Raw genomic sequence first — 144,179 nt, 5'->3', positions numbered from 1 at the left:
ACATCGGAGGGCTGCAGCAGTTCGCCACCGAGGTACAACTTTTATAGCTTTCAAGTTTTTTGTTTTCACACTGAACCCATAAATACATATATTTTTTTAAGGGATGATTCAGAATCAAGCGTAATCTCATTATTGTCATTTATGGTGTCAGTTCAGGTACAAAGGCTCACTTTAGAGTCAGGTATGTTAGGTTGAGGGTTATATTAGTGTTATGAATGCTATTAAATACTTCTTCTTCCTAGGTGTTTAGCAAGATGGGCATACCTCAGATCAGGAACCCTGAACTGCCACCAGCCAATGAGATGCCAGAGTCTTACCACAAGCCGATAGCTCTGATTGGTTGTGGCCCGGCGTCAGTCAGCTGTGCCTCCTTCCTGGCCCGTCTGGGATACGATGATATCACCATATTTGAGAAACAGAAGTACATTGGAGGGCTGAGGTAACGTGTCCCACTGTTTATCAAGTCACATCGAAGATTGTACCACATATGAAATGATATTGCATCCATACAATTATTTGAATTGAATTGAGTTAGTTTTAATTAAATTTATCGTGCAGGAGTTTAAAAAAAAAAGTTTGATAGCAAAAATAATTCATTATACAAAGATTGAGGAAAAAATCCACAAGAAAAGCAAAATCAAAAGTGTAGAAAGGTCATCTATTTACTTGCTTGGCAACTAAATTCAGTTATTTCTGAAACATTTAGAAATAGCTTGTAGTGACTCTGAGTGATATTATAATAACAATCAGAACCAGGAATGAGAGAGGAAGGCAGACAGTGATGATCATGAGCTTGAGATGATGGAAATGAAACCGATGTGTTTGCCTCCCTGCAGTACATCAGAAATCCCTCAGTTCCGGCTTCCCTATGAGGTCGTCCAGTTTGAAATAAACCTGATGAAGGATTTGGGAGTCAAGGTAGGATGCACAGAAATCAGTGTTAACTGCCTTTAGTAAAACGCTGAAATACACATTGCGATAATTGTTTAGTTTTTAAGTCTTCCGTCAAAATTCACAAAGTGTGTGTGTGTGTGTGTGTGTGCTCTCACCAGGTGGTGTGTGAGAAGGGTCTCGGTGTGAACGGAATGACTCTGACCTCCCTGAAGGAGGAGGGGTTTAAGGCTGTCTTCATTGGGATCGGTGAGCTCCTCCCCTAAAACCTTTCAGAACACAGCTTTGCGTTTGGCCTCAGGGATGTGCGTCATAGACCTCCATCCTTTGGGGTTTCACAGCGTTTGATCCACCTGTCACCGTGATAACAACACAGTGTGTCCATGTGTGTGCTTCTCCAGGTCTCCCCCAGGCCAACAGAGCTAAAATGTTCAAGGATCTAACGATGGATCAAGGCTTCTTCACTTCCAAAGACTTCCTGCCCATGGTGGCCACAGCCAGCAAGAAAGGTGCTTTGGCACACACACACACACACACACACACACACACACACACACACACTTACACACACACACACACACACACTCACACACACACACACACACACACACACAAAGCATGCACACACTATACATCAACCATTTAGAGGAAAACACAGGACACACACAGTTTCGCTGGTGACATCAGATCAGCTTACAAACACGCGGTATTGATGGATTTATCGAACAGGAAGTGGGCTGGTTCAAATATATCATGTCTCACTGTCTCTGTCTCACTGCGTCCAGGTATGTGTCAGTGTCGCTCCTCGTTGCCGGAGATAAGAGGCACCGTGATAGTTTTGGGCGCCGGCGACACAGCGTTTGACTGCGCCACCTCGGCTCTCCGCTGTGGAGCCAGGAGAGTCTACGTGTGCTTCAGGAAGGGATTCACCAACATCAGGGCCGTTCCCGAGGAGGTACGGCTGAGGGGTGGGCGGGTATTTTGGAAAATATGTGGAGAAAATACTGAACGCGTGTTTTTTCCCCTCCCGTCAGATGGAGTTGGCGAAGGAGGAGCAGTGTGAGTTCCTGCCCTTCCTGTCTCCTCGCGAGGTCATCATGAAGAATGGCCGGGTCGCCGGGTTGCAGTTCTGTCGCACCGAGCAGACCGAGGATGGTGATTGGCTGGAAGATGAGGAGCAAGTTGTCAGGCTGAAGGCTGATTACATCATCAGCGCCTTTGGTTCCATGCTCAACGAGCCACAAGGTAACTGATCAATGAGATAACCAGATTAAAAAAGATTTGTGAATCTATTCCTGGTTTCTGAAAGGTCTTTGTATGTTTATACGTTGTATTGCATTTGTATTTTGAAAAATATATTATATATTCATATCATTTCTGCCACAGCTGATTAGCATATGGTTAGTATTTTTCTTTTTTTCTTTTATTTATAGAACACAGAATCGCTAGCATATGTAATCTACCAATTTGGCTCTGGAAATCAAAATACGAATACTTTTTAAATCCCTCAGTAAATTGTACTAAAATGGTCCTAGATAATATGTATTTGCACCGTTATGCAACAGAAATGAAGCCTTTGAGCTTTTCTGATTAGAAGGGGATGTTCCTGAATTTTGTGTTGTTTTTGGCGGTCCCTGTGGACAAAAGCGGTAGTGTTTCCAAGCACCAAAGTCCCTTTAGACAACTAGATCTGGTTCTGTCAGGGTTCAGGCTGACTGCTGCAGTCGGGGCTGAAAGATTTGATGGTGAACCTGCATGATTTCACTGGAATCCGACCTGATGGCATCGATGTAAAACATCCAGAATAAATCTTTAGAAATCTTCCTGCTGATGGTCTTGATTACATCATATAGGGGCATCAGAATTAATTTCAGGCTGTTTGATAACCACATAAAAGTTCCTACATGGTGTGAAAACGTGTTTTCTTACACAAACGGATCCATTGCATGTTTGTGTGTGTAGTGAGGGAGGCCATGGCTCCTGTGAAGATGACCCGCTGGGGTACTCCAGAGGTGAACACCGACACCATGCAGACCAGCGAGCCCTGGGTGTTTGCAGGAGGAGATATCGCCGGTTTGGCAAACACCACAGTGGAATCGGTCAACGACGGCAAACAGGCTTCATGGCACATTCACAGATACATGCAGGTAATGTGTCTCAGATTAACAGAGAATTACAAGCTCTCTCTCTTCCTAACAGGCGTTGCATTCAAATGGAGAATAACCTGAAGAGTTTGATTAGCAGTCGCCATGTTGAGACATTTCTGTTTGACCAATCAGAGCTGACTTGGCTTTTTGGGAGAGAGGGGCGGGAGGTCAAAGCATTTCAGAGAGAGGCTGAGAAGAGCTGCAGCAAAGCCTGATGGGAAAATCAATTAAAGCATGTAAACGTGTTCTAGTAGGAACCTGAAAGCAGAATCATAGATCCTCTTTAAGTCATTACCTCCAAATTGGACCTCAGACACTTACTATATAATGACGTATTCAACTCAAGCCTAACTCCATTAAATAGAATATGAATTAATTATGTAATTAACATATTTGTCCCATCCTCCAGTCGCTTCACGGACAGACTGTGGACGCGGTTCCGAAGCTGCCGTTGTTCTACAGCGCCATCGATCAGGTGGACATCAGCGTCACGGTGTGTGGAATAAAGTTCCCCAATCCGTTCGGTCTGGCGTCGGCTCCTCCCACCACCAGCACAGCCATGATCCGGAGAGCCTTTGAGCAGGGATGGGGCTTCGCTCTGACCAAGACCTTTGGACTCGATAAGGTACAGAACACACTCACGATGTAGGGAACATGGTCGGGAATATAGCCTTACCATTTTTAGAAGTATTAAAGTGATAACATTAAGATTCTGTCAGAAAACCCCAGTTGGAGAAACAACCGCTGTGATTGGCCTCTATGAATGTGTGTCTGCAGGACCTGGTGACCAACGTGTCTCCTCGTATTGTGCGCGGCACGACCTCGGGTCATGTGTTCGGACCGGGTCAAGGCTCCTTCCTCAACATCGAGCTCATCAGCGAGAAGACGGCAGCCTACTGGTGTCGGTCAGTCACGGAGCTGAAGAAGGACTTCCCTAACAATGTAAGCTTCCTGAGGAACATAATCAACAGCAGGCAGAACCAGCGATGTTCTCTATCTACATGTTTATCTCTGTTGTGGTGTCTGATATGACGCCATACTGACATTCTTCTTTGTTATCGTTTCCCTGTCAGGTGGTGATCTCCAGTATAATGTGTAGTTACAACAAGGAAGACTGGACAATACTAGCCAAGATGGCAGAGGTGAGAAAGCAACATCATTTACCGTGTAATAATAATAATTATTATTATTATTATTATTATGCATACGCAGGTTCTGACTGTGTGGTTTTGATGGTCTGAAGTGGAAAAACAAATGTGTGTGTTTAGGAATCGGGGGCAGATGCACTGGAGCTGAACCTGTCTTGTCCTCATGGGATGGGAGAACGCGGCATGGGCCTGGCCTGTGGACAGGTAGCAACCTGGACACCACATGCACATAGATGGACTAGTCATCAGCAAACAGCACTGCAATCTCTATTTTGACCTGTTTGCGTGATTAGGACCCGGTGTTGGTGCGTAACATCTGCCGCTGGGTGCGGGCAGCCATCGCCATTCCCTTCTTTGCCAAACTGACGCCAAACGTCACCAATATTGTCGACATCGCCAAGGCCGCTCATGAAGGTAAACACTGCAACACGCTCGCTTCTTATCTCTCTTTCTGCAACTGCATTTCATGACATCATTTAGTTGTTTTTTTTTCTAATTCAACCTTTATTTAGGCAGAATAGGATAAAAAAAACGTTCTAGCCATGATGGCAGTTTTACGTGACCCCTATATAAAAGACTTAGAGAAGCAAAGCCTTTTTTAAGAATCATGAACGCCTTACAGGGGGAGCAGATGGAGTAACGGCCACCAACACAGTCTCGGGTTTGATGGGACTGAAGGCCGACGGCTCCCCGTGGCCCAGTGTTGGAAAGGAGAAACGCACCACGTATGGAGGGGTCTCCGGTGAGCACACGCACAAACGCACAATACAACGACCACATAACCGCGGTGGATTTCCAGATAATCGCCGTCTTTTGTGTTTTGGTCAATCAAGTAAACTTTAAAGCAGAACTTCCTTCACTGGTTGCTAAAATCCAACAAGGCGACGGCCAAAATGCCAAAGTCGAGGCTTCAAAACCGTAGTCCACGGGTGACGTCACCATGACGACGTCCACTTCTTAGAGGCAGTCTGTGGTTTACAAAAGGAAAATGATCAAACAGGATCATTGGTGAAATTCAAACCTATTAAATGAATACGTTGGTTACATAAGCAGATGAGCCTTCTGGAAAGTAGACGAGATCAGCTCTCAGTGAGGCGCCGCCCGCCGGCTCTTAATCACATGACCGCTGTGTACAGGTAACGCCATCAGACCCATCGCTCTCAGGGCGGTCTCAGCCATCGCCAGAGCCATCCCTGGTTTCCCCGTTCTGGCCACCGGAGGCATCGACTCTGCAGAGAGTGGACTACAGTTCCTCCATGCTGGGGCTTCAGTGCTACAGGTGACAATGCTGCTGGGACTTTTAGACAAAAGACAAAAACTGTTTTGCAAATGTACAAATTGCAGTTATTGTAAGAAAGGCCTCCGTTATGTGACTGTGTTTTTGATCCTGTGTCTGATTCCTACAGGTGTGCAGCGCAATCCAGAACCAGGACTTCACAGTGATTGAGGACTACTGTGTGGGTAGGTGTCGGACTTCCAAGCTGTTTTCTCCCCGGGTTAAAGGTCACTGTGATCTCACTGAACACCTGATGACATTCACATGACCGTAACATGGTCCAGTGTATTCAGACGCTGATATGAACGGTATGATAATGACATTATGGTGATTGTGTATGTGTTCAGGTCTGAAGGCCTTGTTGTACCTGAAGAGCCTGGAGCTGAAGGACTGGGACGGCCAGTCTCCTCCAACAGAGAGACATCAGAAAGGAAAACCAGTTCCCAGACTGGAAGAGCTGGTGGGAAAGGTACCGCTATTTATTACTACCATATAAACAGCAGTGGTTTTATGTAAACGAGATGACATTTAAAGGGTTAAATTCTGAAAATGAAGGAATAACGCACGTTAGCTCAGTGAAAATAGTACATTTATCTCAATATACAATGTTATGGCAGTTTCTTTTTACCCAGACTGTGTGTGTGTGTGTGTGTGTGTGTGTGTGTGTGTGTGTGTGTGTGTGTGTGTGTGTGTGTGTGTGTGTGTGTGTGTGTAGAGCCTCCCTAGCTTTGGTCCGTACCTCCAGCAGAGGAAAGACGCGATTGCAGATTACAAGAAAAAGGTCAGAGACGCACAGACGTGTGACGAGTCGGACGCCGACGTCAGCCGAGTCAACACGCCCAAAAAACCTGTCCCCGCCGTCAAGGTGCTGCACACACTCTCACTACGCTTTGTGTACTTTGTGCTTTGTTGTGTGATATTAACCAAGGAAACGTTTGTCCACACCGTGTGTGTGTGTGTGTGTAGGATGTGATAGCCAGAGCCCTGCGTTACATCGGAGCATACCAGGAACTGAGCAACATGGAGCAGGTACGCTTTCTTCTCACATATTCTGTATTTTAACAACTGCCTCTAAAATGAACAGAAACAGGCTGTAATTTTGCGACGGCTACAAAGACACATCAAATTGCTACAAAGAAGTATTTGTAAAGTTTATTTAGTAATCTTTTGCCATTTAAGTTTTTCAATATTACCTTGATGTCTGTCTATTTGTCTTGCTATGTATAAACTGTAATAAAACTGATTTTGGTTCGTATAAAGGGTCACAGAATTTGGAATAAATTGCCTATACTATAACTGATCATAATCATAATCTCGTCTGTGTTTTAGGTCCAGGCTGTGATAGATGAAGAGATGTGTATCAACTGTGGGAAATGTTACATGACCTGCAATGACTCTGGATACCAGGTAATACTGTTTAGAGCATCCTGGTGAAAGTACCTTCAATTTCAGCATACTTGAGTGTACTTGCAGACACACTCATCATCAGAATACTTCTAGTTTGTTAATGATCAGTTAGCTTGCAGTTTGCTATTTCGGAGCAACTTATTTAGTAATAAATGTATTTTAGTTTAATTTAAACTGTAGAAAAACAACAATTGCTAATAATTTATCATGAATATATTCTTGTTGTAGTAATAGTATGCTCAATTTTACTTCTGGCTTATTCCAATTAATGAATACATTATAAAAATATAGAAAAATATATTTTACAACAAAGGCAACATAAATACAATTAAAGTATATTTTCCTATTTATAGAAATGTTACTATTGTACAATTACTTTTGTGTGTGTGAAATAACCCTTTAATATATTTATAGAAACTTTACTATCATACAATTTTTTTAAAGTATGTTAAGATTGTAATAATTAAATCATAATTAAAACTCTTGTTCATACTTTCACTATATTTTCAGAGTACATTTCTGTTGTTGAGACTTTTCCCCTCAGTGTTGTAACGACCTGCTTCCTGTCTTCCAGGCGATAGAGTTCCACCCGGAGACTCACCTTCCCGTGGTGACCGACAGCTGCACGGGCTGCACGCTGTGCCTCAGTGTCTGTCCAATCATAGACTGCATCAAGATGGTCACCATGGCGAAACCCTACACGCCCAAGAGGGGGGTACCCGTTAGTCCCGTCTGCTAAGGCGAACCGAAACTCTCCATTTATTTAACAACGGAGATCGGATTTTATGAAGTTCGGTTTTACGCTGCATGAGACCTCAGTTGTGTCACTTTATTGGCATTAAAGTGCCGGATGATGAGTTCAAAAGTGAAACATACATTCTATAGTTGAGTCCCAGTTCAGTGTCAATCCTTCGTGGTCTACGTCGTCCTTGAAGACCGTGAAGGCTGAACCGAAAGGTCTCTGAAGAAGGACTTCCTCTTTGTGTCAGCCTTGTCGTCATAACAACCAGCTGTGGTTGACAAGAAAGAGCACAGAGAAGGTAACTAGTTATCTGATTAAAATGGAGCTAGAGTCCACATTTGGGCTGTTTTATTTCACATTATGATGGAGGAGATGAGAGAGTTTATTCTGAGTCCAATCAGCGGCGGGAAAAGTTTGGCCGTGAAGGGTCCATCAGTTGGATGCTCTTAACCCGGAAAAACAAGTCCGCCGGCTGCACTTGAAGGCGTCTTTGAAGCGGGACCACCTCGTCTGAGCCGCTGGAACATTGGAACCTCAAACGGACCTCCGAAGGACGGAGGCTGGACTGGGACACAGCTGTGGTGCTTAACTGCTTGATAGAGAATAGATAGGAGTTTCTGAGATATACCCATAATACCTCTGTAGAACGAGGCGACCAATCTTCATAAAGATCAAGCTTCACTATATATCAAAATTAACTTGTCAATAATTTAACTGTAATTCTGACTCAAAACACGATGGGAATTGCAGATTCTGCTTTATCCTTCTGTAAACACTTACTTTTTAATGTGACGATGGACGATTTGGAATTAATTGTGCATTATGTTAATGTATTAATGTAGAAGGGATTATTTGATATGGTCTCTGATTAAAAAGGTTTTCTAATGCAGCTGACCGTCTGTAGACGAGAGCACAGATCGACACGATCAGACAGATGTTTACTGACTGAACGATGTGCTGCAATTAGACAATAGTGGAAGAAGAATTCAGATTCTTAATTAAACATGAGCAATGTAAAAAAATAAAAAAACATACTGTATCTATCTACTAAATTACAAGTATTATGAGTTAAATGTACTGAATGTGCTATAATAAAGTATTAGAAGTAAAACTAATTGCGTAGAATGTGTGCAAAATTGCATTGATGTTTTCTATGTGTTCTACTGCACTACATTCAAAATGTAATATTGTACTTTCTACTCAACTATATTTACTTTATACTGTCTATAACAAATACTTATAAGTGGACTTTCTCATTATTTTTGAGATACTAAGTCAATATTTTAAGAAAGTTTCTTCTTCTTCTTCTTGTAATAATAATAATATTCATAACTATTATTGTTTTTGTGGTTATTACATCATAATTGTAATTTTATAATACTGATAATAACAGTATGTATTATTATTGTTATCATGAAAATATGTTAATAATAATGATGCTGATGTTGAGACTGTTATATAACTTTTGTTATGATATGACACACACACAAATGTGATTGTATGCATACATTTATTTATTTGTATTGTTTTGTACATTTCGGAGCTAGAATTAGCTGCTTTCAATTTGCTATCAAGCAACAAACGAATCGTGGCGTTACCCTCCAGACCGGAGGGTGGCGGTAACGCGCCTAACACCACCGTTGGTCTCCAATAGTCGCTAAAAGACGAGAAGAAGAAGAACGCCCATTTTACTCCCACTGTCAAGGCATCGAATTGTGCTTAAATATCAACAGACAGGAGAGGACAAAGAGCTGCAATGGACGGGTAATTGTGTTGATGTTACACTCCGTGCTTCTGGTTCAACTCCCCACGGCCGTGCACGCTGCTCGGACGAAATCAACCGCGCCCCTCCTCCTCCGTGCTTAATTTAAGATATGCTAACTGTTAGCTCCGCTGCGAAACCTTGATACGGTTGGGATATATTACAAAGAGCGCGACGCTAAACCACAACACCGACTCCCCGTCGAGAAATGCTGTAATCCAACGCGTACATTTATGGCAGATACGTGATTCAACAGCGCGTTTTAGGAATCACAATAGTCTACCAACTTCGGCAATGTCATAGCTAACTTTAGGTTACTGTAGCTAATGGGGAGGGGGGGTCGTAATGGTGAAGGTTAGCATTAGGGTGAGGCTGTTTACGGTAGCCCCCTGTGTCATATCTGACATGGCACGCGCACCTGTCAGTTGGGGTCCTTTGTCTGAGCTGCTTTCTGCTAACTGTGACGCGCGACCTCCACAACGTTAGCTGCACCGTTAACGTGGATTCATCTACCACGCAGAAAAATAGACAAAACAACAAAACGTCTTGTTAGAAAAAGGCATGTATTCGTCGTCACTGAATGGCTTGATCCTTCACATTACCAGCTGTGTACTGGGTGTGTTTGAAGCCTCCATATTGGATTTTAAAGGACCACACCAGTGTAGTTCTGACGTTCTCCTCCCGTCTTCAACGCATCAGTGCATCAGTGTTTACTTTAGTAAAGCCTCCCTGTTTTAACCTCCGTTCACTGCCATTCATGTCGAAACTGTGTGTAAAAACACGACACGTCTCTGGGTTTATGAAATCCAACCCTGTGAAATTGTGTATGATGTCTAAAATTTCCATATTACTGATTAATACAAGACATTTAAATTATACTCCGTCATGGATATCAGATCATGTCTGAAGCTAGTAGCAGGTTCTTTGTTCATTTTTTGTTAATCTGATCGGACAGGAAGCGGTGAGATAAACAAACTTGTATGAGATACCACTCAACGGTGGTTTATGATCCACAATTCAATGTAGAGAAGATACTGGCCAGAACAACTTCCCAACATATCCCAGTATGAATTTGAGGAGGACGTACTGGGAGAAGGTGTAAATAATATATATATATATATTTATTTTTTATGCCTGTTGAGTATCAGTACAGGCCTGAAATGCACACAAGTCCAAGGTGTAACTTTCAGCCAATCGTTGACCTCCTTTATACCGTGGTTCTGCCTTCTGAGCTGTCAATCACATCAGAGCCAAGAGAGCCGTTGAGTCAAAGGTCATTACAAAGCTCATGACCAGAACATTTAAACTGGATAATAACTATAAAACGTTTCTTTAGGTGACATCCAACAGTTATTCATCCAGGACAACAGCTCCAGGTTTCTGATTGCTTTCCCTTAAGAATTTGAAGTAACATTTAATTTCTTTTTCCTTTTTCTCCCCACATTCTGGCCTTTTGGCAGTGATGTTGCGGTTGGTGTGAAGGTAAGAAGATTTACTTTTTAGTTAGAACAAATTCACCTTGAATGTAGTGCATTTACAGCCACACTGTTCATAAAGGATCTTGATCACCCTTTTATTGGCTGACTATTCATTTAGTGAGCGTTTGAGTTGATGGACAGAGAGTTTTATGTGAGGGGAGTGTTTTAAAAGTTGGTAACAGTCGATGCTGGGAATTTTCAATTGATCGTGCAGCCCTGTTAAAAGAGAAGACACTTTGTGAGATGGTAATAAATGATAGATGGCTTCATGAAGCTAAAATGACAGACCATACGGTTTAATGTTTGATCTATGTTTGATATTTTGAATTGTAATGTTTTTTGGAATTTGTCAGAAGTTGAGATGTAAATGAAAATTTAATTTCTTCTTATTTTTTTTCTTGTTTTCTCCAGAGAGGCTCAGATGAGCTCAATATGTACAGTACCAGCCCCACCTCCATGACGGGTAAATTCAGTCTTGACTTGGTTTGGTAAACATGACCTACTGTGTTTTCTGACTTCATCTTTAATATGGAGTCGTGGAGTCACCGGATAAATGATTAATTGTTATTATTTGTGTTGGTGTTTTAGCGAACGGCAGTGACAGTAAGAAGCAGCGTCTGGATGAGTCTCCGCCCTCCAGAGTTCTCCACATCAGGAAACTTCCCAACGAGGTGTCGGAGACTGAAGTCATCGCCCTGGGGCTGCCCTTCGGAAAGGTCACCAATATACTGATGCTGAAGGGGAAGAACCAGGTAAACGGAAGCAAAACATCACGTGGCGCTGCACCTGACAATTGCTTTTAATTCATTTAATGTGACAGGGTTTCGTTAACCAATGAGGGTGAAATGGATCGTGAGCTGGACAGGCAGTTTGGTGCGCTGGTGATGTGTACGGTTATTGTACAGGAAGGCAAAGCTCCTGATTTACCAGTCCATCTACATCTAACACTCACCTGTGGTCATGAGCTTTGGGTCGTGCCTGAAAGAATGAGGTCACAGATACAAACGGCTGAAATGAGCTTCCGCCGTAGGGACGCAGGGCTCAGCCTTCAGAGGAGGAAACATGTCACGCATATCGTTGCATTTCTGTAATCAATGACATCGATTAAATGCGCCAGCCAAGACTCCATACCACCAGCCAATAGTTTGAGGTGAAGATGAAACAAGAACAGTCTTGTAATGGCTTCTACGTTTGACTGAAATATTATCTCTAAGGGCAATGCATCGTCCAGGATCTGATTTGTTATCCTGCTAAAGCTCAATATTGCTGTGTGGATTTTTTCCCCCCAGGCGTTTCTGGAGTTGGGTACAGAAGAAGCAGCCATTACTATGGTGAACTACTACACAGCTGTCACACCCCAGGTCTGAAATGCATCAGTGTCCATTCCTGTTACAAATGATTAATAGTGTGCTGTGTGCATGCTAACGTATTATTACATGGATCACATTCCGTTTAGGTCAGAAACACTCCTGTCTTCATCCAGTACTCCAACCACAAGGAGCTGAAAACAGACTCGGCTCTGAACCAGGTATACACGTAGATTTACACCAAACCCCGTCCTTCACCCAAACCAGGGTCAGGCTCATGTAGCTTTCTCCCTCCACCCAGAGGGCCCAGGCGGTGTTGCAGGCCGTGTCTGCAGTTCAGGATGGAAGCTCTCCGTCCTCCGACCCCGGAGTGCTGGACCTCGCTCCACCGCCCAGCCCAGTCCTGCGAATTATCATCGACAACATGTTTTATCCTGTGACACTGGACGTCCTACAGCAGGTAATACCTCAACATGTTTTTTAGGTTTAGCCCTCATTTGTTTGTTTTTGTATTTCCACTCATTTTTGGTATAAAAAAAGACATCTGCAAAGCAAAAGAAGAAAACCGACACATTTTGTTAATAGTGATAATGTTTGTGTGTCTGATAGGGCTGTAACCAGTAAAAAATATATATATTTATTATTATTATTTATTTTTTTTACATTCAAAACTTCTGTTGAGGTTTTTCAATCTCGAATGTCTGTCGTATTTTATGACGTCATCACCTTAAAAAATAAACGGGGAGAAATCTATTTTTATTATTATTAGTTTTACTATTCTTATTGTGGTTATATCAATGTTATTCATGGTCGTATTGCTGCTTTATCGCCCCATTAATATGTTAATAATTAATGTGCATGCCTTCCTTTGTGTGCAACAATGGATATTTAACACAGTGAAACATTTAGTTTTGAAAGCCTTAACACCAAGTATGGACTGAAGCAGAATATTTCGTTTGATTAAAACGTGAATTTAGGAAATTATTGAATCAATATTGAATATTATTGAATATATTATTATATTAAGTCACTCTTAAAGGAGTCATCACCAGGAAATCGCAATTTCTCTTGTTAAAACATGCATATCTGTGTTTGACCTCAGTTGAAACTTGCCTGAAAGGCTGGAGTTTGAAAGTGGCGCCGTTTTTTCGCTTCTGCTCTTTTTCCGAACAGGAATAGCACACAAGGGTGTGCATTCCTAAAGCACGAGATTTTGATTCTGCGCTTTCGGTGACGTCACCGTGGCGGCTACTTGCATAAGCCCACCCCTCTTTCACCACCCAACCCCGCCCCGTCCGCTACCTGAAATCGCCGAAGCGCCGCCATTATGTTTTGGAGTCTGCATGCAGGCAAGCCCCCCCCGGCTCTGTCCTTCCTGCGGCGAATCAACGCGCGCCTCATTACATATTATACAATGCACATCCGGACCAGTCAAAACCTCGCGCGTAATCTCGCGTGATAAAATCGCGGTACGAAAAAGGGTCAGAACAAGCTCAATGTTTGATTAAAAATGTTTTTTTTTTTTCTAATAAGTTTTACGAATTGATCCAAAGCGATCCAAGGGGGGCTGGATACGTATAAAACCAGGTGATGACTCCTTTAAGTCACTTTTTTTTGTCTCTGTGAATGATTTGATTCTTCCAGATCTTCAGTAAGTTTGGGACCGTAATGAAGATTATAACCTTCACCAAGAACAACCAGTTTCAGGCTCTTCTGCAGTTCAGCGACCCCGTCAATGCACAGCAAGCTAAACTGGTAGGGTCACCTGTAGATTTTAATCAATGCAATCACAGGTTTTAATATTCTCATGTCCACTCTGTGTATTTTATCGTGTCTGTGGTAAAAAAAAAAAACCTCTTTATTGATAAATCGATAAATTTGACAAGTCTGTTTGTTTAAAACAAAGATACTCATCCGCATGCTTCCTTCTCCCTCTTTCACGCCCCGTACTCCAGTCTTTGGACGGACAAAACATCTATAATTCCTGCTGCACGCTGCGGATAGACTTCAGTAAACTGGTCAACCTCAACGTCAAGTACAACAACGATAAGAGTCGAGATTACACCAGACCCGACCTTCCTACTGGAGACGGAGAGTCGGCCAACAAGGACCATTCTTTATTGGGTAAATAGACCTCTGTCTTCATCTGTGTACACCACCCATGATACACCCATAATGCTTTACTGTCACGCCTATGGCCTCTAGGTCACTCGTTTGGTAGAAGTGCTGTGTCACTGATGGTGTGTCATCATCCTGAAGGAATATTGAGATTGGTTTCCTGTTAATATCCTCACCGCAGTGTCATGATGGCGTACATCAGAGCATTTCACTGTTACAAAGAAAGCATTTTGTTGGGGTTTGTCTTGATACGTTGCTGGTTTAGTCCCTTGTGCTAATTAGAGATTGTGGTATAAATGTGGTTGTCGTTGTTTCGTAGGTACCCCGTCTGGAGCGCTAAGTTCCTACTCCAGTGGAGGAGGTTACTCATCATCTCTCTCCCTCTCGCAGGGCGGAGGTATTGACCTTTTCTTCTTTTCCTTAATCACTCTGACTCTGCTGTTTCCTGTCATGCCGCCGTCTCTGGTCCTGTTACGGTTGTGTGAGCGAGTGGCTTCATCTCGGTTGATCTTACAGCTGAATGAAAAGACCAAGTCAATTGATGATTAGCTTGAATTCAGTCCTTCTGTAAGTGGCTGGCTAATTTGCCCCGTTTGTCGACTGGTTATTGTAATTAAGAAATCAAGTTTACATACAAATTATGTTTTCACTGCAAAGTGCCGTGAACTAGATAAACAGAAGGTTCTGAAATCCCACCAGGCCTTTCCCCCCTTTTCAACTTCTCCTTGTTCATAATTGAAATCTTAATTACATTTAAATGGGATCGTGCATTATTCTTAATTACACTGAGTACATAGTTAGGGTGGATATTATAATCCAGTGAGCTAACACCATGCTCAAACTACACATGTCTAAGTAATGGCTTTGACTTTACAGTGCAGATAATGATCATTACTTTAAGTATCTTAGTTAACCTTCTGTGCAGCAGCAAATGCATCAGAAATAACTCTACATTTCTGCTACTGTATCACATGTTTGTCTCTGATATGTTGTGTTCTTGTGCGTTCCTAACAGGAGCCATCAGCCCCCTGAGTGCTGCCGCGGCGGCAGCCGCTGCTGCTGGTCGTGTTGCTCTGTCTGGGTCCGGAGTGTCAGGAGTCCTGTTGGCGTCGAACCTAAATGAAGAGGTACGCTGGTCATAAGTCGTGTCATTTTGCATTTCTTTCGAAAGGGAATTTAACCAAAACTGACATCCCGACTATAACCCATCAGATTTTTAAAGCTTTTACTTGAACTACAAAAAATGCAATCCTGTGGAAAATGCATGGGAATCTTCACTGCTGGAAACCTGATGCTAAACTGCATTTCAGGCTTGAATGTGTAAGAAGAAGGTGATGTAGTAGGAATAGTTGGAAAAGTGAAAATGGTTTTAATCCTTCCTTAAAGAACTGAACATTTTATTTGAATGGGTTTTTTTTTATAGCTTAAAGCATGTTGAAGTTATGAAGAAGCTTCTTCTCTTACTTCTTCTAACAATTTTCCGTTTATTCTCTCATAGTAAATGTGCAGCTGCTCTTTGATCGATATCTCTCTATATGTATCTCTATCTCAATATGTTTCTGAGTGTCCCATCTCTGTTAGTCCCTCCCTCTCCCTCTCTCTCTGTCTGTCTTTGTTGCTCTCCCTCGTTGAGGAGGACTCCATAGTGGAGTGATTTGTTTTTACACTTCTCACCCCCGTCTGGTAAAGTCTCGGTGCACCAGCTGTGTCCCCGCTGTGTGTGTGTGTGTGTGTGTGTGTGTGTGTGTGTGTGTGTGTGTGTGTGTGTGTGTGTGTGTGTGTGTGTGTGTGTGTGTGTGTGTGTGTGTGTGTGTGTGTGTGTGTGTGTGTGTGTGTGTGTGTGTGTGTGTGTGTGTGTGTGTGTGTGTGTGTGTGTGTGTGTGTGTGTGTGTGTGTGTGTGTGTGTGTGTGTGTGTGTGTGTGTGTGATTAGTAGTGAGTGTTAAATCCAGGGATATACTTTTCAGTCACATGTTCATCCTCTCTCTGCCATGTTCATTATATTCATCTGAAATTGTTGCACGTTAAATATAATTACGACTACACGTTGTTAATCACGTTTGCAGACCGATTCCGAAACTTTCGTCCGTCAAAAAGGTTTTCATAACCGGTTTGATTTTCTGTGGGTTTTTCCATCTGTCAAAACTCGTTTAGAGAGTTGTTTGACCACTCGGCCCCGTCGTAGAGCTCCAACCACCACACAGCATGTCAACAGCTTGTCCACCTCGTGAATCATGGTGAATTTCCATTCTTGGGATAGTCGTAAATATCATCAAAAATGTTTTAGGGACATTTTAAGAGTTTTTATGTTGATAGTTATCGGGACAAGATCCTGATAAATCACTATTATTTTTGGGAGGATAATCATGACATGACATTTTCATATCATCCCTATGCCTGTAGTGGACTCACAGTAAACTCGGCTTCATGCAGAGAGATTGCAGACGTGATGATTTAATTCTGTTGTTTTTTCGCAGTAATGTAGTCGTATTGAAGTTGGGATTGTTTTCTGTACTGTTCCTCTACTCATCAGTCTGATCTAGTCTTCGTAGACCTCGTAGTACTGCCCCCCCCCCCCCCCCTTTGGTTTGATACCTCCTCGCTTATTTATTTCATGCTTTAATCATTTTTCCATTCCCAAATTTGTTTTCTACCTCCCAGCCTTTCTCTTCCTCACTGATAAATGCATCCAGCAGGGTGTGTGTGTGTGTGTGTGTGTGTGTGTGTGTGTGTGTGTGTGTGTGTGTGTGTGTGTGTGTGTGTGTGTGTGTGTGTGTGTGTGTGTGTGTGTGTGTGTGTGTGTGTGTGTGTGTGTGTGTGTGTGTGTGTGTGTGTGTGTGTGTGTGCGTCTCTGTGCGTGCGTGCGTCTCTGTGTGTGCGTGCGTCTCTGTGTGTGTGTGCGTCTCTGTGTGTGTGTGTCTCCGTGTGTGTGTGTGTGTGTCTCCGTGTGTGTCTCCGTGTGTGTGTGTGTGTCTGTTTGTGTGTGTGTGTGTGTGTGTGTGTGTATGCGTGTGTGTGTGTGTGTGTGTGTGTGTGTGTGTGTGTGTGTCTGGACTCAAACCTGCAATCATTCAGACTCCGTTGATGTTCCACTGATGCTGTTTACTGACCTCTGCTTTGGTTTTTGTCCTCCTCTCCTCCTTTCTCCCTTCCCCGCCTCCTTCCTCCCCTCCTCTTGCTCCTCCCTTCACACATTTATTTTCTCTCCGTTTGGCCACTCATCCTTAAATGTTGTGCCCCCCCTCCCCTCCCCCATGTACGTTGTACGATGTACCCGACTCTGGGTTTGCCGTTTTGACCCCTTTCCCCGAAACCCCCCCCCCCCCCCCCCCCACCCACCCCTTGGCCCTCCATATTTGCTCCACCCCTTCATCACCATGGAAACCACCACCTCCCCCCTCGTCCAACGCTGGGCGGTCTGATCTCTACCTTCGTCTCTCCTCTTCCTCCTCCTCTGCTCCTCCTCTTCCTGTCCTCTGCTCTGCGGTCTCTCTCTCTAAAGATGGTCACGCCTCAAAGTCTCTTTACCCTCTTCGGTATGTTCAACCTCTACTATTCTATCTGTATATCTCTCTCTGTTAATCCTGTTTGGTTCACCTCCTTCAGCGATGTCGTGGACACGCTATTCCTCTGTTTATCTTTCTGAACCTCCGAGCCTCCCGCTGTCATGTTGTACGAGTTAAAAGTCTTCTTCTGTCTCTGCGTTGAAAGGAAAGTGAGTCTGGAAGATTGTCTGTCTGTTTGGTCAGCTTCACGTTTTGAACTGGTGAGAACAAAGACACAATCAATTATTCACGTGTCCATCGGAAAAACTCTGTCCAAAGAAAACATTGTTGTGTGAAACGGCTGCAGTTTGCATTGACAATAATCAGATGGCATAACGAGACCGAAGAGCATCCAGTCGACCCCTCGCTAAGCCCCGCCTTCCCCACACTGTCACTAACGCACGAGAAGGCACAACATTCAACCAGGACTAGTCTCTTACCATAGTGTCCGACTCTGGGCACAACTGGCTGTGATTGGCCACTCTGCATTCCAGGGTGGGACTTGGCGAAGGGCCAATTGGCAAAATACTAATATTTGCCAAGATGAGGCCATTAATTCCATAAGTAAGCTGAGAAAAGGACAAATGGGAAGCTCCTCCCACCAACACCACTTGACCACTTGCCGTGTTTCTGTTCTCACCACATTGTTTTTGCTGAAGTTGATCGTGGCGGTCCAGTGAACTCACTAAGACTCATCCTAGCTCTTAAAACCTCTCTGTCTGCCTTTGTTTGTGATTTTTCTCCAGATTTGATATAAATCATGTGCACTCATAGTTCACCTTATTTTAAATTGTATTCTACTATTCACTGTAATTGGTAAAGCAGCCACTCAGTCATCCATAATGCATTAAACTGTCTACCAGCCCAGCAACATTCACAGATCTTTGTCCTGACCCTTACTGGACCAGTTTGAGCTACTTCTCCTTCAAAAAGTCTAAAATGATCTGCATAAAAAGAACTAGCTCTTCTTTCTAGATGTACTGCACATGTTTCCCTTCACACACTCTGTCTCAGGTTAGTGCATGTCTTTTTAAAAGGTTTTGTACTTTGTAGGTGTTGTTTTTTTTTCTGTCCACTTATGGTTTTACATTTTTAGTCACCGATCTTCCAGCTGGATTTGTGACTCAACATTCAGCCAGGTGGCAGTTTCAGGTGTATGTCAATGGTAAAGCTCAGCTGAAGGGCGTCGCTGCTGACAGACAGAAGGGTTTGATTGAGTTTCTAGTGGAAGTCAAATGGGAAGATTCCATCTTTTCTTTTCATTTGTCTTTCTGGCACTAACTTTATTCCTTCCATCCTTCACACCTCTCCTTTTTTTTTTTATCTTCGTCGGCTCCATCTCTCCTGCTCTGTCTGTTCTGTCCTCCTCCTCATCTTCAACTCCGCCCTGCTCTCTCTTGCTCTCTCTCTCTCTCCCTCTCTTGGTCTGCCTCTCTCGCTCTCTCTCTCCCTACCTTCAGGAGTCTATGGTGATGTCCAGAGGGTGAAGATCCTCTACAACAAGAAGGACAGTGCTCTGATACAGTTGTCCGACGGTAACCAGGCCCAGCTGGGTGAGTTTGCAGAAATGATGTGAATCAGGACGTGACTTAAATAAATTAATAAAGGGGGACGTTGTGTATTTGCAACAAACAAAACATGGATATGGTGGTGCAGTGGTACATTTACGTGAAAAAACTCACACATTTATGTGGAAAAACCTGGAATATTGTCTGAGATTATAAAGTCGTCAGTGACACACCTTGAGGATCGATGAATGAATTAAAAATTCGAAGCATTGAGCCTCAGAATAACTTCATGGAGTTGATATGATTGATGATCAACCTGATATGCCGTCTTCTCACGTCTTCCATCTTTCCTCACCTGCAGCCATGAGCCACTTGAACGGTCAGAAGGTTTTCGGGAAAGTGATGAGAGTGACTCTGTCTAAACATCAAACTGTGGCTTTGCCCAGAGAAGGACTGGATGACCAGCTGCTCACTAAAGGTGAGAGTGAATCTGCAACCTGCAGAGTTAATATCTTATGATGAATGAATGAGACATACATTTACAACATCGACAGCCAGAGCAGATATTTGAATTTCCAGCTAAATGTATTGTCATTGTGTAAATATATTTGTTTTTATTGGACAGATTTTTCTGGCTCGCCCCTCCATCGCTTCAAGAAACCAGGATCCAAAAATTTCCAGAACATCTTTCCTCCTTCAGCAACACTTCACCTCTCCAACGTCCGGTAATAAAGCCACTGCAGGCAAATTAATTTGTCTAATTGTCTAATCGGTGTAGCGCGTCACTTTGGCTTCACACAGCTTTGCTTTAAGACAATAATGGTTTGACTTCGGATGTCCAGGGATGGAGTCGGAGAGGAGGATCTACGTCTTCTCTTCTCAAACAGTGGAGGAACCGTCAAGGCCTTCAAGTTCTTCCAGTAAGACAATTAAATATGATGCTACACATGTCTAGCCTGCAGGGTTTTAAATAAGCACCGACTGTGAGCGGAGTATTATCATGAGTACAGTATCAGACCCGGTACTGGTATCTGGTGTCAGTAATATCGGAGTATTATTACAAGTACATGAGTACAGTATCAGACCCGGTACTGGTATCTGGTGTCAGTAATATCAGAGTATTATTATGAGTACAGTATCAGACCCGGTACTGGAATTTTTGCTTCTCGACTGGTTATGCTCTTGGCATACCTACCCAGGAAGTAGACGGATAAATTGCCTTTTCTAATGGTTAACTTCCGTAACATTGACCCCGTTTCTCTGCTCGTTGCTCACCAGGGACCGTAAGATGGCCCTGATCCAGATGACGTCAGTAGAGGAGGCGATCCAGACTCTGATGGACCTGCACAACTATGACATGGGAGGGAATCACCATCTGAAAGTTTCCTTTTCAAAGTCCACCATCTAACCCAGCGATCCCCGACGGCTGACCAACCATTTGTCTTCTTTTCCACGTTTTCTGTTCATCTCTCTCCCACCACCCGACCCAGAGTAGACCGATGATTTAACAGTGAAACGTGTTTCGGACTCAAATTAAACATTAGAATAGATTTCAGTGAAAAAAATATTGAGAAAATTCCACAAAGCAAATTTTTCTTGACCAGTAGAAGCATCAGACTTTGACCCACATGACATCTTAAAGAGCAGCTCGACACCAGCTGTTTGTGTTTTATCTCCCGAGTGAGTACGCTGTGACATCACTGGTGGGTGTGGCTACCGGTGCACACGCCTGGCCAGGGTCTTGATGTTCCTCTTTAAAGCAGTGGAGAGTTTGTAATTGAACCGTCATCGCTGAGGTTCGGCTTCCTTTTGGTTTCTCTCTGCATCGTGTCGCCACGTGAACTGCCGTTCCTTCCTGTTCATACAGACGCTCGCAACTCTCCGTCGTAGCAACTCCCAACGCAACGTCACCTCATGACCAATTCCATTCCTACTCTTGTAGGCGTCTGTCAGCCGCCGCCGTTTAATTACTGACACGATACATGGCCATATTATATTTCCTGCGTTATGAAAAATGGGAATATTCACGACATTTCGTAGGCTACGTTTTAAAGTTAAATGCATCAATCTGGTCCTCATTTAAACTCAATGAACACATACGTGTGAATGACGAGGCGTGGTTAATGTGATGGCGGTGTTTCAAACCGGATCGGGACAACGCCGTAGACCTCTGATGACCCGACGACAGTCACCATCCCTCCCTTTGTATCTCGCAGCAAAATAAGTCGTGGTGTGACGTGTTTGAGTCAATTTGCTGACATCGAACATTTCATGGTGATGCTGAAGCGATCTATCGTGTCGTCAGCGCGCTCGTTCACTTAAAATCCTCTTCGTTTGTGCGGTGAATTAGAACTCTAAATAAAACTAAAGGTTCAAGTTAAATGTAAATATAACCAGTTTTACATTACCAGCACCCAAGTTTTACTTTGGCATATTAGCGACCGACACTTAACTGGCACACTCTGTCATGTCATTCCCATAGCCGACGTGTAAAGGCGTGAACACATCGCAGACTTGTAAGAATATTGAGGAACCAAAGGATTGAAGAGCAGAACCAGGTGTAAAGTTCCTGTTCCCATCCCAGTGTTTTATAGACGAGGGTTCATGTGATTCTGGTCCTGGTCTCTGGTGTTGGGTGGAGGCCTGTTAGTGTGCCTTTAGTCTGTGGTCTGATTTGATCTTTAAACGGATAATTTTACTGGTAACGATTATTTAGTTCATTCTTAGATGGAAGTTAACCTCTGTTTGATCTAACGTGAGCTTATTTGTCAGCAGAGAAAACTGGGTTTTTATTTTTCACTCATCTCTGGTTCTTTACTACGACGGAGTACAAAATGGAACCAAAATGTACCACCTTTTGGCCCTAATACTCTGTCGTACTTTACTTACAGCTTCACTGTTTTATTTTGTGTTTTTTATTCTTTTAGGAGATTGTTGTAAATTTTCTGCGTTTTTTGTGGTTTCCTTTTTCAGATCAGCCCAAATTAAACGCATCTTTTCTACCAACAAGCCCAAATGAAATAGTGTGAGTGTTTGTTGGGTCTCGGTTCAGGCCTCTGCTCTCATCTGTAGCTCACCTGTCAATAAACTTCTCTCACTCTGCTCAGTTCTGTCTCTCTGCTCTCGCTTCTTTCTCTCACCTTCTCCCTCTTTTAGCTCTCGTTCTGTTTCTGCAGATAAACTGTTTCTCAGCTGCTGCTCCGCTCTGTGCCAACAGGGCAAATATATAAAATATCAATCGTTCATGCACTTATTCATTTTGGGATTTAGGGTTATTTAAAAATTTAGGGTGTTAATGTCTCATTTGCATATTTCAAGGGAATAATCCTGAAAATTTCTAATACAAAGAAATGATTATTTAATGTAAGCAATCAGCTGGTAAATTTCATGCTGATATTTATGAGTTAAGCTTTATTACTGTATTCACCTGCATCTGAAAGGTTTTCTCTAAACAGGTTTCTACCAACATAACTAGCTACTAAGAATTTTACACTTCTGTAAAGTTGACCTTAAATTATGAAGCTAACTGTGTTAGCAGCTCCACACCAGAATCCACATGGATCCAGATCCAGTAAGGGTGCCGCTCTGCTGCTTGTGTTCATTAGATCCACCCGTCGCTCCTCCTCAGTCCAAATATGGTCACTTCCTTCACTGGTTGGAAGATATCCAAGATGGCCAAAATTCCCAACTTGAGGCTTCAAAACTGTAGTCCACAAACCAACGGGTGACGTCACCATTACAACGTCCTCTTCTAATCTTCGGTCTGGTTTCTCTTCCTTTGGTTTCTCTATTAAATGGTCATAAGTGAATGTCTTATGATGCCAGAGTGAGCTGTTAAACGATGGAGGCGGAACACGAGGGAGGAGAAGACAACAGTAAATATAGACTAATGGACTCACGCTGCTTAATCACCGTCTTCGGTTTAATTAGACGGGATGTGGTCAGACTGGAGCCTCAGCAGCTGCACAGATTGTTTTATAATCTTCTAAAGTGTGAAGGCGTCGATCAGCAGCCCTGAAACACTGAACACAGCTCCACTGGCTGTAGCAGGTCTGAGGAGCTCAAGAAGGGTTCAAGAGCAACGTGCACATGTTCACCTCATAAAACTTGACTAAATACCCTTCAAATTGTGATTTTATGCAATTTAAATTAAATTAAATACTTGACTCTTTTGAAGTATATTTCCTCTACATTACATACACAAGCCTCAGACAATACTTTTGCACATTTCTGCATGAAGTTTTCAGCTCTTCATTTTTTAGATATAGCATACATGTTTGTTGTCATTTTTAATATGTACTTACTATGTTTGTTATTCACCAAACACCGAAACAAATTCCCACAGAATCTCAAAACTTAAACCACGATAAACAGGGTTGTCATTAGATGCAGTTCCTCCGTGGTCCACCAGAGGTCATTGTGAGCTAAATCCTGTAGCCTGGCCTGGTCCGTCCGCACAGAAGAAAACCTCAAACTCGTGGACTAATATTCTGGGAAACTCGAGTTCCAGCGAGGGCGACCGTCGGGATCACACAGCTGTTGCTTCATACAGATGTTGGATGGGAACTCAGTAAAAGTTATATTTAATGATCTGCCTTTTTTGTCATCTTTAATACAGTTTATACAATTCAAAGGCTGCTGTGGGAGTCTCGTGTAGTAAACATGTTCATGGGATTAGCTCCATCTTCATCCGTCAGTCCGTCCGTCTGGCCACCCATCTACCCGTCAGCCCTCCCTCAGTCAGCCAATCGATACCTGATGTCAGGATGAGGTAAGTGATGACTTCAGAGTCATTAGGGGATATGATAGGCTGACACAGTGCCATCAGCAGCCGCTGCTGGAAATGGATGGACCCCAGACACCCTGGGTCATATTTCACTGCTCTCACACACACACACACACACACACACACACACACACACACACACACACACACACACACACACACACACACACACGCCGGCCCAGTGAGGATCTCGTATCTCCTGCTACAGAAATGGATTTCCACCCTGCGGACCACACAGGCCTGATTCATATCTCTATTGATTTAGATGAGATGATGAACTGAATGGAATGAAATGAAATCAGCCTCAGAAATAAATGACAAATTAATCAAACAAATGTGTTCAAGACACACATATAGAAATATATATATATATATATACACATTACACATGTGTGTGTGTATGTAATGTATTCCATAGCGACACACAGCCACTGTGATGGCGTGAATCTTAAATGAAATGAATTATGAGATAACGCAGCTGGAATTGTCATGAGTCACCTCGGGGAGCTGAAGGTCGCCACAATATAAACTGTGGTAACGCAGCAGCTGGATGTTTCCAGGAAAGCTCGTCTTACCTGTCTGTTACTGGAACCTCTCGGTTCGGGGGGAATCCGGACAGGAAACTCATAAAGTGGATCAGATTCGAGCATGAAGCCGCGTGTGAAACCAAGTAACATGTACCTCATTTGCATGCTGGAGGTCATGTTGTAGGGCTCTGGCGGTGCTCCTCCTGGTCCTCCACAAAGGAGCAGGTACCAGTCCTGGTCCTGGGTTGGTCCAGGTCTCCTGTGCTGGGAGACACAGCAAACCTCTGACCTCACCTATGGATGGGCCACGATGTGTCTTCTGCACCAAAGCAGCTGAATTTGAAATGAAATTTCCTTTTCGTATTACCAACAAGCTGCATTTATTTTGGACATTTTTCAAATATTTGATCAAACCTTTTTTTCCAACATTTTAAAATTGATTTAAAACAAAAAGGACAATCAGTTGGACTTAACATGACTAATGTATTACTTGTATCTACCTCTAGATGTGATGGTTGATGCCTCCGACACCAAAAACAACCAGCAAGCGTTTTATTTCCTCCAAATCTGACCTTCAGGGTCAGAAAACCAGGAAGAAAGAGTTTATTTGTTCTTTAACTCTCATTACTGAAACATACATCCTCCTCTCAGCCGGAGGAGGAAGTGAGCTTCAATGGACGCCATTATGTTCTCTCCCTGTGTGTTCGTGTGTGTGTGGGTGTGTGTGTGTGTGTGTGTGTTTGTGCGAGAGAGAGAGAGAGAGAGAGAGGTTTTTAACATTTGTCTCCCTTGGAAGCAGAGAGGGACTTAAAACCCCAGAGCAAACAGGAGGACATCTGGACCTCTCTCTCTCTCTCTCTCTCTCTCTCTCTCTGTCTATTCGTCCTTCTTTAACCCCCCCCCCCCTTTCTGTCTTCCTCTTGTCTCCTCCTCCATGCCTTCCTCATTTCTCTCCCCTCCCCATCATCATATTCTCTCTCTCTGTCACCTCCTCCCTCTTGTCTTCTCCTCTCCTCCTCCTTCAACCCACCCTGTCTTACTCTCTTCCTCCTCCTCCTCTCTTCCCTCTCTCTGTCACCTCCTCCCTCTTGTCTCCCCCCTCTATCTTCCTCTTGTATTCTCCTCCTCCTCCTCCTCCATGCCTTCTTCATTTTTCTCTCCACCCTGTTATCTTCCCTCTCTCTCTGTCACTCTCTGGGGGCGATCAATCACGGTTGCCGTGACGGCGGCCGGGCTGTAGGTGGTCATGCTGACGGCAGATGGCTCTTTATCGCTGGAGTCCTGGCCTCTCCATGACAACTGCAGAGAGCAGGAAGTGACACATCCAGCAGCGTGGAGAGATTCATCTGGACATGAACACACACACACAAACACACACACACACACACACACTTGAAGCAGAGTTAAAAGGGTGAGGAGGAGAGAGAAACAAAAAAAGGCTTTTATTTCATTTATTTCGTTTTACTTTGAACGCGGCCATTCACCTCTTGTTTTCAGGCTTCTACACAACTAAATTTAAAAGAAAGACCCACAACTTCAACGCACAAATAGCGCTTCATAATCTGACTCTTATTGTTACACTTAAGTATAAAATTGAAATATACCAAACGTAAGTTGTGTCCCAACGTACGGTCTGGTCTACAGAGGATTTCCTGTTTACGTTACCAGCTGTCCCCGTTGCCTAGCAACAAAGTCACGAAAAAAGTAATGAAAAAAGTCATAATTTAGTATGTCGAAAAAAGTAATGAAAAAAAGTCATAATTTAGTAGGTCGAAAAAAGTCATGAAAAAAAGTCATAATTTAGTATGTCGAAAAAAGTCATGAAAAAAAGTCATAATTTAGTATGTCGAAGAAAGTTATGAAAAAAGTCATGAAAAAAGTCATGAAAAAAGTCATGAAAAAAAGTCTTTAAAAGTCATGAAAAAAGTCATGAAAAAAAGTCTTTAAAAAAGTCATGAAAAAAGTCATGAAAAAAGTCATAGTTTAGTATGTCGAAGAAAGTCATGAAAAAAGTCATGAAAAAAAGTCTTAAAAAAAGTCATGAAAAACGTCATGAAAAAAGTCAAGTAAAAAAGTCATGAAAAAAGTCACGAAAAAATCAGTTTATTATGTCGAAAAAGTCATGAAAAAGTCATGAAAAAAGTCATGAAAAACGTCATGAAAAACGTCATGAAAAAGTCAAGTAAAAAAGTCATGAAAAAAAGTCATGAAAAAAGTCACGAAAATATCAGTTTATTAGTCGACAAAAGTCATGAAAAAGTCATCATTTAGTATGTTGAAAAAAGTAATGAAAAACGTCATAAAAAAGTCACGAAAAAATCAGTTTATTATGTCGAAAAAAGTCATGAAAAAGTCATCATTTAGTATGTTGAAAAAAGTCATGAAAAACGTCATGAAAAAAGTCAAGTAAAAAAGTCATAGTTTAGTATGACGAAAAAAGTCATAATTTAGTAGGTCGGAAAAAGTCATGAAAAAGTCATGAAAAAAGTCATGAAAAACGTCATGAAAAAGTGAAGTAAAAAAGTCATGAAAAAAGTCACGAAAAAATCAGTTTATTATGTTGAAAAAAGTCATGAAAAACGTCATGAAAAAAGTCAAGTAAAAAAGTCATAATTTAGTATGTCGTAAAAAGTAATGAAAAAAAGTCATAATTTAGTATGTCGAAAAAAGTCAGTTCATTATGTCGAAAAAAGTAATAGTTTAGTATGTCGAAGAAAGTTATGAAAAAAGTCATGAAAAAAGTCATGAAAAAGGTCATGAAAAAAGTCATGAAAAAAGTCATGAAAAACGTCATGAAAAACGTCATGAAAAAGTCAAGTAAAAAAGTCATGAAAAAAAGTCATGAAAAAAGTCACGAAAAAATCAGTTTATTAGTCGACAAGTCATGAAAAAGTCATCATTTAGTATGTTGAAAAACGTCATAAAAAAAAAACATGAAAAAAGTCACGAAAAAAATCAGTTTATTATGTCGAAAAAAGTCATGAAAAAGTCATCATTTAGTATGTTGAAAAACGTCATGAAAAAAGTCACGAAAAAATCAGTTTATTATGTCGAAAAAAGTCATGAAAAAAGTCATGAAAAAGTCATCATTTAGTATGTTGAAAAAAGTCATGAAAAAAGTCACGAAAAAATCTGTTTATTATGTCGAAAAAAGTCATGAAAAAGTCATCATTTAGTATGTTGAAAAAAGTCATGAAAAAACGTCATGAAAAACGTCATGAAAAAAGTCACAAAAAATCTGTTTATTATGTCGAAAAAGTCATTAAAAAGTCATGAAAAAAGTAATGAAAAACGTCATGAAAAACGTCATGAAAAAGTCAAGTAAAAAAGTCATGAAAAAAGTCATGAAAAAAGTCACGAAAAAATCAGTTTATTATGTCGAAAAAAGTCATGAAAAAAGTCATGAAAAAGTCATCATTTAGTATGTTGAAAAACGTCATGAAAAAAGTCACAAAAAAAGTCACGAAAAAAATCAGTTTATTACGTCGAAAAAAGTCATGAAAAAGTCATCATTTAGTATGTTGAAAAACGTCATGAAAAACGTCATGAAAAAAGTCACGAAAAAATCAGTTTATTATGTCGAAAAAAGTCTTGAAAAAAGTCATGAAAAAGTCATCATTTAGTATGTTGAAAAAAGTCATGAAAAAAGTCATGAAAAAGTCATCATTTAGTATGTTGAAAAAAGTCATGAAAAAAGTCACGAAAAAATCTGTTTTTCTTATGTCGAAAAAAGTCATGAAAAAGTCATCATTTAGTATGTTGAAAAAAGTCATGAAAAAACGTCATGAAAAACGTCATGAAAAAAGTCACGAAAAAATCTGTTTATTATGTCGAAAAAGTCATGAAAAAGTCATGAAAAAAGTCATGAAAAACGTCATGAAAAACATCATGAAAAAAGTCACGAAAAAATCAGTTTATTATGTCGAAAAAAGTCATGAAAAAGTCATCATTTAGTATGTTGAAAAACGTCATGAAAAAAGTCACGAAAAAATCAGTTTATTATGTCGAAAAAAGTCATGAAAAAGTCATCATTTAGTATGTTGAAAAACGTCATGAAAAAAGTCATGAAAAAAGTCACGAAAAAATCAGTTTATTATGTCGAAAAAAGTCATGAAAAACGTCATGAAAAACGTCATGAAAAAAGTCACGAAAAAATCTGTTTATTATGTCGAAAAAAGTCATGAAAAAGTCACGAAAAAAATCTGTTTATGTTGGAAAAAGTCATGAAAAACGTCATGAAAAAAGTCAAGTAAAAAAGTCATAGTTTAGTATGACGAAAAAAGTCATGAAAAACGTCATGAAAAAAGTCATGAAAAACGTCATGAAAAACGTCATGAACTAGATAGTTTTTCACACAATCTAAATGTAACATAAACATAACACAATAAATCATCTTTTTATTACCTCACTGGCTCTAACAGTGATATTTAACAACATAGTACTACGGCCATGATGACTGCTAACTACTGTACTATCTAACAGCTACTGCTAAATCACAGTAATCTGCAACATTTATTGTGAAGTTACAGTTAACTACAGTAATTGTACAAGAGCTTCTGCTAAAGCACAGTAATATAGTGGAATAGCTGTGATGTTCCAATACACAGCTGTAATATCACAGTAATTTACTGTCAAAGTAATGTAACTAGTAGCCAGTCATTTATTTTAAATGTGCAGTAAAATCATTGATAATACAGCGACAGAAGTCTGGTCATCGGAGGACGTTTTCTAAATTCCTGGAAGGAGAAATGAGGTAGAAGAAAAGACGACATGCCGGGTTGGTAGTTCAGTGTGTGCTTGTGTGCGCACGCGTGTGTGTGTGTGTGAGAGAGTGTGAGTGTGTGAGTGTGTGTGACAGACGTCTGGCATAATCGTGTTGTTGGAGGAAGTGGGACGTGAAATCCACCAGCCGCCCAGTAACAAGCACACACACACACACACACACACACACACACACACACACACACACACACACACACACACACACACACACACACACACACACACACACACACACCTCCTCTCTCTCTCCTGTCTGCTAGAGTAAACACACCATCAGTCACAAACACATTTCTGTCTTTGCATTCATGTGAGGACATTCTAATGACTTCCATTCAGAACCAGGAGAAAAACTCCAGTTCTGAAAAGTGCTGTTAACTCGCTGCTCCGGAGCAGGTTAGCTCTGCAGCGTCAGTTACCATGGTGATGAACCCCGGTAAGAAGTGAACCAGCGTCATAGGACGGAAAACCTGGAGTTAACAATGAAAGAAAGAGGCTGATATTGTCAAACACCACGCTATTAGAATACATTTCAGCAACACATTCATTGTTTAACGTTGTTTTTAGCCTTTTATTTTGGAGGACAGCGTTAGAGTTAAAGGGGCGAGAGAGAGGGACGACATGCTTTAAAATAGGCCCGCAGAGGGATTCGAACCCGGGACCGCTGCAGGGAGCATCTAGACGTATTCTTATGGCGTGGTGTAAGACAATATCAGCCTCATTCTTTCAGCTGCAATCCCAGCGGTGTAAGAAATAAAATAAATATAAAAACATAATTCAAAGTAGGCTGTACGCTGACACAGAAGAGTCATTCCCTCTGATGAGAATCTGTATCTCCACCGAGCTTCTTTTTATTTTATTATCCGCCCACCAAGAGAGCTGATTGGTCAGTAGGCGGTGCTTTTCTCCACATTGATCTCTTATCAGGAACATAACCTTATCAGGAGCAGGTTAGCTCTGCAGCGTAAGTTACCATGGCGATCTACCCCGGTAAGAAGTGAACCAGCTTCATAGGACGGAAAACCCAGAGTTAACGCTTAAGTTACCTCGCTAAGCACAAATCCTGTTTCGTAGTACAGGCCTCAGGTCTGTTGAACTCACTGAGTAGGAGGCCTACAGGCCTTAGGCCCTAGACCTGGTTCACGGAGGATGTTGCCCGGGTAACCGACTCAGAGTCGTTGAAACCGACTACGTGAAACCTAAAAAGCAGAGTTTCCCATCGTCTCAGGATTAACTAACCCACAGATTTCTCCACATTATCGGGATGGATTATTGTTTTCATTCTAGATACGATTCAACTGAACTTCTTGAATAACAGGTACTTTCCCACCAGGTCTTCAATGAATGCAACTTACATGAGTTGTGTAGGTACAAAAAACGAACAGACCAAATCTCATATTGTCCATTCCAGTCTCTCTCTCTCTCTCTCTCTCTCTCTCTCTCACACACACACACACACACACACACACACAGTGGGGTTTGGCTGTCAGTTTGTGTTTTGTCAGCAGCTCCGGTGGGAGAGGTCAGTTCTGATGGCGGGGTGGAGAGCGCACGCGCGCATGCGCACGCACATCCACATCCACGCACGCGTTCCTGTTTTCTTATTTCACCTCCATGTGACCCGTTTGCTCATCTCGTCTGTTCTCTTTAATGGCGACACTGCGTACGGTTCTATGATCACTGCTCACCGTCGTGGTCCGCTAGTTACCACAGAGGCCTCTAGGGGGCGCTGAAGTTGTATTTGCACAATGTATGAAATGCTATTGTCTCGCCTATTATTTCTGTTTTACTGTGTAGAAACATTTTCTGGCTTCAGCGTCTCAGACGGGAGGTTTTGGGGTTTTCTTCTAAATGTTTGATTTAGGATCGTTAATGGTAGAATATTTTTTTAATAATTTGTCAGATAAAACACAGAACTGGGCAGTTTTCAGAGTTTTGACATTTTATAGAAAAAAATATCAGATTATTTAATCTAATGAAAATTAATCTTAAATGGCAACGCTCATTTCCACTAAGTGTGCGATCGCTTCTAGAGCAGCTTTTGACACTGTGACAAAGTAAAGATCTCAAATGTCAGAACTGAACCTCAAAGTCAGCTGGACGTCAACGAGCAGAGGAGGAAAGCAACAGTTGGCTGTTCTTGTGGTTCAAAGTGTCATTTCATGGTGAACACGAGTGTCCCACCAAAATAAAAGCATCCAGGTGAAACAAATGAGGAGATGTGAGCAGAGGTTTGGTTTCCTAGGCGAATATCATGATTCACTTTTATTAAAAGCATCATAGCTACAATTCATCATACATGATGTCTCCAAAAAACAAAACAAAAAAAGACAAACACCAAAAAAAGGAGAGAAAAATAAACATTTACATGGTATGTCTGTAAACTTCAAGGCTAGATAAGAATTTTGAGGTAATGCTCTTCAGCTTGCTGGCTAAAAGTAACAAAAGTCCATTTTTTTCAAAAAAAGTAGCTAAGTAATAAAGGTACCTGATTATTTTAACTCTTTAACACCAGTGCATCAACAGGAACAGAGTGAGACAAAATTGATTGCAGTACTTATTTGTCATCATTTACAGTTTTTGTTTAGTTTTTCTATTCATACGACACTTGTGGTTATTCATATAGTGTGTGTGTGTGTGTGTGTGTGTGTGTGTGGGAGAGATGTTGGAACATTCAAAAGCTGCCTCGGTTATTGCTGTCTCAGCATTCCACAGGAGAACGAGGAACAGGAAGAGGAAGTCGTCCCCCTCCGTCCCGGTTCTCTCTCTCTCTGCATCTGCTGGTCTGGCTGGGAGAGCAAACGTGAATACGACCTGGCCACAGTGTGTGTGTGTGTGTGTGTTTGGATGCATGCTTTCAAATATTTCAAGAGCTCACGGTTCCCGGTTCGCAGCCGACACCTGAAGTGGCCTCGGACACAAATCCAGCACCGCCTGAGCTTTTCGCGTATTTCAGAAGTCAGCGACCAGAGTTGGAAGTGTGTTGAGAATGTGTGAGTCCTGCGTTGGCCAGGTCCGGTGTCAGTGTGTGTGACTAGAGGAAAAACAGTCTTTTAAGAGGTCACTAGGGGGCAGCACTTGGTCTGAAACTACCAGGACATGAAGGAAAAAACAAAAAATACTTTTTTTTCTCTTTTTTTTTTTTTTAAATGTGGCAGCAACCGGGAAACTCAATCATCTCATGTGCCCCCCCCCCCCCCTCCCACACCCACCACACTTGTAAAGAATAAACCTGAAACATCACATCCTTGTGTGAACCGCCGCTCCAAACCCATTCACAGAAAAACCCTCCAAAACAGGGACGGCTGGTTTCGGCGGCACGAAGCGGACCAATCAAAACAAAAAAGAATTAAAAAAAAGAGGCCTGATTGGTGGCAGACCCAGCCCGCCTGCCACTCCTGAGCCAAAACCAGCCGCCTCAGAACAGAGAGGCGGGATTCAGACGCGGCGGTGGAAAGACTCCAGACCGGTGATCAGACAGTGTGGGACTGGTTCAACAGTATCGGTTCAGTGTGAACGCACACACGCACAAAACAGAAAAGACAACAGCTGCAGGGACGAGTCCTCCCAGAAACAGTCACATGACAGAGGGTTTATGGGGGATCGTGTGTGTGTGTGTGTGTGTGGGGGGTGTTTGTGTGTGTAGCTAATGATCAAGTATATGTTGCGGTTGTCAGTGTGTTTCGTTTTCTTCCTCAGAGTCTGGTTTGATATGTGAGAACTTAAAATAATAATCTGCTCTAGTACAGAAATCAACTACGTTACCCACAACTCCTTTTGCAGCAGCTTTGTCAGACAGACAGACAGACGGGAGGGCTGTAATGCTGTTTTCTCGAGAACTGATGTGAGAAAAAAAGAAAGCGGCAGCAATTCTTCTCTTTCTGATGAGACGCCGCCGCCGACGACGACGACAACAGTCCACACGAAGAGGGAAGCAAAAATATAGATTTGAGAGCTGAAAGCAGCAGCAATAATAATAATAATAATAATAATAGTAGCACTATTGGAAATGTGTGAAGTCCTATTCGAAGGATTGTGGGAGAGCTGAGTGTGCGTGCAGCGTTAACGGCGCACACGAGCCAACCAGGAAGTAAGAAAGTGTTTGAAGAGGAGCCGAGCTCTGAGGATTTTCCCTGACTACGCTATCGATCAGAGAGGTTTAACTTAACACACACACACACACACACACACACACACGCACACACACACACACACACCTCGTTCTCTCTGACGCAGAGTAAATACACCTGCTCAAAAAAACAACAACAAATAGTGAGAAATCATCAACAACAATGTAAAGGGGGAAAAAAACAGTTTCATAATAGTTTGGATATTTTTCTGGTGGAGGCGTGTAAACGTGGCGAGGGGGAGGAAATGTCCAAGGCTAGTCAGTTTTGTGTTTTAATTCAGTCACTCTTGTCCTTCTGCGGAGACGCCGCCTCCTCCTCCTCCTCCTCCTCCTCTTCTCCCATCCCTCCGTCCTCCAGGGCCGAGTCGTCGCCTCTCATATCCTCCTCCGCAGCCAAGTCACTCTTTCCTCCTCCCTCCAGCTCCTCCTCCTCCTCGTCCTCCTCTCCTGAAGCTTTCAGCCCTCCCTCCTCTTCCTCATCCTCCTCGTCTTTCGGGGGGTTCATGATCGCGGCGTGGCCGCCCAGCGCTCCGGCCATGGCGTTCTGCAGCTCGGCCAGCGTGGAAGCGGTGGCGAAGCCGGGCAGGCTCAGCGCCCCGAGGCCTGGAGGTAGGAACATGGAGGGGTAGAGGAGGCCGGGCGCCATGGTGGAGAGGAGGAACGGGTTGAACGCCAGGGAATTGGCCGACATGCCGGCTGCAGCCAACAGGGCAGCGGCGTCACCGTTGACGGACGCCTCGGCTGACGAATCAGCAGCCAGCATCCGAGGAGCTCCGGCAGCATTGTTAACCTGTTTCTGCGCTCCTCTACCCCCTCTCTTCACCTTCCTCACTCTTTCCTCGTTGCCATCAGCCTCCTCCCCGTCGTCTCCCGCCTCGTCGTCTTCTCCCTCTTCATCCCTTTTCCTCTTCGACGTCTCGTCGCTCTCGGCCTCCATTGTTCCGTTGGTGTTGCGCGACGTGGCGGCCATGGCGTTGGATGCGGCGGAGGCGGCCGCAGCCGTCGCCAGGTTGCCACCGAACAGCCCGCCCAGGCTGAACATGTTGGGGATGGCGCCGGCCATGTTGGGCAGGCCTCCCATACCGGGCAACATGAGGGGCAGCATGGAGGCGGCGGCGGCGCTGGCGGCAGCCTGCTTGGGGTCGGTGGGGTGAGGGAACGCCATCAGACCAGCAGCCAACTGAAGAGACTGGAGGCTCTGGAGGGACGACAGGTCCATCCCTCCAAACAGACTGCTCAGCAGCAGAGGGTTGATTCCTCCTGCAGACACACAGGCAGCGTTCGTGAGGTCACGGTGACTCCAGGATGTGTTGCTGAGAATAACGTGACGTGTGTGAGACGAGCTCGTACCTGCAGATGAAGCAGTGCTGGCAAGCGACACCTGGGTGGCCTGAGCCACTGCCGATGCCTGAGCGGCCGCGGCCGCCTTGGCGATCTCCGATTTAGGTCGTCGCCCTCGACGACGGACGCCCTCCTCCCTGACTACGGGGCCGGTCAGAAGGCGGTCAAACATGGCTTCTGGGAGGAAACCCTGTAGGTGGAGGATTTGAGGTTGAGAAGACGCAATCCAGCTTCTACAGAAACATTGAGCACAATCTGACTGTTTCACTGACCGACTGTTTGACGATGTCTGTCCAATCAGGGGCGATAGAATACTCTGGGTTCTCCAGTAACCATCTGGGTAGCTCCTTCATTGGTGGAGCCATGGCCCCGCCCATCTGAGGAACAGGGAGATGAAGCGTAAACATCACCTCCTGCAGAGGGAAGCATGGTTTCAACAAGCGTCGCGTCCTGCAGCCGAGCGGCTTACCTTGCGCCCGTTGCGCCGGTTGACCACGGGAACTCGCTCGTCTCCCGTCAGGGTGTTGATGTCGATCTTGTTGGGGTTTCGACAGCGATGGCGTTTCTGCTTGGGCTTGGAAAACTGAGACAGCAGTAAATCCTCGCTCTTCTGTAACAGGAAGACAAAACACGGGAAGGCAGGTGAGGATGACTGCCGACTCAGAGAACAACTTTTAAAATGCATTTTAGAAAGAGGACGGCGTACTGGTGTGAATGCCGCCATGTCCATGGTGTAGGTCGGGTGCTGCCTCAGCCACTCGCCCAGCTCTTTGTTGGAAACCGCTGCCTCTTCCTCCTCCAGACTACCGGAGGCAAGAGATCTGGAACTGGGGCTCTGCTCGGGGGCCGCCGGGGGTCTGTGGGCTCGGGCCGCCTCCTGAACCCCCTCCACACCTGAAACCTTTGTCCCGTCAGCATCATCCTGACAACCAGCAGAGACACAGGATGGGAAAAAAAGCCATTAATGCAGTGTTTGTTGGTGCGATGCCGACACACTGACCAATTAAACGTCTCCTTACCGCTCCGCCTCGCTTGTTGCCCATGAACAGCAGCTCCAGACCTTCCACATTTTTCCTGCGGCCCCGCCTCCTCCTCATGATGGGCAGGTCGGCCTCCAGTGAGCCGTTGGCTCTGTGTCCGGAGGGCGGGGCTTGCTGCAGCAACTCCATCTGGGCTTTGAGGGAGGGGCTCGACACTAGGGCGCTGGGGAAGCCGGCCAATGAGGGAGAGGCCTTGTGGTGATGTTGCATACCCTGAACGACAAATCGGGTCACATTGAGTTAATAACAAGAAAAGTCAATAACATCTTTAGTTGCAATAGATTTTCTGATTAAGAATCTGAAGGCCTTTTTCCACACAGGACCAACAAACGACAGGAGAATGCAATGTTTTATATTTTCCATTGTAAACCCTTATGGTTAATGCTTCTGAGTAAATATAATAAACCACTCTGAACACCATGTGACATGCTATGACAGCTATGATTAGTGGGTAACTCCCCAAGGTCTGCAGAAAGGGGGATTCATGGTAAGATGACATAAAGAGAGATGATTCGTTTGTGGGAATGTGCCTCGATGTCCGTGATGTGGAGATCGGACCGCCGTCTCTTTAAAGCTGTGTAATATTTACGTTCTGTGTAAAAGTTCACGGGACAAAAACAACATCACGAAGGTAAAACAAGCGCCCCTGCAGCGTAGAAGCCTTCAGGAAGTTGACGTGTTCGTGCGAGCACCTTGGTGAGGTCGATGGCCTGGCTCTGGGACTCCACGGCAGAGTGACTCTCTCTCAGCTGAGCCACCATCTCCATCAGGTTACGTCTCTTGGCTGCCCTCTCCGCCTCGATCTCGATCTTCCTCCTCCTCCTCCTCCTCTGTCGAGGCGCCGTCAGAGAGTCCTCCTGCACCGCCAGGTAAACAGTTACTCCTGTTTCTGCCCAACAGCAGCATCTCACCTGCATTATGTTACTCGAGTTGAACATAAGGACGGGTAACCGCATCACTCACATGAACTTGTGGCGAGAGGGTTTTGTCCTCACTCCCGCTGTAAGGCGTGTGGATGCCGGCCATCGTCAGCTCGGCGAGGCTCCGCCTCTGCAGTGGGCTCTCGGGCACCGTGGCTACGGCTGCCGTGGCCACCGCCGAGCCGTGGCCTGGCAACAGGTTGCTGGGGAAGTCAAAAATGTGGCGTCTGTTGACGGGCCACTTGCCCTTCAGGACGGCCTCGCAGATGTTATCCATCCTGTTGATCATCACTCGATCCTGAGGGGAGGAGAGAAGGGAGGGACGCCATGATGGACCACGCTACAACCTGCAGTTCATTCTCAGATAGTTACCATGACAACAGGTAAAACACACGGGCTCATTCAAACTTCCTGTACAGATGACACGTAAAACGTTTTCATTAAAGATAAATCTGCTTTTTAGATGCTGTCTTTAAACGTCACGTCCAGATAATTCAGGTTATTATCATAGAAGACAAAGAAACCAGCTAATATTCACATTTGGAACCAGCAGACTTTTGGCATTTTCACTTGAAATAATCAACTTATTAATTACTGCCGTTCATTCCCTAATGAATTCAAGAAGAAACCCAGCCCTTATTTAATGTGAACTATTGCAGGAAGTGATGCTCGGACTCACCTTGGGCCAGAAGGAGAAGCCGTAAGCACGGTCGTGTAAGGCCTGCAGCGCCGAGGTTTCCTGCAGGTCATCGGGACAGAACCCGTCTCTGGTTTCGTTTTGGGCCGACGTGCTCAGAGACGCAATGCTTTCCTCGTCAAAGTTCTTCTGCTCGGACGCAGCGCTCGCTGTGTGGAGAGACAGAAAGTCACCCTTAGTTAATTAGCAGTTTCCAAGGGACCCCGACTCATTTTATTCTCTCAGCTGTAGATTATTAAACCGCTGGCGAGTCATGACAGGAAACACCAGAAACAGAGCAGAGTGAGGCGTCGGCAACGATGGAAGCCGACAAGCTCGTTAACAAAGTGAATGATAATAAACTAAAATATACTCAAACACTGTTCACTGAGATCAGTGAGCGACTCCCTCCAAGCTAATGTCTAATGTGCTAAAAACTCCCCCTCACCTTCAGCCTGGGAGGATTTCTCTGATTTATCATCTTCATCCATCCTCTCTTCCTCCTCCTCCTCCGGGCTTTTCACCGTGTCAGCTGACTTTGGAGATTTAGGAGACTCTGGGTTCTCCCTCTCCTCCCCGTCCACTTCCTCTGTCGTCTTGTGACCCGGTTGTGCTTTAGGAGAGCTGGGGCCCTCTGTGACCTCCGTGGTGACCTCCGTGGTGACCTCCGTGGTGACCTCCGTGGTGACCTCCATCGTGGCCTCCCCAGTCACCTCCGTCCGGTCCCCGAGAGCATCGAGAGGAATCTCTTTGTCTTCTGCTGGTTTGGAAGTCTTCTCTCCCTCTCCACTCGACTCCTCTTCCTGCTCCTTTTCCTCTACCTTTGGCCGGACCTCCTCCTCCTCCTCCTCCTCCTCCTTCACCTCGTTTATCGGCGAAGCAGCAACTTCGTCCTTCCCTTCTCTGACCTCTCCCTCATTTTCCTTCTGTCCGTCAGGAGTTTCAGTCTTGACACCTGGAATGTCTTCAGCGTCTCCTTTCTCTGTTTCCATTTTCTCCTCCTTCGCTCCAGCCTCCTCCTTTTTAACGGCATTAACAGCCATGTTGGCAGCAGCGGCGGCGCTTGCCAGCTCTGCGGAGGTGAGGAGCGGTGCAGGGGTGCTTTCCGCTGCTCCCATCCCCGTTTTGGTGAACCGCTGGTGGGCTTCCAGAAAGGCCAAGCTTGTGTCGTTCAAGATGTGGTAATCTGTCCGGCTTACGCCGTGTTTACAGGCCCCCAGGAGGAGGTCCCGGTCGTGGCGGCCACACTCCCACCACTCCGGGAGGTCCGAGGATGGCTGGCAAATCTTGAGGCGCTCCGAGAGCAGCGGGTGGGGGAGGACCTGCTCTCGGATGCGCCGGAGCAGCTCGATGCGGTACAAAGTGCGAGAGGCTCGCTCCTCTGTGATGGGGTCGATGATCAGGGTCGGGTCTGGGAGTTCTGAGGAGGCAAAAGACATCATTATTAAGAAACATTTCCCCAGGACTCCAAAGTTGTCCTCATTTCGCCTTGCAGTAAGTTTCCTCTCACCTGTTTCAGTCTTGACCTGCATCCTGCAGACCCGTTTACACATGGCGATGAATGAATAGTAATACTTCTCCAAGCTCTCGTCTGTTTTCTTGTCGAGTCGAGCGAAAGCCCTGAACTGGGCCCAATCGAACTTCTGCCGCTGGGTGTCGTAGACGACCCCGAAGGTCGACACCACGCGGTAGAAATCAGCCTCCTCACGACGAGTCCACCTGTCAGAGAAAAGGGTCGACATTTAAAGGGACGCTCGTATTTCGGGTGCAATGCTACATGTAGAGCCGTGAACAAGCTGTAAATCGTCAGCGTCAACATTGCAATGTGTGCAGTCACAAGCTGTCAAACTGCATGCAACTCATGCATTTAACATAAAATGTGCAACACTCTGTATTCTTTCATTCTTGTATATTTTGCATTAAAAAAATTAAACTGTACTTGTAATCACGTGACATTAACTGCATCACTACCTTTGTCTCCGTTCCTTGTAGTACATGGCTCCGTCCGCCATCAGGGAGCTGGTGGTCATCACTGGCGACACCTCCGCCATGAACTGCCCCCCTTTGGCGAAGTAGGCACTTCCTTTAGTCAGATAGGGGCTCCCTTCTGTCAGGAACACCCCCGCTCCTTCCTGGATGTAGGTCGCCCCTCCTCCTCCTGTATCGGTAACCATGCCGATGGCGGGCAGGAATTCTCTGCGTCGTCGCCGGCGACCGTCGGGCCGGCTGAGGGCCTCCTGGCGGAGCTGCTCCCTGCGGTTGGAGCGCTGGTAGGCAGTGATGAGGCGACGCAGACGGGCAGTCAGAGCTGAGGCTGCCGGCCAATAGAGTCGCTCGTTGGAGCCCGACGCTCCGCCCACTGCAGGCCCACCGTTTTCACCTGATTTAGCTGCACGGGGAGAGGGAGGCTGTTAGGATGTTTTTCACAGCATTGAAAGGATTGTTTAAAGACCCAAATTTATTTATACCCCAAAAAATTCAGATTTCAAAATAACTGTGTCCACATTCTTAAATTATTCTGCTTTTAGCCGTGAATTTACCTTCGGCTTCACCTTCCACCGCCTCGTCTTTGTCGTCCAGCGGTGAGTTAGTGAAGTCGTCCATTTCGTCTTTGAAAGGCATCCGCAGCGGCTTGTACTCCGGATCCTCGTCCTCGCTGTGGAGGTCGAAGCGACGGATTTAATGCAAGCACAGACAAATGTTCACTTCCACAGTCTCAAGTAACAGCACAAGTACTTAAACTTAATTTAAGTTGGCAGCTGTTTTCACAAATAAAAGGTAAACACCTGCTTCTATCCACGTCTTTAGGAGATATTTGGCCTTTTACGCTTTAAATAATCATTTGTTTTTAACACATTGTGAGAACTATCTGAAGCTACTTGTGGACAATGAAGAGGGGAAACGGAGGCAAAGGTATTAAAATGTGAGACCACAGACATGGCAGCAGAGCGCCGCCTGCTCTCTTACCCCTCGACGCCATCTGCCATCATGTCGGAGCCCCTCTGCTCAGCGGCGATGGCCTTGGCGTCCGGCATACCGACTCTCTCCAAGAAACACAGGGCGGGGTCGGCTCGCATCGAGTTGTACTTCTCATAGCCTGAAGAGGAAACAGGGGAAAATACATCAGTCTAGTCGGCTGCACTTTTGTTTAAAAGGGTGTTTTCAACAACTGTTCTAGAAAAATAAGATCTTTTCTTTGCATTTCTATTTCTGATTCTCCATCATGCATTTCAACTCGCTCAGAAAGACCGAAAACGTATTCGTCAAACACAAACTCAGCGCGGAAAACTCCTGGAAAGACATGAGGGGGGAAAACAAAAAGTTGTGCTTTCTAGCTCACTCCTCGACAGACTAACACACACTCTTTAACCACACGCACACACAGCATCCAATATTAAATGAAGGAGTCGACAAAAACAGCAGCAGAAGGGCAGACCCCAGGAGCCAGCTGCTGACAAGACAGACAGCTAGTGTGTGTGTGTGTGTGTGTGCTATCCTAGGGAGCCTGCAGGACTTCATGTGTGTGTGTGTGTGTGTGTGTGTGTGCTATCCTAGGGAGCCTGCAGGACTTCATGTGTGTGTGTGTGTGTGTGTGTGTGTGTGTGTGTGTGTGTGTGTGTGTGCTATCCTAGGGAGCCTGCAGGACTTCATGTGTGTGTGTTTGTGCGAGTGTATGAAGAGGAAGAAGTCTGCGTGTCGTGGCATCGGTGAAAGCGAGCTAGTCGGTGTGTGTTTGTCCGTTAGGGGCGTTCAAGCAGAACAGATTAGAATGTGCAGATCCCACTGAGACACAGTGAGGGAGGGGGGGGAGGCAGGGGGAGAAAGGGGGAGGAACATTTTTTTTTTGAAGGAATGAGAGGAAAATTCAGAAGAGCAGGTGAGATGAGGAGGAGAATAAAAGAAGGGAGGAGAGAGAGGAGAGCCTGTATGTTAGAAGGTGACATCATCATGGTGACTTTCGACTACAGAAACCGGAAGTTCTGCATTTAGGCCACCCCCATCTTGGATGTTGTGCAACCAGTGAAGGAAGTGACCATATTTGGACTATGGAGAAGCGAGCGGACTTTACTGGATCTGGATCCATGTGGATTCTGGTGTGAAGCTGCTAACAAAGTTAGCTTCATTATTCAAGGTCAACTTTACAGCTAAGTGTTAAAGTCATCTTAGTAGCTAACTAGCATTGGTAGCGTGGTAGCGAGCGTGGAAGCCACGCCCCCTAAAGCATCCCCTGCTTTCTGGTCTGGTGGACTCTAAATGGACCATAATGTACTAAATGAACATCATGCTGGATTGAAGAAGACTTGAAACTAGAGATTGAGACATAAACTCATGTTTACTGAGATGATACATCGAGAGGATTAGGACCATTTCCAAATAGACTTCAATCAGAGGAGCAGAGAGAACGACAGTTTAAGGCACCACAGCCTCGGCTTCACTATCCGAACCGGACGGTTTCCAACTGAGGAAGGAGGAATCTCCCAATCATCCCTCCTTCCTCTCCATCACCTTTAAATTAGGAAAGCTGTGACGCACCCCCACCCACACAGCTCTGTGCTCGTAGCCGTTAATCATCGGGGCCTTCACAGGCCATCACTTTTCTCTGTGTGTGTGTGTGTGACACATTGTTTTGTGTGCCTGTGTGTGTGTGCATGTGTGTGTGTGTGTGTTCCAGCCCCCCCCCCCCCCCCCCCCCCCCTCAGGGCCTCCAAAGTGAATGAGGATTATGATTAACTATGGGTGAGCTCCTTTGTATTCCTCTACTCCTGTGTGTGTGTGTGTCCTAATTGAATCATAGAGGGTGGCAATGATGATAAAATTATGACAATTATGCCAAATTAATATGAATGAGGGGTCTTCATCCACCCCACACACACACACACACACACACACACACACACAGACACACACACACACACACACACACACACACACACACACACACAGACACACACACACACACACACAACCTCGCACACACAGTCACCATCCAAAGGTGCATCAACTTCTGCGATCCAAATAACCAGGTTAACATTTAACGGGGAGAGCGGATTTTATTTCACCCTCGACGTTGGCTTTGTTATTATAACGTTAACACCTGTAACAACCTGCGAAAGCAGAGCACACGCTGGCAGCTCGCGGTGAAACCGGCCATCAATCACACTCCCGGTAGCACACTGGGCCTGCCAGCTGCGTTCCGCTATTGCCATGGCAACACCAATCAACCGGTGGTGGCAGAAGTGGCTGGGATGAGTTTGAATGTGATGTGTTTGTGTCTGCTAGCGTGATGCCTGCTGCAGCCAGTAGATCATCTGTGAAGGTGCTGACATGTTATCTGTGGGGGATGTTCATTTTGTGTTCGCCGTGTTCGGGGCAAACATTACCAATAAATATGTTGAATCACCAACAGGTGAGCTTTCTAGATCAGTAATAATTAAGAAAGTAAAAAAAAAAAAAAAAACACATTGCCGTTCTCGTGGGGACGCTGTGTCCCCGTTGCCATGGCTACGCTCTCCTCGTCTCACCGTCAGCTCTACTTTCTGACGTACATCCTGCTCCTCCTGAGATCGGAAAAAATCAAATACTAATTCGAATAGTACTGATGTTTTTACCATTCAAATTATATTCGATTCCCGAAGTTCATTCCAACAGCCCTAGTGTGCAGGCTCCGGTGGTGTCCGTCTTTTTTCCATGCGTTCATGAAGCCGGGGTATACGGTATAAATCGTAAACGCTGGTATGTCGGCCCACCATCGCATTGATGCGTCATCCGATTGGCTCTTCAGAGAGATTACCAATCATACTATTTAGAACCAATGTCAGCTGATTGGTGGAGGCTGATATTGGAGACTCTGGACGTCGAAAGCAAAATTAACCAAAACCGAGGTCCAGACTATAAACTATCAGCTTTTAAAGGCAACAAAAGACGGAAACACTGAGTCTCAATCTTTCTGAGCTCAGCTTCCTGTTACACTATAGAGACACTGACCTCTGGTGGCGTCCGCTGGTCACCACAACACATCGCATCAATACAGCGTGATAGAAAGTTAAGCATCTGGATTCATGATGGTGTTTGAAATCTCAATACCGTGGTCTACGGTATCGTTGCCCAAGCCTACTGGTGCGGGTTTCTTACCGTGTTTGAAGACGCCGATGAGCAGGGATTTATCGGCCTCGCTGTCCCACCAGTCGGCTGGGACCTCGGCGTGGAACGGCTGAGGAATCCAGACATCCAGCTCACTGTGGTAGAAAGAAACAAAGCATGTTGACCAGACTACACTGTTAACAGTCACTTCAGAGCAGACAAAGGAAACAAAAAAGGAAGATTACGAGCCATTTGTGATATAATCAGGTTAACAAAGATGTCAGCCGTTTGATAAAAACAACCAAAACGTTCAGGGAGTATTAATGTGCCAACCGGGTTATTAAGCTATATGTTGTATTTCACTTGAGCAGCTTTTTCCTCCATTTCAATGAACCTTCTAATGGGAAACTACATGAAAAAGGAATAATAATCCAAACAGGAAGTAACGTTTGCTGGTGCCTGTTGACGGCTCATTTTACAGGAACCTGAAGGGCTCTGTTAGAAAGCTTAGAATGACTGCATCACGAGATGCGGATGAAATAGTCTGTAAATGTCGCTGTCCTCCCGGGGGAGAGCCGGTCCTGCACATCCGGAAGCACCTCTCGCTGATGTGATCTCCTTTCATTCACGCTGGCTCTGAACGAAACCGCGTTTAGGCGTTCATGTCGCTCCTCTTCAAAATGGTGGAACGACATGGAAGCCTTACCCATCCGATGTAAATACAAATAATTTGCTTGAGATAAATCAGATTATTGGCAGAGGTAATTATACACTTATGGAGGACCTATTTATAGCTAGTAAATTATTTAAAATGTTACACACTGTCCCTTTAAGAGCGATACGTTGTTGCCACCGATGTTACCTAAACTCAGACTAATCAGCTTATGGAGGTGCATGCATGGAAACGACAACTGAAATCAGTTTTAATGAGGAAGGTTTTTGCAGAGTTGATTCTGTGTTGTGGCACAAAAAATAAAAAATAAAAAAACTCCATTATAGAAAAAAGACGGTACAAAATGGAGTTTCCAGCTAGTTGTGCAGAGAAAGGGGTACAATACACAATGGAAGCAGAAAGACAGAGGGTGACAGGAGGGGAGAAGAAACCAGGGAAACAGTCCCTTATCTCGGCAAACAGCAGCATGCCCGGCCTTGGCAACACACACACACACACACACACACACACACACTCATACACACACACACACACACACACACACACACACACACACACACACACACACGCCAAGACTGGCATGCTAAATCCCCCTGGCATATGTTGGCACGATGGCAACCCGTATGCTCACGTCTGGCATGCGCTCACATACACACACACACACACACACGAACACACACACACACACACACACACACACACGAACACACACACACACACACACACACACGCACACACAGGGGTCTGTCACAGTAGCCATTGAGAGGGAGGGTTGGGGAGGGGAGAGAGATCAACATGGAAGTGCACGTGATCCACATTATAAATGCAATCACATCTGGGTGAAAGGGTGATGAGGGGGGGATGGGCGATGATGAGAGACTGAAGTGGACTGCTGAGAGAGAGAGAGAGAGAGAGAGAGAGAGAGAGAGAGAGAGAGAGAGAGAGAGAGAGAGATGGGCAGATGGCAAGAAAAGTGTAGCTCGACGGAGAAAAAGAAGGAGGAAGCGTTGAAAGAAGCAGCGAAGGAGCTGTCGTGAACCTTTGCATCAACAGCCATGCTCCATAACGGCGTACACCAAATGATAAAGAAGAAAAAAAAAACAATAGCTTGTCAAAATGTGGAGAATAAAAAATGTTTTAAACTCTAAATGGGTCAAAACTGGAGATAAAAAGCTTGTTTCCCCAGATGAAGTCACTGTGTTGTATTCTGTCAGAATAGACAGATCTCTGCCAAAGAGGCCACTGGAACAGACAGAAATACACTCCAGTAATAATTCATCACACGTTCATGTAAATATCCAGCTCTCAACTCGCTTTCATAACGCATCCAATACATGAAAGCCTTCCCGTCGACTCCAAACAAGCAGGATGTTGCATTCAAGGAAAAATACTTAAAACAAAGTGCGGACAAAGTTACAAACTCTCGGTGGAAAATGGCGGCACAGAAAGGGAACAATGAGTGATGTTAGTATAACAAACCACAAACAAGAATCTAGTCTTGTTTTTCAGATCCAGAAAGAGAAAAGTAGAACTATGAGACACAAATGTAAGAGACAAGGAGAAATAAAACTGCCTAAAATGTTGGATTGTGTTCTCTGTCGTGTGGGAGGATGAGGAAGGGGACACCAGATAAAAGAGGCGTTTACTGACCTGGAGTCAGCTCCTTCCAGAATGCGTTCAGCCTGGTCGCCGATGACTTCCTGTCGCAGGTAATAGAGCATCCTCACCCTCAGCAGCACCCTGCGAAACCAAACATCGTTGTCCTTTAGGAGAGGCATCACACAGCAAACAGCCGTTATTTTCATTATGAATTCATTAAAACTGATACGTTTTCCTGAGCGATCAATTAAAAAATATGCTCTCAATAAACTTCATTAAACAGTGAAAGAAATTTCCAAATTCAACCGCAACTTGTTTTCAAAACCCAACGATACAAAGTTATTTTTACTGAAATTATTTAGAATTATATTCATCTTTGGGGGATTAATTTCTGCTGATTGATAGATTCATTTTTTTCGACAACCATCTAATGAGAGGTTCTCCATTTTTGGTTCTAATTTTTTTTTGTATATATATATATTAGAACGCAATCTATGAACTATGATAAAATTGAAAATATAAAATTTGTGGAACTTTTGTAAAAAAAAATAAATCAGTGGATTTAGTGGAATAAAGTGGAAATAAAATGTGTGGATCTGAAAGCTTTTCACGAACCTACTTTGAAACAAGAATAGATAATTGTATAATTCCCTCATAAAGCCCTGAGAGATGTTTTAGGGACACCTGACAATGACGTTCACACTGGCCTGATTCTACTGGAGGCTTCACCGCAGAGAAATGCTGAAGCACTGTGATGTAAAACTCTTCAAATGGAAAATGTCCCGAGGTTTTCTTCTGCTGAAATACGGGTTGCAGAAACTATAACTCACGACTGCATCTCAGCATTTTTCTACAGCTGCTGTCAGATGTGTGGCCACGTTGTCTGGATGAGAGTTACAGATGTTACAGCTGCTCTCCCAGCATCGCACCCCCCCCCCCCCCCCCCGATCACATGAATCACTGCAGCCGCGGCTCAAGAACCACAGCCAGATTTGATCTTTCTGACATTGGAAGTGCCGTTATCTGGGAGATCTGCCTCCACTGTAAACATTTGTCACCAGATTTGTCATCGGGATTTAATGCCAATGACAGCGTTCGGAGTCGGAGGAGGGGAGGCGGGGGAGGAGGAGCAGGAGGGGAAATAACTGAAAGGCCGGCGAGTGGCGCGGGAAGGGAGGGAACAGAAAGTTTGGAGAGGCAGCGAAGACGGGGGAAGGGTTTTAAAGCCAGCCAGTAGCAACTCACTCTACAGCGTGTGTGTGTGTGTGTGTGTGTGTGTGTCAATGGCATCACAAGTTGCGATTTGTGTGTGTGTTTGTTGGCAGGCAGTGTGAGCTCATCCATCAATGTGCCAGGCCTGATTAGCCACACAACGCTGTGCTCCAGCCTAGCAGATGGCACCACATAATCACCCCCAAGTGTGTGTGTATGTGTGTGCGCGCACACACACACACACACGTCTTTCACCCACTTCCAACAGGTCTGCCTGCCTTGCACCTGGCCTGGCACACCGCCAGAAACACACACAACCACACACACACACACTCCCCCTCAAAAAGAAGTAAAACAAAAAATAAATCTTGCGATGGAGGCACGTCTCCGTGACGACAGGAGTGAGTGCTGACCGCGGAGCAAATCGAGCATGTTAGGCTGTTAAAGTTGTGCCACCTGCCACTTGTATCCACGTCCTGCTTTTAAAGCCACAGCCTCCGTGCACGTTAGCGTCGCGCCACAGCCTCCGTGCACGTTAGCGTCGCTGCACCAACGTTAGCGCTACGTCAGCGCTTATTTAACCGCTAATCCCTTCGTTTTGAGTGTGTCGTTCAATGAGAACTCCCTACTTGTTACAATGATGTTTGAGGTGTCTCTTGTAGCTATCCTCTTGCAGTAAGTGGTCCGGATTGCAGCTGGCTAGCCAATCAGCTCGCGGGGTCTGTGGAGGCGGGGCCTGGGGTTTCCCCTTCTTGCCCTTCCTGCCCCGAGGGACTGGGGTGGAGAGACCTGCAGAGAGAGAGAGAGAGAGAGAGAGGGGGGGAGGGATGAGAAGAGAAGATAAGACAACGCTGAGGGGCTTCGACAATTGACGACCTAGAAACGTTGCAATTTAGCCAAAAACATGTCCAGCACAATAAATAAATCTTAAAAATAAATAATAAATATATAACCACTCGGTACCAGGTACCCCAAGAAACCAAACGGCATCCTGTCTGGGTTCATGACATCATCCAGAGGTGCTCGGTGAATTTCACCAAGCTGGATTCACTGGATCCAGCAAGACACACGTCAGCTGGTTTACCACAGCTGGAGGAACCCAGAACAAACTATTTCGCTGTGATTTAATAGTAATAACCAGATCAAAAGGATGCTAAAATAACTCCATCATGATGAGGATCAGTAAAAAGTCTGAAGTCATGCTCTGTTAGGTCTGTCTGCAACGACAACTGCAACGACCTGAAACGCTTGTTTTCTGAATGGAGTCTGGATTGATGATGCTAGGCTATGCTAACATTGTAGCTGCTCCATCAACACTCCAAATAAGGTCATCTACACTGGTTAGACTTTTGTTTAATTCCAGTATGACAGAACAGTGAAACCAGAGGGACCAACAGGAGTCCTTTATGAGGTTTCTTTCTGCTATTACCCTAATTACTATCAGGTCTTGTACGCAATTAAAAAGTCATCACTTTAATATTATGAGTTCCATTATTAGTGAGATTCTCATAAATCCAGCCCCACGTTGTGATGTGCTCATGCACGTATATATTAGGTGTGTTACCAGAGTGGTTGGTCAGCGTCTTGGTCGTCCCGTCTGCACTCGGGGTAATCAGGTCCCAGATGAAGCTCTTGATGTTCTCGTCTCCACGGTAATGCAGCAGGCAGTAGGCCAGCAGGGCTCTGCAGATGGTCTCCACGTCGGCCTCCTTCAGCTGCCGTTTGAAGCGTCCGTGAGCCAGGATGTCCCCCCACCGTCCCCAGCTATAAACAGACAGGAAGGGACAATGCGTCAGCAGATTACATTAAATACACAACGTTGAAACGGGTGTTATTATTAAACAAGAGCACAACGTGGTAGAGGCTGTGGAACATTAGATGGAAGACATTTGCAATAACTAACACCATTATGCACATTTATTAACTAATTTTACTTCCATACGCGCTGAATGTACATTATAGAAGTCACAATATAATGGAATACACTTGCAGTATGGACGCATGGTTCGACGCCGTCGTAAGTGACGGCAGTTCTCTTGCTCTCCTGTGGCTATCTCAATCACTCTAAAGTGAATTTCACGAAATACTTTAAACGTAATAATAAAGAATACATTTCCAGCGACTAGACCGACTTCAACACGACCTCAGGGTCACTCAAGACATTATCGTGACATTCTGATGATGATTTCAAAACTAAAGCCTTTTTAAATATGATATACAAGCCTCTGTGTTCCCTCTAAATTCTGATTGGTTAGAACGATCACACATATTTTATTCATAAGCCATATGGCCCAGCCTGCCTACTGTAACAATAACAACCATGCACTCCAGTATTGCACACACAATGCACTAAAATTAAGTGTGTTATGTCTTTCATAAATGGTGATTCTGGTGGTACATTTACTTGTTAAGGAGGAGAAAATATTTGATTCACTACTGACAAACAAATGTAATCAAGTGAAAGCTGCTCAATGCTAACATGATATATTAAACTGAATGTTTTCAAAGAATAACATCACTAGGTGATCCTCACTAGTGCCACCAGGCTTTCCCTCACACATCAGTCTTCTACCCAACTGGCTTTTTTTCCAGCGCTGCTTCCAAATCTCCAGTGAACCATGTGATGCGACTCTGAATGATTTCAGACGGGCTAAAATGGTGGATGAGGGTGAGATGGATGATGGGAAAAGACAACAGAGCGCTGAGAGGAGGGGACAGTGTGTTTTTTGTGTCCTACAGCCTCGGGCCACGAGGCTAGACTGTAACAATAACAACGCTGACATCTCACTAGCACCACTGTTCTTCCTTAACACGCGGTCACGCACACGCGGTCACGCCAAGTCGGCCATGAAAACGGGCGCCGCGCCCCATAATCGCCGTCTGTGGTTAAGTGTGCCGATCTGTGTGCATTAGTAGATCGAACCTGACCGATGATATGGAGGTTTTCTGATTCCCCGTCTTCTTTGAAGTCTCTTCTTAAAAACACACTTATCTGCTTATTTTATTGTTTTTTTAACTCCTTATTGTAATCTTGGCATTTGTGTATTTCATCATTCACCTGTGTATTTTATTTTCTCTCTACTGGCAAACGACTATGTAATGACACCCTTTCTGAATCCTTCTAGCAGCACTGACCACATTAGATTCTTCAAAAGTTGCTGTTTTATTATATCTGCGTATAAGCCGGCGTATTCACCGATATATTTATCTGTGATTGGCTGATACCTGGCTGTACCTTGACGGTTAGGACTCAGACATGAACGTTATCATCCTTACAACTCTTAGCAAGTAAAGAAAGCACTCATTTCCATCATGTATGCATTTAAAAACAAACGATTTTCTCTGTTCACTGCATTGTACTATTACTCTACAAGTAATATAAGCCTTAAATATAATATTCTACAACACATTTCCTGTTAACAAGTCAGAGGTGTTTAAACAGCAAGTGTGAATACGTGACTGACCCGTAGACCAGCAGGTTCTTCTCCACCCTGAAGCACTCCGATCTGGGGTACCCCTGAGCTTTGTCTTGGGGTCGTCGTGGTTTGGAGATGGGTTTGCTCGGCTCGTCCTCATCGCTTTCCAGCTCCGAGAACTCGAGCATCTCGTCCTCTTTGACGCTGCTGAAGTGGCGAGTTTGCTTCCTCACCCTCGGCGTGTCGATCACCAACGTGTTCTGGAGACGGATTCAGGGAGAATGTTAGGTCTGTGGATGTCTTCCCTTCTTTTTAATCATTTAGCAAGAACATGGTTTCAACTACAAATTCCTGATAATCATCAAAATGTACTTAGATCTCTTAAATGCTAAAAATATACTGGAATCCCTTTACATTTCGTTAAGATGCAGCTATTTTTATTGTGTCAAAGACACAGAAAAACAACCTATTTCCCACGTCTCTACCATGATGTGAGTTTGACATATATATTTTCATGACTGACTTGAAAATAATCTAATTATCCGGATTGTGTAATTTTAGTTTAGTGTACTTCGAACGTGTCAAACAAAAAATGGACACAAAGCATTCAATATATTCAAATGTTCATTAACAACAAATAATCCTCAAAATATACAGAACATACGCAAAAAAAAGTATCATATCTATCTTAAACAATTACCTCAAACTCCCCCAACTGATGCGTTATCGTGATCCACGCTAAAATGCGACCTCGTCTTATTTACTTAGCGTGAACATAGTCTGCACAACGTCCGACTAACTGGATATTCGACCCCGTGTTTCATTCCTGACGCTGAGAAAATTTCTGTCCGGCTCAGACAAACTGGCATTAATTATGTTGTCTAATGAATTACATTTTTGTTCAATTAATTTGATTCTCCTCCCCCCCCGGCCCCCGTTTGCAATCGCATTAATATGCGCAAACAGGGCAGTAGTTAGCTGCACAATTATCACAGAGCGCTGCAGTCATTTCCATTTTAACATCACACAATAAGAAATCCCAGGGGAGCAGCCCCCGTATTCACGCCGGCGGAGGCGGATTAAGTGTTCGGGTGGAGGACCCTCCACTAGAGAGGCGGCGAGGGACGGAAAACAACGATACAAAAAGTGGACATGGAGAGAGAGAGAGACAGAGAGAGAGAGAGAGAGAATATAAAAGACGGCCGTTAGCGTTGTTGTGTGAGAGAATGTGCTCGTGTTTCGGTGTGTGTGAACGCTAAGTGATATCTCTGTACCCTCCAGGCATCGGCGCTCCGCTAAGTGGAGCTAAGCAGCTTACTCGCTCTCGCTCAAACACGCACACGAGAGCAGGGAAACATGGGTAATTAAAGGAAGAGAGGAGATTCCCAACTGTCAATATTAATCTCTCTCTCTCTCTATCCCTCTGCCTCCCTCCTGATCTTCCTGTCCCTCCCTCCCTCCTCCTCTTAGCTCGTGGTGATAGCTCTTTCCGTAAGGGGACATCGTTGAGTGTGTGTGTGTGTTTGTTCTCTACATCGTGTGTTTGTTCTCTACATCGTGTGTTTGTTCTCTACATCGTGTGTTTGTTCTCTACATCGTGTGTGTTTGTTTGTTCTCTACATCGTGTGTGTGTGTTTGTTCTCTAAATCGTGTGTTTGTTCTCTACATCGTGTGTTTGTTCTCTTCATCGTGTGTGTGTTTGTGGGTACTTGTGTTGGCGATATGCATGTACAGTTGAATGCGAGGTTGACCCGAATGCTTTGATCGTTGCCATGGCAATCAACGTCCATGTGGTTTTCGTTGCCTACACGTTACCCCCTAAAACCCCATGAAAATAAGGCAAAGTAATTCAGTTTTGCATCAACATGAATGAGTACGAGTTATTCCCAGAGTGTTGATATGTCTGTATTCATTTGTTTATAAGACAACATGAGATAATCTGTTTGATGGTTAATGTCTGTGGAATTCATTCAATGTGATTGGTGCATAACCTTGTAGCTGTTTTTGTTTCACGGCCCTAGTTGAACGTGTGTGTGAATGCGCCAATGTGCGTTTGCGTGTAGTACCCGTCCGTGGATGGCATCCAGGTCAAGCTCAGCCTTCTTGGCCCACTTCTGCCAGAAGTCCGGATCCTCCAGAGAAATGTCTGTCCGGTTACCTGCTGCAACAAAACTAGCCTGCAGACAAAGCAAACGGTTTAATACCAGGTAATCAGGCAGAAGAGTCAGTAGTCAGGAGAATATTTTACCAGTTTTTACCTTCGCAAAGGTGGAGCCCTTGCCCTCAGACTCGATAGTGATGGTGTGGGTTCGTCTCTGGAGGATCTGGTCAATGTCTTCCTCACAAAATTTCGAGCCTTCGTCCTCCTCGTCCATTAGAGCTCCGTACGCTCCCTTCCTCAGCAGGTCCTCCACCTCCTTCTTGGACAACTGCTGGACCTTGGAAGCAGAAACGAGTGTCGTCAGCAAGGACACAAGCACGAAGTGAAAATATGTGAACTATCAGGTTTTGTTTGATTAGCATCTGTAAGGTTTGGGTGCCCTGTTGAGCACTAACAGAAATGTATCCAGCAGGGAGCGCTGCAGGAATGAGTCCGAAAACCCAGACATGAGTCAGCGTTCCAATTCCTTCGTCTCGAAGTAATTTCTTGTAAGGCCGACCAAAATGCTAAGGAACGTTGACCGTTGCCACGTGAAATAATGGCCATATCGCTCTTCATTATCCTTTACTAATTATGAGTCATACTCATGACTGATGAACACTGAACAGCCTTTTTATCCTATTTATGCAGGGAGACCCCTAAGGAGGTGTAACACGATAAAAACATTTGTTTCTTTAAAAAACCTCAAGTGATACTGGTGTGCTTTAGGGCTATTTTAAGAGTTTTAAGTATATTTTGATGATCAGGATAATATCATGAAACAATTACTTGAGCAGGATAATGAAACATTATATCATATCGTACCACATCCACTTAAGAGATTTTAACGCTCAATAGGTTTGGCCTACAAAAAGCAGCAGTGAGCAGGTTCACCACCAGGATCGATCGACGCGACGCTACGGATGCTAATATTGCAAATAATCTAATATCGTTATTGTGTGGCGCCTCTCACCCCGCTGTTGGCATTTTCTCGTCCACTCATGCTCTGGAGAACGGCCTTGTCGAGCCCCAGTTTCAGACTGGCCTTGTCGAACATCTCCCTCTCGTAGCTGTTCCTGGTGATCAGACGGTAGATCTTGACCGCCTTGGACTGGCCGATACGGTGACACCTGGCCTGAGCCTGGAGGAAGCAATCAAGAGATTCAGAAACATTGTTCTACAGACAGACTTCACTCGTACATTCAGCTGCAGATTTGAAGCTACAGCAGAGCCGATACGGTCCAGTGGACCATAGCTTAATGTGGCTGGCAGACATACAGCAGACGGGCGGGTGGCGGACTCCTCCGCTCTAACGAGTCCTAGAAAAATAAACTGCAGCATGAAGCCATTCCTACCTGCAGGTCGTTCTGAGGATTCCAGTCAGAGTCGAAGATGATGCAGGTGTCTGCTGCCGTCAGGTTGATGCCGAGTCCTCCGGCTCTCGTACACAGCAGGAAGACAAAGCGGTCAGAGTCGGGTCTGGAGAATCGGTCGATGGCTGCCTGTCGCAGGTTACCACGAACTCTGCCGTCAATACGCTCGTAGGGATATCTGGGCATGAATGGGAGGACAGGATGCGAGTCACCATCAGTCAGCTCCAGAGAAGTCAACACCATAAGACGTCGTAGGCTTTTTGATCTCAAATTCAGATTGCACTGGGCAGCTTTGTCATTTATCCATCCATTCTCACCGTTTCTGGATGAGGTAGTCCTCCAGGATGTCCAGACAGCGGACCATCTGACTGAACACCAGGACTCTGTGTCCGCCGGCCTTCAGTTTGGGCAGCAGCTTGTCAATGAGGACCAGCTTGCCCGCGGCCTGGACCATGGCTTGGAGGGCCATGTCTGGCATGTCTGCCCGGCCGCCGTGGGAGTCCCTGAACTCCTCTGCGATCTTCTCTTCCGCTCCTGGACACAAGGAAATCATTTAAATTCAACGGGGGAAATGAAAAACATTAAATGTTTTCTTTGTTCAATCTGAATGCGTTTTTGCAGGTGTGTGTGTGTGTGTACCATTAATGAGGTAGGGATGGTTGCAGCATTTCCTCAGCTCCATCATGGTGTTGAGGAGGTTGGGGACGTTGGCCCCTCCTCCACCTCCGCCTCCGCCTCCACCTCCTCCTGTACCTCCTTTAGACAGGAAGGCGAAGTTCTTCTCCAGAATGGCCCGGTAGTATTTCTTCTGCATGTTGGTCAGCTCCACCTGACGACGACGACGACAACAACAAGAGTTCAACTAATTTCTCATTCTCTGAAACGTGACACCCAGAACAGCTAACAAGTTGAGACCTCGTCCTACCTCAATGATGGTCTCCTCCTTCGGGGCCAGATTCTTCTCTACATCCTCCTTGAGTCGTCTCAACATCATGGGCTTTAAAATGGCCTGCAGCTTCTGAACCTGAGACACACAAACACAGTGTCAACACTCAGACAGGAACCACAGGAAGTTGAAAAGGACGACTCCTTCTTCCTCGGTAGTCCACTTACCTGTTCTTCAGTCTTCAGGTCTCCAAATTCAGTCATGAATGTCTGTTCAGAGGGGAAGCGCTCGGGCTCCAGGAAGTTGAGCAGGCTGAAGAGCTCCTCCACGGTGTTCTGGAGAGGAGTTCCCGTCAACAGAACTTTGTGCTCCTGGAGGGGGAGGGTTAGAGAAAGTTAGAGTTTCTAAAACAGATGACAGCATGACATCTGCAGGACTTGAAGCCCCACAGGGAAGGAGGTAAAGCCTGATGTGATAATAACCGAGCTTCTCCCCAGCTCCTGACCGCCACTTACCATGTCCATCATTTTAAGTCCTTCCAGTAGTTTGCAGTTTCGGTTTTTGAGGCGGTGCGCCTCGTCTATCACCACACAGCGCCACGGCACGTTGCGGAGCTCCGGACAGTCAGTCAGAATCATCTCAAAGGTCGTTATCACGGCGTGGAACCGATACGCTCCCTTTATTACCTTACCCTGCAGGGAGGGGTGGACAAAAAATAAAAGGTAGGGGAATGTCAAATCCTTTATTATGTAACATTCTGCATCTTGTTATTAATGTAAACAGGCTATTATTGTGATTGATGAGGTATCAGTTCATTATTAGCCAACAAAAGAAATGAAGTAAACACTCATTCTGCCACCACACCAAAATATTTATCATCAATCCTTTTTTCTAAATCCACATGAACCACACAGCTCCGATTTAAAAAGAAAATACAGCACTTTTAAAGCTGGTTGATGATCTTTTTGCTGACGACAACTTTTTTTTTCTTTAAATGGGAGTCTGGTGCAGTGCTCACTCCACATGAAACGCACCGGGGCTGCATTACATCACTTCCTGTGAACTTCACAGAGATCTATGAAGATGTGTTGTGTTGAAACATTTCTGATGTTACCATCGGGTGAATGTTTGTCTCGTTCTCTCTTCTAAGGTGACGGAGCGACCACCGTAAAGCACAGAGCTTCTATAGCGGGAAAGGACCGATATAATTCGGTTTAACAATACCCAGCCTGACATTCCAGTGTGGAAATGTAAACTGACTCTGGGCCACTGCAGCTCTATAAACCTGCGAGGTTAACCTCTGGAATATGGGCTCAAGAAGAAGTTGGTCAATTTCACCGTCTTCTCCATAAACTTGAGCTAAAAAACACCATCTACCACTTGTTTCTGTGCCCGTTTTATTTACTCAACCCTCCCTCCCCCTCCTATCGTACAGCCGTCTGAGATACGGCAGGAACAAACACTGTGGACCAGGAAGTCTTCCTACGTAGCTGCTGTAAGTAGTGAAGACGGCAGCCCAGGAGAGATGGCCACGTGGTCCACTGCGACCTTGAGGATTACCTCAGCCTGGATTAGGAACAAGCAGCTCGCGAGGACGCTACTACAGCTTATTCTCTTCGGCGGCTCACGGTGGCCCAGGTTACACCGGGAGATGTTACCAGCGTTGTACAATACGGGCTTAGAGCTACAGGACTGTAAAGAGCTTACACAGCAGAGGAGGAGCGTCCATCCCCAGCTGGCTGGAGATCCCCCCCTCTCCCAAGAGGAGGTGTCCAGATCTGCTGACCTCCTCACACAGCAGCATCTAGTGCTCAGCTACATCATCCTGGTTATTTCTCACGGAGAGCTGCTAAGAGGATGTTCAGATCCTGTTAAGTCCCTTCGTTTATTTCTAATTTACACTTTGTGAGCCGCCGCAATTTAGGTTAAGCCACCGTCGAGGCTGCAGAAATGACCAATCACATTGTGAGTGACGTAAAACTGCAACAGACATTTAGTATTCTGATGATGGGAAGTTACTACTCCTGAAAAGTGAAGCCAACGCTGATGTGCCTTAAATTTGCATTGATTTGTAATTTATTCTGTTACCAAGCAAATGATTTAATTACTCTTTTCAATAACTTTGTCAATATTCTCTTTTTTAATGGGACTGGATAGTTGAACTGACATTTTAAAAGTTCCAATCTTGTGTCTCTGAGTAAATTGTTCATTTATCTCGTTGCAACTTGTTGTAAGAAAAGATATATTTTATACCAAAAAGTTCCGGTTAAACAGGAAACCCTACGAGGACAGGCGAGTCGCCCCGTCTCAGCCAGCTTACCTGCGTGTCTCTGTAGTACATCTCGTAGGCTTGGATGGTCTTGCGGCTGGCCTGGCTGCCGTGGTAGACCACCGCGTTGAGCTCGGTCCAGGTCCTGAACTCTCGCTCCCAGTTGGGGATGGTGGAGAGTGGGGCGATGACCAGGAACGGCCCCTCGATGCCCTTCATATAAATCTCATAGAGGAATGTGATGGACTGGATGGTCTTTCCCAGACCCATCTCATCAGCCAAGATACAGTTACGTCTGGAGGACGGACGAAGAGGACAGAGTGAACGAGGGACAGAGACACTGAACTAGGACCAGATACCAGCCTGTCTCACTGCGGAACTGATAAATTACTTTTACATGACTAATCAATATGCTTCCATGACTTATTCAAGCTAATTTCTGCTTTTTGATCTAATGCAAAACATTTAAAAAAAACAAGTTGGAATATGTTACGAAGACTTAATTAAATCCCTGTAATTGTTTTCCAGACCTGAAACACGCCTCTGATGAATGAATGACTTGCATTCATTCATCAGAAACATTAGGTGCATGTGAAAAAAGAGAAGATATAAATGCAATGACTCAAGTTCTACTGCAATTATCTATCTGCTCCTGAATGAAGACGAGCCTGCAGACCATCAGAACGGCACCGATGGGAGAACTTAGGCCACGCTGTGCTGGAGGGCCACTTAATGTCCCCTTAAGACTTTTATATGAGGTGCCATCACATGTGCAGGCTGGCAGGAGCAACAGAGCATAAAGTGAAGTGTGACTTACGAGTTGTACCAGTTGAAGGTTAGCCAGTTGAGGCCTTCTAGCTGATATTCCCTGAGTGCGTTGCTGTTCTTGTAATCCCTGGAGCCCTCCAGCTTCTTCCATTCGGCTGCAGGAGGCCGATCCTGGAGCAGATCAGGAAACGACGCGTTAAAACGAGCATTTGAATAAGAGCGTAAACGGGGTCCTTGCTGGGTAAGAAGGGCTCACAATAGAGGGCCAAAGCCCTGCACCCCTTTTAAAGCCACATGTGGTTCCACATGAGATCGATGGGACAGTGGTTTAGCTTGAGGACTTGCATCCTCATTCTTCCTCTGGGATGAATGACCGTGTCGAAGAGTTGAGGATGTGTTTCTTTTACGACTTAAATTTGGGATTAATTGTACCATAACAGGATCCATCAGCAGGATCCTCTGAATCAGGAAGAGAAGGACGTATTTCTGAGCTGCATTTGAACTGAGTGACCCTCAGTTATTAACAACAAATTTAGTTGTTATATTGACTATGACAGCTTCAAGCTCAACTCACCTACCAAGCTTTCACCCACCTTCATCAGCATATAGACTTTACTCAACACAAACTATCTGACGGAGGGGGGCAAGCAACTCCTGTGGTCTGGAGGTAAAATTATATATTTTTTTTTCCCCCCAAAGGATTTTGGTACCTTTGAATACGTCCACAGCAGTACATGACTTTGGTCCTCCTGTCTGATTATCCATACTCCATCTACTGCAGGTAATACACTGACTATGGAGGAGTACCTCATAGAATCACACTTCAAAAACCCCGGACTACTCCTTTAAGGAGAAACGGTAGTTAAATAGATGGACACGGGGAGAGAACGGAGTGATGAGGGAGAGACCACAGCCAGTCAGCTGCTTCTGTTCAGCATTAAACAGACTGTTAGTGGTTTGGCTTGGCCACAAGAGCAGGGCGTGTGTGTGTGTGTGTGTGTGTGTGTGTCTGTGTGTGTGTGTGTGTGTGTGTTTGAGTGTGAGACCACAAGAACGTGGCCCTGTGGAGAGCAGTTAAGGGAGCTGTAAATCTGGAGGAGGAAGGAGCAGGCAGCGGGGCAGCAGGCCAACACACACAAACACGCCTACCGGGAGGAGGCCGGGACCCATATAGCACCCGACACATGCACGCGCACATGGACACACACACACACACGGACACACACACACACACGGACACACACAGCTACTCACCATTTTCGTAGTGTTGGGTGTGCGTGCTGCGATGCGTTCGTAGTCCTCTATCTTGGACTGATCGATGTCGGCCTTCAGCTCCCAGGTGGAGTCCTCGTAAGCCAGGCTGCACCATTTCACCAGATATAAGGTCACCGTCTGCACATGAACACGACACAAACAGGGGGGGAGGTTTGGGTGAGTGTGGGTGCAGAGGAGGGGGGAGGGGGGCCTCAAACACATGAAAGATGACGGGAGAGATCAAAGCACCTCTCCGTTTTCATCTGTGCTCTCTGAAACGTCCAGGACGCGGTCCACCTCCACGTAGTCCGGGTTGAAAGGCTCGTCGTCCATCTGCACAGAAAGCAGAAAGGAGTTACACAGCTGGAAGCAGGGAGGCGGTTATATGGTGCGCTGCTTTACGGCGTGGATTAGGGCGAGGCCGTGTGATTTCATGTTCACACTCATTTTTCCTTTTCCCCCCGTTCAGAAAGCTGTTGAGCTACGTTGCGTCCTGCATGTCTGATCAGTGCTTTATCATACAAGTTGCACTTAAAGTCCAGATGAAAAATGTGTATTACAACAATGTATTGCAAAAAAATATAAATTTCTTCATATTTTTGTATCAAAATCCAATATTATAATATTTTTCTTCCTGGAACACAAAATAAGACGCATGCTTATATCAATAATAATAGAATAAGTTAATCACGGTAAATCTCCTTAATTGAGATAATCATAAATATCATGAGTGACTGTCGAGTTCACCAGTTTTAAGCACATCTTGGCAGGATAATCGTGATATGAAATTGACATTGGTTGAAATTTTTGGGAGTAGATATGGGACAGTTATGAGACATCCATCAATGAGCTAAGCTTTTCAAACATCAAATAAAATTCCTCCCAACGTTAGGTCCCGCCTCCTGTTTCACTCAGAACCTCACAAATATAGCAGCTCGACTTCAGTGTCTGCATGCAGCTGCTATGAATCAATTTTTAGCGAGATAATTAAAGACCGGAGGAACACACCAGTACCGTGTTCCTGGAAGACCAGGTCTTACCTCCGTTATGAAGCTGTTGAGCTGTTGCTTGGCCCTAAACCTCTTGACCTTCTGGTGTATTCTCTTGTCCTTCTCCAGCTCCTCCAAGTCCGCCCAGCGACAGTGGAGGTACGAACTGAAACGCAAAAGACACAGAGTGATTCAAACACTGGCGATCACGTTGGCGACGCGCTCATTTGCATGCGTTTAGTTTTTTTGCTGTCCAAACACGACTGTTCTACGATCACCACTTTTGTTTGATTCATGTAAGAGTGGATTTCTAGCACAAGGAAAGAATACAGGTCTTCACACGTATGGATCAAAAAAAAGGAAGTGGTACTGTGGAAGACAAACGAGGTAGATGGGGGTGAAAAAAAAAGCATTACTCACAAGCCCTTGAACTTGACGTAGAACTCCTCCACCTCCACTTCCTCCCCCGACTCCAGCTGGGGGGAAAAACGTACATCAATGTGGTGCACTTTGTTTAGCTAGCCTCGACATTTTCGACTCTTGTAAACAATTTAACCACAAACACGTAGATATGAATGGTGATGAGATGGACAAAAAAAAAAAAAAAGAAGAAGCTGCACGATATATTGTTTCAGCATCGTCATTGTGATGTGAGCAGAAGTCACGTGACAGGAAGTTTGTTGATAAACTAGGTCAAACACGTTACACTACAAATGTTTTTCAGCTTGATCCAAAAGAAACTCTTAGAGCAATAAATAGTTTATAGATCTAGAATTTAGCTTCAGTGAATCTAATTGCACATTTAACTTTAAAATATACAAAGTTTTGGGTGAAAATGTTCATTTTCAGATTACAGAAAATAAATTTTGCAGTGTCAGTTTTGCTCCAGAACGTTGCAGCCGCAGCTCCAATGATGCGTCGTGCACGCGTCGCACTCAACATCCTCACACTGAGGGAAAGGATCGTTCATTCACTTCCTGTCTGTCTCCAGGACATTTGCTGTGTGGGCTGCAACATTTTGATCAAACTGAAAGCTTTGACAAATAAATCTGGAAACAGATTATTCGTCAAAGTAAAACCCATTTAAAATCATGCGGCTGACAACACAAACATTATAACCGCAGAAACATTCATCGTCCACTGTTCAAAAGGCCGTTATGTTTTCCTCTATGTGAGAGGGAAACACCAAAACAGTAGCTCTTTCAGGCGCAGCTGTCCACTTCCATTCACCATTACTACTGTAACACACACACACACGCACGCACACACACAGACACACACACCCCTTGCTACTACTACTGTAATGCCATGAATCATCAATCACACACACTGCCTGAGGAAACGCTAGCTTGGCGTCTGGCGTAGCTAGCATTGTGGTTTTGGCTGTGTGCCAAGCCCGAGGTCAACTGTGAATGGAGTGTGTGTGTGTGTGTGTGTGTGTGTGTGTGTGTGTGTGTGTGTGTGTGTGTGTGTGTGTGTGTGTGTGTGTGTGGTAACCCGTTGGCAGCTGGCTAGCAAAGAAAAGTTGGCTGGTGACTGGATGTGCGTGTGTGTTGGCTCAGGGATGAGCTCTTTAGACGAGCCGTCGAAAACAAAACCGGGTAGACGCGCACACACACAGTCAAATCAGACGCACACATACACACATAATGAAATACAACATCTCCGCTTACCAAGTGAATACACGGCATCTGAGCTGTGTGTGTGTGTGTGTGTGTGTGTGTGTGTGCTTGCGTGTGCGTAATCTTCTTAGGCCAGCTGGGGAGCGGCTAATCAGATGACGTAAACCATGACTCGGGCCGGTGTGTGTGTGTGTGTGTGTGTGTGTGTGTGTGTCTGAGTGTCTCACCTGTTTCTTGGCGGTACGTTTGCCCATGATCTTCTCCACGACGGGTCCCTCGGCCTCGACTACGTCCTGGAAACACAGAACAGCTAATGTGTTGAGCTTCGTCCGAACTGTCGAATCCCTCCGCCAACAACTATTACTCTTACTTTAATTAGGGGAAAAGAATGTGACATTTTGTCTATAACACGTGTAATTTAACTACATCATGTCAGACATTCACTGCTGATCATTATTGGTGGATATTCAGGAAATCAATCAGGAGATTGAAGATGCTAATACCAAATCAGCAGGAGAGCTAAAGGACACTAGCAGCGGTGGAGCTAACCGCTAACCATTCAGTTCCACTATGTTGCATTCAAGCTCTGTTCAGTAAAAATTAGTATTGGATGAAGGGTAAATTACAGCGTTATGGTGTTCAAATTGAATCCTGACCACTCCAGTTTTTTAAAGGAGCTATATAAAATATATAAAATAATAACAGATGAATTATGACCCGTTTATCTTCATAACACAAGCTCTAATAAATACATCAGTAAAACTACTAATGTCAAGAGGTGTTTATTTTGTTTCATTTCCAAATCATTTGAATTATGTGTATTTACAGAACCGGATAACATTTAAAATACTGTTTACATCGACTTGTATTTTTGGTGACGGAAAAAAAAAAGAAGTCTGGTAACTGTTTACTCGCCGCCAAAGCAAAACATGGGGAAAAACGATGTGTATGGGTGGAGTTTTGTGACCCGTTGCGCCCCCATCATTGAAGCAAACCAACAACAGAGAGAGAATCTGTACCTGTTGTTGTGATGACGACGTCGGCGACTTGGATGCTGGCGAGTCGTCTCCGCTGTCGTCCTCCTCTGAGATCCTGAACTCCAGATCCTCTGTGTACCTCTTCCTCTTCACCTGACGGCTTGAACGACGCTTCTGTTGGACGGAGGACATAATAATTAAATCACAATTGTCACTTTTCCTTGCAGTCCACTTCAGGTTCCTGAGAAACCCGGTAAAATAAGACGCGTGGTCTTTGGTGGATTATGTGTTGGATAAATTACAGGAGCTGCTTCGACAGATTCAGAAAAGAGACTCAATTTATCAGAACATTTGGTCGCTAATTAGTTAACTTCCTTGTTTTTTTAATGTTCTGCTGATCCAGACACAAGCTCAGAGAAGTAACTTTTAACTTCATGTGTTGACCTCATCCTTCTGGTTAGCTATGCCAGCTCAATCCTGCACCTGGACTTTATGTTCCAACTGCTGCAAAGTTCAGTCCTCTATCAGATCTGCTCACACAACACTGCCCCGCTGTCACACACACCAACTCTTATTAAAACACCGTCAGACTTTTAAGCACCAATACAATGGGGTATTGTAGCGTTTTTAATGGCGGGACATTGAGATACGTATCTGGTATCGGCACGCCGTGCAACACTAATTAAATCAGAGATGGCTGGAGGAAACTCCGGCGTTATGTATGCTCGCTCTTCACCAGACTGTCCTCTCCTAACAAACACTTCATTCTCATTATTCATTATTCTGCTCCATATGGTCCAGTGTCGTTTATATCCATATTGACTTCACCCAATTTGCGTTGCCCAGAATGTTACCAAATAACAAGGATGTGTAAAGCACTACAGCGGTGAAAGGCTAAAGAGGACATACTGCTGCGGAGGTGCGTTCCTTTTTGAACGAGAGCCACAGCTCTTTGCGCGGCTAATAGCCAGATGCTACTCTGTTTGCTTTGCACATAATTACATTTGCACATAAAGAATTGATCCAAAGGTTTGAGGAGGGATACAAACAAAGAAATGACAATGAAAAAAAAACAAAACGTGTGCAGCAGCTTAGAAGTTGCTGATAATGCATCATGGGAAGTTGGCAGCGGAGCCCGTCTGCTTGGTCCGTCAACAAGGCCAGTTTACAACACAAACAGTCTCCTGGCTCGGCGCCTTCCGCCTCTTCTGGCTGTGGCACTGAGGGATGTGCAAAGGTTTCACGGCCTTCTGCTTTTCTGCTGCGACGCGGTATTAGACGCCACTTTGAAGACTTTTGTTGTTTGTTTTTTAAAAGATGCCGTAGAGTTGAGTCTCGTACCTGAACACCGTCGTCGTCGTCATCTTCAGGAGGTGAAGGGGGTGGAGACTTCACCTCCACGTCGTCACTGACCGACGACTCTCTCTTCCTCTTGGAATCCTTCTTAGCAGCGCTAGCCCCGCCCTCTGACTCGACCTTTTTACTGCTATAGAGAGAGAAACACATGTTATATTCACTAAAGATGAAGAAACAAGGGGCTAAAATCAAAGAAGTAAAAAAAGAGTAAAAAAAATAATTTTTTTTTACAAGGCATGTGTTTGTGTTTTCTGTGCGTTTCTGTCCCAGGGCGGTCGCCATGTTTGATTTACCCATTTAGAAATCATTAGTGTGCCTCAGGCTCTGGCACACAGGGGGTTAATATGATGAAAGACTGCAGGGAGGTGGAGGGAGTGAGATGGAGAGATACAGGCAGAGAGGAAGAGAAAGGGGGGCCCAGAGAGAGATAGAGACAGGGAGGGAGGGGTGAGAGAGAGAGAGAGAGAGACAGGCAGACAGAGAGGGATGGAGGAGAGAGAGGCCCCAGAAAGAGGAAGGGGGGGAGGGGAGGTCGAAAGCCCCCCAGGCTTCCTCTAATCTCTGGCATGGAAAGCAAGAGGAGCTGGCTCCATCGGGGGGGGGGGGGGGGAACGGCACACACACACACACACACACACACACACACACACACACACACACACACACACACACACACACACACACTCTTTCTCACAGTACTCTGACAACTGTCATGGCGGTAAAGTATCAGACGTGATGTTGTAAAAGGCAGTTTACAAAATACAGATTTTCAAACGGCAACATACAGCTCTGGAGAGCCTTAAACTGTTATTCTCTCTGCCGGCCATCAGGGGGCGACTCCTCTGATTAAATAGAAGTCTGAGAAAATGACCATACTTGATACTCTTGATTTATTATCTCAGAAAACATTGTAAACAGATCCACCCGTCGTTCCTCCACATTCTAATTCACGGTTTACAAAAATACCAAGATGACGAACTCAGTGCTTCAGAAACGCAGTCCACAAACCGATAGGTCACCATGACTACGTCCACGTCTCATAGACAGTCTGTCGTATACGCGAGCCATAATCAGGGCTGGGACTCGATAGTATTATATTGCATCCAAATCCACTTATCGAATATGAATCCTTTCAAATCCATTTATTCCATCCATTTAGGTTTAGCTTTGGTCATTTTCAAGGAACTAAACCTGCAGCTACTGAATCTGAGAAAGAGAGCTGCATAAAGACATGTATGCATCATACTGAGCAAATGGAGGTTTACTCATTATTATGCTTATTTTTTTTTGCTTCTCAGAAGCCCCCAATGCATGACTAATTATTATTTGAGTTGCATTTACATTTATAACTGATATTCTGACTCCTTTTCATGCGACAAAAGTTCAAAAAGATGAGTATACTTTAGGGCGGGGCTACCTTGTGATTGACAGGTCGTTACCACAGTGTCATTTGGACGTAGTCATGGTGATGTCACCGATTGGTTTGTGGACAACAGTATTTTGAAGCCTCGAGTTCAGCATTTAGGCCGTCACCATCTTGGATGTTTTTGCAACCAGTGAAGGAAGTGACCATATTTGGACTGTGGTGGAGCAATGGGTGGATTTGATGAACACAAGCAGCAGAGCGCCCCCCCCCCCCCCGAGCAGCAACCTTACTGGATCTGGATCCATCTGGATTCTAGTGTGAAGCTGCTAACGTTTCATAATTCAAGGTCAACTTTACAGCTAAGTGTTAAGTCATCTTAGTAGCTAATTAGCATTGGAAGCGTGGTAGTGACCCGTCAATCACCAGGTAGCCCCGCCCTAAAGCATATCCTGCTTTAAGTATGTGTAATTTCTATATTACTCTAAATGAACCATAATTTACTAAATGAACGTCATGTTGGATTGAAGAAACTAGAGAATGCGACCATAAACTCATGTTTACTGAGATGAATCATTGAGAAGTAGGGTCCTTTTCTCAGAGACTTCTATACAATCGGAGAGGACTCGCCCCCTGATGGTCAGCAGAAAGAATGACAGTTTAAGGCACTTCCCACATAGGCTTCACTACCAGAACCGGATGTTTCTGCATGGTTACAACCGTACTCTTCTTAAAATACCAAAACTCAGTTCTACATTCAGGCCAGAGGGACACGATGGTTTCCTCGACTCTCTTACTATGAAATATAAACAGGATGTGTCTTCTGTGGCGTTGCCTCTTCTCCCACGTTGCCCTTTGCAGTACTGTATGTCTCCCTCTCTTCACTCTCCTACTCTGTGTCTATGTCACTCACCCTCTCTCCCTCTCTGTGCCTCCCTCCCTCCCTCCCTCTCCCTACGTCTCTCGCCCCCTCTGTCCCTGGGGCCCTTCTCCTTTCATCCTCACGCCAAAAGCAATCACCATCTCCGTGGTAACGGCTGGTCATGTGACCTGCACCTGTTCCTCTGGCTGGTCGCCACACGCTGGAGCCATCTGGCCACACACACACGCACACATACACACTTCTCCACTTGGCTGCCTTCTCCCCTCTCTTCCTCCGAGCCTCTTCATGGCCTCCCTTCTCCCTTCGATCCCAGCATCGCCTCCCCGACTCTCTGTTCCGTCCATCTCCTCCTCCTCCTCTTCCTCCTCCTTCAACTCTCCTCTGCGACAACTCGTCCTTTTAATCTCCCGTCTACTTTAATCGCCCCAAAAAGATTCAGACATAGTAAAACTCCTAACAAGTCCACTGACTATGTAAATACGTTGCTTGAAGGACTCCGTCCCCTCCCCTGAATAATACATTTGCTCAGTTTTCCTTTAAATAATGAATATTATGCATTTAATTGGCTGAGAGCTGTGGTTTGCGTCTGGTTGCTATGATACGGAGTAACAGCGCAAGTAAAAATGTCAGCACAAGGTGGAGGGGACAGCTGCTCATTTCTCCTCCATTTTTGTTGCTCAGTACTTTTACAGATGTGATGCGTGTCCCTTGATTGGACGGCTGGGTAAAAGTTGCAACCATAAAAAAATATGAGCAGCACTCAAATACAAATAATTCAAAAATATAAAAGAATAAATAAAAAAACAACCTTTTGCGACAGGCCTACGAACAAAGCAGCTTCAGTGAAATAGAAATAAACCAACTGTGGGCGCCATGAAGAGGCCATGCAAGCTAAGCTAGCTAGCAAGACAAGCTAACGGCTGTGTTGGCGACGTACGTTGTGTGAGACCAGATATGTAGCTCACCAAGTGGTTTCACACTAAACCAAATGACATGACGACAAACCTATGACACAGCGAGACTTTCTGTCTATCTGTTAAACTGATAACCATATGGGTACACAGGAAGGGGCGTGGCTTAGCCTGGCTGGTGAGCTGGTGAACACATTCATGTCTGTCAGGAACTGGTGGGGGACCAAGACCAGAGTCAGATGAGCTTATATTGAACTTCTAATCATCAGGTGGCCAAAAATGATACGCGTTAACAAGTAACCTTTTGCCGAAAAAACGTCAACGTTGTGTTCATAATTTACTTCCACTGGCCCCTAGTGGCCAAAACGAATTACTTTATTATTCATTTATTTTTTTAGACGGTCTGAAAATAGCTGGAAACTGTATAAACCTGTCATCCACTCTGCTGTATACTGGTGGGCTTGTAGCTTAACACACACACTTACACACAGAACTGGCCAGAGTGTGTGTGTTTGTTGAGATGCTCCATTCAGATCGTGGGAGGGCTTTAGAAAAGACAGGAAGCAGAGGAAAATACAGGGAGGGTAAGGAGGAGAAAATAACGGAGAAAGGGCGGAGTGTAAGGGACACCTGCTGCCGTGATGAGTCATACTACCGACCCCCCCCCTCAGGCAACAAAAACCAACACCAGTAACTAGAAGGCAACACACACACACACAGTTGAAAAAGTGCTGTATTTGCACACACGCACAAAGCAAGGTGCCTGCCTGCATGTTTGACTTGTTTGTGTGTACTGCAAACAAAATCACACACACACACACACACACACACACACACACACACACACACACACACACACACACACACACACACACACACACACACACACACACACACACACACACACACACACACACACACACACACACACACACACACACACACACACACACACACACACACACACACACACACACACACAGGGTGTGGCGGCTGGGTTATTTATAGATGTACTTCCTCTGAGAGAGCTGGACAGAAAGGCAGCGAGGGAGAGAGAGCGAGGGAAGGAACAGAGGGATGAGGGAGAGATCAAGGTCAAAGGAGAGGAGTGTGCTGACTGGACGAGCACCTGATCCTCTGCATCGCTCACACCTTCATGGTAGAGCAGCAGAGCCGAATGCACACGAGTCACGCATCTATTCATCAACATCAAGTTGACCGGCACACACCAGCGTCGCCAGGTATTTAAAAACTGTTCCCGACTCGCAAAAACTCTTAAATAGACATGGGACGATATGAAAACTCTCATCCTGCCCAAAAATGATTTGCAATTCACAACTGAGTGATCACATGACCGACTCTCGTTGTGCCGTCACTTCGCTTATATTCAAAAGGTGTTTTTACGGGACAAATAGAAACTGAAGCAGGATATTTCATTAGATTAAGTGAATTGTGGAACTGATTACTTCCATCTTCTTCCAATACATTTTGTGGCGAACACAGCAGCAGTTAATATAAACACTTTATAGCTCCACATATTGCCTCAATTCAAAATCAGTGCAGCATTCTTTGAGTGCAGAGTTATCAAAAGAGTTAAGTAATATAGGTCAGATAAAGGGTTAACCCGCAGCAGGCAATTATCACCCAGAACACGATGGAACCATGGTGGCAAAATCTCTTTAAATATTTATCTATCCCAAAATATAAATCAGATAAGGGAAGAAAAAAACAGCGGGAGCGACATTTCTTTCACTTTGATTTCATGATGGCACTGCAGCATCAATGTGCATATAAACTGCAGGTCTGTTAATCCACACACCAACTATTAAAAATGGTGTACAAGTCTTCATAATAACTGACAAAGCACATGCGTGGTATCACTGACAAGCAGCTTCATAGTAACCCCGACGTTTTCTTTAAAATAACAGTAAAACCTGAAGAAAAGCCTCACCAGCCTGGTTGTTGTTGACACCATTGAAGCAAAGGCTTCAGTCTGTTCATTCATACTTTAGATTTAAATGAGCAGAATGAAAACATACAGTAACATGTTGTGCCTACATCCGGATATAATTTAAAATACTACCATGCTGGTACCGATACCAAAAGAGAACCCGTCATGTGAATGATGACCTGAATTCTCCTCTTCCCCACTTGGCTAAAGCTAACTAGCTCGCCCCCTGCTGATTCCAACAGACTTGTTGACCTCTACGTAGCTTTATCAATACGGATCGGGTAGCCAATGACACGTGTTGTTGTTGTGTAGCGAAAGTTTTCCCATAATTGGTGAATAGACTCGCATACTTTCCATTTTTAAGTTGTTTGGAGGCATTTCAGATGATCTGAACAATAAAATAGTAATGTTTTATAGATCTAGGTAGAAAAACTATGGATTACGGGTAATCAGAGGAGTTTAGTTACTACCTGGTGCTAGGTTATTTTAGTCAATACTTTAAAAAGGCTCTGTATAGTCCACATGAAAAACTCTTGAGCTTTGAAGCTTATTCCACCACCCACTCGTGGAAAAAAAACAAAACAATGGGACGTACACCCATGTTATTGCTCTTGAAGTAGTATTTTTTAAAAACAGTAAACCAACAATTCTTCTAAATAAAAAGTACTTAGGCGTTGAAATGATAAACTGTCATGAAAAACAAAGACTTCCTCCACATGCTGAAGCTACGACTTCACAAGAGCCACGCTAAATTTAATTTAAAGACACAGAGAGAACACAAGAAATAAAAAATAAACACCTCAAATCCTCAACTCATAATCCAGACAGACGGACAGACAGAGAGGAGGAGGGAGGATGATGATAGATGTGGGGGGAGATGAAAGGGTTACACTCCTTCAGCAGGAAGAGGTGGGATCGGAGAGAGGGGAACAGAGAAGAAAGAATAAAAGAGAAGATAGTTGGGTGATTGCAGCGGTCCTCCATTTTAGAGGAGCAGTGAACGGCCGGCAGCCATTATTATGCTAAATTAACCTGGAGCTCCGGGCCGCCACTCAAGATGGAGGAAAGCCTGACAACAGATAAGAGCTAGTTTACCAACACACACTCGGGGCCGAGGACACACACTCCTCCACACTTCCTTTGCTCACACACACACACAACCTCACACAACCTCAGACACACACACACACCCTCAGTCGACGCTCACACACACACACACGCACAGTTGTGGCTGTGGAGTGGTCAGCAGCATGGCCTTCATTATCATTAGACGCCATTTTCTGCCACAAAGATTACCAACGACCCCTCCCCCAACACACACACACCGCCTGCCCCCTCGCTGCTTCACACACACACACACACACACACACACACACACACACACACACACACACACACACACACACACACACACACACACACACACACACACACACACACACACACACACACACACACACACACACACACACACACACACACACACTGCCCCCCCCCCCCAGTCTTTTCCAGTGGGTGATGCACGCACACACCTCCCCCAGCCCTGACCCCTGCCTGCCGCCTTGGCCCTCCCTCTTCCTTGGGATAAAAGGGGCCGAGAGGAAAGAGAGAGAAGGAGGAGGCTGAAGGCCATGGAAGAGGGGGGGGGGGGGGGGAGAGAGAGAGAGAGAGAGAGAGAGAGAGAGAGAGAGAGAGAGAGAGAGAGAGAGAGAGAGAGATGGGGGCTGCTGACACATTCCTCAGGCCGATCAAGTTTCCACCTTCTCAATGAAATCACATCTGACTCTCGTACACAAACACTCTCAAAGCAGGAGGCAACCTGTCGTTCTCCCTGCTGGACATAAGGGGGCGACGCCTCTGCTTGCTAAAAGAAGTCTGATTGGATGGAAGTCAATGAGAAAGTTAACCTGCTTCTCACTTGATTTTTTTTTTATCTCAGTAAACATGAACATGAGTTTACAAAGGCTACCTTGTGATTGACAGGTTGCTAGCACGCTGCTAATGCTACTAAGATGACTTTAACACTTGAATCATGACGTGTCATTTCAGGTGGATAACCGGGTGTTTCCCAGCTCAGAGGTTGTGGCCCCTTCAGTTCCCCCTGGTTGACTACATGAGTGATGGACCTGGTGTTGCGAGCTTTCGAGCGTCAACACTTTTCTGTTGCTTGATAAATAAGGAAACTAATTTTCCACTCGCCGAAGTGATCAGCTCTCGGTCGGCTTGGAAACGCCCCAGGACTGGCGACTAAGTGGACTTCCAGCCTCTTTAATGACTTCTTATTTTGCATATGTACATGCGAGATAATGATCACTTTTCCACTTTGTAGTTAATGGTGTCAGATGCGTCTTCAGGACTTCTGAATGATCGAGGCAGTGCATCATATAACCAAGAACAGCAGGATGACGTTTCTCACCTGGGAGCTTTCCAAACAACCAAACACACACACACACATTAACTGTAGCTATGCTGCTCCTACCTGGTCTTCTTGGGGGTCTTGGTCTTGGGGGTGGAGCTCTTTGTTTTCTTCTCCTTGGACTCCTTGGGCTCCTTGGGCTCTTTGGGGGTCTTGGGTGTTTTAGGCGTCTTCGGGGTCTTGGGCTCCTTACCCTCCTTGCCCTCTACCTTCTCCTTTGGTTTCTTTTTCCGCTTTTTCTTCTCCTCCACCGCTGGTGAACTTCCCTCTACAATCCCTGTGCCAGTAACCTGTTCACCTGCATCACTTCCTGTTCCGGGAAACTCTGACTTGATGTCTTCATCTCCTCCCGTCGCCTTCTTCCCTCCCTCTTCCTCCTCTCCGGCCGCTGCTTTTGCTTTCTTCTTCCTTTTCTTTTTTGGCTTGGTCTCCTGGTCGCTGGGCTGCTCTGTGCTGATTGGCTGGCCGGGGGCTCCGGCGCCGACCGTCGGCCTGTCAGGAACCACCATGGAGGCGTCGCCTGACGGGTCGGTGGGGGAATGCTGGGAGACGGAGGAGAAAGATCGGTTAATTTGAATATTTGAGCAACTTTAAATGAAGTTTAAACCTCAACTTAAGAACCACATTCCCCACAAACGAACATAACAGCCATCGCTTGGCGTTCAGCGAGGAAACGTTTCACAAAGACCTGGGATCTGGAGATCTCATTAAAGTCCAGGTGTGGTTGGTTTGTTATCCAGGCAGAAGAGCCGAAAGGATGAAAATATACCAACCGGGTTTTACATTCATCTCGTGTTAAGATGAATAGAAGAAAAGCTACTCGGCTTCAAGCTCCTCAACCTTTTCTGCTTCTTGTATATCATAATAAACCGAATATCTTTTGGTGTTTGGTGTCACCGTCTCACTTTTTAAAACTAAATTGGGGATGCAACTTATGATTTAGAAAGTGTTCATTTCTGTCCAAAGATATTCAGTTTGCTGCCATAGAAGACAACAACTCAACAAATTGGAGATTCCTATTTGCAAAATGACTCAATTGTTGATGAATGTATGGCTTCAGCTCTAATCTAAATCGCATCAAATATGGATCAGTTGGAGCTCATGTTCAATGAGATGCGTCTGCTGATGTTGTGCATCAACGCCGCCGTGCCCGCCTGCCGACTCGATCCTGCAGGGTAGGGGGTTGAGTGTCAGTAATGGCGGACTACGGGGTGAAGAGGGATCCATCCAGCCATCCATCCGCGCACATGGCTGCTACCTCCTCCGCCCTCTCCTCGACTCCCTGTTGCTACAGTTTCCTCCCCCTCCTCCCCCCTCCTCCAGCAGGCTAACCTTAGTAAACAAACCGGCTGACACCTAATTTTTCCTCCTACTTTGCTCTCCTGCAGACTAAAGCCTCTCTCCTTTCTCCTTCTCCTCACTGCTCCCAAGTAAAGCTTTCTGTGACAGGCAACTGGTTACCAGCTGTTGGGAGCCTCTCCAGCTGCCTCTCCTCCCTCACCCTCTCTTCCATCCCTCCCTCTTTCTCTCTCTCCAGCTGCTCAGGGTCCCAGTAGCAGATGGGAAATCAGGCATCATGACACGAATAAATTATCTCCATACTTCAAAAAGGCGCAGCGAGGGAGTGTGTGTGTGTGTGTCATACGAGTATGCCTTTGAGAGAGTGTGCGCATGTGCAACGCACATGTGTGATTCGTTGTGTGTCAACGAAGTGTGTGTCAAAGAAGGGTGTGTATGTGTGCGAGCATCAGCAAGTTTATAGCAAAATGCCACGGCAGCAGCTCCCCTCCACACACGCACACACACACAGACACACACACCACACACACACACACACAGGTGGAGGAAGAGTTGGGGTGCCGTCGCTGAAAGTCCACTTCCATCGGGAGAATGCTAATGCACACGCACACATTTCACACCAAACTACTGCAAGGTCACGCATCGCACAAGCCTCTGCACACAAACACCTGCTGACACACACGTAAACTGAGCCATTTAGACACACAAATAGGGGGAGGTGAGGGAGAGGGGGCAGATAACTAGGGGGGAGAGAGATATAGGGACAATCACAGAGAGGAAGAGAGAGATGGAGGGGGGACGCAGTGCCAAGAGATAAATCTGTCCTCCTGCCAAGCTTCCTAGATAATCAATCACACGAATGACAATGCGCACACACACACACACACACACACACACACACACACACACACACACACACACACACACACACACACACACACACACACACACACACACACACACACACACACACACACACACACACACACACACACACACACACACACACACACACACACACACACACACACACACACACACACACACACACACACACACACACACACACACACACACACACACACACACACACACACACACACAGGTTTGAGTGGAGAGCAGAGCTTTCTCTGGATTCAAACACCATTTTAATCCGCTTCCGAAACAGGTTTTTGATAATGTCGCTAATAAAGATCCCTAAAGAATCACGCACAGCAACAGACTGGCTGCAAGGCCAATCTGACACTCTGAGGAGATGGACAGGGTTGAGTTTCACCTCTCTGCGGACAGAGGGAGGATGTTGGAGGGGAGTGTGAGGAGGAAGGGTGAGAGGGGCGAGGGAGCTGAAGGAGGGTGGGACAAGAGGGAGAAGAGTGAGATGAAGGCTTAAATCTAGCAGCAGAAACACTTAAGACTCCCAAAGGATGGAGTGAAAGGAAATACGGTCCTCGTCGCTCAGCATCTCCCCTTACTCGGCTCATCATCCGTCCATCCGTCAGGCTGTCCGTCCGTCCATCCTCTATCATCCATCCATCCATCCACCTATCATCCAACCATCCATCTTCTATCATCCATCCATCCATCCACCTTGCATCATCCACCCATCATCCAACCATCCATCCCTCCTCTATCATCCAACCATCCCTCCTCTATCATCCAACCATCCATCCCTCCTCTATCACCCATCCATCCACCTTCTTTCATCCATCCACCTTCTACATTCCAACCGTAAATCCATCCATCCTCTATCATCGCCCATCTGCTGTCCATCTCTCCATCCATCGAGCTTCCATCATCCTACCATCCATCCATCCATCTCTCCATCCATCTTCCATTATCCTTCATCCATCCACTCTCTCATCCACCCATCCATCCTTCCATCTCTCCATCCATCTTCCATTCTCTCATCCACCCATCCACCCATCTATCATCCATCCCTCCCACCACAGATCAAAATTGATAGCTGCTCACCGTCTCTTTACAATTATCGCAATAATGGGAATTCGCCACGATCAACTTAATGTGTTAATCGTCATCTGCATTATAATCCGATATCGCCCCATCCCTAGACATGACCTCAATCATCTTTGCACTAAAGATTTATCGTACGACATGTGGACATGAGGGTATCGCCCGATAGCTTTGTTCCCTCATTGGTTGATGGATGCTGACAAAACTGTAGTGAACAATTTCTGGTCTAAAAGCCTAAATTGAAAAGGAGATTTTTTTTAATAATTCCCTAATTTCTGTCGTTTTGGAAGTGGTTCACACAATTGTCTGCCAGGCATATTTCACATGAGCTTGTCTTTGCTTACATCTGTGTCTGCTCGAACAGATCAGATTATGTTTGAGTTCTTAAGTTCTAAATATAATATATGATCAAAAACTTAAGTTTGAAGCCACGTTTTTGGGGGCTTTAGCGACTATACACATCCATTTCTCTGTATTCTTTAAATCCTTGATTTTACTTTGCTAATAGAGACTATAATCCAGATCTGACAAGTGATTTGTATAATAGCCCTATAACATTTCATAGTTAGTTTTACTTTGATGTATCAAATTCTAAGAGAAGGTCAAACGGAGAACGCCCACTGGTTTGTTCAGAGGGCTATTGCACATTTGGAAGCTCAGATGTCTCTCTTATGAAGTTCAAGTGCAAAGTCAAGAGCTCACATCTCATCTCTCAATGATAAAACATCCAAGAAATCATTCACAGTATGAACAGAAGGAAGGAAGCACCTCCTCCCCACTCAGACTCTGCAGCAGCGGTGACTCTTCAAATAGGTGAGGTGGGTTTCCAGTAAAAATCACTCAACCACCAAAACCCAAGATGAATTAGCTGACAGACAGCCAGCTTGGCGAGGTGCTCATATCGTATGTCCTCAAGAGGATGATTGAGTGTTGTCGTCTTCTAGGACAAGGATGCAGCCAACACATCTGCTGTGGCTCTCCATAGGCGATTTTTTTAACTGTATTTGCCACCATGAATCCACTGATGTGACAGGACTGATAAACATGCTCAACATTTCTATTCACCTGCTTTATGGACAGACGGTCCAACTGGGCTGGACTTAAACTGCAGCTTGAGAAGAGAAAACGGCCACACAAGTTGCACTAATATGTTGACTCGTTTCCTGTGTCAACATACTAGTTGACACAGGAACTAGGGTCTTAATATTGCTGATGTCCTGTATGGAAGAAAGCATTCTGCCACCACTTTCTGCACAAAACAAGAGAGAGGGGACGAAATGTGAGAGAAGCAATTCCTCGACGAGCCACAGCGAGCTGGATGGTATAGCTGCTCGCTGACAGCGTGCATGAGCGGGGGAGGGGCGAGACAGGCATGTTATATGTCGACCAAGTGCTGCACGCCACAGTGTGTGTGTGTGTGTGTGTGTGTGTGAGATGTAGAATAAAGGTCACAGCACAGCACTCTGCCAGAGCTGTGACCTTGAGCTGTTGACGAAGGCACATGCATGCGTGCGTGTGTGCATACATGTGTAATAACCATGCTTAGTGAACAGATGGAGCTTAGAGTACCAGACATACAGTCATTATGACTGACCAGCCGGGTGTGTGTGTGTGTGTGTGTCTCTTTCTAACAAGTGCATCATGAAGTGCAGAGAGAACTCCCTTCCTGTGCCGCAAACACACACACACACCACTCTGAGTACTCCTCTAGCTAGGCTATCCTATTTCCCCTGGCGCATTTGCCATCCCATTCCAGACCGCACTATCCCAAGTCACACTGTCGGCGCGCACGTGTGTGTGTTTGTGTGTGTGTGTGTGCGCGACGTCGGGGGCTGCCGGGCCTGCAGCTAGAGTCGGGACGGCACATGCAGCTCGCCCAGGCGTGATGCAGGGCTCACCAGTCAACCTGGCATCTAGGTCAGGAGTGCTGGATGAATCGAGAGTGACGGCTGAAATGTCAACCACAAAACGTGGCGGCGTGGAGGTGGAAGTGGAGTAGTAAGTGAGGAGTGTGAACAAGAATGGAAGGAAAAAGGGGGAACTGGATCGGGGTGCGTGTGTGTGTGTGTGTGTGTGTGTGGCCACGGGGCGGCTATTGTGTGTGAATGGGTCAGTGGAGAAAGGGGGCTTTGAGCAACAAAACAAGCTAATGGAAGCCGAGGGCACATGACAAAGACGGTGGCGTCGGTGCTCGCTCACACAAACATGGAGGTTGCCATTCACAACTGCTAACCCTTCCCCGCAGCCCGCCTCCTCCCCGGCTCCTGGACTCCCTCACTTGAGATCTTTGCTTGTTTTCCCACTTCTTTGCTCTTAATGTTTTTCCCCTTCCCCCAATCTCTTAATCACCCCCCTCAGCTTCTTTCCTCTCCTCCTCACAGTCTCCCTCTTTTCTAAACTCTGTCTCTGCACATCCGGCTACACAACATTAACTTAGAGATGACACCCCTGAAATAGATAAGACAAATAGATAGACAGACAGACAGACAGACAGACAGACAGACAGACAGACAGACAGACAGACAGACAGAGTGCGAGCGGAAAGAGAGGAGACGGGGAGGAGGGGGAGACAGGAAGGGAGGTTTCCTCCATTGAGAAGGGGGGGTGGGGGGGATGTGGGAGCAAGAGGGAGGAGAGATTATGCTGGTGGCGCCTCTGTGTGTGTGTGTGTGTGTGTGTGTGTGTGTGTATACGTGTATGTGTGTGTTGCACACATCTCAGGATATGCACAGGAAACAAACAGCTGCAGAAATCCATTTACACACACACACACACACACACACACACACACACACACACACACGGAAACACAACCACACACAAGGCTGACAGTAGAAACACACAAAAGGCAAAATACACACACACACCCACTAAACCAGTGCACCACTGTGTTCTCAAATGTCACACACGCACACACTTCCCCTACACTACAAACACACATTCCCCCACCCACATGAAAAATAAACACTCACATGAAATACACCCACACATGAAAACAAATGCACAGTCCTGATCTCTCTCATCGTCTCACACACACACACTTTTTTTTTATTTGCCGGAGACTCACCTGTACGTGAGGCACTTTCTGTGGGGTGAGAGGGGGTGAGGAGAGCGTCTGGGAGGCAGGAGGCGGAGGTGCCCATGGGTGGGAGGCCTGGTTGGGGGGAGGGGGCGTGCTCTGCAGGTGGTGGGGCTGCGGTGGCACGTGTGCATGCTGCTTCGGAGCGTTCTGGCCGGGCGGTGCGAGGCCCGGGTTAGGAGTCGGAACTCCGTGCTGACTCACAGTCGGACCCTGGAAACCCATGGGAGCGGGCTGCAGGGGCTGCCCACCTCGAGGGGCCTGCTGCGGGGCCTGCAGCAGACGCTGGTCTCCCCCCTGGCTAACTAGAGCTTCATGAGGCCCTGGAAGTAGAGACGGGGAGAGAAATACAGTCAGCACCGACTGTATGGACGTTATGACGCCCAACAACCATTTGGTTTTATATCCTGTCCAACACAAAGACACTAAAATAGAGCTAATACTTGTGTTGGCGTTTCAATCACCAAACATTTGTGGAGTACATTAATACACACCAACACTACGTCAGATTTACTCCTTACTAAGGATATTATAAAATAATATATATATTACAAAATAATTCAATATGGCCTTACAGATGCATAATGAACAATAAAGTGTGAGCGCAAAAATGGCTTCACAGGCCGTATCAAGTATCTGAATTAATTCAATAACTCCCATGTGTAAGAGCAGGATTAAAGTAAGTAAATGGTGTAACCCAAGTAGAACTACATTGTGGAGGGTTGCTGGTCCAACATGGACCATCTGTGCCCCTGAGGAAGATCCCCAGTTCTACAGATGCTGCGTTGCTCATTTGACCCCCAACATATCATGGGAATGTGTGGCTCTCATAAGGAAGAGACAACAAAAGCTATTTCTTGTCTAACTAGGTGTCGTGTTCTCAAAGGGGGCGGGACTTAGACGCTTTATAAAATGACCAAAAGTGAGAGCAATGAAAAAGTAACATGGGACAGCGTTAACTGTCCTGTACTTACCTTGCGGTTGCTGGAGCTGAGGCCTATTTGGCCCCATCTGTGGACCCCGCTGTGGCCCAATGCCCGAATACATCTGCCCTGAAACGGGGGGCAGGTTGTGGGGCTGCTGGTGTTGGGGATGTTGGGCAGACAGAGGGATTTGGGGAGTTCTCTGGGCCATAGCACTGGGTTGAGACTGCAGGGCTGTGTACCCTGCAACCTCTGGGGGTACAGCTAGCCCTGCACTAGGGGGTCTGACTTGTTGGGGAGGAGGTGTTGGGGTTCCCAAAACCCGCATGGGGGACATGGATGAGGGGGAGGGGTAAGATCCCTGAGCTGGGGGGGCAAGGTGGGACTGGGGTTGGTTTTGGGACTGGGGAAGATTCTGAGGGTGTTGGGGGTGCATAGGCTGGCCCTGCTGCCCTGCCTGCTGCTGCATTGGGGCAGAAAGGGTCTGATGGGGCTGGGGTTGGAGCGGTGGTCCAGCAGGGTATCGCTGTGCCTGTTGCCCAGCTGCTGGGCCTGATCCCTGGGTAAACCTCTGGCCAAGCTGCCCTGGTCCCATGGCCTGGCTTGTGTTAGCATTGACGTTAGCATTAGCACCCTGGCCCATCCCAGGTCCCATGGCTCCATACTGGCCCTGATATCCAGGGTACTGGCCAGCCCCGAACCCCCCCATACCCTGTTGGTGCTGGTGGGGGTGTGGAGGCTGTCGGGAGGGGGAGTGTGGGTACCGGGGTGTGTGGCCCATGTTGGGATAGCCCTGGGGTTGTGACTGGGGCTGGGGGTGTCTCATCTGTGCGCCACCCATCCCAACGTGTCCCAGGTAGTGAGATGGGTCCTGAGCAGGAGGGCCTGCCATGGTCTGTGACGGGTAGTGTTGGTTCATGCGAGCTGCGTTGGGTGTAGGTGGGCCTTGCATCCCACCATAGTTGCCTTGGGACATCTGGTAGGCTCCCATCTGGTTGGGGGCGGCCCCTGGTTGTGTCGGAGGCTGCTGATAAGCTGATCTGGTCTGCTGCTGCTGCTGCTGCTGCTGGCCCCAAACTCCACCCCCACCTCCTCCTGCCCCAGCATCACCCGGGTACCCGTGGTGCGGGTTGCTAGAGTTAGCTGGGTTGTTATGGTAGTGGGAAGTCATGCCATTCATGGCCGTGTTCACGTTTGGCCCCTGGCTGGGACCATTCTGGGCCATCATTCGTCCTGCTGGGGGCCCGGGTTGATCGTAGCCCGTGTAGGGGCCATGGTCGTACATTTGACCCATTTTAGGTTGCCCTGGGCCGGGCCCAGCGCCGTGGATCATCCCTTGGTGGTAACCCCTGTTTCCCTGGTGCTCATGGTTCAGAGGGGGGTTTGTTTGCTGGGCTAAAGGGTTGGACTGGGCGGAGGCGGGCTGCGGAGGAAAGCAGTCCCCTAAACCATCCAATCCATCTGAGAACAGCCCTGCATCGTCCCCGAATAAACTCAGCATCCCTGGGTCCGCCATGGCTGGGTGGGGGGCCCACAGATGGAGGGGACTGGATGGAGGGAGGTGTGTTGTGCAGTGAGGAGCTAATCAGCTAACTGCTAATTTGAAGCTTGCTACTCCATGGTCCTAATTAAGGTTCCTGGAGAGACAGACAGAGGGAGGGGAGATAAAAAGAGAACAGGGAGGGAAACAAGAAAGAAAAAAGGAATTAATGCCTAAGACCAAAAGTCTGGTGCACGCTTGAAATGAAGGGCCGTTCTGAAAGCTGGACTGTGATGAATGCAGTTAAAAAGCTCCTTGATGACTCTTTGAGCAAACCTGGATAAACTCTGAAAGTTACAGAAGCTGATTCAATACACAACTTCTGCCACCAGTGACTTGAAACACACAGCTTCTACCATCAATATGACAGAATGTTGTCTTCAATCATTCTTGCTTGATGAACGGGGTTGATATGTTAATTGCGGTGAATTTGTCACAGAATTTTGATTGATCAAAATCCAGCAACATACTAAGCAGATCCAGACATGCAGACTACAATGATGAAGTGGATCACTCTTGTTGGATGTAGATGAACCTCAGCGAGTGGGTGGGGATGTTTGAGTGGTGACATCGTTTCCATAGGAGGTAGGCAACAGTAAGCTGAAGTAAAAGCTATCAGCTGGAAGGCAACTATATACACGTGAACATGGGTTAAATATCAAACCTATTTATTGTATGTGACCAACATACAGGTTTGTTTAAAAACCACATATGATCAACCATGTAGTCACAGCACAGGAGTGTTTTAAATTTTAAATACAGAAAGAATTTACAATTCAATATCATCTTATTTAAGATTTATTATATTTCACCTAAAAAGTGAAAATAAAATATTTGTTTCCTTATTCCAGTACGTTTTAGTGCAATTTTAAGCAGATTTTGATGATTATCTGGGTAATATAGTGAATTGCTTTGGCCAGGATAATCATGACATGAACTTTTTCCACATATCGTCCCATGCCTACACGCAACTGCATCATTTTCATCTCATTGGTTGGACCGTTTCATTGCAAATAAAGAGTCCGCGGTTCGTAATAAACAAGATTTTACCAAGTAGACCCTCAATATATAGTCCACAAAATCACAAATGTTTCCCCAAAGCCCCCTACCCTCTCTAGATGATCTATCCTACTAATTTAATTTGTTTCAACATATTTAAGCAGCCTTATTACCTGCTGAGCAGAGGTGCAACTGATTAACTTGCATCTTTAGCAAGTTAATCAGTTGTAACCACCCAGAAAAAAAAAATGCACCCATTGAAAAAACTCATTCACACAACACACACTTCGTATAAGCAGTGTCCCAAACCCTCCCCCACCTCAATTTTACTACCCAACAAAAGAACTTCTTTCTTTTCAAACACACACTCAGAGTCATTGAGAGAGTGTGTGTGTGTGTGTGTGTGTGTGTTAGAACAAAGGGCCCAGCAGATGCAACTCTGTTTGAACAGCAGCAGCTGCCAGCCAACCAGCCAGCCAGAAATCAGCCAGTCAACAGGCCAGAGAGCTTTTCCCTGCACCAGTCGGTCAGCAGCCCCTCGCTCAGGGAACCATTCGGCTGGCTAACTAACCCGTCAGTCCGCCTATCTTTTCTAGGCCATCTATACTCGCCTGTGTGGGTCTGCTGATCTAAAAAGGACATGTATATACATGTATCTTTACTTTTAATCAACTGGTCTGAGGACTCCAGAGGTGCACAAACACAGCCGAGATCCGGGGGACTGGGTGGGCCGCCGCAATGCCGGGTCTGCATGAGCGAGAGGGTGGATATAACACGCATGAATGAGTGTAGGCCTTATATCAGACGGGGGAGGAGGTGGTGCACATGTTGCTTCTATGCAGAAAACACCAGCAAACTTTTGCAGTTAGTCCCCCCACACACAACCTTCCCCTCATGTAATTTTCCTTTTCTAATAAATATTCTGTTTTTCCCCCAAAATAACTCAAATAATTAGTGAAGCAGCAGCACCGGTTTGTTTTAGAGGGGCTCCTGTAGCTTTGGTGGCAGGCTGCGTTTCATCAGTGAAATCAACTGTTTGGTAATAATTGGGAGATTCTGTACGGCACTACGGTTAATGCCGGTGTGCTTCACATAAACCCGTCTGCTTCCTGTCACAAGGCAGATGTTTTCTTTTCAGCTTTACTCAACAGGATAAAAATGTTGGAACCGATTTTGTCCACCGGCTTTTCATTCCTTCCACCATCTGCTGTTGCCAGAAACTCTGAAAGCTGTGAGCTTAAAATCTACCTTTCTCTCTCTCTGAAGTGATTCACAATACAAAAAGGTGCAAGCACACGGCAATTTCATTTTTTTTTTGTAAAGATGACAGAAACACTAAATTTGCCTGATATTCTTACATCTATTAAAGCTGCCACTGAGCAAAGGATCATTCTGAATGGACGGTAAGTGATTCAACTTTACTCGCGTTGGTGAAAAGATTGTTTTACAAAAAAAATTGAAACAATTTGAATCAACATTTTCCGCAGTATTGATACAGGAGCATCAGCTACACTTTCCACTGTCTAATCTCCCAAACAGGAAGTTGACATGGACATAGCTCCGCCTCCTGTCGCCCCTTGTATTGCATTCGTTTGAGTTGAATAAAATGATCTCCAACATAGCTAGCATAACTGATACAAAAATATGTGGAAAATAACTAGTGCTTAGTTAGCTTGGTGCTAACATGTATTAGGAATTACCATTAAGGTGCAAACAGAAATTAGCATTGCAATAATCTTCACAAACTATCCGTTTTGCTTCACATGCTTAACAAAGCGTGTTCATTCCTACAGGTATACGTTTCCTACGCTCTGCTAGCTAAATCCGCTGCTGCTACAGTGGCTGCACAGGGTCAAAACTCAAAGTCAACAATGGGCGGAGACATTGCACAATGACGTTAGCGCATTAAAGATGATGCTATGTTATCGTTATTGTTTACTACAGTCAGTCTGCTGACGACTGTAATATCCAAGAACAGAAAGGTTTCCATTCTCATGCTGTAATCTTGAGCCCTTAAATTCTATGCATTCATTTTTGAGTCAAATTTTCCATGACGAATAAAAAATAATATTTTTAAAAGGTACTGTATGGAAGTTAGAAATTCCAGTATAGTGACAACACTACTTTTTGGTAACAATTAACTAAGACCAAACTATTTCCATGCCAATGCTGGTCCCCACTGAGATGTATAAAAGTTTCTTTACTGCATCACTGTTGCCGTTTATTGTCGAGTTTCTGGGTGACAATGAAGACTAGCCATTCAGGCAGCAGTGAGCATTAGCATGATACAGGACTACAGTAAAACAGACTTCCTTCGGCCCTTTCAGTCTTCTCCTGCCCCCACAATGCCTGACTCTTGTTGTGTAAATAGCAATTAACAAAACCGTTCCTCCGTCTTTCTGAACCACCGCCATTACAAAGACAGGAAGACAGGTGCTGCTCAACTCTCGACTATATCATGGAGGCCAGGACCGGCATACATCCACTCATCTATTCACCTCTTTGCCAAGTTGTTCAACAGTGGTACTCGGGTACACAGCTGTCTGTTTAAGCAGCGATGCTACGTATCTGTGTAATGTTCCACCACTAGGCTTGACAAAGTCGTTAAGGTTAGCAAAAGCCTTTACATTTACCGTTATGTTAGCAGTCACAATAATTACTACATTGCCATATCGTACAATATGACTTGACCTCGATCATTTTTACGATATAGGGACATGACCTCGCTGATTTCCCTACAGTTGACACGATAGTTTGCAACTCTGCTTCCAATTTGTCCACAAGTCGTACGGAAGACTGTTCATCCCTACTCGCATTAAAAAAAACTCCTCAAACCATCTATTCACCACAGCCTTTTACCTGCCCTAACCCTGTCATCTGTCTCAGTTCGTTTTGTTTGTTGTCTGTTTGAATTGTTTTTGATTTCTATTTGTGTAAAGTGTCCACGGGTTTCTTGAAAGGCACTATATAAATTCAATTATTATTATTATTTTTATTATTATGTGTCGGAGTGGGGCCAAAACTAATGTAACAGCAGCACAGCTGGGGGTGAAAACCCTTTGGATTACAGCAACTCAGTATCCAAGCCACAGAAAATACGTTATAATAATAAGTTATTTAATAAACTTCACCACCAAAAGTAGTTCAGATAAAAAAGGATACCACCCTGATATATGCTAAATGAAATGGAGAAAATATCGGCCTTTGCATGAAAAAATGAAACCCAACTATAGCTGCTCTTCACTTGGTCACTACTGACATTTCTGAAGTAGTTCCAGTCCGCCAGAGTAAATACTGTACACCTGCATTGACATGGTGGTACACACACTGGCACTGCCAGTAGGGCTGGGCAAAACACAGAACATCAAATATCACAATATTTTCTTTGATAAATAATTATTAGTAATGTGGATATAATGACTAAGAGGGTCACGGTAAGTCATAGAGCAACATTTGATTTCGATAAATGTTTTCAAACCATCACTTTTAATGTCTGTTGAATTTCCCAGAGTTCAAAGTTGCATCTCAAAAACAGCCAACAAAGATTTACAATGATATAAAAACAGAAAAAAGCAGCAAATTCTCAAACCAGAGAAGTTGGAAGCAGAAACTCGTTAGCAGGTGATTAATACGTTTTCCCCCCATCGTTCAAGCACTCAGAGCGACGGCCCAACAGACACAAGCAGAGTTAAAGCAGTGCTTCAGCTGTTGCCACTTCCAGTTAACAGTGGTGTAAGCAGCAGCAATGCTCAGTTACATCACTTCCTGTGCATGTCAATCACTACAAGACAGAGAAAAAAAGACAAAGGTTTCTGCATGTGATCGTGCGTGGGTGCGTGTGTGTGTGTGCGTGTGTGTGTGCGTGTGTGTGTATGTGTGGGCAGGTGAGAGTAATTGAGCGTAATTTCACTTCCTTTGCAGCAACTTACTACGAAAGCAACTGATTTCCTGTCAACTCAGTCAGCCGCATATTATATTTGACTGTGAATTCTACAATACAGAATTAAAGGAGTCGGTCATAAGCGAGTGTGTGTGTGTGTGTGTGTGTGTGTAAAACTGTGCATGTGTGTGTGCAGCAGCCTTGGTGCTCGTCATCAATTCGCAGCTCTGGTTAAAAGTAGAAAGGCAATAGATTCCTTCCTCCATTTATTTTGTCTGGCCTCCAGAAATTATCCTCCCACAAGATAACATTTGTCTGCACCCTGGACAGAGCTGGACACATTAAATCTCACCTCTGTCCTCTGGTCCGTTACATCATGATCGTCATGCCTCTATTCCTGAGTGAAAACTCCCTCAGCCCCGAGAGTCACTGACTAGATGAGCCCTCTGCTCTCCCCGGTTGTTTTCTTTAACTTTCAGTACCACTTCCTGCCGTTTCAGCCCCAGCCCTCGTCTCTCTGTCTCCCTCTCACACACAGCGAACACACAGACTTGGCAGGGATGCCCAGCTGTCCCTGCAGAAGGAATTAGGTGAACGGTCAGTGTGCCGCTTTAGATGCCAAATCTCATCAAAGGATGAGGCCTTTTACGCTCCCCGCCCCCGAGAGAAGTAGGGTCATGTTCTCATAGACTTCTATACCATCAGAGAGGGAGTCGACCATTTCTGTCGTCATAACCGCCTTCAAAACAGAGGATAAAAGTGTTTACCAGCATTTCCATCACACTCACCCAAACATCGCCATCAGTGTGAACATCTCATCAAAGCAATTTCGTAAAAAAAGACAATCAGACGCGTTAAAAAGCCAAAAATCCTCCATCTGTTGCTGTAATTAGTCGCTTTTTTATGGAACGATTGTCCAGTTCGATGCACATGTCAAACAATCTACAACCAAATACAAAGTTTAGATTGTTTTAGTACAGCGGCGTTGAACATACTGCTGATATCAGAGCACACATACACATAATGTAAACACCACTGAAACAATTCAATCATAATCGATTAGTTGAGTGACAGAAAGTCAATGAGCAAAAATTTGGATTAGCAAAAAATGTAGAATATTCAGTGGTTTCTGATTCTGAAATATCTTCCAGTTGAGTTAAATGGTTTAATTATAAGTTTTGGACTTGAATACGTCAACTTTGGGCTTTGAGAAATTGTGTTTTTTGTACTTGTATTCTAAATGGCCTCATTTATATAGTGCTTTTCTCCAAAGCGCTTTACAGGAATGACTGACATTCACCCATTCACTCACACATTCACACACCGACGGTGGAGTCAACCACGCAGGGCGACAGCCAGCTCGTCAGGAGCAATTAGGGTGAGGTGTCTTGCTCAGGGACACCAGGCACTCAGCTAGGAGGAGCCGGGGATATTCTGAACTTTAACACACCAAATGATTAATCAATTAAGAAAGTAACTGACAGATTACAACCGTCGTTGCAGCCCGATGCCACAGCACCAGGTGGCTAGTGTTTGCGTGTTCATCAGCAGCACAGCTCCGGTCCTACAGACACAGAGAAGGAGAACGTATCGTAACGACCAGGAAGTTGCGTTTACTGATGTGGTTTCACAAGACCACACTAGTGATCAGTGTTTTCAGAGGTGGCAGTCTGTTCACACACACACACACACACTCAACAACACGGGTCAGTCTGAAGGGACTCGTACAGAAAAGTGACTAGTGGTGACCCAACTTTCCCAACATTAGGAGCGCAGTTGATCCGTACCGTGCTGGGGCACGATTGTCCACCGTCCCCAGCGGGCTTGATTTTGGACAGAGCGGCATCTTTATTATAAAAAAGGACCGGTCCAGTTTTACTCTGGTACCGCACCACAAGTCTGAAGCCCAAGCCCAACCCAGGAGCCTGCTGTGCCTTGAACAGTCATCAACAGTATTTTCATAAATCGGGTCAATAGCGGGGGGCAATCCGAGTAGAACACTGCACGATAATCAGAGGGGTGGCCTATCAATCATAGCCTATGTCACGTCCATGTTTCGAAATCCACCTCTTCCAATCGTGCCGGCGTCGAGGAAGCGTATCGTCCCACGCTGGCCAAACAACCCGGACTTTAGGCTCAATCGTGCCTGGGCAGGGAACGGATGGCCTAGTGCGACTACAACCTGAATGGATTGCCCAATGCTGAGTAACAATAGACACATTAGTCATCCACGCTCTCACCACAAAGTTAGTACATTCATCTCGACAATCCTTCACAATCACATTACTGTAAGACGTCCTCTTAACAAACTCATAATAATTACATTAAATGGGAAACAAATGTGGTCAAAATCTTGAAACGGTTTTCAAGTGAAATCACACAGTATCACGATGTCCAAAATAATCCATTTCATGTCTCACAAAGTCCTGACCAATCACAAAACAGTTTGCAAGCACGTGGCGTAATCAAGCCATGGTCCTAGTGCAACATGTACATAAATGTTTCTCCCTGAATCAGAACAAAGCGACCAGCTACAGGTCTGAATACGCCCCGTTTGATTTAACTACACTGAGCTTAGTATGCGCTTGTTGTCTTTGGACGACGTAAGTGTGTATTATGACTTCTGTATGACTAAGATGATTAATTATCATACTGGATAATTGTCTAGTCACAGAAAGGACTGGAACAGTATGCGTGACAAGAGGATTGTTTATCTGAAACAGATTCATTTGCAGATATCGGATAGTCGGCTGAACTTGTTCATGTTCAGATAAGTGCATGAATTAAATGTCTTATAACACTGAATGCTGGAAGAACACACGGAAGGCCTGCAACTAACGATGATTTTCATTGGTGATTATTTTCCTCAATAAATCCTTTGCTCTATTAAAACAACTGAACTGGCTTGGTCCAAAAAAAGCCAAATATTCAAGTTACTATATAAAAAAAAAAGACCACGAAAAGCATTACTCACATTTGAGGAACTACAACCATCAACTGATTAGAACGTCTCATTGAAATGTGGCTTAAACGATTAAATCAACCACAGCAACACGGTGGAGAGCAGTGCAACGATGCAGCTCTGGGCAGCATCTTGACATCATGTAACCTGCCGACTTTACACGAGACACTTTCAGGATGGGAGGGATGAGGCTTTTCCTCTCGCTTCTCTTCATGTGCTGTGGCTCCAAGCAAACTACGTCCCAAACCAAAGACTTGAGATACCGTATCAGGACTTCAACCTTGAGGTGACATTTTTGTAATCAAGCTCAAACAAAAAAGTGGGACGGAAATATGAAATGGGGTGTCTCTCCGCCGGGGGCCGGCACATGAGCCTTACGAGTCCAAGAACATAATTAACAGCTCCACAAGGTCCACCTCACCTGAAACCAGAAGTAATCACCGAGTGGCTCCAAAACGTACACTTTTAGCCCACTTGATAAATTAACTGACAATCAGCAGCTAGGTTCAGGAATTCACACCGACTGTGCAGCTCCGTCAAAACCGTAATTATCAAGGCCGCCCGTTCAGCCGAGCAGAAACCACAGAATATCACTGCCAAGTTGGAGCGGAGTGAACGGCCTCTCTGGCATCACGGCCAATCAGAGAGGAGTTCTCCGTTTAACAGGAACTTAAAAGAAAACGAGGCAGATTGCAGTTTAAATGTGCGTCTCTTTGTATTAAACATGCGTTGCCCATTTAGCTCTGTGGTTTTCTACCTGTTCCAGTCTGACTGAAGGTGTGTTGGTCAGTGACGTCGCCCGGTGAAAACCTGTCGGCGCTTGGCCCTCTGGGACGCACCTCTCCCGTTTCCTGCTCTACACTTTTTTTTTAAAACCCATATTTATGGTTTGTCTTGTGTGACCGACGCACCAAGTGCGATCCAAGAGCTCAGAACCTTTTTTTGCAAAACAAGGAGATTTGCAGATTGTATTTGTCCCCAACTACTTTGCATGTCCTGCTGGATCAAATGGCCACAAAGTCGGCGTGTGAACGCAGCGTCAGTCTAGTGGCGAGGGAGGAAGGAGGAAGAAAAGATCAGCTGACGCAGTCCTGTCTGTGCCGTTGAAAGTTTGGCAGCTAAACTGTCTGTAGCCTCCAGGCTTTACTACAGGAAATCTCTGCCATGTCAACAACACCATTTTTCCCACTGAGACACAGACAGGCAGGCACAGACAGACAACACACAGCCGAAGAGAAAACTACACACCAAACGCAGACCGAACCTGAAGTGATCTCCCCTCTTCCTCTGGAGGACACGCGTCCTCCCAAACCACCTCCCATTACCGCCAGGATCTAAGCCGCTATAATTTATACCTTTGTTCCCAAATGGAGGACGGCACGCGGGAGCTGTGGGTGTAATTACGCTCCGGTGAGGGGATGCAGGGCCGCGTGGTCGGGGCTGGGAACCCGGGGCCCGGAAGGAAGGAAGAGCGAGGAGGAGGATCAAGAAAGAGAGAGGCAGCGAAGCTAGAGAAAATCTGGTTATTTTACGCACGGCTGCTCCGTTAATGGACAGTGTGTGTGTGTGTGTGTGTGTGTGTTTCGGGGAGGAGGGGGGTCAGCAGGAAAGGGCTGTGTTTATCCAATCTGTTCCCTGCCTTTACCATGTGGTAGGAAAACCACTGGCCGGCTACCAGTCTGATCCCAGAGGACGTGGAGGCCGAGAGACAGGCACAGGAAAGGAGGAGAGAGAGAGGGAGAAGTAGGCCACGGTGTGTGTGTGTGTGTGTGTGTGTGTGTGTGTGTGTGTGTGTGTGTGTGTGTGTGTGTGAGAGAGGTGAGGACTGCAGGTGTGTATGTGACGGTGACATTGAGAGTAGAAGGGAGAAAACATGCAGAAGAACAACAAGGAAATATCCTGGAATCACTTTATAGTGAGTTCACCATGTTGTATTGCTCTCTGGATGTATGGGGAGGATTATTATGGCCAACATAGTGGACTCAAAGTATCCCACAATTCATCTGGAAAAGTAGTGGTCACTAACCCACCATTATATACCATCATGCATTGCTCGGAAGCAAAATGACAGACGATAGTAGTGATTGAAATAAATCTGATGTTTGAAATTATATTTAATCTGAGAAGATGGCCATTTGTTATTATTCATTTATTTGGGGAAATGCGTTCCCACATTGACGAAGAGCCCATACTTACCTTTCACAATAAAAGACATCACTATTTTCCAGAGGAACTGAAATTCTAAACTAGTCCCCAGTCCTCTACATAGTCCCTAGTTCTCCATCTAGTCCCCTACATACTGTTCACCATCAGCCTGAAACCTTTCAGATTCAAGGTCAAAAGAAAGACAACACACCTGTTGATATTTTAGCACACCGGCCCTGACAATCTCTTCATTTAGTCGCCTGCTGGACGTCTAGCAGTTGTTTGTTTTTAAGAAGTCTCTGGCGGCTCAGACTCTGCTATCATAAAGGCCCCCTAGACCAGGATGTGGACAGGTGGTGAGGTTAGTGGTCACTGATCTGCCAAACCTGACTGGTAACAAAGCCGCCGTGGATCTTTCAAACATGAGACAGAAAACGGACCCACAGGAAGCGGCTGCAGCCAACATCAGAACCAGCTCCAGGTTCTCCCTGAACTGGTAACATGATGGGAGAGGTTTTCTCCCATTTAAAAGTGCTGGTCTGCTCCACTTATCTGCGAAACAGGTCACTAGACACATGTGGTTGAAAACTCATCTATAATTAGAGATGCACTGAGAATGACATCGTTTGAATACATAATTCACTACATTTATGTATTGATTTGTTACAAAGTTAAAGCAACGTTTACGTCGTAATGGAATGATCTCGGTCTTTTTCCTCAGATTGGTGGTCTGTATCAATATCATCAATACCAAAAGCTGGGGATGGATTTATAACCCATCATGGTTAAAAAATAAATAAAAACACTCAACACTGTCTGGCTCCCTATCCTGGTAGAGAAGTGACGAAATAGAGTCCGATTTAAAATGATATAGGATACAAAAATATGTTTTATTTATTTATATTTATGCAGGGAGACCTCATGATTAACGATCATCTTATTTAAAACTAGATTTAAAGTGATTCCAGTATGTTTTAATGCTATTTTAAGACTTTCAAGCATGTTTTGATGATTATCGGGAGACACAGGCCGGTTCAAATCATGAAATCTAAGTAAGACATACAGGCTGACATTCAGATAAGCCTTCATAGCTGCTCCAGACAATTAAATCACTCTAATCATATGAAGATGACGTCTTACATGTATAGTTTTGAGTCTCTCAGACCTACGCAGCTACAAGCATTTGCGTCTGCATTTGGTCCTTAAACTCCATAAATACAAGAGGAGTCGTAGCCATGTTTGACTGCAGAGTCCGACCTACATTCAACTCGGTCGCGCCGCCAGGCCGGACGACATGTACCGATTAGGAGAAGGACAATATCAAACAAAAATTAATGTGCTACTATATTGAATTGAATCAGGCTCTATGTTTCACGTCTCTACCATGATAGAGAGCTAGACAGCCTTTTCAAGTCACTTGTGACGATTATCCTGATAATGGAAACTCACTAGGATCAAGAAATGTAGTTTTTTATTACAAATCCACGATAACTCATTGATCATCGTGCATCACATCCCTCTGGAGTTCAGGTGACTAATACAATACCGGTGTTTGAAAGTCGATGAAACCAAATGAAGATCAAGCAGCTGCAGGTGAGGGGGGGGGGGAGGGAATAGTTGCTCAGTGATGCAAATGAGAGATCACAAGGGGCTCACTGGTACTGTTGCAGGGTTTGGGGGAAAACCCCTGATAAGCCTTCAAACAGTGGAAGTCTTTCAAAAATTACGCGATTTGTCTCCTCAGCCAAAGCAAAACCCACCAGTGGTTTTTGGCCGATTCGTCATCCCTGAGCAGAGAAAGCAAGACGAACATTTGGAAACATTTCTCAGCAAAATCATGACACGGAGTGCTTTTCTGATCCTCAGACTAGATCTGTATTTTTTACTAGAAAATACGAGTAGGGAGGGGACGATAAAGGATTTTAAATCACAGAATTTCCCACAATAGCTTATGTGAGGGCAAACAGGAAGGCTCACACCCACAGTGTATAGACCAAGCGCCATAGCGTGCTACCCCCACACCTCCCTAATCAATCACTGCTATTGACATGCCCTTTTAGGCCAATGGGACAGGCAGGTCTGGACCGTGTCCCCTGGGATTGGCCAGTTCCCCCTCCCTTGCTCCACCTGCCTGCCTGCTAACAACCAATTAACTTCCAGAGTCCTTCCTATAAAGCTGAGGGGTAACTTCTCCCATGGGACCAACACCCCTTTTACCAGAGTCGATGTGCTCTGCAGGATCAAAAGTGCTTCCTTTGTGGGGTTTAAAATCCAGTGGCACAGCAAACATTTTTCAGCAGGATCAAACCCCGGCTGCTGCTGGTGCTCGGGTCATTCATCCGTAAATAAAGAGCAACATTAGGCCCCAATGACTGAAACGATGAGCAACGGTGCGGTTTAAAAGGAGACGTGATGGGAACAGGTTTAACCGGAGAGACGGACACATCTTCTCTCGGTTTCATTTTTAAAAATACATCTCTCCCCTCTCTGACCTTCATCTCCATCGTTCTAACTGGATGTTGATTCCAGTAGCAAGCAGCACTTAACCTTTCATCAGCCACATGGATCACTCCAGAGAACGATGGTGGATGCCACCACAGTGCCATTAAACCCCGGCCTGCGACGGGAAACCGACCAGATTTTTCAGCGATGGGACTCATCGGCAGCTGAGGACACAAAACTCCCACATATTTCCAGTGGAGAGGGGTTTGTTTTGTAGGTTTGCTTATTTGCTTCCCGGCAGCAGAAAAGGTTAGCTGGCGTACAAGAGCTGAGGGATGGAGAGGAAAAGCAGGATGTGCCACACATCAACACTGGGGGAGGTCAAGGATAGATTAAAAAGGCGTGCACGCATATGGGTCAGAGATGTACTTGACAGGCCGTCTCCTCTATCACACATACAGCCCACACACAAACACTTGAGAGCTGTATTAACGCCAGCCCTCTCTTCTAGGCACAGCACTTGGTCCAGAAGGCTCTCGCTGCAGGAGGAGGATGGGGGGGGAGGGGGATGAGAGAGCGGGGGAGGAGGAGGAGGCAGCAGAGGGAGAGACAGGTGAGAGGGAGGGATGAGAGAGAGCGAGAGAGACAGCGATGACACTCAGTTTTGAATGTCACCGCGGTGCTAAAGACCCCCGCTAACCTTTTGGCTGCAAATGAGAGGACGGGAGGGGAGGGGGAGGAAAAAGACAGGCAGGCAAAGATGGAAAGAAGGAGAGATGGAAAGGGGTGAGAAAGAAGAGAAGAAAGCAGAGGAGGGAGCTCATGCGTGGGGAGAGAGAGAGAGGGAGAGAGCGTGGGTGGGTGGAGAGGTGGAGGTGGAGCTAGAGTTGGCAAGATGAAAGAGATGGAGACAAACAACAGCACCGCTTCTCCCGTCTGCTAACAGGGCTGCCGTCCACCACACATGATGACAGGAGACAAAATGGCCACCCTAACAAACACCAGTACTCAGACACCCAACACCAGGCTTCCAACACTGAGCTGTCCAACAGGAGCACTGCAGCATCAGGTGCCATCAGAAACAACATGGCTGCTCCAGATCGGCCTTCACGTCACGCCGACGGCATCACCGCCTCCAAAATACATGGTTGGGCCCCTCCGTGGTGATCCCGAGGCAAATTAACTCTAATCAAATGTGGGAGAAATGCAAAGTTGTAAAACCTGCATTGACCTCATAAAAATAATGCTAATTATAAAGTTCTATCACCCATCAATTATTTTAGATTTTGCCAAGAACTTTGAAGCCATTACTTCCTAAATTGAATAATACACTCACAGCTGCTGCGGAAATAAAACCTGCTCATTGTGCGTTAACATTCAATTTTAGGAAAAGAGACCTGTGGCATATAAATAATGTATTTGAAACTTTAATTGTATAAAAACCGAGATCAATAACGATACATATTCATCAGCCTGCAGCTTTCAATATCTGAATCAACAAGCCACGTTGGCGTTTATTGATGTTGCGCTATGGTGTGATTTTTGAGTTATGTCTGTCAATATAAAATGTGGAGATACAAATACTAAAAGTAGAGGCTAGGGCTGTCTACCAATCAGCACAGAGAGATGTTAAGTCATTCTCTTAAAACTGTAAAAGAGGAGCATGGTGGTTTCTGGGCATTTCCCCACATCCACGGAGAAAATTCCACCCTCAGTTTGGCAACGAACCAAAGCTGCTGTATGTTCCTCTAAAAAAAAAGGTGCTGGGGTTTTCTTTTTGTCAGGCTTTTAACATTAACACCCATATTTCACAACGTCCTGATCCTTAAACAAGATGTCAAGTTACTTTACCTCACACTACATGGGTGGAAAAAACAACAGAGCTGCAAAATACTGACAAAATAACCCATTTATTCCTCCCAAATGTTGCAAATACATTTGAATTTGTAAAAAAATCTACTTCAAAGTATGCGAGTGGGAGCTGATGCTTCCAGTCTGACATGGAAAATCATTTTAATGTAGCGTTGAAAGTGAATTTCAGCCTCCATTGCAGACTCAGACAACCTCCAAAACTAATGGAGCTGATAAGTTAGACTGTTCTCGAGCAGCGGGAGATTAGCAGGGACGTTGGTGGACGACACACAGCCGACAGTCAAATGAGATGGAGGGACGGCGACGGGAACAATGGCCGTTTCACCCCGACAGAGTACAACAACATCAGTGTTTTCAGCTACAAGTTTTAGCGCTCTCTGCATGCCAATGGTGGCACAACTGACTCGTCAGTCACTCACACAGAAACACCTATTTTACCTTCAGCTGCACTTACAAATGTAGCCGTCTTGCTCCTGAACCAGCCTGAAAATGGTGAGTGTTGGTTTAACAAGGTCAATAGAAGGTGGCACGCCGCGGGTGAAAACCTTCAGATAATCACAGCCGATCACACTATCGAGTTGCGGGTTAAACAGGGAATGGCTCATTCCAAAGGGCGGCACGTTGACGGGATCAAGGTGTCTTTCATTCGTCCCAAAGCTCAAAACGATGGACTGAAGGAACACGACCACGTTGAAATATTTTACCGTCGTTAGAAGTGTTGGTTTTAGTGTGTTGGGACGGATGCATGTGGAAAAGCAGCACCAGCGCACGGATGTTAAGGCTGCAAATTGAACTGCGTCATTCTATGAAATCTCAATTAACTGGTAAATCTTAGTGTTGGTACAGTGTGTGGTGTATCCCCATGTCTTACGGGGGCAGGGATTTCCCTGCCCGTGTGTGGGGATATCACCAACACGCCAGGCACTGGCCCGAAAACTGGAAATGACACACTTACGCGTGACAAAAAACCCACATATTTTAGGCTTGCCTTAAATGAGCCCCACACACTCAACAATAATTAAAATGTAAAGTGATGGTCCCACTAACTATTAAGCAACATTTAGGGCGGATTCGGACTGTGTTCAGGTGCAGATCTGAACACAGCAATCGCACTCTGTTTGGAAACAACCCATCCGGGCCGAGACCTCCTAGAGTGGGGGGGAGGGGGGGTCTCGACACGCTGGCAATCGCTCCATGGAGCGTTTTGTTTTGGGTGAGGATGCAACCGACCCACAAACCGACACAATTGCTGTCGTACTCACACTGTGTAGGGTTGAGCTAGCAGTCGTCATGGAGCTATTTATTTATTTATTGGAGCTACTTCGCCCCACAAAATTCTGACCAATCAGAAATCAGTTTGCAGGCATGTGGTGTTTAGGGTGTTATCATTGGCATTGTCCTGATTGCAGTCTGAACACAAATGGAACCGAGGTCCTCGTGTAACATGTATATACATATTTCCCCCTGAATGGGAACAAAGCAAACTAACTACAGGTCTGAATACACCCGTAGTTTCAAAAGCTAGTGCTGGACTTTGTCGGAGGATTACCGAGCTGTTTTTTGCGGATCTATGTGCATGTGATTGTTTTAAAAACAATGTCTAAAAGGCGCACATTTTTTTTAAAACGCAACATGAAAAAGTTTTTTGTGTAACAAAGTATCAAAGCCACAAAGAAAATCAAAAGCTGCCACCATTAAACTGCCTGACTAAAGTTAAGCAAGTTAAACTATATTAAGTTAAAATATATAAAACCAATACAAACACATGGAACAAAAACTTTATGCTTCCCATCTCCAGCTCACGCTGCCTTCACATGGTACCGGAATCGTGGTAAATACGAGTTACAGACTCAAATTGCACATGAACTCCCCCTCAAGTCGTAATTACGAATAGGGAAAATATGAGATCATTTTGATATCCGAGTTCCTGAGTTGGTGGGACCGGAACCTTTCAACGTGGCGGAGAAGAGGACAGATTCAATAACGGGTGGTGCAAAATGATTTACTTTGAATGGTGCAACAAGTTTTAGTGGTGTTCTATCCAACTTCACAGTGGGAAGCAGGATCCTACAACTAGCATGTGAAGGCAGCATAAGTCCAGACCAATCGCTCACAAACTACAGCAGCCTTGTGGCTGAAGGTGGGGGTGCCTCAACTTTAACCACAAGACAGAGAGACAAACGGGAGAGAGAGGCCAAATAGTGCTGAACATCTGTTGTGTGCTGTGCGTGTGTATGTGTGCGCGCGCGCGTGTGTGTGGTCGGGGCCTCTTATCTCCCCCTCTGTGGCCCGCTAAACATGACTAGCTGCCATCTTGGCTCACAGACACAAGGTGGAGGGGGGAAGCGGCTCCTGGCTCTCCGGCACACAGGAGCAGGAGGAGAGAAACATAGCGAGCCAGCACGTGAACGTATCAGACTGAATAAAAACCCCACTATGTGAGAATACAATGCTCCGTGTGTTTGTTTTTTGGGGGGGATACGGCGCTTAGTTCTCCCAGAGATGGCGCAGCCAAAGTTGCGTGAGAGCGACACGGTGACCATTATGCAAGTTGACCGATCGCAGAACACATAATGGAGAAAAAGGACAGAAAAACACACGTCCGTGTGTCCCGTGAAGGCACCTCGCTGTTAACTAGAGAGAAGTACGTGGAAACGAGGGCAGGTGTTTTTTTATTTTCTCTTTTTTTTGTGTTTTTTTTTTTTAGCTGCTCCGTTTTCGCTCCGTCCACATAAACGTAACAAGTGTAGCCGACGTAGGTTACCAAACTTCGGCATTAACGTTATCAACAAGCGGCCACAAGAAAAGACAAAAAAGAGGGGGACGTAGCGTCACTTTACCTTTTAACCTCGACGACAACAACAACAACAGAAAAAGTGAAGCGAAAGATGTGAAAAGTTGATTTCCTTGCCCAAAAGCTACGCTTCGACCGACAACCGCCCCGAGCAGGTTACTAGCTAGCTCGGGGAGGAGGAGGTGGGGGGTAATAAGTGGTGTTCGCCGCACACACAATGGGGATGAGAGCTGGCTAGCAGGCTAGCAGAACTTCGGTGTCCTCGCTGGGCTAACCCTCCAGCTAATTAGCCTCTGAGTGGTATTTCGCACGTCGTTCCGGAGCAGCTTCGCTTCACCTCCCGGTTTATTTTACAATTAAAAGTTGAAACACTTTACCCCACAGTCTCATCAAAACCCACACGGGAGGACCAGAGCGTTTCCCGGGTGTTTAAATCGGGTTTTAATGGTATAAAAAACACGGTTGTGTGCAATGACCGCCTGGCCTCGCTGCCCCCCTCCACCCCCCCTCCTCTGTCCCTTCCGTCCACTAAATCTAGCGACTACTACGGACACTTCACGCTGCCCTCTCCCCGGTAAAACACAGCCATTCAGTGGAAATACAACCACGAATGTGTAGGAACTGATTCAACTCCGCCGGAGGGTTTGTGTGTTGTGTTTTTATCTGAGCGGAATCCGCCAAGTATTCCTCCGCTGGGAATGTGAGCGAGCTGCGCTCGTCGAGGCGGCCGGTGACTCACCTCTACGCTCGAGCCACCTCGTGTCTCCTGGAAGCTCCGACACAATTAGCTAACAGGGCTAACACTTTAAACCCGAAGCGAGTCCGAAGTTCACCTCACAATGAAATCAACAAGTTGTCACGGTGTGTGTTCTGGGGGGTCCAGAAAACAGCGAGGCTCCTCTTTTCCACTTTTCAACTAACTACGGGACTGTTGTGTGCGCGTGTGTGTGTGTCCGTGTGTGTGTGTGTGTGTGCGCGCGATTCAGCGGGTGGCAAAGCTAAACTTGCTATTGTTAGCATGTCGGCATGGCAGCCACACGGAGCTTCAATTACTTTTCTGCTGAAATGAAAGAAGAATAATTCGAACAACGGCTGAATGGAGCGGCCGCGGAGAGAGGCGAGCCTCCCGCGATGAGTTAGCACCATAACGGGCGGACGACGTCGCACACCGTGCGTTTAAAAGAGTGCGATTACGGTGAAAAAGTACGGAAAACTTACTGATCGGAAAGAACATAAAAGGTGGTTTTGGTTCGGGATGAGTCGTTTTCTATCGAGCCCTCGCAGTCGTGCTGAATCTCATTCAAATAAAACGTGATTATTTGTTCGCTTACCCAACAAGCTCGGTCACTTCGGGCTCTTTTTATCGAACCAACTCCTCGGTACTGGGTTTGTATCTCCGCTCGCTTCACAGGAAAAAAAAAATCCACCGTGGTCCTTTTTTTTCGCTTGAAATATAAATAAACAGATGGAGGAGGAAAAAAAAGTTCAAGTTAGTTATTCATGAAATATTTGTCTCCGGCGTGTCTCGCGTCTCGCGACCTCGCCGACTGGTGCGCGTTGCTCTTCTCTCCTTTGTGTTAATTTCACTCAAATCGAGTTTAATCCGATCGATCCCTCGGCTTGGTCGCGCTCCCGAGTCCTTCCCCCTCCAGACACTCGCTCACCTTCCTCGGCCAGGGGGGGCGCGCTCCCGAGAATCTCTATATGAGAGATAAACAGGCGGCGTGCGCGGTCACTGACCCCGCCGTGCCCGTGTGACGCTCTCTGTGAGTTCTCTATGTGGGATTGTAAAAAAAAAAACACGAATTTGATATTTCACCATTTCATCGTTTCGTTTTTAATGTTTTTTTTTATGGCGAAATGTATGGAAACCCATGAATGCCCGTAACTGCCAGAAAAAAGAGGAACTTTATCAAAAATAATGACTTAGTATCTGTATTTGTGAGGCACTAAGTAATTATTTTTTAAATACTATGTCACTATTTTGAGATACTACATCATTATTTTGAGATACTACGTCATTATTTTAACATAATACTTCATTATTTAAAAATAAGCCATTATTTTGATACAGTTTCAAAATGTTTTGAGATACTACATCATTATTTTGAGATACTAGGTCAATATTTTAGGAGAAGTCATTATTTTGATCATGTTTCTCATTATTTTTGAGATACTGCGTCACTATTTTGAGATAAGACATTTTTTGAGATACTACGTCACTATTTTCATTAAGTTTCTCAGTACTTTGAGATCATTTTTAGATACCAAGTCATTTTTTGAGATACTAAGTCATTCTTTTCTCGTTGTGAGATAATAAGTTATTATTTTTGAGATACTACATCACTATTTTGAGATAATAAGTACTTTTTTGAGGTGCTATGTCAACGTTTCTCACTATGTTAAGATACAAGTAGTCCACAAACCAACGGGTGACGTCACCATGACTACGTCAGCGTTACCACGGGGTCATCCTCAATCATACAATATAAAGTTAAACGAGGAGTTGTTGGTTTAGCCTGACAGATTACATTTACACAGAAAGATTTACAGTCAAGAGCATCCAACGTAAAGTTGGGAGGAATTTGATTTGATTGTTGGAAAGATAACACACACACACACACACACACACACACACACACACACACACACACACACACACACACACACACACACACACACACACACACAAGGTGACGTCGCCTTAGTCCCTGAGGGTTCAGGCCTTAAGGCCTGAGGAGGGACTTTGGGATCCCCCTGCCTTGGTCTTGACTAAGTCTGGGCTGTCCAGAACACTTTGGACCAGAATCTCTGCTGACAGGTCTGCAGTCCCTCGTGTTGAAGCGTGTTGAACCTCATCCACCTGATACATGTTTCATATTTTTCCCTCCAGAGAGACTTTGAGAATATTTCCCTCCCGTTCGGATGGATCCTGGTTTCTGCTCGTTTCACTATGTTTTGAAAATCGACGTGCAGAGACTTGAAGCTTCCCTGAGCGAGTCGATCCATCACCGTGAACATTGTGTCCTCTGTTACTGTAGTTAGTTATGTTATCACAGTGTCGAACATCTCGACTGTTTAATCTGACTGTAAAGCTACAAACACAGATAACTCATTATTCACATGCACCATTTTGATTGACTGTTTGCTCACAGTTGAACCATTGTTTTCTCATCTCAATCGTTTTTGAATGATAACAATTTTGATATCACCTCCTGTTTATCTGCGTTAACACGGACATCATGCAACGCAACTGTGAGCCTAAAGTTTCCACGAGAGGTTTGTCAGGAAACTAACATATTATACCGAGGTCCTGCCCCGTCCTGTTATTTCAGAATAAATATGTTCACTAGTCAACAGAGAAAGACAAATATTATGTAGATCCAGCTTGAATTGTTCCCTGAATTCCACATCTGATGTTCGTCAGTTTAGCAGATAATGTTTCAAGTCAAGTGCGTCGTAGGTTTGTCATCGTATCATTTAGTTTAGTGTGAAACCGGTCGGTGAACGACATCTCTGGTCTAACTCACTTCACCGTGTGTCTGAGGTGAAAGTAACGTCATTTTGTTTTCATCTGAATCTCTTCCGGTTTTCTTTTAAATATTTGCACGCAGAAACCTTCAGACAACATTAAACAAACGTTGTGGCTTCCTGTTTATCACTCATATTTCTAAACATTTAGATTTTAAAAAATATAGAACTCCAACATTGAATAGAAAACCAACAAATGTGTATATTTAACCTCCTGGCCTCTAGGCAGCAACTAAATATGAGATATAACTTACACAAATATGATACATCGGTAAAATACTATACTGCTTAATTCTTTGTCATCAGCTGGAGGATTTCTACATTATCATCGTGTATTTTACCTCAACATCTGCTCAACGCAGTTCTGGTATTATTGGAGCTGAAATCCTGTAGAAAAAAAATCAAAAAGGTCTAATATTTGAATTCTATAATCCAAAATGGCTTCGCCGGGAGGTAGAAACGTTTCTACTCATGTTGCCGTTAGTGTAAAAAATAATGTAATAGTAATAATCAGGGGGACTTCTGCAACTCAAAGAAGGAAAGTTTCATGTGGTGCTCCCGTTTACGGCAGAAATATGTAGTCCCATTAAAAACTGTTGACAGCAAGGTCTGTAATCTATCCAACGGTCTAACAGGGACCGTTTCTGGAAAAAAGATGATACAGTTGATCGTTTTAAATGTCATTTTCCAACCTGCAGGCGCCACAAATTCAAAATATGTGTCAAAATGTCTGCTGTGGAAAAAGGCCATGAGGCAGAAATTGAGACACGTATAAGAAGTGAAGAGTAAAACTAAAAACTATCTGGATTGTTGGATCCAAGAGGATCTAACCGACTCCAGGCGGCAACTAATATAAATCTGATTGTATAGAAGTCTACAGAAAATTACCCTAATTCTCTCAGTAAACATTGTAAATAGGGGTGGGCAAACAAATGGATTCATGTAAAAATCTCAATTCTTATTTTCCACAATTCTAAATCAATTCCTCTCATGCCATGATTTGCCACGTCATCTTTATAAACCCTTAATAAACTAGACCCTGAAGCATGTATGGTTTTGAATCAAAAATTGATTCTGAATCAAATTGTGACCTCAAGAACCGGAATCGAATCGTGAGACGCCCAAAGATTCCCACCACTAATTTTAAACATGAGTTTAAGATGACTTAAATGACACTTAATTGACCTTGAATTACTCTGCTGCACCCACCACTCCTCCACAATCCACATATAGTCACTTCCTGTTACTGGTTGCAAAGCTTCAAAACCATGGTACACAAACCAACGGGTGACATCAGCATGCAATGTCCACTTGTCTATGGTTCCTTCTGGTCACTAACGGTTACAGTGTATATATCTAGGGCTTTTATTGTGAAGTCCTGTGGAGAAAACCTCCAGTGTAAAGGCTTTAACTGTGGTAACTATTTTGGTAGATGTTGTAGAGAAGGGAAACGGTAATAATAGATTATTAATAACTTCCTGCTGGGCAGTGGTGAGAAAGCACATGCACATCCAGCGTAGACCCTCCCTGACTGCATATGAGTTAAAACATGTTTCATTCATTAAGGGGCTCTCGGTCTGGCCGACCTTCATCGGGGAATACAATCTCCACGACCGCTGAAGGTCGAATGGCACGAATCCAAGAGCACACGGCTCCTCGCTGCTCCGATTAATGGATCCATCAGAAAATCAGCGTGTGGACTTGCTGTGATCGATTGATTCAGACAATTAACAGTCGACCCGGCCGGGCAGCAAAACAAAAAACAAGACAGAGATATCTTTGAAGACTGTATTTTTTCCCCATCGCCACATAACCATCAAAATGACATGTTTAGAGTTTAGAATGTTTTATTATAGTTTATTGTGATAGCATTTTAATTTTTTCTCTTTTTTAAGTTTTGTTTTTTCCAAAGAACAAACACAGCAAATAACGTTGGAGGAGGAAGAGGAGGAGGAAGATGAGGAGCGAGAGAGGAGGAGGGCCACATAGATAAGATAGCTAGATCGATCCATAGATAGACAGATAGATGCATCAGGTTTGGCTTGATCTACCCTCCCTGGAACCACACGCACACACACACACACGCACACACAGACTACATTTTGCTTTACAAAAAATAATCAGCATCAGAATAAGATTAATAAATGTGAATATATCTAGAAATAAAAAAAGAAAGATACGAGGAACACACTGCAGACAGCTCGGTCAAATAAGCTGAAATATACGTATGCATCATCTCTGTGTGTGTGTGTGTGTGTGTGTGTGTGTGTGTGGACTTCTAATGCCCCGATTCAGACACAAAACTCAAACTTGCCCCGTTTCTATGACTCTCTGCATGTTTAATGCATCGTCAGCTAGCTAGCTCGTTAGTGGTAAAATGCCTACCTGCAGAGGGAGAAAAAAAGGTGGGTTCGATTTTAGCAGCTGTCCAAATCTCTCGGGGGAGGGGGGGGGTTAAGGCAGGCAGCTGATATCAGGACAGATTATTGGGGCTTACTTGAATCTCTTCTTCGACAGGTAAACACAATAATTTGGCATTAAAAATGGACAGAGCTAACGCACAGAGAGAAGTGTGGATGAGAAGGAAGGATGAACAATAAGTAACTGTAAAATATGATCAGAACAGTAAAATGGTGCCGATTACATGGGGGGGGGGGGGGGGGGGGATCTCGAAGCAAAAAAAAACAAAAACATCGCAGCAGTCATGGATCAAGCTCTAAACAGCATACAATATATATCTGACAGCTAATTCGTCGGGGGAATCTTTGCTCACTTAAAAAAAGAAAAGAAAAAGGGAGACGCCGTGAGGTTTTTATTGGAGCCGGTTCTCCACCAGGGTCTTTGAATGCCTCTTCACGGCCCCGTTAACAACCTGTCATCTTTCTCGTCACTTAAAAACCAAAAGGCACCGCCGGCCTGAACGCAACGGGGCGGCTCGGTGCCTTCGGGTTTAAATGAGGATTGTTTAAAAGCTGCTCGAAGGTCCAGTACGGTGTTTTCGTCCCCTGGTGAAGAAACGTGACGGCAACAACACACCGGGCTTCACCGTAAAACAAGCCAAAAGAAAAAGCTACAGGAACTTAAAGAGCCATATATATACAGAGACGAGCCCGATACATATCATTAACAAAAAATCCTCTTTTTTTAACTTCTTAACTTCATAATGGCGGCCACTGCTCTCAGTTTCCCTCAACATTTCTTTAACGTTGTCGTTCCCAAAAGGATCCATGTTCACGCTCAACAGTTTGGTCTTTTATTCTCTCTCCAGACAATTTAAAACACTTTTTAAGCCACAACCAGTTTGTAGTGTTCATTAAATACAAATGCAAGTCAACAAAAAAGGGACACAAAGACAAAGAGAGAGAACAAAACATGACGGAAAGAAGGGAAAGGGAAGTTTGCTATTTATGGACAGTTTTTATGGACTGGAACGCCTCCTGCACAGACTGGAATACCTATATGGTTGCTATAGATACAGGCACGACATGGAAACTGACTCAGCGTGCAGGAACACGTCCTGCTATCATCGCGCCGCGTGATTTTCGTTAAAACATGTACAAATGTGTGTATAGACACAACATGGCGCATGTTTTATTCCATGCAGTCGGTTGTTAAAGAGTGTTATCGTCACTGAACATACACTCTGGAATATCACATCCTCATGAATTAAGAGGAGTGGGTTAAATTAATTCATTCTTCATATTCTAGCATGTTTTAACTTTTAAATAAAAAGATAAAAATCCATTTATCTAACCCAAAGAAAACCTAAACCTGCAGGTGAAGCTGACTGGGTCCTTCTAAGACTGTAGGAAACCAGTTTGACTTATGGGGACGCTCAGCTATCGTCAGGGGCTTAAAGACATGGCTGAGAGAGAGAAAGAGAGGAGGAGGGAGAGGTTAACAAACTGTTAGTGAGTCTGGACAGTTCTGTAGAAACGCAAGGGACAGTCGGAGAGGGCGAGAAGGAGGAGGAAGGGTCGGGGTTGGAGGAGGAAGAGGAGGTGTGTTCTGGAGCTTCAGCAGCAGCCTCCTCCAGCATGTTGGCCTCCCTGACTACCGGACAGTGTGGAGTTGGTGGTGGGATGCTGGGGTCCGATCTTAATGCCGTTCGCCTGTGTGGAGACAAAGACAGCGGAAATTAGATAGAAATCAGGAACAAACGGCTCAACGAAACAAAAAAAGATGAAGAATAACTAGAAAAGCACATTTCTGAAGAAACCTTTGTGTGAACTCTGAAAAGCTGGTTTTATTCACAGACTGTAAGAAGGCCGACGTCATCAGGGTGACGTCTTTGGACCATCATTTACTAAATGAACATCATGCTGTATTGAAGAAGACGAAAGATTGAGACCATAAACTCATGTTAACAATGTTTACCGAGATTAAAAAAATAAATAAATCAAGAGTCGACCCCTGATGGCCAGCAAGGAGAATGACAGTTTACGGCACTTCAGCTTCACTTCTAAGACGATGACAACAACACAACAAGCTAACTGATGGGGCCGGCGGTAGATCAGCTACGTCTGTGTCCTGAGTTAAAATGAACGTTTTTGTAGAGTCTTGTGGGTTTGAGGAGAGCAACGATAACAGCTTCAGTTCCACGTCTGATGGTAAACGGTGAAAACATTCTACATATTAGTGTACGCTTAAACTGAAGTCTTTTAGCATCTTAGCAGCTCCCGTCTACTGGAGGAAACATACTGCTGATGGAGAAACCCCTTGTACAGCCGCTCTTCAAAAACCCTGAACCATCCCTTGAACACTGAGCACCGCCGCCGCCGCAGGTGCTCCTATTAGATCACATGACGGAGGAAGCAACAGGTGCTGCTGCGCCGCACAAAGGCAGGGAACCACCGGCAGCACTCAAGGACACGAGGAGGAAAAAAATACAAGCACTTAAAAAAGAAGAGAAACGGAGAGAGAGAGAGAGGCAGGTGGTGGTAGAGAGACATTGCACTTTCATGTTGCTCTCCCTCTCTCTCTCTCTGTGTGTAATGTACTGCTCACTTTCCCCTCTGTGTTTCATCATCGTCTCTCTCTCTCAGCCTCTGTATATATTTATATCTCCCCCTCCTACTCAGTAGCTGGAGTGCCTCTGGGAAACTCTGTATGCCTTTAAATCACATTTATTGAGCTGAGGCCATGTGTGTGTGTGTGTGTGTGTGTGTGTGTGTGTGTGTGTGTGTGTGTGTGTGTGAGTGTGTGTGAGAGTGTGTGAGAGTGTTTTCTCATAGTGGCTGCCAACATTTCTGGTGGGGCTTCCCTCTCCCTCAGCCAGTCAGCTGATGTGGTTTGGCTGGCCGTCCTGCCTTTACTCCGTCTTACTGTTACTAATAACAAAAACACTGGCTGGCTGGCTGACTGACTCTGTTCCCGTCTGACTCACGGTTTGGACTCGCCGGCTGGCTAAAAGGGGCCGGATATGCTCCACACACAGACACACGGTTCTGTTTAAATGCCTTCTGCGTTCACACATTTGTTGGCACATGTGGTCCAGGTCTACAGGCTGCACCCGGACCGGTTCCATGTGGACCGCGAAGGCGCTCACATCAGGATTTACGATGCGGCCAATAACAAAGGGTTCCCAGTATAAGTCAAAGGTCAGATTCCCCGACTGTTTCCTGACTTTCACTGATTTTATAAAGTATTTTACTATTTTATTTTTGAATTACACATTCATAAAGTTGTGATTCATCAACGTAAAAATCGTATGCCAAGCTGCTGTGTTCACATTAAAACCAAATAATTTTTCACGTGGCGTGATTGCATTCAAAGTCATTATGAAGACGGGAATAGATGCGTTAAAATATTTAAACAAGAGCGACAAATTAGCATGACATTGTGTCTTTAAATCCTCTCAGCGTTGAGATTGTTCTCCTGTCGTCAAGGCAACAAATCACACGTGAGGACCTTTTTAAATGAGTTTGTGGTCTCTTGACCCGCTATGAGAACTACAAGTACAGAAGCATATCAGTGCAGCTGCAAAAGCACATAATTACCCTTACAACCACAACGGCCGACAGAGGTCGGGACGGGACGATAGATTGGGATAAAAACACTCACAATAATAGATTGTGGTGAATTTCCATTATCAGGATAGTCGTAAATATCACAAGTAAAAATACAGGAAACAAATATATATATATATATATATATATATAAAAAATATATATTTTATCCTTTATTTATGCAGGAAGACTTTATGATTAATGATCATCTGATGCTGGATTATTTGATGTTATCTGTGATGCAATAAAATTATTTATTTATGTCTCCAGACTCGATATAAATCTGACAAATCTGTTAACAAGGAAAAATGAGCTTTTGGAAAACACTCAAATGCAAAGTTAAGAAGCTGTAAATCAGTACAGCTGATCACACAATACAGGGATTCATGTTGTCAGATCAACGTCTTGATGCTGGAGAATGTGTTTAATGAGAACAGCTTTGGTTTTTTTTAAACTGCGTGGAAGGAGATTTTTTTACGTGGTTTTATTATCTGCGGTTTTTAATTTTGATCGTGGACGCAGTGTGATGAACAGCTGCTGGCAAGTGCACACTTGCCGACAGGCTCGGTGTCTTGGCTTTCCTGCCTGGATAACTGCTCCGCTGAGAAGATAACCATCTGGTTGACTGGAGAGCAAACTTACTGACTGGCTGGATAGGAAGCTCACAGAGCGACCGACTGGCTGGCTGAGTGTTTGTTTTCTTACTGAATGACTGAGACCTTGTGGGATGTGAGGAATTTATGAGCTGGCGAGATGCAGAGAGAGAGAGAGAGAGCGAGAGGGAAACGGAGCAAAGGAAGGAGGAAGGAAGGCAGTGAGTTTTGCTCGGCTGGAGTCAAAGGAAGCAGAGAAGAAGAGGGAGAGCTCACCACACACACAGCGCTGGGAAACTACACAAAAAAGGAGGAGAAAAGAAGAAAGGGTGGAAGAGAGGAGAGGAGAAGGAGAAGAGAGTCTCACCTCGTTGTTGATATCAAACACTCCCTCCTGGATCTTCTCATAGATCTCCTTGGCTGTGTTGATGAAAGCCTGAATGGAGACAAGAAGGGACAAAGACGGGCTCAATCCATGTTATTTGTACGTCGACGCAAAACACAACCAGTTCCACCACGACTCATCAAGGAAGCAAGACGCTCAGAAAAGAAGCCCGAGTTTTGTTTGGACTTAAAGACGGGATGTAAAGCCTTTAAATAAGTAAATATCCTCGCTGAACGCCATCGGCAGGGCTTTCACAGCGTTTACTGGGCCCAGTTAGAAGAAGCAGAAACCCTTCAGAGCAGATTTGCTTCTTTTTGTCGACAGCTGCTCTGAGAATAAGATCTGAGCACAGCACACAAAGACCTCACGCAATCTCCTCATGTTTTCTTTACACGCACACGCACACACACACACACACACACACACACACACACACACACACACACACACACACACACACACACACACACACACACACACACACACACACACACACACACACACACACACACACACACACACCTTCCTGACAGCACCGTGAGGATCAAGGATGTTAGAATAAAGTGGAATTAAGCTGCCTGAGCTCCTCGTCTGTGACCGTGATATCGATGCGTTTGTCTCCAGGGACGAGTCTCTTAGTGTTTGTGTCTCGAGGGTCTAAACTGGAGAGCAGACTTGTTGTGCACTCGGTGTGATCTTCAGTCTGCGGCGGAACAATGAAACGGCACCACCGGCGGCCTCCGCAGACAACCTTGTCAGGCCAAGAAGAAGTGCCTCTCTCTCCAGCAGAGTCATTAAAGATCTGAAAATACGTCCTGAACTTCTATCTGACACCCAGCCTGAAAATAGACCGAGGAGGAGCCCAAGGGTGCTCTCTAGTGCACTCTGTCCTCTTTCCCTCCTTCAACGTGTCACTTCATCCCTTCATCCTTCACAGTTGCTTTCTTTGAATTTCTTAGAAAATCAGATGTGTGTGTTCGTGTGTGATGACGTGAGAAAATGAAACATGAGGCAAAACACAGAGAAGGAAAGGAGAGACTACCGAAGAGGCCGTCGGCATAAAAACATAGTAAATGTGTAGTTTTCAAACACTTACAAGCTGCAAGAGAATCAGTGTTTCTAGACCAGAACATCTCATTTGCCACAGCAAAGTCAACAGTTTTCAGTTATCGGTGCATCAACATATTAAAAAAAAGTATTTATCTGCTATCTGCAGCTCTTAAATTTAAATGAAATCAATACTTTAAAAATCGAATACAGTGCATAACCTGAGTGTCCATTAAAGTATTATGATGCATGTCTAAATATGTATAGAAAGTTCAAACAGGCAGAAACACTGGTTTCTGTTCATGGCCCAAAGAAAGACATGGAAGACATACGTTTAATATTAAGATATTTTCTTCATGGCCTCAGGGCCCACTTAAAAGATAATGATGTAAATATGTGTCCAATATTAAGATGCAACAAACAAAAATGGTAAAATGATGGTTTCTGTGCCGAGACGTTAAGAAAGAGACAATTACACTTAATTTAGGTGGCATCTAGTTTTTAAATTAGGACGTTTTTTAAGCCATTTAAATAAAAGGAATGGGCCGTAGGTTGACCCCCCAAGGATGAGACGAACAGTAACTAGTACTAATAATAATAACAATAATAATAATGATAATAATGAGGAGACGAGGACAGAGAGTTGAAGAGATGGAAAAAGTTCAGCAAAAAATGAGAAGATAAGTGAAAAAAATAGCAATGAAAACAGAAAAAATAAATTTGTAGCAGCTGAGGAAAAAGGATTCAAGGAAAGGAGGATGTAAGGAAAGAAGAAAGGAGGGACCATCCCATCAGCCCGGTGTCCACCCACAGACCCTGACGACAAACACAGCGCACTGATTGGCTGCTGGGTGTCGCTGAGGGGAGGCGGGGCGGAGGTTATGAATATGTATGAACTATAACTGGTTGATATACTGCTGGAGAGAGAAAAGGGAGATGATGGAGAAGAGGGGAGGAAGGAACCGAGGGAGGAGGGGGGGGAATGAATGGAAGGGGGGCAGGAGGATGTGGAGGAGAGAGGGGAGGAAGACATGCTGTTGGAGGAGGGGGAGGAGGATGTGGATGGAGAAGTGGGAAGAGGGGGGAGGGGGACGTGGATGGGAGGGAGGTAAAGAGCAAATGATGGACGTCGAGGGATGAGGAGGGATGGAGCGAGGAGAGATGAAGGGAAGGGAGGAGAGGAGTGGTATCAGGAGGATTCAGAGGACAGTAATGAGACAAATTAATCATACCACACACACACACACACACACACACACACACACACACACATACACACACCTCCCCCCTCATCTTAACCCCAGAGAGAGCTCTACTCAACACTGGTGTGTGTGTGTGTGTGTGTGTGTGTGTGTGTGTGAGCAGCATGATATAGGCCAGTGAGGGTAGAAAAAAAAAAATCAATGTAAACAAACACTCTCTGGCTCTCCCTCTCTCTGCAGTGCCCCTGGCTGCCATGCTGTGCGGTGTAGGATGGGATTATTTACGTGATTGGATAATGGAGAAAGGGCTCCCCCGGGACAACGCCACGCATTCATTACACGCAACAGCATCAGGGGCGTGGCTCGGCGAGGGGCGGAGCGGCGTGCTAACTGTCGAGCCGGCGAAGGGACGGGCTCGAGCGTGGCCGGCGACCCATGACGTCGCAGGTAAGCGGTCAGGTCGACGGGGGGTTGGCTCTGGTCCAATCCAGCGGGAGCATTTAAAACGCCATCAATACCATGAAGTACATTAAACGGCGACGCCAGCACATTACATTGATCGGATTTATTTATTTATCATCCATCACGGCTCGGTTCACCACGACGGCTGTGTGGTATTTATGTGTTAAAAGGGACAGCTCACCCCCCAAAAATCAAAGATAGACGTTAAATACATATTGATCAAGCTAGATGGTTCCAGTGTGAGCTGCAGATATCGCCTGTAGAAACCTCAAAAGCGCCGTGTCTTTCCCCCACAGACCTTGTTGTGAGCAGTTTCATGTTTGCATTTATAACACCAAACACAGAGGGAACCCAAGTTCCTGGTCTGCTCCACATTTCTGCCTAAAGTCTTTTACGGCTGTTTTTTTCTCTCCACTGTCGCGCTGTAACTCTTGATTCTGATGATGTTGGGACTGAAAGGTTATGTCGGCGTAGTGCTCCAAACAAAATGGAGGATAAACTTCAGCTACAGACGTCAGCGGCAGTGCTAACCTCTTTCTAATTCTGTGGTGGCTCTCGTTACAAGAAGATATTAATGTGAGAGGAAAAGGCTGGTCCCCTTAGTTGACCTCCAAGTGGAATGGTATATCTATAGAATAGACAGACAGTTGGAGTTTATAGTATTTGGGGAATCAGATGGGTTCAGGTTCATTATTATTTTTTTATTATTTATTTCAACCTTTAAAATGTGTGTCAAAGTGAGCCATATAAATTAATTATTATTAGGTGAGCTGTAAATTAGTGAGGTGATGCTAAAACAATGAGACGCAATTTCCTGCTTTTTATAAGATCAAACAACTGGATCCTTTCAAACAAAGGCTGAATTAAAGAGTATGTCAGTACTGTGTGTGTGTGTGTGTGTGTGTGTGTGTGTGTGTGTGTGAGATTACCTCCTCTACATTAGAGGCAGTCTTGGCTGAAGTCTCCATGAATATGAGGCCATGTTCTCTGGCAAAGGCTTCACCTTCCTCTTTCTTCACCTCTCTCCTGGACTCCAGGTCACTAAAACACACACAAACATTAAGAGTCAGTCAAACATAATGGAGGTAGTCAGAAGTCCAGGAGGACACCTGAACAGGTGAGCAGCAGGAACAGTCCCTGAGATTCTGTGATATGAACGATCACTTTTCTCTCAGGAATGAAAACAGAATGTGAACTGATGACATCACTGATACTAGTAGCTCAAGATGACTAAAAAAAAAAACAACTAAAAAAACACACACGTAGCGTTGTCAGGACGATAAAGGATTGTAATCGCATCAACGATAATGGTGAATTTTAATGACCGGGATAATTGTAAATATCATCATGAGTGAGTCATATTATTTACACTTATTTCACTGTTCACTAAAAAAGTGACACAATAAAACTATTATTTTCTTAATAAAATGTAAAGTGATTCCAGTTTTAAGCACGTTTTGAACAAACTGCTGTACAAACAGCACAACGCTCTTAGAGACCCCGTTGATGGACCAGTTTTGTGGAGGACAGGAAGTAACCATCTCTGTAACGCATCTCACCTCTTGTTGCCAATGAGCATGATGACCATATTGGAGTTGGAATGTTGGCGAGCGTCCTCTAACCAGGTTGTCAAGTGGTTGAACGTGTCCCGTCTGTCGAAACAAGCACAGAAGGTAGTTTCAATCATTTTTTCACCACGGAGCTTTAAAGCACACACTGATGCGAGTTCACTGTCCTCGAGCTCAGTTTGAGATATGAATAAGATAATAAACTTTATTTATTCAGCACCTTTGATTACATAAACTGCAGCTCAATGTGCTTTAAAACAACAAATCAACAATACAGGTATTATAACAGAATGCAAAGCGAGAAAGCAAGCAAATAAAATACATTTTAGAACACTGTAATGTCACCTGTGTGCCTCGATATTTGAAATAATGTAAAAAATGTCACCTAACGAGGTCAGAGCTAAGATCCTACTTCTGGGGAACATGAATATCCACAGAAAACCACCAGGCCAATCGAGAGAGCTGGTGGAAAAGAGGTTTTGACCTGATTGTGGTTCTGGAGGAAAGGTCAGAACGTCATGACAGTCATTAAGAATCAACCTCTGGGGACCATGAAGATCAATAACAAATTTAAGGTCAATCTGGCCAGTAGTTGTCAATATATTTTGCACTGGATCATTACGGTGGAATTGATGGACCTGCTGCTGGAACGGCTTGAAAAGAGAAGCAGCTAATACCCAATTATTTGTCTAAGGTGGATCAGATCTTGGGTGGATCAGATCTTGGGCGGAACAGATCCGCTATCCAATCTCAAAGACCTTTGTGTAAATGCAACCTAGAAGCATTCAAGACGGACTGAAACCAGATTCCTCCGGAGGTCCCAGAGTGAGATCTGCAGGTCAACATTTCACTTCCTGTGAAATATCTCAGAATGTCCTTGAGGGATTCTGGTTTGGTTCGGACATTCATGGTCCCCAGACGGTGGTGTTCCTCTGACTTTTACACCATTAATTCCTCTACTATTGGATGGATCGCCATAAAATCAGGTTCAAACATTCAGGTCCGTTACGATAAAATCACGTTGGTGATTCATAACGTTTAATCTTCATCATCAGGTCATATTTTTTGTGGTTAAATACTTGACCATCATGATGAGGATAGATGTTGAACATGGTAAACATTACACCTGCTCAACATAATGCATGATACAATTTTATCATTCAATCCAACTTCACAGTTTTTCTGAATGCAGCGCGTGTCAGCGTCCGTATGATTGGTTTGTTACCTTGTGATGTCATAGACTAGCAGAGCTCCCGCTGCTCCTCTGTAGTAAGACCTGGTGATGGACCGGAACGACTCCTGACCAGCCTGCAGAAACACATACATATATTAATAAACAGAGATTGAAATCTGAATTATTGAACTGACCACAGAAAATGAATGCTGATCCCATGGGGGGTTTTTTTTAGCAGCCCTGCTGGAGTCGGATACTGGCTTAAAGGCCTCATCTTTCAGTCCTAAAGGTCATCCTCCCAACAGAGTCGTGTTTATGTAGATAATCCCAGATAATTCTGTACATAGATTGTATATAAGAAGAGCATGCAGTCATCGTGACTTGCTTTATGGTCTATTTGACTCTAAATGGACCATCATTTATGAAATGAACATCATGCTGCATTGAAGAAGACTTGAAACTAGAGATTGAGATAATAAATCAAGTGAGAAGTCATTTTCTCAGACTTCTATACAATCAGAAAGGAGTTGCCCCCTGATGGCGAGCAGAGAGAACGACAGTTTAAGGCACTTCAGCTTTGGCTTCACTGTTCATAACCAAAAGTTGCCGGCTGGTTCTGGACTAGATGTCGACTGGTTCTGTACTAGATGTTTGCTGGTTCTGGACTAGATGTTTGCTGGTTCTGGACTAGATACCGGCTGGTTCTGTACTAGATGCTGGCTGGTTCTGGACTAGATGTTTGCTGGTTCTGGACTAGATACCGGCTGGTTCTGTACTAGATGTTTGCTGGTTCTGGACTAGATGTTTGCTGGTTCTGGACTAGATACCGGCTGGTTCTGTACTAGATGCTGGCTGGTTCTGGACTAGATGTTTGCTGGTTCTGGACTAGATACCGGCTGGTTCTGTACTAGATGTTTGCTGGTTCTGGACTAGATGTTTGCTGGTTCTGGACTAGATACCGACTGGTTCTGTACTAGATGCTGGCTGGTTCTGGACTAGATGTTTGCTGGTTCTGGACTAGATACCGACTGGTTCTGGACTAGATGCTGGCTGGTTCTGGACTAGATGTTTGCTGGTTCTGGACTAGATACCGGCTGGTTCTGTACTAGATGCTGGCTGGTTCTGGACTAGATGTTTGCCAGGTCTGTACTAGATGTCGACTGGTTCTGTACTAGATGTTTGCTGGTTCTGTACTAGATGTCGGCTGGTTGTGGACTTGATGTCGGCTGATCCTCTACTAGATGTTTGCTAGTTCTGGATTAGATGCCAGCTGATCCTGTACTATATATTTGCTGGTTCTGGACTAGATGCCGGCTGGTTCTGGACTAGATGTCGGCTGATCCTGTACTAGATGTTTGCTGGTTCTGGATTAGATGCCAGCTGGTTCTGGACTAGATGTTTGCTGGTTCTGGATTAGATGCCAGCTGGTTCTGGACTAGATGTTTGCTGGTTCTGGATTAGATGCCAGCTGGTTCTGTACTAGATGTTTGCTGGTTCTGTACTAGATGCTTGCTGGTTCTGTACTAGATGTTTGCTGGTTGTGGACTAGATGTCGGCTGGTTGTGGACTAGATGCCGGCTGGTTCTGTACTAGATGTTTGCTGGTTCTGGATTAGATGCCAGCTGGTTCTGGACTAGATGTTTGCTGGTTCTGGGCTAGATACCGGCTGGTTCTGTACTAGCCCTGATTCTGTAGTCCCACTCCAGGTTTTCAGTTGTCTGGGGAGAAGACGGGACAGTGCAGAGTCTGTAATTGGACACAATGGACTTCTCTCTTTCTTCCTCTCTGCTCCTGATTAAAACCTTCTCAGTTTCTCTATTTATGAACAACATGGAAGGTCACATCAGCTGTGGTGTCATACGGATTAAACCCGTAGCGTTGTGGTATAAACAGGCTGTTTAGGTCACCTTGCTCGTCCTCTCCCTCTTCCATTATCCCCCCTCATTGTCTCACCTCCACCGTCTCTTCCTTGCATCGCTCATCTTTTCATTCTTTCGATGAAATGCCAGGCCTCCACGCTTTCCATCCCTCTTTTCCCCACCCAGCGCTCCTACCAGCCCCCAACCGCGACTATTCACCCTCTGTCTCCGTCCCCATGTACAGTAACAATGTTGTCTGTGTTCGGCCGAAGCCAGAGGAGAAAACAAAACGCCACTATCCCAGCAGCTGCAGCGCCGCTCTGACCTCATCCCAACAACCAGACAGTCAGTCAGAAATGCAATCAGTGGGTGAATCATTAGCCAAGTCAGAGGGCCGGGCTACCAGTTTGTCACCAAGGCAACCCAGCCTGGTTTGTCCCTGAGTCAGAGAACTAGTCATCCAGTCACCGATCCGGTTGGTTAAGACGGCGGTAACTGGTTCAACCAGTCAGTGAACCAAACCGCCAGTTAAATGGCCACGAGAAGAGCCAGTCACTGGGGGAGCGGTGGACCAGTGAGTAATGCTATTAGTGAATAAATGATAAATAAGGGTGAAAGAGAGGGAACGCTGTGTCTGCCTGCCATCTGCTCTACAAGCTCACATGCAGTCACACTAATTCATATGGCATGCGACCGCATCCTACAGCCTTTTGGTGGTGGTGGCGTTATTTTGTACAAGTCTGGTGAGTAGGGATGTCACTGGTTCACCCTTACTTGAGAATATTTTGGACCGGTTAATTTACAGTCTGTATGTTAATTAATTTAAAGGTAAATGAGTGGAGCTGGACAATATATGATTATTCATCAAAAATATTTTGTGAAAGTGTTTGGTAAAATAATATCATCATATTTGATTTTGTTTACATCACCAGTCCTATAAATGAGTATTGTAAATCAGAATGGATGCATCTTATGGTCAGCCTTCATACAGACTGCTGATCAAACCATTTACTAACAATATCAGCTGAAAGCCAACGGAGGATAAAATTAAAAAAGGGCAACACAAAAGATAGATGTAATGGAAAATGTGGGGCCTGAAACTCAACGTGTCAAGCCCCTCTTATATTTTGCATCACTTTGGCTGTTGGCTGGCTATTGGAGGCTAAATTAACAGATACCAGTAAGCACTGCTGGTTTTCACTTTCATCATCTCATCAGGGACTAAAACACCAGGACGACCAGGTGAGGACAGTTTTGAGAACAGGACTGACTGTTTTTCCGTAGAGCTCTACCTCCACCTGCTGGTCGGCTGGTTAACTGCATGGACAGGAAACTACAGTTCACTAACACCACGGTCAGAACAGCTTTATCTTTTTGAGTTTTCATGTATTTTGAGGGATTTGTGTGAAGCTGAAACTCTCCTTAACAGCATGAACGCAATATGAAAGATGTCGGTAAACTGAGTACAACATTTAAGCCTTCTCGTCATTGAACTAGGCTCAAGTATTTTATTTTCAAGCTCTAAGATTAAAATTAATTCAGATTCATCAATGAAAACAGACTTTCTGAAGACTTTTTCAGATTCATATTAACATCAAAATTATTTATAATTTAAGAAATTCATTGTTGCAGAACCACAGGTTCAAGCTAAGTTAGAGACCTCTAAGAGCTTAATTTCTGAGACATCCATGATATTCATCCATTTAAGATGTGTTCAGTGTTTTTACATAAAAGCCTCTTATAAAAAAATATAAAATATATACCGTATCCCAGATCTGCAGTTTGATCTGTTTGCCATCTATAGTGATCATCCTCGCTCCGAACTCCACACCTGAACACACACACAAAGAGAAGAAAGTGAATTACTGAGTCAGCTGGATCTGGATCCATCTGGATTCTGGTGTGAAGCTGTCAATTACAAGGTAGCCCCGCCCTAAAGCATCCCCTGCTTTATAGTCTGTTTGACTCTAAATGGACCATCATTTACAAAATGAACATCATGCTGGATTGAAGAAGACTTGAAACTAGAGATTGAAACCATAAACTCATGTTTACAATGTTTACTAAGATAATAAATCAGGTGTGAAGTAGGATCATTTTCTCATAGACTTCTATACAATCTTAGAGGAGTCACCCCCTGATGGCCAGCAGAGAGAATGACAGTTTAACAAACTTCAGTTTTGGCATCAGTTCTCAGAACCGGCATGTGATGTTCTGAGTTCAATGTGATTTGATCCGTCTGAATGTCAGACCTATGACAAGTTAATTTTTTCTTATCTTATCTGAAACAACATAATCTTGTGCGGCCATAAAGCTTCATGATATCAGTAACTTACAGCTAGAACATGAACAACCAGCCACAGTTAATTACTTTTAATCAGCTCCACATTTTCAGCCCGTTAGCTGTACTTATTTTACACTGCTTTCCAATGAGAGGCATGTGTGTTAGTTTCTAAATGATATTCTAAACATTTAAAAAAGTGATGCTGCTGTTTCAGTGCTGAAGATGCAGATGACAGGCGCTCTTACCGATAGTGAGATCGTGAACTGGCTGAAACCTCTTGTCTGTGAACTGTAGTAATAGACATGACTTCCCCACACCTGAAAAACAAAAAACAAAACACACACACCACATTAAAGAGGGTCTAATGCAGCAATCTGAGCCGGGATTACAGAGTCTCACATACAAGCATGAACACACTGATATGTGCTGAGAATAAAGCACCACACAGGACAGCATCATTATGAAATTAACTTTCCCAAGCTCTGAACTCCCACACAGAGCAGAGACGTCCTGTTGTCTGCAGGAAGTTACAGATATGCAGCAATAATTAACGTCTTAAACATACAATTCTAAACTGACACTCAAATTCAATGTGGCAACGATGGAGTCACGAACAACCCCAACATGGAGCTTAAACACTAACCTAGCTTCGGCCAAACGTCAACTTTAAATTACTTTTATTACTTTTAGTAATTCGATCTAAAACTACAACACAGAGCAGGATTAGATTATGGTGCCTGATAATTAAAGAGCTTCATGAAATACTTGTGTGGCAAATACATCATGCCTGAGAAACCACCAGAAAACAAACAACATTTTGCTGTTCCTTCCTTGACACGTAGAAGCATCAGAAACACACTCAACAGGTTTGGTGCAGCAGCAGCTCCACCGCAGCCCAGTATTTCCCCACACACGGGCTTTACTTGGGCCGACCGTCCAGGTGTACCAACGGCCGCCTAAGCCGTTAACTTCCACCATAGTGAAACAACAAACTAGCATAGCCTGACTGAGTGAATCTGCCTCCTGGAGTCCCCAGAAACTGAAGGAGTGGATGAGACTTCCACAGGTCAAATCATGCTATTAAAATGTACATTTTTTTTTTACTCACTCAGTTCGAGAGACAGCCCACTGAGCTACAGCTCGTGCAGTTGATGTGTGACGTTTACATTGCAGAATAAACCACTGACTGGAAGGACATTATGTCATCGTGATTCAACTTAATGCAAGAACAGTTACACGTTTTCTTTGCATAAAAAGACATTTCCACTACAAATTGATGCATTAAATGTCACCAGAATGAAGGGAAATGAAGTGTCTGACACTCAAACCTTTACGTGAGAAACACAGCAACCTGTTTTCAGGTGAAGGTCTACACTGAACACCTCTACAAGCATTTTCATTTTCAGTATACGTCTCGTGACTACCAAAACAATAACACTGTGTTACAATGCTTTGTTGGTGGCACCAACATTAACATGGACCATGACGATGTTACGATGACGATACGTATTGTGGCTTTCTGAAATGTGATGGAAGATTCTGCCTAACACTTCGAAAAAGACAGTAAAACTAGCTCCAGTGTTTTGTGGTGCGTGTTTATACTAGGCATTACGGTATGAGCGTGTAAGAACTGATGTAAAAAAAAAAAGCGACCTTCTGGAGAACATGATGGGAAATTATGTCTGTCGATCATTAATATAGAAATAATAATTAAAATACAATAAAATAAATAATTTATTAAAATACTGCGTGCAACTGTATTTCTGAAATAATGTGAATAATAAGTCAGAGTAAATAATAAAGACAACATTTGTGTCAGATGGGAGGAGGATGGGAGATGATGGGAGGAGGATGGGGAGGATGGGAGATGATGGGAGGAGGATGCAGGAAGATGGAGGAGGATGGGGGAGGATGGGAGATGATGGGGGAGGATATAGGAGCATGCTAATGAGATGTCCAGAAAGACAAGCTGACAGACATTCAAGGAGGTGACAGAGAGGGACGTGGTGGTCCTTCTCCTTCATGGTTTCCAAGGGTTACCATTGCCAGGCAGCGGCGTTGCTAGGTGATGACGATAAGAGATGGAGGGATCACGAGGAGGGCAGCTTTATAGAGGTGTAACAAACAGGTCATCTTCACATCCATCACACCTGCGTGTGCGGTCAACAGACAGCTGCTTGTAATACTCCACTCAGTGTCGACCACAGAGGAAGCGTGACGCCAGTTAGCTTCCATCAGCAAGACCAAATATTTAAAAAAAACTGCCAAAATAATTGCGATTCACAATATTTTCCTGATAATCATCAACATATGCATAAAACTCTTAAAATGGCACTAAAACATCCTGGTATCACTTTAGATTTAATTAAGAAACAAGTACTATTACTGCGTCACAGATAAGACACAGATCTATTTAGTGAATGTCCTTTTTAGTGAAAAACAATCAAATAATCTTAAATAATATGACCATGAATCATAAGGTCTCCCTGCATACATACCCTGACAGCGAGCTGGACAGCTTTTTAAAGTCACTCATGATGATATTAACGATTATACACAATCTGTGATTCTAGCATTTCACAGCTGCCTGTCTAGTAAAAGCTGTGACGCCTGTGGTACAGAGCATGGTGAACAGGCAGCCCACAATCACAACCGGCTGCCTTCAAATTGTCAGTGGTGACAATCGGTCATAATTAGTGGAGAACTGTGTTTTAAAGTGCAGCCTCAACAAGCAAAAGGTAAACAGCCTACAGAGTCTAGCCTTAAAACACAATGGAGATTTCAGAGTCTTTCAAAAAAAGAAAAAAGAAAATCTATTGAATGTAATGTAGTTTTAAGTCGAGGCTTTCAGCCCGGAAAGTCAATGATGGCAATCTAGCGTTACCTATTAACAGAATAAGACATCCATAGGATTTCAGCAGGTCACTTACAGCAGGCACCTGGAGCTTAGCCAGGTCAACACTGAAGTCCCTGATGAGGAATCTGACAGGATGTCCATCCTCCTACAGTTAGGACTATTGAAGCGTCTTCAACAGGGATGTCATGAGAACCAATACAGCGATACCAAGTGAATGCCAGAATTATGAAAATGTGACATTTTTCAACGGTATCGCAGGCGAAATCCTAAAGGATCCTGAATCCTAAACTCACAGTCAAAATGTCCAGAGGATGCATCCCATTCTTCTCCTTGATAATTCTACATTGTGGACAACAGCTCAACATCTGTGTGGAAACCGGTGGTTTAAGACGGCATATGACAGTTTAAGATGGTATATAGCGGCAGGGTTGTGGGGTTGGCCGTGCTGGCACATATGTACATTATTCTCTCTCGTTGGCATGCCTTTTCTCCTGCAATAGATTCATATTCAAATGAATATTGTTACAGGATTCGTTTTTTTCATAGTTGCATCAACTGTCACATATTAAGTTAAAATACCCCAAAGAGCTGTGGTTTCCTCGGAGTAATATCTGTGCTTCCTGCTACCTAGTTACCGGTGATCCACGATGCACCTCAATATGGTGAAAAAGGGGTCAACCATCTTACGGAGAAGTAATGACTGGAAATTTGCAGACCATTTACAGGCAGCGTTCCATAGGAGAGTCTATTTCTGGATGTTTAACCGTTTACAAAGACTATAATTTTCTTTGAGCGAGTCCATCTTTCTGCCAACCAGATCTGTGGACAGGCTGGCTGGAGGCCACCGGCTAAGAGAAAGAAGATCCAACCTAAAACAGAATTCACATCTTTTCTTCTTTTATTGACCAGTGCAGTTTGATCAATATCGACTAACTTCTTATAAAAGTGCCAGCTTCTGCCTCCTCATATCATTAAAGAGGAATGTCTCGCCCTAAGTCACCACAAAGTGCCACTAATGAATGTTTGGATTTCTCTAAGTATTGTTTTTTTTACGTGAGAGTTTACAGTAGAGAGCCGACAGGAAAAGAGGGGGAAAGAGAGAGAAAGGGGACGACATGTAACTAAGTTCACCAGCTGGACTCGAACTGAGCCAGGATGACCCGCTCAGTACCGCTTTTTAACAAATCACATTTCAGAAAGGATCGTTTGAACACCCCTTCAAATGCAGCCCAGAAATATGGCCTTCTTTTTCCAGATTCAGAGGATCCAACTGATGGATCCTTCATGACCCAGCGTATCCCAAGATTCATTGTGACGACTGGATTTTAATCAACATGGCCTCTACAAGCGAGTCAGCAGCAGCATATGAGGCAGAATAAACTCCCATAGCCAGAAATATATCATGAAGCATTTCCTCCATCAGAATATAAAATAAAAATTATAAAATATGGCTACATTTTAATCAGATAATGGTAGCTACCCAGCGTTTCCCCTAGTTTTCTTTCCTGTTACCCACTGATCATGGCATTGACAACATGATGTGATATGATTATGATCTCCTGGGGAAAAAAAGAGCAGAATTTACAGTAGGGATATTAATCACTAACTGTTTAACAGTGCTATCAGTTACACAGTTAAAAGAAATATTCAAGATAAAAAGCTAAGAGACCCAAGAGGAGCAGCTTGTCAGTTATAGCAGAATAGCGCTGGTCCGCCTTAAGTGCACTGGAGCAGCCAGAGCTGTTGCTAACGAGGGGGCTAACCCCCTTCACTTCATACAGGAACTCAGCTTGTGTCTAGTTGTAGCATTTATTCACCGATAAACAAGCTAATGGTGCTAACATTAAACACGGGGGTGACTGAGGTGACAGAGCTGACCTGTGATTAGTTTACCTGAAGGGGTAACCGGAGGGTGGGCTCTACGCTTCTGTGATGATGCTTTGGGATGACAGCAGTGCAGAGCAGCAGCAGCGAGCTAGCGGCTGGAGCACACGCCACACTACATGCACTAAAAGGTCAGCCTGGCTATGCACGGACAGAAAAGCACAGAGCTGGTGGGATAACAACACACACAGAGGGAAAGCATTGCTCCACTCTAGCAGCTAATCTAATGCTATATCAATGCCTGGAAAGTTAAATACAGCTCCTTTAAGACGTTTATCTACATTAACTGACGAGCTGGGTTTTGCTCATGCTCTGAGTGCAGCGGTGATGCTTATCACTGATTTGAACCATCTGGATGAGTCAAAGAGTAGTTTCCTCTGCATTTCCAAACACAAACTCAGAAACAGTCGCACCAAACAGTCGGTATGGTGCAGGTAAGGGTGACCCTGTGACCTGGGAGGGGGGGCAATGGAGGGAAAACCAACCATTTATAAACAACAATGAATACAGCTCGACGAGGGTGGAGCCCAGAGGCTTTTATGGACTTGTATATGGGGGATATACTATGATTTGTTTTGGTGCATCAGGACTCATCATGGCTGTTACTCAGGTACAAACTCACACATGAGATAATGAAAAACAGATAACACCTAGCTGCACTCGGTAACAACCAGTGACTTCCATGAATCTGAAGGAGGGCCAGAAAAGGACCGGACAGGTTATAATTTCATGTAGAGGCTACACAACTATGGCAAGATAAAAAAAACAAGGAGCTTTCAATTGGAAATAAAACCACTTCTCTCCATCATGAGTAAACTTAAAGTACCATTATCACTGGTGATCAAAATGCATCTTTTCTAATGTATCTTATCCACTAACATTGTAGTCACTTATAAAATGAATGATCAAAAGTCTGTTGGTTACATCTTTAAAATACCCCTTTAGTCTGTTTTACAAGATATAAATATGTTATAGTATAAACTAAAAACAGATTATTATTATTATTATTATTATTATTATTATTATTATTATTATTATTATTATATGTTACCTCAAGTATCCAAATCCAAATCAATCCAAATGTGGTTTGTGTCAGGAGGTATTTGGAACAACCAACTCACTTAACTCTCATCAAATTAAAGAATTAGTTTGATGTTTAAGAGACTTATTTTAATTTGTAGAGACATGCACTTTCCATTACTCATGAAACACATGGCCAAAATAGCCAGGGATTAGTTAAACCGCATTAAAACAATGTTGTATGTAGTTGTATCAGTTACCCGTAGCTGTTTTCATCCCTGAAATATTTGCTTCCTTTTATTCTTGCATTCTTTCCAATCAAAAAATTATAACAGGATGTGAAAAAATGATGTCGGCACCGTTTAAAAGGACTTTCATGTGGTACTGTCTTACGTAAAAAAGGCTTTGGTAGATGAGAGAAGTGTTTAGGATTTGGCATCCCACAATGACATTTAGGAGCAGTTATAATGGGACACACCTGTACCATCGAATGCAATCCAACACCTCGACTCTGCAGTAGAAACTGTCTGAAAAAAGTTACTGTACATAACAGTGGCTCTGAAATATAAAAACATTCATATATTTATTTCCCCCTTGGGTTACTTTATCAAACAATGTTTTAGGGTAGTTAATGCCTGTGACCAGCCTGGACCACCCTCAACCAAATTAGAAAGGTAAACAGTGCCGTGCAGGGTATTTCTGGAGTGGAGATGCAACGTAATCTAACTCGGACCTTGGCTGCATCTCTCTTCTGCATTCCCTACCAGAGAACATAAACAACAACAGCAGCAGCAGCAAAACATGTTTCACAATAATATAACACCAGTTTACTTCCACCCCACCACAGTCATCATGTGAAATAAATCTACACATGTTGTGCATTTAAATATTTGCCTAACACGTTTCAGTAACTTCAGCTTTAATTATTAACTTGGTTTAAACTTCCATACTACGGTAATAATGTGAACAAGTGCATGAAAAAAAATGTCATAATGACTTAATTGTTATCTTCTAGACTGGAAACACTTGACTGTATGTTTGGCTTCGTTTCATCGCTCTCTACCTGACATGACTGCTGTTGGCCATGTCTGGTTGGTTTTAACCAGTATAATACAGCAGTTATACAAACGCACCTGCTGCCATACTGAATTAGGCTAGCAGGCCGCTCACCGGGACGCCCAATTAACGTTCACATTTGGTCAGAAATAACAAGTGCTCTACGCCATTTTAGGGAATATTAGAGGCTTTAGCTTGACGTGTTTTGGCCTTCTGTGACAAGAAGCTAAGCTAATGTGGAAAATCTGCGATCTGATGACGCAGCCACGACAAAGAGACGATTATTGTGATTATTTTGTCCACGTAGACAGATCCGAAGGGACGCTGTACGCTGCCGCTGACAGCTGCTTAATATTTAGTGTCATCGCTAATGCTAGCTAGGCAGTTAGCAGGGCTAGCAGGCTGCGGCTAACACCCCCACCCCCCTCGAGACGCAAACGGACAAAAGGCCCGACCGTGTCAACAACCGCCACACGAAAGTAGTCCGGGGAAATAATGTGTTCGGGGTGAGTTTATCTCATTCTCTGTGACTGTCAGCGTGTTTAAAACACCACATAATTGTGCTAATGTTGTAGAATCGGAGCTGTCATCCCACCCCTCGCGACTCCGCTTTTACCACGTCATTGGACCGTCCAACACTGCGGAAATACAGTGGCTAGCAGCTAGCGGAATGCTAACTGGCAGACTAGCTGGCCCCCGCCGCGGCTTACCCGTGTCTCCGATGATGATGTATTTGAAGAGGTACGCGTACGCCATGGCCCCTGGTTTGTGCAGTCAGCTGTCTGGACCGTTACACCTTCGTTAAACCAACCGTAAACCGTGTAGGAAGAGCTAGCTGACGGCTTGTTAGCCTGCTTTTCTCTGTCGGTGTTGGGGAAGGAACAATAAACAGCCAGAGCCTCGGCTCTACGTCACACGGTACGCCCTCGCCACGCTACAGTATGATGTCTTCACGGACTCCTCGGAAATTGTACGATTACTTCGGGCTGGTTCGGTTAGTTCGCTTTTTACTGAGCTGATGAGTCAAAAGTACAGACGTTCTCTACTCAAGAAGAAGTACACATACATGTATGAAATATAACAATAAAAAATAAAATTAGAGTTACAGATTCAACTTCTTTACTCTAGTAAAAAGTACAGGATAAAAAAGTACAAATTGTCAGGAAAATAAATACTCAAGTAAAGTAACCGATACCGGAACATTCTACTTCAGTAAAGTAATTAAGTATTTCTACTTCTTTACTTCCCACCTCTAGTTTTCCTTTTAAATAATTAAATCATGTCTCTAATCCTGCCTCTACTTTTATTATGTTTTAAAGGCCTTGAAATATTACATTTTTTGTCATTTTTCTTATTTCAATCTTTTCAATTGACTGGTTCGTTTGTGTAAATTGTTTAGTTTTAACGTCGTACTTCAGATTTTTTTATCCTGTATGTCAAGCACCTTGAGATTTCGTTTGTATTATATAGGGTGCAATATATATTTATATAATATAAATAAATAAAACAATTTAATACAAAAATTATAATGCTTTTTAAAAATTGTTGTTGTATCCAGATACTTTACGTGGTAATATTACTCTGTAAAATACGTCGTTATAATTATTAACATTTAGAAGCAAAGGTTGTTGAAAATTATGATTTTCATGACGCTTTTATCTAAAGAATCATGTTCACAATGTTATCACTATATCTGTAGAAATTATGAAGAAATGAGCGTAAGGACACAAATAATTTAAGAGGCATTGGATTATTTATACAGTATTATTAATGTGAGTATTATTAACATGATATTAATATTTTAATTAAAAACTTGATGGCAACAAGTATGCAGCTTAAGTTATTGCAACATTGGTAGCTCAGAGTAACAGCAACAAAAACTATGCAACAGTAAAATGGCAACATTTTTAAATGTCAAAAAGCAGTAATGTAGTGGTACAGAAGTTCCTGCAGGGGGAAGCAAAGTATTGTATCTATTTAGTGACTTAGGAACATAGTAATAAACAGAGAGTTACAGTTTCCATCTGTACTCCCTGGATAGATTTAACTGTCATCTTATAACACTATAAGATAAAAATGTTGCAGAGGAGGAAAGTAACAAAGTACAAATACTTTACTGTACTTAAGTATTTTACTGTTACTGTACTTAAGTATTTTCTGCTGTCTGTACTTTACTTGAGTATTTATTTTTGTTGACAACTTTTTACTTTTCCTCCCTACATTGCAAAACAAAATATCGGTACTTTTCTACTTGTTACTTTAGTTTTAATGCATTTGAGGATCATTTTTCTTATTAATATGACATGAGATTCAGTTAGCCTTGTATAAAAACAGTCAGATGTCCTTCATAGGGATTTCTACTTACAGTACTACAACAGAGTACATTTCAGAGTTAAGCATGTGAAGGGTTTGCTGGGATAATATGACTAAGAAACCCCTTTTCTACAGATGGTAATATAGCAATAATATATAATATAGTGTGATTTTAGTCATATAGAGTTTTTCTTCCCCGTGTAATGTGTGAGGAATATATTGATATTCCCAGCGGCCTCAACTTCATCACGACTTTGCATTTCCTGCATTATGTTAGCCGCTTGCTTGCTCAATCGTTAGCTTCGGTGGCTGCTAGATGTGTTCAATAGCATCCATGTTGTGTACACATGTCGTAAGCATGAGTTCCATCTTAATATCAAATGTACCAAGAGCCTCCAGAGAAGACAGGCGGGGGGTAATCAGCCTGCAGAACGGCCTTCTGGGAGTAAATACAAGTCCATGATGTAGTTCAGGTGCCTTTTATACGACTGTGATTATGAGAGGCAGCCAGCGGAATATTAACCCCGGCGGAACTTAAATCTAAATCAGGTCTCATTTCTGGGACATCGTTTCTCCAAAGTCGAGGACTTATAAAAAGCAGAGACAAAGCCCCTGGAGGTTCCTCTACCGGTGATGAGCTTGTGAAATGGGTGATTTAAAAAAGAATGGCTCATCACACCAGTAAACCCAAAGAGTTGCCCTGACTTAGATACATGTTTGATTTTATCATTGTTAGCCCTATCACTTTGGGTTTATTATGACAACCACCTCGATAACTCAGTCTCATTGTAGCTTCAGCTGAATTTGAAAATACAACGTGACACAGAATGGACTTTTTCCTCCCATCGCGAGTGACAGGGCGTTTGTGGACTTTTATAGTAACACAAGTTAGCTAATCTAATCAGTTCACCTTTGAATTATTTGACTTTTTCTCCTCTGAGCTTTTTCTTTCCTTTATTTGTACATTTTATTAATTCATTCATCTTTTAAATAGGTGGCACTTGCACACATTAGGCAGCAGAGGCCCACCTGTCTCTATGACCCAGGGGTGTAAATATCGATATATGCATTATGTCCCCTTGAAAAGGCAAAACTATTTCTGTCATGGTTTTCTTTTGGTTTTCTTTGGTAAAACATTCAGTAGTGATAACAAAATGATATGCTTATTCTACACGAACGATAAAAACTATAAATGAACTTTACAAATAGTATTAAATTAAATTACTAATTTGTTATTTTCTTTGGTATTTATGTAATAAACAAATATGCAATTATGAGCGTTGGGTAACATGCAAGTTGATGTTGTCAAGCGTTATTTGATCACATGAGGAGACGCTATGATGGTGTGATCTCCAGTCCAGGTTCAGTTTCCAGGTCCACAATGAGGAATCTGGGGAGTTTGGCTGCATTTAGACTCCCAGGACAGGTTCCCAATAAGGAATGTGGGGCAATTAACACTGGCAGCCCGGGGGGATGAAGAAATAAAGATCTGAAGGTAGGAAGAACAAAAAGGGAACACAAACTATTAATCCCTCTAGAAAGTCATTACCCAAAAAACAAATCTTGTCCAGCTGTCTGTAACTTTAAAGAGTAACAGACAGACAGACAGACAGACAGACAGACAGACAGACAGAGACAATCCCGACTACTTAGCTCACTGACAACCGGCGCCAAAAGAAAAAATGAACATGGGTGTGGTTTATATTTTCAGTATCCAGTTTTTCTGTCCATCTTGAAGTCATCAAGGTTGGAGAACAGTTTGGCCTTTCACTCTCGCTCCACCCTGCCTGCTTCCTTCACCCGAGGGTGGGGTCTGTGCACGGTCTCCAACAGAAACACCAGCATGACCTTCCTACCAGCATGCCAACACACACACACACACACACACACACACACACACACACACACACACACACACACACACACACACATGCACACACACACACACACACACAAACCCAAAACAGCAGAAATGATAACAGAAAATAACAGAAGTCAAACCGAGAGTCTCTGATGATATAATAGAAAGAATGAAAGCCGATGCTACAAGGAAAGAAGGAACACCTGCAGTCCGCAGAGGGAGAGAGAGAGAGGGAGAGAGGAGGAGGAGGAGCAACAGAATAAAGAGAAAGTCAGAGAGCTGCAGCCCATCAGTGAGTAGCAGTGAGGAGACAACAGCCACAGTTTAGAGAAGAAAGAAAGGAAACCTAGAAAGTGAGTGAGTTGCTGCTCGGTTGGGAATCCATCCAGCAGACTGAGAGACTTCACTCTGTGTCCAAGTGTTACTGGGAGTCCACTGGGAGGACGGACTGGTTTCTGACCCAACAGGGAGCACACTGCCAAGCACCATGGCCGACGGCGTGAACGAGGAGTCGGATTATCAGCCGGGGAAAGACGAGCTGGACTGGGGCTACGAGGAAGGTAGGCTAGTACACACAAATATGGGACGCATGACAGAGGTCTGAGCCCAAAACTTTACACACTTTATGTAGTTTGTATTTATTGTGTTGGTCTGTTATTCTGTAAATTGGTTAGTTGGTTAGAGAGTGAGGGTTAGAGGGTTAGAAGGTTAGAAGGTTAGAAGGTTAGGGTTAGAGGGTTAGAAGGTTAGAAGGTTAGGGTTAGAGGGTTAGAAGGTTAGAAGGTTAGGGTTAGAGGGTTAGAAGGTTAGGGTTAGAGGGTTAAGGTTAGAGGGTTAAGGTTAGAGGGTTAGAAGGTTAGAGGGTTAGAAGGTTAGAAGGTTAGGGTTAGAGGGTTAAGGTTAGAGGGTTAAGGTTAGAGGGTTAGGGTTAGAGGGTTAGGGTTAGATTAGTAGATGCATCATAGCATTCTTTCCTTTAGTGTGTTTGTTATTCATGTAAAAATGTCTCCAGAGAGTCAAAGGGAGTTACGTTCCTCCACATAAACTCTTCTCCTCAACTCAATCAAACTTCTATTCAAATCTTTTCTTCAGTTAAGTGGTGATGTCACCAAGTAACTCATTAGCATAATATCTGCCCTCAAGCAAAGTCAGAGTGGAGCTGAGCAGCTGTTATCTGGTGATGGTAAAGGGGGCGGGACATTTATGACAAACACACTAAGAGCTTGACCGATCAGAGCAGACTGGGCTTTTTGGGAGGGAGGGGCAGGAGGTCAAACAGAGCTTTTCAGTGAGAATATAAAATTGGTGAGGTGCCCCTTTAACTCGCTGATACATAAATGCATTTATGATGTGATGAGTTAGTTTGTGTTGGTTCTGTCTTCTTTCTACTGCTGCCTTTACGAGCATCGAGGGATGAACTGTGATATTGAGCTGTAAAATTCTTCCTGTGAGTAAACAGAAATGATAAGTAACGCTTAGTATGCACAAATGATTCACTATTGTATGGCTTTTAAATACCGTCTGTGCCCTGCAGGAAATCTTTTGTCTTATTTTCATAAATATAGGTAAAAGTAATTGGATTGTTCCATAGACGTAGGTAGAACATTTAAACATTTTAAATGCTTTTAATAGGTTCTTTACATTTTGTTCATGGCACGTTAAAGACTTTCTGCAGGACACTCGATATTTAAGTTCAGAAACGTCTTTAAGCAATTGTTTTGTCACAAGCTGCAAATACACGAAACTTGCTTAATTTGCCGTAAGACTATCAGCTTTGAGATTCTCCTCCTGTCGTCACTGAATCCAAAACGGAGATGAGTATAAATGTACGTGTATATAGAAGGTCTATGGTCCAAAAAACAAGGTCACTGCCATATTTATGTGTAGATGACCTTAGTTTGAGTGTTAATGGAACAGCTACAATGTTAGCATAGCCTAGCACCCATCAACCAGACTCCATTCAGAAAACAAGCATTTTAAAAGTTTAAAAGTAACTTGTTGTCTTGCAGACAGACATAACAAAGCATGACTTACTGATCACCTTCATCATGGAGTTCATTCAGCATCCTTTAGATCAGGTTGTTGCTATTAAATCACAGCCAAATAGTTTATTTTGGGTTCCTCCAGCTGTAGTAAACCAGCCGATGTGTGTAATGAACCCAGACAGGACGGCGTATCTGGGACTTCACAGCATGTACAAAGCAGCAATAGTAGTTATTTTTGATGGATGAAACCTGGTTGTGTATACATGGAGGTAACTAAGCCTCTCTATAACCCACAAGCAAACACACAGAATGCTTCAGAGCCCTTTCATGTGTACTGTAGCTGCAGTGAAATCCTCGCTGCCTTCAGTAAATTGTTGTCAAGGCTTTAGTTGCTGAGGAGAGAGGGAATGCGGCGGGTCCCCTCACCCCTCCGTGCTGTGGGCTGAGGACTCGGCCGGTCTGCAGGGTCCGGCCAGTTGCAGTAGAAAGGCCTTGTTGAACACGATACTCACCACAGGCTTCCTGCTTTTAAAAACACATAGGGTTCTACACATCCAACAATGTCCTCATTGTGCTGTAAGAGTGATTGTGGTCAGTTAAAAGCTGACGTAGTTGAGATCTTTGGTGTCACTTAATGTCTCTCTCTCTCTCTCTCTCTCTCTCTCTGCTCTCCACAATATCTCAATCTGTCTCACAAATAAACCTGCTGACAATCATTCTCTCAGTCCTCTGTCCCAGTTAAGGTGACAGGCTGACCCTCTTTCTGCAACCACAACCTGCTTACGTTTGTTTTCATGTAATTCTAACTCTTTTCTTCTCCCTTTTCTTGTGCCCACACCACGTGGGGAGGATATTACGCTACAAAACCAACGCTAGGTTTAGACAAAAAAAACGGCTTGGTCAAAGCAGTCATCCAGTAAAATGATGTTTAAACATTAACACATGAGTAATAGTAATCTAATGATATACTGTATATGTATATAATACGCCCCTGGCAACCCCATTGGATGTACTAGCTGCTCTGCAGTGAGTACATTTACATGTGATATTTTAAGATGTGTATGGAAGACGTAATGCATGTGCCTGTTCTCCCTCATAGGTGTAGAATGGGGACTCCATTTCCCAGCAGCCAACGGCGAGTACCAGTCTCCCATTAACCTAAACTCCAGGGAGGCTCAGTACGACCCGTCCATCCTGGATGTGGGCTTATCGCCAAACTACGTGGTGTGTCGAGACTGTGAGGTCATCAACGACGGACACACCGTCCGCATCATTCTCAAGTCCAAGTCAGGTAACAAAGAAAAATAGATATATTTGACAGATTCCAAGAAGGGCCACGCTTGCATTTTTTAAATTTGCCGTTATCTTGTAATAACAAGTTATTAGAGATAAGAAAGCTTGTTTTCTCGTGATAACAAATTAATAACTCATAACGAAATAAACTTATTTTGAGATAAAACATAATTAACTGGACACAACCACATAAAACAACAAAATTACAAGCATGGCTCTTCTCGGCTTCCATAAAAAAAATTACACTTTGACATATTGTTAAAAAGGTGCACAATATGCCGGATGTGATGTGATCTAAAAAGGTTTAAAGGCATTTTTCATGTCAGCTCGAGTGATGTTTGGTTTTTGGCGTTTCAGTCATTGTGGGTTCATGGTGAGTGACGCATTCGTGCATTTCTTCTGCAGCGTGTGAACGCAAAACCAAATCCAGGCCACTGTAAATGACCACGGTTTCTCACTTTTACTTTTGCGTACATCCTGCTTGATCTGCGCAATGAATACGCAACTCTCAGCAGAGGTGAGAAGGAAGTGAGATAGCACACTTGTCAGCTACTTCCATCACTAAACAACTAAACACAGCAGCCAACGAGTGTGCCATCTCATTCCTGTCACCTCTGACAGAAACAAGGCTGATGTGAAACCATTACAACACCCTATGAAAGCATGCGTCTGTTTTAACAAATTTAGACATATGAATATTTAATATACAATACTGAGAGATTTAAGCAATATAATTAAACAAATACTCCCCAAACTTTCTGTAAAATGTAATAAAATAAGAATGCAATTTCTGGTGAGGAATAAATGAGGACATCCCCACATTTTTCCCACTTAAAATGGCTGAAATCACACACAGGTGTATCACATCAGGTGCAGATAATTAGAACATTGTTACTCAGCATTTTGAAGGAGACTTGCTCTATTTATACCTCAGATATTCAGTTTAGTGTTCAGATCAGCCATTCAAGTGGAGGGCATTCAAAACAACTGCCAACATGCCCAGGTCTGGCCTTCCAAGCAAGTTCACCCAGAGAGCAGACTACAAGATGAAGGTCTCCAAAACCCTAAAATGTGGGCAGTCCTGGACTGGCCCAGTCAAAGCCCAGATCTTAATCCCATTGAGATGCTGTGGGGTGACTTGAAACATGCTCTACATACAAGAAACCCCTCAAACATCTCACAGGTTCAAGGATTCTGCATTGAGGAGTCTCTGGGTTACAAGAAGAACCTCACTGAAGTTATTTCAGCCAAAGGGGGAAACACTAGGTATTAGGGGGGAGGGCGTCATAACTTTTTCCTCATTTTGAATATGCATTTATGTAGATGTCTTTTGTTTAATGAGAGATAATTAAAAACAAGATAAAACACTAATATGTGAGCATTTCTGACTGTATCTTCTACTTCCTGTGTGTGCTTACCCACAATGCCCTGTGATTCCTGTGCTGTTGTCAGTGGTTACCGGGGGTCCGTTGCCTAGTGATCATGAATATGAGCTTCACGAGGTTCGATTCCACTGGGGCAAAGAGAACCAGAGAGGATCGGAGCACACAGTCAACTTCAAGGCTTTCCCTATGGAGGTAGTGCAACAACACACACACAAACAACACTTTTGACATCTGAAGCTACACGTGTCTGCAAACTGTTCACCGATTGCTTGAAAGAAGAGAGTTTTCAGGGGAGAAGTTCACCAATGGTTGACCCCTGTTGACAACGTGAGCCCACACAGGAAGCCCTCAGTCACCCCCAGCTGATGGTCTCTCACTCACTTCTGTTGCATACACCTGTCCACAACAATGGCCTCTCAAAGACAGGTTGTGTTGTCTGTCTGTCGGTCTGCAGCTCCATCTGATCCACTGGAACAGCACTCTGTTCAACACGTTGGAGGACGCCCTCGGGAAGAGGAACGGAGTCCTCATCATAGCTCTTTTTGTGCAGGTAAACATCCACGTCCAGAACCTGAGGGTTGGCGTAGTGCCAGGTATAAGGTATATAGTGTTGCAGTAAAGAGGCGAAGCCACGCCCCCTCCTGGTAGACCACCATGGTACCTTATTTTGGAACAAATATGTACGTTTTGATCCCATTTGAATCGTGCCATGAATTACACGTCATGTTTGTCATTTAAAAGAAGATTTTTCGTAACAGTTTGTTGTATAACTGTTAAGTATAAGACGTAATTAGAAAGACAACACAATCGAAAGTAAATGAATGTAGTGACATCTCTCACTGAAGCAACAACGTTTTGTATTCACACAAACATCGCTGGATAAAATACATCATTGGTGACATTAGTGATGGAACTTAGCTACGTTAGCTAGCTAGATAGCTAGCTAGCTAGCAAACTGAGCTAACGGCCGTGTTGGTGACGTACGTCGTGTAGGACCAGGATGTAGTTCACTAAGCGGTTTCACACAAACCTACGACACACTGAGACTTTCTGGACTTGAAAGATTGTCTAAATTCATGGAACAATTAAAAAAGTATTTGTAATTTCAAGTTGTAATTCTATTTGTTAATTAGCTGTAAGCAGTTTATTACAACAGCCCAGGTAGAATTATTATTTCTCTTATTCCAACTGTCAACCTATGTCATATCAATCGGTGGAGAATGAACTGAGTGTGATATTTCGGAGCAGGACTTTGTGTCCTTGACAACTTGTTTTTGTAAAAATATTTTTTTTTAAATATTTGAAAGTAGGCCTATCTGCATGCTTTTTCCCTTCCATGGCCATCAGTTTTGAAAATATTGACATTTCTCAGCACGTCGGAGGCCTTTACGTGTTTTTCCTTCCTGGGATTGTTTTTCTAAATGAGTGAACAGCGTCCAGATCAGCTGAGAAATCATGAAAGTAACGGCATGTTGGAAAATACCTTCCGCAAAATCTGTTGCCATGAGCCTGAGTTTCCCTGCTGGCAAAACGCCGTCACACCTCCTAGGATTATATCACTGTGGGAGACATCTGAGGCACTTTGAGGTCACTCTATCGGTCTCCTTCTGTTTTGACCCCAGACGACCCCGACCGCCTGAGGCCGGTCCACATCACATGTGCTGTTTTTGACAGATCCTTTAGTTTCTGCTTCCTGTTTACTTCCTGTGACACGGCACATACAAAACAAAGTTTGTCGACGTCTTTATGGCTGACGCTGAAAAGAACAATAAGTGAAACCTGAAACGTGTCGTGTTTTTATCAGATTGGTAAAGAGCATCTGGGTCTGAAGGCCATCACTGAAGTTCTTCTGGACCTGCAGTACCAGGTCAGAGTACATCCTATAAAATCAGACAGATTAGACAATTTATTACATCAGATAAAGGTGGATGTTAGAAGAATAACATGAAACATTAATCTAATCATTTCTGCTGTGTTGCTGTTTTAACATCAGGGGAAGAGCAAGATAATCCCCTGCTTCAACCCCAACACTCTCTTACCTGGTGAGCAGAAAACAAGCTTTTATACTATATTACTAACTAAGATGATCCACTCATCGATGTTTTTACAATGTTAAAAAAAACAGTCAGGTTGGAGCTCTCTTTGAAATCCTTTATTGAATCTTAAAGTTTTAAACCCATTTTGTGTTGATGTTCTTATCTCAACATTCCCGATGATTGGATTTTAATCAACATGGCATCTACGAGCGGATGAGTTAACTAAGGTGTTAACTAACCTCATTTCAGAAAATGGGGGATTTTATTACAATGAACAGTCAGAGAATAAAAAGGTGCTTTCAGTGTTACGTGTTTGTTTCAGCATGTTAATGCCTTTTTACATCTAATGTTTCCCTCAGACCCTATACTGAGAGACTACTGGGTGTATGAAGGATCTCTGACCACACCGCCTTGTAGTGAGAATGTGACCTGGATCCTGTACCGCTACCCTCTCACCATCTCACAGTCACAGGTACGTTTAAGCGTGTTTACAGAGTTCAACCATGCTGCCTCTTTATGAAGAAACTGCTATAAAACTGCATGAAATGTGATAAATGTCTCTCGACAGTGTTGGCTGACTACAAGTTTGAAAATTAAAAAACTCTGGCGTATTCTTTAACACTATGGTAAACCTAGTGGGCATTTAGTCGCTAAAACAGAGTTAAAAGGTGAGTGAATAGTGAGACTGACGTTCATCAGGTGGAATGAAACCTGACAAATGAATAATGTTGATCTGGATGTGTGAATTGGTGAGGTCAATCAAATTTATCTCAGTTATCTGAGGGGTTAAACACGTCAGCAGCTGCATCGTCCCGGTTTAGTCTCTGCTCTCTCTTTCTCTACATCCGCCTCCAAGCAACACATGGGATCAATGTCGGGCCCTTTTGTGGCTTTCATATGAGACCACTAACCTGGAACCCTCTGGCGGTCAGCACAGTCCAGGAAGCCTTTCCACCAATCAATGGATCTGTCACATTGCCTTTAATTCAGCCTTTGCCTGAGTCGTGGCTCGCTCTGATGGTTAATCCTCTGACATTTACTTCAGTCTTTCATCCTCGCCGACCCTTTGAAATGCTAACAGAAGGAATGACTTGTAGCTGTCCTCCTGCCTCAGGCTATCTACCGATGTGGGTGACTTTAAAACATCACACAAGGGACAGTGCACATTAATCAGCATCGCTAGAAATGTTTCAGGTTTGTCCCGTGGTCAGATTTTAGATCAGCTATTAAAACCTTTAAAAAGTTCCCTCCAGATGACGCCAGTGGTTCCCAACCTCTACATTTGAAGGATTATATTAAGGAGTCATTGTCACAGGTTACACGTGAGGAGAGATTTAGCCTTCTTTTTGATTTAAAAAGAATACAATTCTGATCATTTTAGGAACCCAAAATGGCAAAACTGCTTTAGCGAGTCAGAAAAAATATGTGCTTCACATTTCCTGTCATAAGTGTGACAAGTGTGATCACCTATTCCTCTTAACCTGAGGACTTTACGGGATGTAAACAGGAAGTGAAATGTTGCCATGGAGTCACTGTGGGCTGGGTGTTTTTTTATGATAATTAAAAGTATGCATAATTAGCTATTATGGGTTCCTTTCTTCTAGTGTACCGATGGATGTACAGACAACTATCAACGGATTGCTTTGATACTGAAATAAACTTAAAAACGTTACAATTCTCAGGCAAGTTCTGGGGTTGTATGAAGTGTTTTTATTCTGTACGTGGATTTAGAAATTACTGTCAGAATTAAGTTAAAAATACATGCATCATGTCTGTATGTTCAGAATTTACACATTTCTTTTAAATGAGTGAATTAGTTAATTGCCTCCGTGTGCTGTGCAGCTGCTGCAGCGGGTTCAAACTATCATTTACAGACTCTGCAGGAGTTTATTCTCAGCATAAAACAGAAGGTCTTGCTTTCCTGGACTACACACCTCCAACATCCGGCTATTATTGACTGCTAAAAGTGTGTGTGTGTGTGTGTGTGTGTGTGTGTGTGTGCGCATGTGTGTGTATGCACAGTGCATGTGTGCTAGCAGGTATTAGAGTGTTTCTATGCCTACAAGTTTTGCACTTCATCAGTGGGCTGTAAACCCTTCGTCTGTCAGCCGGCAGCACGACAGCACGGGAGCTGTGGTCTTGTTTGCTTTGGCCAAATACTTTACAGTACATGCGAGCAAAAGCGACGTTATCTGCAGATGAACAGGAAGTCAGATTGTGGATCCTTTCTGTCAGCAAGAAAAAAAACAAGAGCGGCCTTTTCTGTCTTCAGATTATTGTCATTATCGGATCATTTTAGGGCTGTTTTCTCTGCCCAGTCATCTCATTGTTTTCCTTCTTTTTACCTGATTGTCTCACAGCCTGAGGAAACTCTGGGTGTAGAGCAAATATTTACCTGCACCTTTAATTGCTCTTTATACAACGTTGTCTGTCATCCTCCTTTACACCATAACTACGGCCAAGGATACAATTCACAGGGTGAACTACACCTTTGTCATGCAGACTAAAGAGAGAGAGGCTGAATATCGAGCCACTTCAGTCATCAGGTTTGTGTGGAGCTTTGAGATGGGGAGCCGTGACCCCGGCTGGCCTCCATCCATCCATCCATCCATCCATCCATTGTCTACCGCTTATCCTGTATTTTAGGGTCACGGGGGGCTGGAGCCGATCCCAGCTGTCATTGGGTGAAGGCAGGGTTCACCCTGGACAGGTCGCCAGTCTATCACAGGGAGACATGTAGAGACAAACAACCATTCACACTCACATTCACACCTACGGGACATTTAGAGTCACCAATGAACCTATCCCCATCCTGCATGTATTTGGGCTGTGGGAGGAACCCGGCTGGCCTCTAGAAATGAAATCTTTCCTCTCCTGCAGATTGAGGAGTTTCGGAGGCTGCGGTCCCATGTCAAAGGGGCGGAGCTACAAGAAGGGAATGATGGGATTTTGGGGGACAACTTCCGCCCCACCCAGCCGCTCAGTGACCGGATGGTTCGTGCCGCCTTCCAGTGACTCTCGCTCTCCACGGCCAACTCAGAAAAACTATGGGACCCACGGATACAAGCACAGAAGGTATCGGCAGGCGTCACGTTTACGTCGCTACAGTTGCAGACGATGTCTTTGGAAATCAAACCTTTGTTGAAGCAAAATTTAAATGGACAGACTGGACTGATGACCTCATCCTGAATTCTGGTCTCTGCATGCTCTTTAAAGCAAAATAATAAGTAATGTATAAATGAACTTATCATTAAACACCGTATTTTTACGGTTAGTTCAGCACATTTCCTATTTTAACGGAAGTAGGCGTGTTGTCCCTGAGGTATTAGGGTCCTCTGAAACCACAGCATTGTGGGTCGAGCCCTGGAAGAACTAACCCAGTTCAGTTACTAATCTGGGATGAGTCTGTATATTGTATGTGGTGTATGGGTCCCTCATTTAGCTCAGCAGCACTGCGGCAGGAAGTCGGGGCAGAACATTTGGAGCTCAGAAGGGAGGTGTCAGCATAGTAAGATGTAGAAAACCGAGCAAAGAGCCTGCACAGGAATGCTGGTGTAACACTTTTAGGTTATTCTTGTTACAGCTTTCACATTACTATCAGTTAGCCTTGATACTCGACAGAATGTCAGGGACCGGAGGAACACAGTATCTCCCAGGCAGTAAATCATCCAATGTGACCCTCACTTTTACGCCTTCTCTCTTTAAAGCTCTAAAGTTTTTTAAATATATTTACATTTTCACCGCTATATTGCAATACTCTTAAGTATTTTTTCACAATAAGACTTTTAACAAAGGAATTGTACTATATAGTATACGGTCTATAAATATATAACAGGAAAATATACAAGGTTAAATATTTTTGGTATATTTATTATTTTATTTTGGTTTTTTTTTAAGTAATGTTTTCCCCTTCTGATTAATGAAAATTTAGATTTAGGTGTAACTTCCTTGTTTTTTTGGAACAGAAGCTGCTTCCAACGAATGATCACACAATGAGTCATCGTTTTTTGTGCTGGTTTTATTTAAATACAGCACGATTTTGCAGTTCCGATACTAAACTGAACTCACAAATAGTTTTTACCCTCAGAAGGTTGTTTTGAACATTGCAGATGTTATTTGAAGGTCGTGGGATGACGAGGGCGAGCGAGTGAGGGAGGTTGAGAGGAGGGTGAACGAGGGGAACTGTGAGGTGAGAATGCCAGAGGGATGAAAGAGGAGATGGAGGAGGGCACGGAAAAAAGGAGGGAAAGAACAGAAGACCTTTGTTTTGTGTAAACGGACACTTATCTGGTCCCACCAGCACAAACCCACCGGAGATGAGAGCTGTGAACAGCTTGTTTGGCCATCGAGAGCCAATCAAAATGCTCCCAATCTGGTATTATGCACTTTTAAAGAAAAGTCAATATTGAGTGCAGTGCTGGTGCTCCGGCTCATCTTTTCTGTTTGTTTTTCACACTACCCGACAAACCGGCGCAACCTGCATGAATCTGCTCTGACCTGCATGTATGTGAATATGAAAATACATCATAATAGCAGCAGCTTTAAAGAGCACATGTTGTTGTGGACATAAAGATCCTGTCCTGCAGCGTTTATTCATCTTATTAGTTCACGAGTGAATTAGCATGCTAACATTAGCTAATTAGCAATAAAGACACAGTACAGCTGCAGCTTCGGTCTGTCGATTTGATTGTTCCCTTGTTTCAGGGTCCAAATGTTCTTTTGAATGAGGTTTTGATAAGATGTCTGAAATATTGTCATACTGTTTGCTAGCTGAACTGTTTTCATGCTATGTCTGCTAGCGGGCTAATGTTGCTAAGGTTGATCAGGTTACTATTATTAAACAGCCAATGTTACTAGTTTATGGTTATTAACCATCATTGATTTATCACTGTGTGACTCATGTGAAGAAATGAGCTGCAGAGAGCAGACGTATGGATGATGTCATCAGTCCAGTCAGGCTTTATTTTGTATTAAAGGGCGTCTTCCATGATGTTATTCTATAAAAATTAAGATGATCTCTTTTTTTTACGTGCAACTGCAGCGACGTAAAGGTGACGTTGAGTCCAAAGTGTTCTCACAAGTAACCTTTTCTTTGCAGTTTTTTCTGGTCTGGATGAAGCGGAAAAGTTGTAAAACTAGAAATTCAACAAACATTTCCTTTTCAGCTGATGCATATTTCTCTCTCATCACAGGAGAGAAGGAAGAAGAGAGGAAATAGAGGGAGAGAGAGAAGCTTTATGTGGTTGTGGATCAGATGCTGACTGAAGGTGGACAAAGAAACAATTGATTTCACACCTTCACTGTGTCCTCTTGTGTGTGTGTGTGTGTGTGTGTGTGTGTGTGTGTGTGTGTGTGTGTGTGTGTGTGTGTGTGTGTGTGTGTGTGTCATTTTCTTCATTACCTCCTTTCTTCTGTATATGACTGTATGTCTGTGTCTGATTTAACAATAAAAACAAGAGCATGAACCACAGATATACCTGTGTGTACACACACACACACACACACACACACACACACACACGTGTACTGTAACCATCATGTGCACACGTTTATTTCTAACATAATTAGTAGTTTAGAACCAGATTAATCTGAACACGCGGTCAACAGGAAAGGGAAGTAGTTGTTGAAATACATTTATAGAGACAAATCCAGGTTGAGGGCTGTACGGTGGAGTAGTGGTGAGTGAAGGATGTGACCATATTTGGACTGTGGAGGAGTGACGGGTGGATCTGATGAACACAAGTGGCTGAGCGGCAACCTTACTGGATCTGGATCCATGTGGATTCTGGTGTGAAGCTGCTAAGGGTTAGGGTTAACCCTAACCCTAACGTTAGCTTCATAATTCAAGGTCAACTCTACAGCTAAGTGTTAAAGTCATCTTAGTAGCTAACTAGCATTCACACCTAAGATGCTAACTCAAGCCTGGCTAGCTAGCAAGTCTCCCCAGCAAACAGCAAAATGTGTGTGTGTGTGTGTGTGTGTGTGTGTGTGTGTGTGTGTGTGTGTGTGTGTGTGTGTGTGTGTGTGTGTGTGTGGTATTTAAAGGTACATACTGGGCTGAAATAAACTGTGAGAACTTTTGCTGTAAAGCAACAATAAACTACAACTCTGACGATTAAAACATTGTGTCGACATTTTGATATTTTTCCACTTTAAACCAAGAGAAACTTTGGGGTTCTATTACTTCAGAATTACAGAATATGACAGAATTACTTCCTGTCTTTGTGGTTTCCCCTCCTTTTTTCTGTGTATCAGATGTGTTCCTGTGTCAGGTCGTCTGCTTTAATCTCAGATGTTCCTGTATTTGTTTTTTGTTGGTTTTCCTCGTTGCATACTGGGTTGTTAAAATCAATAAATCAAAAAAGAAATTAGGGACAAAAAATTATAATAATAAAAAATAATAATAACTGTAAGATCAGCCCAGATGACATCAGTTCGTTGTTCTGCTCTTCAATTAAAATATGTTCATACTTTTCCAAATGTATCAAATTAGTTTATGTTTATGTTTTCAAGAGCAGGTTATTCATCATTTAGTCTCCAAAAAATGATCTTACATGGGCTGAAGTTAAAAAAAAGTGGGGTAGATATTCAAAACACATAATTTAGGATTGAGAGGCATCTCTTTACCAATAATGTGGCCGATTAATAATCCAGAACCTTTTCCCTTAAGTGGGTTATAACGGGGCAGTTTGAGGTAGGTTGATGAAAACTAAAGTGTCCAGTTAATTTTGGTGAAACTTCTTCCGAAATGAAATTACATATTTGAGAGCTGTCTTAAAAGACTTTGTTGGTTTGGGATTACTTGACAAAAAAATAAGGAATAACACCGACCTGATCCTTTCAGCAAACAAGGAGGAGGAGCTGAATGAATGAAGGTCGAGTGAGTTGAGTCAAACGCACCTCAGGCTTCTTCAAATATTTGAAGCCAAATTCTGGTTGATTCTTGGAGGTGTGGTTGGTGGTTTGGTGTTTGCTCTGTTAAATCTACTGACTTAGTGTGTCATTACAGTCTGTTGGTGTTGACGTCCTTTGCTCAAATACAAATCTGACTGCATGTTGTGCACATTCTCATTTACAGCGTGTTAACGTGGAGCTGTTGATTAAAAACATGGATGGATGATTCTCATTTGGAAAAGAGTAATGTTGGCGTAATATTTTCAATATTACAATTTGTTACCACTAGTAAGGAGAATCAACTTGATCAGACTTATATAAACAATAAGCACTCATATACTTGTATACAGATATCTGTGCAGTCGGAGTAGAAATAGTAGTAGTATCATTATTATTTATTATAATGATGATTATTTATTTATTTTTTATATATAGTGTAGTTATTTAAATAATATAACATTATTATTGTTATTATTATTTATATCATTTCCTATGATATATTATTTAATTATGTAATGATTTTGTTAAACTGCCTCTTCTTCACTTCTGTGTTGAATAAAGGATCGTTATGTAACTTTGCTGCCCTCTGCTGTTGGGCGTCAAACATACAGCTGAGTACACCGAGGATGTCTCATCACTGATCGTTGAAAAGCAACAAACTAAAAGTTTTGCTTTTAGAGGTTTAAAGCTGGAAATCATTGTTTTATTTTGACTTTCAAAGATCTACACCATGAATTCAGGAGACAAATATAGATTTATCAGTTGGCGTCCTGGAGATGCTCAACATCCCTGATTTGAATCCAGCCACAAACTTTTCTAAAGATTAAAGATCTTTTTTAAAGGTTTCTCTCTGCAATGAAAATTTCTATTTTATTATTGTTCAATACTAAATATAAATATGTATTTCAAAATACTATCTTTTTAATAGGTTAATAAAATCAACTTGTTCCTATATCTAGTGTAAGTAAGCATGTGTCGGCATTATTCACATTAGGGTAATCGATCTGTGCAGCCTCCTTTAGTCTTTCCTCGTGACCGTTTTCTCCTGGTACAGCCAGCGACACTTCCTCTGGTGACCAGTAGGGGGCGGTGTAGTGACGTGTAAGAAGAGTGAACAGACTGAGAGATCCATCAGTGTTTTTACACATTTAAAGAACACGATGTTATTGGATATGTTTAAAGAGGTCAGAGGTCAGGGGACTTTTTTACTTTGAGTACACTTCAGAGCCTGTACTTTTTAGTTTTTACTTGAGTAAAGAAGTACAAGTTCTGCTTTTACCAGAGTCTTTTTGAACGCAGGTATTTACATTTACATTTACATTTACATTTAGGTCATTTAGCAGACGCTTTTGTCCAAAGCGACTTACAATAAGTACATTTGTCAAAAGAAGGAAACAAAGAAACCACGACGTATCATTGCCGATGCAGTAAGAGCTAAAAATAGAACAAGTGCTAGGTCCTCATCTGAGTAAAGTAGTACTTCAAGAGTAACAGTGCTACGATCCGAGTTTTTTTTTTTTTTTTTTTTTTTTTTTTTTGCGGGGGGGGGGGGGGGGGTCGAGGGAGGGTGTTAGTGGGTCATGCTATGTAGAGTCGAGGTGAAGTCTGAACAGGTGAGTCTTGAGCCTTTTTCGGAAGATGGCAAATGACTCTGCTGTCCTGACATTGGTCGGGAGTTCGTTCCACCACTGAGGCGCCAGAACAGAGAAGAGTCTGGACTTTGCTGAGCGACATTTGTTTGATTTCAGCGATGGTGGTACCAGCCGGCCAGCTGAAGTAGAGGAGCGGAGTGCTCGCTTCGGGGCATGAGGTTTGACCAGTGTTTGAAGGTAGGCAGGTGCCGTTCCATTGATGGCCCTGAAGGCCAGTGTCATCGTCTTGAATTGGATGCGTGCTGCAACAGGGAGCCAG

At 44.2% G+C, this 144,179-nt stretch overlaps 5 protein-coding genes across 7 annotated transcripts in view; 3 read left to right on the top strand and 2 right to left on the bottom strand.

Moving 5' to 3' along the window:
- The window catches only part of dpydb (dihydropyrimidine dehydrogenase b), a 13,212-nt gene extending 4,490 nt beyond the window's left edge, over positions 1-8,722 (top strand). The window contains exons 5-25 of the mRNA XM_084007475.1: positions 1-32; positions 243-439; positions 837-918; positions 1,053-1,140; positions 1,293-1,400; positions 1,677-1,846; positions 1,926-2,136; positions 2,854-3,038; positions 3,448-3,663; positions 3,816-3,980; positions 4,112-4,180; positions 4,307-4,390; positions 4,480-4,600; positions 4,809-4,928; positions 5,323-5,465; positions 5,593-5,647; positions 5,810-5,931; positions 6,178-6,327; positions 6,429-6,491; positions 6,792-6,869; positions 7,444-8,722. The exon at positions 1-32 is cut by the window's left edge and continues 130 nt beyond it. Of these exons, the coding sequence (XP_083863601.1) occupies positions 1-32; positions 243-439; positions 837-918; positions 1,053-1,140; positions 1,293-1,400; positions 1,677-1,846; positions 1,926-2,136; positions 2,854-3,038; positions 3,448-3,663; positions 3,816-3,980; positions 4,112-4,180; positions 4,307-4,390; positions 4,480-4,600; positions 4,809-4,928; positions 5,323-5,465; positions 5,593-5,647; positions 5,810-5,931; positions 6,178-6,327; positions 6,429-6,491; positions 6,792-6,869; positions 7,444-7,608 (2,624 nt within the window). The 3' untranslated portion in view covers positions 7,609-8,722. The remainder of the gene's footprint in view (positions 33-242; positions 440-836; positions 919-1,052; positions 1,141-1,292; positions 1,401-1,676; positions 1,847-1,925; positions 2,137-2,853; positions 3,039-3,447; positions 3,664-3,815; positions 3,981-4,111; positions 4,181-4,306; positions 4,391-4,479; positions 4,601-4,808; positions 4,929-5,322; positions 5,466-5,592; positions 5,648-5,809; positions 5,932-6,177; positions 6,328-6,428; positions 6,492-6,791; positions 6,870-7,443) is intronic.
- Positions 8,723-9,283: 561 nt separating this feature from the next.
- LOC311011724 (polypyrimidine tract-binding protein 2-like) lies at positions 9,284-22,434 on the top strand. Its single transcript, XM_084006832.1, has 17 exons — positions 9,284-9,375; positions 10,834-10,855; positions 11,263-11,314; positions 11,440-11,603; positions 12,141-12,212; positions 12,308-12,379; positions 12,460-12,618; positions 13,803-13,913; positions 14,114-14,282; positions 14,596-14,673; positions 15,291-15,403; positions 17,778-17,811; positions 19,281-19,373; positions 19,690-19,806; positions 19,954-20,053; positions 20,171-20,248; positions 20,607-22,434. Exons 1-17 carry the CDS (start codon positions 9,368-9,370, stop codon positions 20,734-20,736), a joined length of 1,572 nt encoding a protein of 523 aa, XP_083862958.1. The 5' UTR covers positions 9,284-9,367; the 3' UTR covers positions 20,737-22,434.
- Positions 22,435-33,053: 10,619 nt separating this feature from the next.
- Positions 33,054-99,239, bottom strand: chd7 (chromodomain helicase DNA binding protein 7). 2 transcript variants are annotated; one of them, XM_084008869.1, is made up of 41 exons: positions 98,903-99,239; positions 78,989-80,574; positions 78,003-78,337; positions 71,729-72,207; positions 64,127-64,271; positions 62,828-62,959; positions 62,036-62,101; positions 60,607-60,662; positions 60,238-60,352; positions 59,447-59,530; positions 59,198-59,335; positions 57,993-58,114; positions 57,227-57,470; positions 55,422-55,598; positions 55,134-55,277; positions 54,946-55,044; positions 54,660-54,849; positions 54,338-54,554; positions 54,003-54,198; positions 53,621-53,788; positions 52,766-52,945; positions 52,574-52,684; positions 50,556-50,767; positions 48,656-48,855; positions 47,721-47,880; positions 45,931-46,020; positions 43,659-43,762; positions 40,494-40,623; positions 40,067-40,182; positions 39,498-39,915; positions 39,037-39,245; positions 37,975-38,946; positions 37,530-37,696; positions 36,894-37,148; positions 36,623-36,787; positions 35,910-36,143; positions 35,597-35,812; positions 35,360-35,500; positions 35,163-35,267; positions 34,900-35,080; positions 33,054-34,809 (listed from the first exon to the last, which is right to left on the bottom strand). In XM_084008869.1, exons 2-41 carry the CDS (start codon positions 80,451-80,453, stop codon positions 33,827-33,829), a joined length of 9,921 nt encoding a protein of 3,306 aa, XP_083864995.1. In that variant the 5' UTR covers positions 80,454-80,574; positions 98,903-99,239; the 3' UTR covers positions 33,054-33,826. The 2 variants fall into 2 exon arrangements, with proteins under 2 accessions (XP_083864995.1, XP_083864996.1); XM_084008870.1 differs by lacking the exon at positions 98,903-99,239 and adding an exon at positions 97,618-97,726.
- Positions 99,240-102,931: 3,692 nt separating this feature from the next.
- Positions 102,932-125,414, bottom strand: rab2a (RAB2A, member RAS oncogene family). Its single transcript, XM_084008630.1, has 8 exons — positions 125,212-125,414; positions 117,930-118,001; positions 117,164-117,231; positions 113,593-113,675; positions 112,359-112,451; positions 111,729-111,840; positions 108,071-108,139; positions 102,932-105,214 (listed from the first exon to the last, which is right to left on the bottom strand). The coding sequence occupies exons 1-8, from the start codon at positions 125,255-125,257 to the stop codon at positions 105,119-105,121; spliced, it is 639 nt and encodes a 212-aa protein (XP_083864756.1). The 5' UTR covers positions 125,258-125,414; the 3' UTR covers positions 102,932-105,118.
- Positions 125,415-128,965: 3,551 nt separating this feature from the next.
- ca8 (carbonic anhydrase VIII) lies at positions 128,966-141,196 on the top strand. Of its 2 annotated transcripts, none has more exons than XM_084008871.1 (9): positions 128,966-129,235; positions 131,760-131,951; positions 133,406-133,530; positions 133,793-133,888; positions 135,143-135,205; positions 135,332-135,380; positions 135,734-135,846; positions 138,255-138,449; positions 140,567-141,196. In XM_084008871.1, the coding sequence occupies exons 1-8, from the start codon at positions 129,163-129,165 to the stop codon at positions 138,387-138,389; spliced, it is 846 nt and encodes a 281-aa protein (XP_083864997.1). In that variant the 5' UTR covers positions 128,966-129,162; the 3' UTR covers positions 138,390-138,449; positions 140,567-141,196. The 2 variants fall into 2 exon arrangements, with proteins under 2 accessions (XP_083864997.1, XP_083864998.1); XM_084008872.1 differs by having other exon boundaries at positions 128,986-129,235; positions 131,766-131,951; positions 140,567-140,740.
- Positions 141,197-144,179: the final 2,983 nt, after the last annotated feature.

The sequence above is a fragment of the Eutrigla gurnardus genome, assembly GCF_963514095.1.
Source record: "Eutrigla gurnardus genome assembly, chromosome: 4".
Taxonomy (NCBI): domain Eukaryota; kingdom Metazoa; phylum Chordata; class Actinopteri; order Perciformes; family Triglidae; genus Eutrigla; species Eutrigla gurnardus.
The sequence above is the reverse complement of the archived record's forward strand: the minus strand, read 5'-3'. Positions and strand labels throughout refer to the sequence as shown.

What these genes read in the sequence shown, in the direction of transcription:
- ca8 (XM_084008871.1), top strand. Translation starts at nt 129,163, where the DNA reads ATGGCCGACGGCGTGAACGAGGAGTCGGATTATCAGCCGGGGAAAGAC. An exon ending in GGACTGGGGCTACGAGGAAG is followed by an intron (nt 129,236 to 131,759) that starts GTAGGCTAGTAC and finishes TCTCCCTCATAG; the next exon opens with GTGTAGAATGGGGACTCCAT. An exon ending in CATTCTCAAGTCCAAGTCAG is followed by an intron (nt 131,952 to 133,405) that starts GTAACAAAGAAA and finishes TGCTGTTGTCAG; the next exon opens with TGGTTACCGGGGGTCCGTTG.
- rab2a (XM_084008630.1), bottom strand. Translation starts at nt 125,257, where the DNA reads ATGGCGTACGCGTACCTCTTCAAATACATCATCATCGGAGACACGG. An exon ending in CATCATCATCGGAGACACGG is followed by an intron (nt 118,002 to 125,211) that starts GTAAGCCGCGGC and finishes TTTGTTTTTCAG; the next exon opens with GTGTGGGGAAGTCATGTCTA. An exon ending in ATGCTCATTGGCAACAAGAG is followed by an intron (nt 111,841 to 112,358) that starts GTGAGATGCGTT and finishes TGTGTGTTTTAG; the next exon opens with TGACCTGGAGTCCAGGAGAG.
- LOC311011724 (XM_084006832.1), top strand. An exon ending in CTCCCTCTCGCAGGGCGGAG is followed by an intron (nt 14,674 to 15,290) that starts GTATTGACCTTT and finishes CGTTCCTAACAG; the next exon opens with GAGCCATCAGCCCCCTGAGT. An exon ending in CGTCGAACCTAAATGAAGAG is followed by an intron (nt 15,404 to 17,777) that starts GTACGCTGGTCA and finishes CTCTCTCTAAAG; the next exon opens with ATGGTCACGCCTCAAAGTCT.
- chd7 (XM_084008869.1), bottom strand. Translation starts at nt 80,453, where the DNA reads ATGGCGGACCCAGGGATGCTGAGTTTATTCGGGGACGATGCAGGGCTG. An exon ending in AAGAACCTGCTGGTCTACGG is followed by an intron (nt 48,856 to 50,555) that starts GTCAGTCACGTA and finishes GTCTGTTTATAG; the next exon opens with CTGGGGACGGTGGGGGGACA. An exon ending in CCCTCTCGCCACAAGTTCAT is followed by an intron (nt 36,788 to 36,893) that starts GTGAGTGATGCG and finishes CTGGCGGTGCAG; the next exon opens with GAGGACTCTCTGACGGCGCC.